Consider the following 143183-nt stretch of genomic DNA (forward strand, 5'->3'; position numbering starts at 1 on the left):
TAGTAGTGTTTCAATGTAGTGTGGCTCCTGGGACCCACAGGTGGTCCTTTGAGTTTGTCCCTGGGAAATCGAATGTGTCCCAAATATGTGTGTTTTTAGTGTCATATATGGTTATAATTGTGGTTATATTTGTGTATTTGCAATATATACACTGATGCAGCAGATAATAACACTGACAGGAGCATCAGGCTGAAGAAGCCTGACTGATCAACCTTAACTCTTAGATATAAAACTACAAAACAAGAGTTTGCTCAGCGCAACACAAATGAATACAAACTGCGAGAGTGTGTGAGGGTGTGGTTACATTACTTTAGTCAGTCATAAAGTGTGTCACTCAGCTGTGTTTTGGTTTTGCTGCCACATGAAAACAAAGAAGTCACTGTCTTCACAGCAAAGTCTGTCCAGACTGTGAAAAGCAAACTAATCAACATTTATGAGTCGGGCAAAAGACAGTTAAAACAGTCTAAAACTGGAGGTCTCACAAATATGTTTCGGAGCTGTGGAGCCGTCTTGCTTTGTAGAACATTTCTCTGGAAGCCGCAAGAAGAGAAACCAACACAATCAGTTGATCAGTCACATATTCTTTCAGTCATGGACCGACATGAAGTTAGCTTGTAGCTGCTATTTTACAAACACTAGCTCTGCTGCTGCAAAGACGTTACATGATAAACAGGGGCTTTTATTTCTTTTCTGTGGCAGCAAACGCAAGATGCAACCTTTCAGTAACCTGAGCTGATCTACACACTTTTCTTCTTTAGTTTTCATAAAACAGCCTCCATAACATCATCTGCAGTGGTTTCCACTGTTGTTATTACTCCTCCTTGCTTGCAGCGCACAGCTTGACAAACCTGACTGGCTAAATATTAGTACCCTCATGGTGCTGATTGGTTTGTTATCTTTTGTTTCAAGAAAGCACTGTTACATGTCACAATGCCAGATCAGAGAAACAGCCAACTCAGTGGAGTGGGTGGATGTGGAGGTCTGGACCCTGGCTACATATACTGAAAACTTTGAAGGAATTTGTTTTAAGTTATTTAGCATATTTTTTGGGAAAATGGTGTAATTCCTCGGAATGATTTCCAGTGACAATCTTCACTTCAAGACTATTTTTGGTCTGGAGGCCACACTGGAAGAGTTTATAAAAAAAAAAGAAAGAAAGAAAGAAAAGAAAACACCAAATGAAGTCCAGGTAGAGGTTCCAGGTGGAGGAGGTGTTTGAATGTGCAGAGACATAGAAGGACAGAGCAGCAGCAGAGCAGTCCACACACACTGATGATCCTCTGTCACATGATCCAGAGGAACACACAGGGATGATGGTGTTCAGACTGCAGTTCCTCTCTCAACACATCCACCTTTCCCATCTCTCAGACAGAGATCATCTCCTCCATCTGAAGAGAGAAGACAGACAACGGAGGTCAAAAATCAGTGTTTACTGCTGAAACCATCACAGACTGACTTCAACCCTGTACTGACCTCAGACTCTCCAGTCTATAGTGCGGACTCTCCACAAGGGCAGACAGCTGTTTCACTCCTGCATCCTGCAGCTCATTGATACACAGCCACAGATCTCTCAGATGGGAGGGGTTGGACTTCAGAGCTGAGGCCAGAGAAGCACTGCTGATCTCTGTCAAACTGCAGTCAATCAATCTGAAAAAAAGAATAAATAATGTAACTTTAAAAGACAATTCTCCTACTTGAAATAATTCAGCATTAATAATAATAATAATAATAATAATAATAATAATAATAATAATAATAATAACTTTATTTATATAGCACCTTTACTTTATTAAGTTCAGAGACGAAAAAGGTTTAGAATGTAGAAGTTTAGAAAGTGGAAACTCCAAAAATCTGAATCCGACAGGATCCAAAGGATTGCGAAATAGAAAAAGTGAAAAAGAGCTCTCATTAATATTAATGATATTGATGACAACATGGATACATGCTTGTGACTTCAAAAAAAAACAAAAAAAACAAAACAAAACAAAACAAAAAAAACCCTGACTCAAGATTGCAATTTTTTAGATGGTGCCAAATATGTCAGGATCAGTTATAAAGAAATGTGAACAAAAGACATCTACAAGATTCATTTTAGGAATAATGGAATCATAAAGTCAAAGCATATTTACTTTAAACCAGTTTTCAGTCAGTATTAGCATCATAAAGCCTCATCAAAATGGTGGAAAAAGCAAATACTGAATACAGTATATTTGTTACTGATTTATAGAGAATATTTACTCATTGTATTTATGTAATTAAAAAAAAAACACTGGCTCTGAAGAAGGCCTTCTACCATAGGTTCTCCTTAACGCTTAGAAGTGGAGAATGACAGGAGGTGTTTAAGCTGACACTAAAACCTGCACACTGGTCCTTTCAGAGTTCCAAAGTTAATCATGCAGAATAGGTTCTTCTTGTTCTATGAAGTTTTAAATGTGGAACTTTGCCATATCTAATGGACTAAACCTCTAAAGAAGAGAATAGATTTTAGCATTAATACTAAACTCAGTGTCAATCAGTATAATATCAGTCCTCTGTCTGCAGTTTAGTGTCACCACAATTTCCACATCATATTAATTGCAGCACAGAAGTAAAAAATAGTGTCTGACCTCAGTTCCTCCAGTCTACAGTGTGGACTCTCCAGAAAATCACACAGCAGCTTCACTCCTGAATCCTTCAGCTTGTTGTGCCTCAGGTCCAGCTCTCTCAGATGGGAGGGGTTGGACTGCAGAGCTGAGGCCAGAAAAGCACAGCTGATCTCTGACAAACTGCAGCCCCACAATCTGAATAAAGAATAAATGATTCAAATTTAGAAGACAATGTTTCTGCTTGAAATCATTCAATGCTCCACAATCTGTTCAGAGATGAAGAAAGTTCAGAATGTAGAAGTTTAGAAAACATAAACTCCAAACACTTGAATCCAACAGGATGCAGGTTCAAAACTATAAAATACTACAAGTGACAAAAAGCTGACAACATGCTACTACCTCAATAAAGACAGTGTCTTCTTCTCTTCAACTCTCTCTATACAAACTCCTCTTGTGCAGTTAAATGCAGATAAACATCCACAGAAACTGATTTTATATTCAACTCTACCTCCCAAAATTTCCAAAGATGCCAAATACGACGATTTTAAGTCTTTGCTTTCCTGCAGGTGAGGTTCTTTCTGGCCCAGCAGCCAGTGGCTGTAGTGGTCAGGAAAGTATTTGCATCTGGTTAATTTAGGCCTCAGCTTACTTGGACTTCTTGTTAAACTTCTCCTAAAGGTATAAAAGGCCACCATAGGAACTCATCATTTTACAAAATCATTATGACGTACTGCACATCAGCAAAATATTTCATCCTGGTTGGGTCTTACAGATAATTTTATTCCCTTTCATTGGCTTCAACACAGTACTTTGCTAATTGTATGCAGAACAAAGTTGATGCTTACCACCAACTAGTGATGCCTTGTTGTCCTGATGGCCTAGTGGTCTGAGCACACGCCTTGTAAGTGTATGGTTCAAGGATTAAAGAGCCTCTTGTAGACTAAACTAACAAGGAAATAAGAATCCCAATGTTCACAATCTGACTGGATCACATCACTGCTGCCTGTGGCTACACTGTTTCTTCTTTCTCTTCTCGTGCCCTGAAACTATCTGGGTCTCAGAAATCGTAACAGCTTCAGATTGGCCAGATGGTGGTGCAATAAGAACAGGGGATGTCACAAGAACCAATACTGCGATACCAAGTGGATGCCAAAACTTTGAAAATGTGGCAGTACTCATTCTCATAAATGCTTACAAGTGCTGTAGTCTGCCGTTAAATGCCAAAGGAGGAACAAGAAGAAGACACTGAACAACAGCAACTACACATGTAAGATAACGACATTTGCAGCTGCAGCAACAGCTCTGCTTCAACCCTTCAAACAGAAACAGTCAACAAAAAGGCAGGTTAATAACTTCCAGAAACATTGTATGCACAACATTTATTTTATGTAACTGTGAGGTCTGGGGTTTGAATCCCTAAGTGCAGTAACAGTGTTGTAAGTCATGCAGGTGGGGTGTTTTAAAATCCATCCAACCATCCATTTTCTTCTGATTGTCCAGGGTTGGGTCAGGGTGGCAGCAGTCTACGCAGGGTATTCTAGAGGTTTACTTTAACAGCTTTGCAGCAACTCACTCGCCACTCAGTCACTTCTTTTCAGTTAAATAACAAACAAGGACTATATAATACTCACAATCTGCTTGGACCCTGTCATTACTGCTTGAAGCTGTATATTTAAGGTTTTAAATGTGTAACTCAACTTTGCTCTGCTATTGCCAATGGACTAAACCACTGAAGAAGAAAATAGACTTAAGCATTAAGATACACTGTGTAGATCTGTAAAATATCAGCCTTATATCAGCAGTTTAGTGTCACAACAACTTCCATGTCATATTAATCACAGCACAGAAGTAAAAAGTAGCATCTGACCTCAGAGTCTTCAGTCTACAGTGTGGAATCTTCAGAAAATCACACAGCAGCTTCACTCCTGAATCCTGCAGCTTGTTTTCACTCAGATCCAGCTCTGTCAGATGGGAGGGGTTGGATGTCAAAGCTGAGGCCAGAGAGGCACAGCTGATGTCTGACTGCAAACTGCATTTATCCAGTCTGGAAAAAAAAACAAACACATATGATATAATTTCAAAAGAAAATGTTTCTGCGTGAAATTATTCAATGCTTAATTATCTGTTCATGGCTGAGGAACATTTAGAACGTAGAAGCAGGGCTGTGACGGTTTTTTCTGACTGCAGTGACAAACAACATATTATCAACAGATGGCGGGTAACAGCAAATGCTTTAATAATCACGTTGTATTGGACTTTATTGAAGAATCCTGTCAGAAGCACAGCATAGCTTTTTTAAGGAATAGGGCAGTGTGTAATGTGTGTGGCATGCAAGTGAAGGAGAATGAGCAGCAGGCTGCTGGTGCTCTAAACTTAAACTTAAACTAAGCAGCAAGCTGTCAATCTGGCAATAAATATACAGTACAGATTACAGTGTGTCAGTTAATAAACGCTGCAGCTTCTCAACACCAAGAAAAGTCTTGTCTGTTAAGAACAAATAAAATAGGACTCAACACAACATCCCAAAGTTTCAGAACATACCAAAAGATGGTATTTTATTATCATTATTAATTATTATTATTGGCTGTGAACGTTCAGTTTTGTTTGGCTGCAAATAGGTTGCAGTAATCATTGTGTGTTTCTGCATTATGCAGGATTATTGAATGAAAATAAAAATAAACATACCCCAAACAGTTCAGGAGAAATTTAAATTGGAGTTCCTCCTCCCCGCCACAATAACAGCAGCCATCTGTACACCATGCTGGGCCAACCGTTCTTTTAAACATTATATACAGACGCAGTCACAGTCACCAAAAATGATTTTCAGGCTTGGCAAACAGCAATGTGTATGCTAAATTTACCTATTTGCATCTTCTCCTCCTAGTATTTTACACCATAGAGTAGAAATATCCCATGCATATTCATTAAAGCAGACATACTAAATGGACACTGGTTGTTGTCTTGCACCTTCAAAAGACACAATCCTCAGTGTGCACCCTTAATAGATCAGCTTGCACAATTGTTTGAGGGTGATATCAAGTTTATACATGTTTTTAAACATACAAACCTTTAGAAAATCAGGCCCCTTGTGTCTAGATATTCAGTGTGGATCAGTATAACATCAGTCTGAAGAGACGAATCAGCTCGTACATAAAGTGGTCTGGATACAAGCGCACCAAGGTGAGGCTGAGCCCTAACAGAGTTCCAAGATGATGTGATACAAGCAACGGCTCCCAGGCTGACAACTGTGAAGAAATGGACCCCATCTGAGGCTGTAGAGCAAGTGAAATCTGCTCAGACATGGAGACATTGTTGGTCAAGTGCAACATGGTAAAGATGGTTTTGGTCTGGTGGCAAGTCATCCCACTTGGAAAAAAGCGGAAGAAGTGAAGAGGAAGAGGCGAGTGGATCTGGGCCAGAAGCTTATCTTTCCAGCAGACATCATGACAACAAATATCAGGCCAGACCTGGTCTTGTGGTCTCCCTAACAGAGCACCCTATGCATTGCAGAAGTAACTGTACCTTGGGAGGCTGCAGTGTGTTAAGCATGAGAGTGGCAAAAGTTGAAGTATACACACATAGAAAGTTGAGGCAGAACTGCAAGACTATGAGTATTACCAGTGGATGTGGATTGCAGAGATTTGTGGCCAATTCAGCCACCGGACTCCTGAAAGAGATGGGTGTTTGAGGTTGGTTCCTATGGCCGGGTACAAGGTCACTGTTGGAGGCAGCTGAATCTAGCAGCAACTGGCTTTGGCTGAAGAAGAACAAGACCTGGGCTGTAAGATGACACAAGCAAAGTCTAGAAAGTAGAGAGGGCTACACCTGAGATGCCAGGTATTACCGTTGAGCCCTTTGGAGGTCTCTACTTGATGGGCTTACCTTACCAAACCAAACCAAAGAGGTGCTGATCACTGAAAGGGATATTTACAACAAGTCCTATGAGCTGAACCGCCTTATGTCAGCAGTTTAAGTCACGACAACTTTCACATCATATTAATCTCAGCACAGAAGTAAACAGTAGTGTCTGACCTCAGAGTCTCCAGTCGACAGCGTGGATTCTCCAGAAAACCACACAACAGCTTCACTCCTGAATCCTGCAGCTTGTTGTCACTCAGGTCCAACTTTCTCAGATGGGAGGGGTTGGACTTCAGAGCTGAGCCCAGAGAAGAACAGCTGATCTCTGACAAACTGCAGGACATCAATCTGAGTCAGGAAGAAATTTTGTAGTTAAAAATTATTTACAATCCATTCAGATGTGTTCTGGTTTTGATTGTGTATTTCAACATTAATGTCCATGCCCTTCCCTGAAAGGAATAGACTGACTAAGTTATTTTAATACTGTGGATCATCATCATGTCAGCCTTCTCCAGGCATCATCCAATTGTTGACACACAGGCACAACATTCATACACCTACTTATGTCAGCGCAGATTAAGATGGTGCTGATCTCAGTCAAGAAGAGAACGAGCATATTGATCCTTTCAACAGCTGCATTTGGAAATATGTTTCGATCCCCCTGTGTTCCTTTCTGTGTGTTTGTGTGTGTGTGTGTTCTGAAGGATCAATATCAATTAGCAGACGTGATTTCACACATTCAAATAATCATAAACTACAGAAATATTTCTACTTCAACAAGAACACTTGATCTGTTTTAGACAAATATCAGTGCAGAGGATTTTCTGTATACAGATCTGATCATTTACCAAAATTTAAAATATTATTTACTTACAACTTAATTGTAACTTTATTTACAACAGAGAGTTGATAATTTTCTACAGTTTCTTGAAGAAACAGAAGTTTTTCGTGACTGCAGACTAAATTAAGTTAAAGAAACGTAAATTATGTGTGAACAAAAAATAGGTTCAGCTGTTAATTAAACATATCAGATCTACAGTGGTAACAAAGAATCAGTAAACTGACCCCAGAGTTTCCAGTCTGTAGTGTGGACTCTCCACAAGATCAGACAGCAGCTTCACTCCTGAATCCTGCAGCTTGTTTCCTCCCAGCTCCAGCTCTCTCAGATGGGAGGGGTTGGACTTCAGAGCTGAGACCAGAGAAGAACAGCTGATCTCTGACAAACTGCAGGAACTCAAACTGAAGAAAGAAGAAATTATGTAACATTAGAGGACGATGTTCCTGTAATCATTCAATGTTTTAATAATAAATATAATGTTCAGAGCTGAAGAAGACCTGAAATGTTTGCATTTAAAACATGGAAACCTGAAACATGTGAACCCAACAGGAGGCAGGCAAAAAACTATAAAACACAAACAATGAAATGAAATGTTTAATCAATATGCAACAAAAAATGGTTGGTCCGTGATCCCTCCATTGTTCGTACTGCAGACTAAAAGCAACCGTAGTGTGGAATACACTTATACTGCCACTGTTACTTTATGATGAAATAATTCCCTAAATGCCCAAAAAAAAAAAAAAAAAAAAAAAAAAGCCAAATATATCCAAATGAATTTTGGGCAAATGTGAACAGAAGACATCTTTAGCTCAAACTAATCTGTCAGTATAAGCATCATGTAGCTTCATAAAAATGTTGGAAAAACCAAACACTGAATGTATTTGTTATTGTCTGGTAATTGAAAAAGAGATGATTAATTTCTTGTATTTATGTATTTATTTATTATCATTTAATTAAACAGAAATATGATGTGGAAGAAAAAAAAAAAATCAAGCATTTTAAGAAGTTCAAAGTGAAATATCCTGTAGTTCTTTTCTAGTTATGTGAAGCTTTTAAACGTGTAGCTCAACATTGCTTTGCAACAATCAATGGACTTAACCAGTTAAAAGAAAATAGACTTAGGCAAGAAGCTATTCTGGATCAGTGTAACATCAGTCTTATGTCTACACAACTTACACATCATGGTAGTCCTAGCACAGACGTTAAAAAAATGTGTTAAATAACAAAGAATACCAAGATACCAATATTCACAATATGCTTTTTACTTTTACTTGTCATTACCGCTTGCAGCTATATATATATATATATATATATATATATATATATATATATATATATATATATATATATATATATATGGTTTTAAATGTGTAGCTCAACTTTGCTGTACTATAGCCAATGGACTAAACCACAGAAGAACAAAATAGACTTCAGCATTAAGATCTGCTGTGTGGATCTTTATAATGTCAGCCTTCTGTCTGCAGTTTAGTGTCACCACAACTTTCACATCATATTAATCTCAGCACAGAAGTAAAAAATAGTGTCTGACCTCAGTTTCTTCAGTCTACAGTGTGGACTCTCCAGAAAACCACACAGCAGCTTCATTCCTGAATCCTGCAGCTCATTGTTATTCAGGTCCAGCTCTCTCAGATGGGAGGGGTTGGACTTCAGAGCTGAGGCCAGAGAAGAACAGCTGATCTCTGACAACCTGCAGGAATTCAATCTGAATAAAAAAACATTAACATTCATACACATACTTATGTCAACACAGATTAATACCATGATTATCTCAGTCAAGTCTGTAATAATGATCAAGCCAGACATGGCCTTTCGTTTTTTTGCCCCACAGTATGACTTTTGACTATACAGTGCTGACTGGTAGAACCCTCCTTTTGCTTGACCAAAACAAAAGTTGTCCCAGATTTGTTCCATGATCCATCATCGCCCTCTTGCACAGCTAACTGTCTGGAAAACATGTGAGCCTGCTTTTTGAAATGACGCACTGCACAGTCGAGTTAGCATACTGTGCTTAATACACAGTGGAAAAGAACTGACCTGAGAGTCTCCAGTCTACAGTGTGGACTCTCCAGTCCAGTGCACAACAGCTTCACTCCTGAATCCTGCAGGTTGCGGTTTCTACTCAGGTCCAGCTCTCTCAGATGGGAGGAGTTGGACTTCAGAGCTGCGACCAGGACTCCACAGTGGGTTTCTGAGAGTCCAGAGTTATACAGTCTGTAATGACAAAGAATATAACATTTTATGTACAATGTACAATAGTCACTCAGCACATTACATGAGTGGCTGTAGCTCAGCTGGTCAGCTGCTCAACCTGAGTTGATCAACCATCGATCACAAGGTTTGTGGATTCAAACCTGAGCTCTTCTGTCCTTGTGTCCGTAACTAGAATTACCGCCTCGGAACTGTATTTCACCACCGACCAGTCAAGTTGCAGTTCACATCCATGTAAGTCCATTAATACATTTAGGTAAAATTTTGGCCAAAAACATGTGAGATCACCAAGTGGACAGTTGCAGTATAGAAAGAGAGACAGATCATTTGTGTGTAAAACAGTGGTGATGGATGAGAGCAGCCTGAGATTAAAATATCGTTGGCCACATATTTACATGTTTCTGCTTGTTGATTAGGGATATAGATTAAGTATTACCTTTTTACTCGTGACTTACAGTTACGAGTGTAGTTGTTGTCAGTCCGTTCTATCCCTCTCCCTCTTTTAGTAATTGAGTTACTTGGAGAATTGTTTCAGCCCTACTATAAACACAAATATGATCTAGATAAACTTTTTCAATAAGTAGGTTTAAAAACTTGACATCCTTTATCATGTGCTAATTTTGTATCGTACAGTTGTTTTAATTGTATATCTTTACCCTGATACTGATGGCTTCAGATTTACATTGCTTTATATTGTGGATAATCACAACAAGACTTACAGAGCCTTTCTGCAGTTCCTCACAGCTGGAATCAGTCTCAGTCGTCCCTCCTCTGTTGTGTTGTACTTCTTCAGGTCCAACTCATCCAGTACCTCCACTGTCATCTGCAGCATGTAGGCCAGAGCTGAGCACTGGATCACTGAGAGTTTCTTCTCTGATCTGTTCTCTGACTTCAGGAACTCTTGGATCTCCTGATGTACTGAGCGGTCGTTCATCTCCATCAGACAGTGGAAGATGTTGATGCTTCTGTCAGGAGGGGTCTGAGACATTTTCATGCCCTTCAGGTTTTTGATGACTCTCTGGATGATTTCTGGACTGTTGTCTGTCTGACCCAGCAGGCCTCCTAAGAGTCTCTGGTTGGACTCCAGAGAGAGGCCATGAAGGAAGCGGACAAACAGGTCCAGGTGACCATTTTTACTGTCAAGAGATTTCTCCATGTTGCTGTACAGGAAGTCATCTAGGGGGTCATCATCATCCCAAACTTCCAGGAAGTCCTTCAGTACCTGTGTGTTCCTGTTGGTGTAACAGTGGAACATGTAGACTGCAGCCAGAAACTCCTGAACGCTCAGATGAACAAAGCAGTAGACTGTTTTCTGGAAGATCACACTCTCTCTTTTGAAGATCTCTGTACAAACTCCTGAGTACACCAAGGCCTCTGTGACATCCAGACCACATCGCTCCAGGTCTTCTTGGTAGAACATGATGTTTCCTTCCACCAGCTGTTCAAACGCCAGCCTCCCCAGCTTCAGAAGAACTTCCCTGTCAGCCTCCATCAGCTCCTGTGGACTCGTCTCATGTCCCTCATGGTACTTGTTCTTCTTCCTCTTTGTCTGAACCAGCAGGAAGTGTGAGTACAGGTCAGTCAGGGTCTTGGGCAGCTCTCCTCTCTGCTCTGTAGTCAACATGTCCTCCAGAACTGTAGCAGTGATCCAGCAGAAGACTGGGATCAGACACATGATGTGGAGGCTCCTGGATGTCTTGATGTGTGAGATGATTCTGCTGGACAGATCTTCATCACTGGACCTCTTCCTGAAGTACTCCTCCTTCTGGGCGTCAGTGAAGCCTCGTACTTCTGTTACCCTGTCAACACATGAAGGAGGGATCTGATTGGCTGCTGCAGGTCGAGAAGTTATCCAGATGAGAGCTGAGGGAAGCAGATTCCCCTTGATGAGGTTTGTCAGCAGCACGTTGACTGATGACTTCTGTGTGACATCAGACACAACCTGACTGTTGTTGAAATCCAGTGAAAGTCTGCTTTCATCCAGGCCGTCAAAGATGAACACAAGTTTACAGACAGCCAGCTTCTCTGCTGTGACCTTCTGTAATGTTGGATGGAAAACATGGAGCAGACTGAGAAGACTGTACTGCTCATCTTTGATCAAGTTCAGCTCCCTGAACGAAAGCAGAATCAGCAGACTGACATCTTGGTTTTCCAAACCCTCTGCCCAGTCCAGAGTGAACTTCTGCACTGTGAAGGTTTTTCCAACTCCAGCGACGCCGTTGGTCAGAACGACTCTGATGTGTCTCTGTTGGTCAGGTAAGACTTTAAAGATGTCCTGGCACTTGATTGGAGTCTCATGGAGGGTCTCCATCTTTGAAGATGCCTCAAGTTGCCTCACCTCATGTTGGGTATTAACCTCTTCACTTTGTCCGTCTGTGATGTAGAGCTCAGTGTAGATCCTGTTGAGGAGGGTTCCACTTCCTGTTCCATCAGTTCCTTCAGTCACATGTTCACATCTCGTCTTCAGACTGATTTTATATTCATCTAAAACCTCCTGCAGACAATGACTCACTAAAAAAAGACAGAGACAAAACAAAACAAAAAAATAAAGACAATCTGCTGATTATTGTCATCGATGAAAAAGGATCAGTACAATAATAGACAAGTAAAGGCTATAAAATCGAGTTTTGGAAAAACATCAGAAATGATTCTAGTTTCCTTTGTTTGATTGACAGCAGAGACAACAGGTTGAGCTTCAGCAGCTCATCTGCAGGTCTTCATCTAAAGAACTTATTGACTGTTCCCTCTTCAATGCAACATGAGAACACATCAAAATACATCAAATTTCAGTTTGTTTTGCCGTAAGTGCAGTATATTTGAGTGTTGGAGAAAGTGTATTTTTATGTGTAATCTGCAATAAATATTTCAAGTTAAAAGTTCTTGCTAGTACTCTGTTGTCATCAGTTCAGTTAAAAAGGGTTAAAAGGGTCATTGCATCTTTTTGTATGAATGATAACGTTAAATCATTTTCAAATTTAAACTTTAAAATACAGAACAAGGCATTTCAGTTGTGATTGAATATATTATATTATTATATTGTAATGATTATAAAGGGTATAAGTAATTGTATTCTAAAACAGGATATCAAACTTTTCACAGCATGTTTTGGAGCTACAGTGTATGTAAGTAAAGCTTTTGTTAACCATCAGTTGGCCTTCATCCAGTCTGGGATGCTACACAAGTTGCTTCACAAGAAAAGATTTTTGTTGGCTTGCATTTACGAGTCGTAGCAGCTGGGAATGTTGAGTCTACATTAAAAGCAAATAAAATTGAGATATGACTAAAATAACAATTTGACTGTTGACATGCCATGGTGTTTTACACAAGATAAAAATGAATAGAATTAGTATTGTCATTATTTAAAATGCAAACACTTCTTTATTTTACATGGACTTATGTAATGTAATGAAATGTAGCAGGATACATTTTCGAGATGTACAGTCTTACTTTGTTCAGCGCTGCTCTGACTGTCTGTCTGCAGTCCAGGTCTTGTTCTGGATCTTTTTCCACACTGGGGACAGGAGGAGTCTCCTGATGAACCAGACTGGTCCCAGTATGAGCTGATGCATTGTCTGCAGAACCAGTGTCCACAGCTGGTGGAGACTGGATCCTTCAGGACGTCCTGACACGACACACAGCAGGACGGCTGCTCCTCCACAGAACCATGACTCCTCCTCCTCTTTCTGTGAAGACATGTCTTTATCACTAAAATCATTTGCTGATTATTGTATAAATATCAGGATTGGGATGAAACTGTCTAGAAGCTCACAGTGAACAGTGAAGGTGTTCATACTTTTCTGTTTAAATTCAGCTTCCTGTCTGTCGTCCTGTCCCCTGCTTTCATTAAAACTAAATAATTGTTTTTCCTGTCTGTCTTATTATACATTTAGTGATCTGCCCATAGTTTGTAATTAATACAAACTCAACTGCAGCAGCTACTTCACAGTAAAAGTTCCCCATTACAGAGAGCCGATGATGTCCTTCAGTCACTGTGGGAAGGTTAGCCTGAGTTAGTTAGGTGGTAGACCTGCAGTCTGGGACACAGCATTGAACAGCGGGGTCACAGATTCAAGTCCAGACAGTTTGTTTGTATGTCTTTCCCTTTATGTTGTCTGTCAGTCTTTACTGTCAACTATTAAAGTACAAAGCAATTCAAATAGACAGAACAACAGAAGTCAAACAAAAGTGGCTCAAATTTACATTTGATCATTTTCCGTCTTTTTTTATCCTCTGATACTTACAAGAAGTAGGAGGAAGGACATTTTGTGAAGTGAATCTGAGCTCAAAGGTCCACTTACTAATATTTCAAAGCAACAGATCTGCTACAGAAATGAGATGTTTGAAACAGTATCTGCACCAACAGCTCTGCATCATGAATAGAAATGTTTCAGTGCAGCGTTTTGTCTTCATCCTCAGTGCATCATCCTCCATCAGGTCAGTTTACAGTATTAAAAAAAACAGTCTCTTACTGTGTGTGTGAGCGTCCAGGTTCATTACTGAAGTGTAAAGGAGGCTCTCTGGACTGGTCACTCTTCACAGACAGACAGCTGGACACTGGAGACTCTGCTCTCTGTCTGTTGGACTGAACTCTGCAAACACCGACATGTTTTTATTCAGACCACATGAATCCTTGATAAAGTGTCTGATCACAGTTATTAATGAAGCTCTAAATACACAAACTGCTGCTGTGTTAGTTCTCCTACATTAGAGAACAACTATTCTAGATGACTGACAGCAATATAAATGTTATTCACAGTCTGCAATTTCCTGCATTTGGCAGCTGTAGTTGTTTCTTTTAACCTGGATTACGATTAAGATATTTATTCTTATCTGTATAATATCATAGTTTGCTCTTTGTTTATAAAATGCTCTGCTGCCAGGAGACTTGTCCATGTTTGTGATTGGTCAAACACTCAAAAAAAAAAAAAAAAACGCCCCCTCTTACATGAACACACTCATGTGTAGATTGGGAAACCTTGGCTTGACTTACTGAGCTGATATCCACTGTCATGTGACCTCTTAGCCTGATAATTTTTTAGTGAAGCCAGATATAACATAATAATGTAACACAAGTATGTTGAACTTATTAATGTTTAGAGCAAACTTCACCAATTTTCAGCCAGCTTTGTATTATTAGAATGTGAGTAGTATGTGCAAATGAATCATTGCCTGCACTCAGATCTGCCCCATCAGCTGCAAGCAAAAGTCCTTCAGGTGGTATAAAACATCTGACAGACTGTTGCCAGCTCTCAGGATCCTGCCTGAACTACAGACTGACAGACCCATGAAGAGTGGGCGTGTTCCTTACTGATGCTTCAAAACAACAGATCTGCTGTTAGAAGCAGTATCTGCACCAACAGCTCTGCATCATGAAAATAAATGTTTCAATGCATCATCCTCCATCAGGTCAGTTTACAGTATTAAAAACAGTCTCTTACTGTGTGTGTGAGCGTCCAGGTTCATTACTGAAGTGTAAAGGAGGCTCTTTGGACTGGTCACTCTTCACAGACAGACAGCTGGACACTGGAGACTCTGTTCTCTGTCTGTTGGACTGAACTCTGCAAACACCAACATGTTTTTCAATGACATTATTCCATCTCACGGCCTGAGATCGTGCAAAACTTGACTGTAGATGATTTTTTTTTTCAGGATGATCGGCCCAACAGTCTATGACGAGTTTGTGGAAACATTTTGATAAAAATATGAAAAAGTCATTTTAAAGAAGACTAATTGAGAAGAGATGCAGATGAATTGAATGATTTAAAAGGTGAAAGAATTTCCAGTCTCCACCAAGTCATTTAAGAAAACTGCAAAAATGTAAACTTCATTGTTGTAGCGTCACCCTGAGGTTACTGAGGCTGTCCTGCATATTTCCACGATCCCGGTGGAAAAAATTAAGAAGACAAAGAAAAAAGAGACAGAAGGAAAAAGAGAAAAGAAAGAAAGTCCCGCCTCACACACAGAAGTCTGTCTGTTTCACTGTTTCTGTCTGTTGAATTGGGTCACTGTAACCTCTGAAGGTTCTGGCACTAATCCAGCGTTGGCAGACAGTGCAGGCTGACACGCTTCACGTCCTATCTTTGGAGCACAAGGGAACACCGCAGCCCCACCAGTCTTTCTCTGGTCAGACAGCACCTTTAAAAATATCTGTGCCTCTCTCCTGCACAGACAGACCAGTTTTTATGAAAAGTCCATCTTTGAGTGATGAAGTTTCCCTTTAAATGTACTGTTCTCTCCCAGAGAGACAGAGGAGTGTGAGGGTAAGTGTAGAAAAAAAAAAACTTTCTGACATCATGAAGCCTAATGCTACTCTACAATTAGAACATATTATGGCATAATTTTACCAGCAAACACTGAATGAGTTAGTAGCAGTTCTCTTACTGTGTGTCTGAGGGTTCAGGTTCTTTAGGATCATGTTTGGACTGTTCGTTCTTCATCAGCAGACAGACAGATCCTCGAGCTGCGTCCTCTTCTTCCTCCACATCACTCATCTTCTAGTCTAAAGTCAGTCTGGGATAAAACACAACACTGACAGTGAGCTCAGAGCATTACACAATGACAATAAACAACACACACACACACACACACACACACACACACACACACACACACACACACACACACACACACACACACACACACACACACAAACACACACACACACACACCCTGCCTCAGTCTTCAGTTTTCCTCCCTCTGCACTGCTGTCCATTCAAAATGGCTGAACAGACTGAACACTCTCACTTTCAGGGTCCCTGTTGCTATGAGCCTGGTCACATGGTCAGTGTTGCTCCTCCCCTCTCCATTTACAGGAAATCACATGTCTCTCTCTCTGTGTGTGTGTGTGTGTGTGTATGGAATTAAAATTAGTTTTTGTTATAAATATCCCTTTCAACAACCAGCACCCCCTTGATTTCATGAATGACGGTGGGGAGAAATCACTTCACTGGGGACATCGGGTTGAACTATGTTGAAATAAGTGTCTGCATGAAGAAAATCGAAATTCATCTGGTAGGTTAACATCACTTTAGAAACTAGTTACCTAATGTTAAGTTAGTTAAAAAGCACATTACATAATCAGCAAGACTTACCCCTTTTCTGTGTCTCTGCTAAAAAAAACTAGCATCCTTTGTACACATTAAGAAGAAAAAGAAGATGATGCAGTTTTCTTGGATGTGATTTGCCAAAAGACTTGTGACGTCTCACTAGAGTTTGGTGACAGGGTGAATATATTGGTGATGGGCTGAATTCATGTCTGGTTGTTTTTTTTGGGCAGTTGAATAAAGAAAACAAAGATGGCGTTTGGGTGTTTTACTCACTGAATCTAATCCAGTTGCAGCAGGTTTTCCTCTTTAAGCTCCTTCAGAGGAAACATGGGGAGAAAAGTGGTTAATAAAATTACATGTTTGAGCCAAAACAATGTACATCAATAGATACCAAACCTGAATACATCATCATCTTCATCAGTGGTTATGCAAAGAATCATCTACTTGCATTAAAGCTGAATTTGAACTTGTGTACGGAGTTAAATTTCAAACCCAGTTTCACATTTTAAATCAAGTTGAACTAAATCAGCATTTCATGATCCTGGTCCTTGGGCCCCACTGCCCTGGATGTTCCAGATGTTTCCCTGCTCCAACACACGTGATTCAAATGATCAGCTCGTCATCAAGCCTCTGCAGAAGCCTGACAGTGAGCTGCCATGTCAGGTGTGTTGGAGCGGTGAAACGTCTAAATCATGCAGGGTACTGGACTCTGAGGACCAGGTCTGAGAAACGCTGAACTAAATAATGCCATCTGCTGGTAGAGAGCAGCTCTGGAATTTACTTTACTATTAAAGGGATAGTTCACCCCAAAATGAAAATGCAGTCATTATCTACTCACCCTCATGCCGATTGAGGGTTGGGTTTATTTTGTTAATCCACAAAACACTGCTGGAGTTTTTACAGGAAAAGACAATGTAAGTGAATGGTGATTAGTATGCAAACATAAAAATGCAAGAAAATATAAACATTAAGTCTCTGCAGCGTGATGCAACATAAATCAAACCTATCAAACCACTTGGCGTGTATATGAAGTGGTGCAGAGCAGCTTGTGGGATGCTCTGCAGCATCTGGTTGAATCACAGACACCGTCTAGAACAGCCATAATCAGCTCGAATGCCTGTGGTGCAGCCTCAACTCAAAACAGCCGTACCCAGTGGAATCACGCCTCGCCTCAAACAAAGCTTGGATATCATACTTTCACCATAAAAATTCCTGTGTGCTATATTGTGAGACAAAGCTGACTTCTCCTGCTGCATTTTTACTCAGGGTGGGAAAAAAATCACAAGAGAAAATGCTTTCAATCATCTTTTATATTAAAAATGGATCAAATGATGATGTGGAAATGAAAGTTCATAGTGACAAACTCACAGATAATTACACCCAGACATTACAATTCTTTGGTTCTGTTTTCTGTAACAACACAATCTGTTGGGATATGCTGTACTAGAAAAATAGATTATTTTAAAAAGCGAATAGACGTATCTTCTTTTTTCTGTGTGCTACAATTATCTGTTAATCTATGAGAAAAGTTCTCATGGTGATAACCAGAGGACACTTCACACATGCAGGCTGAATGCTGCCTTTTCAAATACATTTAAAGAAACATAAATCTACAGTTATGTTGTCATAAACAGAACTAATCCACAGATTTACTTTGGATGCAGAATATCTGAGTAAATAAATTAGAATTTCTTCCTCATGTTTGCCTCCATTAACAAGTCAAGTTACAGTTTACATCCATGCTTGTCCAGATTCACATATATATTGAAGACTGGGAAATTTACTTACAGTTATTTAGTGTTTTTTTGTTTGTTTGTTTGTTTTTTGTGTCAAAATTGAAGTTCTCACTACACAAGTGTTTCCAGTGAATAATTTTCAGTGAGAAATATGCTGTCTTCAGTTAGAGACTATTTTCTCTCAGGCCAAAGCTGGCATGATTGTGGAGGCATAAAAAAACCCAACACAAAATAATGTCCAGGTGGAGGAGGTGTTTGAGTGTGAAGCAGAAGGAGTGGAGGAGTCTCAGTGTGTCTGCAGAGACGGTGTAGAAGGACATGATCCAGAGGAATACACAGGGATGAAGATGGACTGCAGTACCAACACATCCACCTTCATCATCCCTGACAGAGATCATCTCCTCCACCTGATGAGAGAAGATGATAAACAGAGGTCATGAATCAGTGTTTACAGACTCCAACACATCCAGTATAAAGACCAGCAGGGACTTCAGTCCTGCTCAGACTGGAGGTGGAGCATCTGTAGAGTGTAGCTGCTGCCTTTCAGCTCTCATGTTGACGTGTTGGACTGAACACACTGAGCTGGAAGCTCACAGACACTCAAGTCTATGGACTCTGCAGAGTACACCGTGTAAATAAAATGCTGAGTGTCCCTGAACACATCATGACTGCAGAAACAGAGATTAGTCTCATATTTGAATATTTCAGAAACGCTGGAAATACTGATCTTTGCTTTGATACTGACTGTGTTTACTACAATACTGCTGAAACCAGCAGGAACTGACTCCAACTTACTACTGACCTCAGAGTCAGTCTACAGAGTGGACTCTTCACAAGATCAGTCAGCAGCTTCACTCCTGAATCCTGCAGCTCTCTGACATTCAGCCACAGCTCTCTCAGATGGGAGGGGTTGGACCTCAGAGCTGAGGCCAGAGAAGCACAGCTGATCTCTGACAGGCCGCAGTCACTCAAGCTGAAAAAGGGAATAAATGATGTAACTTTAGAAGACAATGTTCCTGCTTGAAATCAATCAATGTTTAATAATCTGTTCAGAGCTGAAGAAGGTTTAGAATGTATAGGGTTTAGCTGCTACTTCAGGAAAGACGTAGTGACTTCACCTCGTAAACTTCCAGTTCCACCAGTGGTGCCTTCTATACAAACTCATATGGCGCAGCCAAACAAATAAAAACCCAAAGAAACTGATTTAAGATTTGTTTCAAGCTCTCACATCATATTAATCTCAGCACAGAAATAAAAATGGTATCTTACCTCAGAGTCTCCAGTCTACAGTGTGGACTCTCCAGAAAATCACACAGCAGCTTCACTCCTGAATCCTGCAGCTTGTTGTAACTCAGGTCCAGCTCTGTCAGATGGGAGGGGTTGGACTTCAGAGCTGAGGCCAGAGAAGAACAGCTGTTCTCTGTCAGACTGCAGGACATCAATCTGAATAAAAAATAAATTATGTAATTTTAGAAGACAATTACCCTGCTTAAAATCATCATGTCTTTAGTAAGCTGTTCAGAGCTGAAGAAGATTTAGAATGTAGAAGTTTAGAAAATGGAAACTCCAAACACCTGAACCCAACAGGATGCAGGTTAAAAACTTGAAGATACAAGTAGTGAAAAATAGTTCTCATTAGTATTGACAGTGTGATGCTACTTAAATAAAGATGTATAGACTTAACTTCCATAAACTCTACCAATGACGCCATCTATATAAATTTGTATTGTGCAGCCAAACAAAATAAAAAATAACCCACAGAAATTGACTTTGGTTTCAGCTCAAGATGCAAAATAAGTAGGTGAGCCTTAAATTTAAACTGTTGTGAATACTAGCAGTTTTGTGATATCCCTCTCTCTGAATTCCTGCTTGTGAGGTTCTTTCTGGCTCAGGTATAGTAATAACTCAGTATTTTACAAAATATTTTGTCACCATCAGTATATCTGCCTTATATCTGCAGGTTAGTGTCACCACAACTTCCATTTATATTAATCTCTACTCAGAAATAAAATATGGTGTCTGACCTCAGAGTCTCCAGTTTGCAGAGTGGACTCTCCAGAAAATCACACAGCAGCTTCACTCCTGAATCCTGCACGTCGTTCTCACTGAGCTGCAGCTCTCTCAGATGGGAGGGGTTGGACTTCAGAGATGAGGCCAGAGAAGCACAGCTGATCTCTGACTGCAAACTGCAGTGATACAATCTGAAAAAAAATATAATGGAATTTTTAGAAGACAGTGTTCCTGCTTTAAAATATTCAGTGTTTATCTGTTCAGCATTCAGTAAGGTGTAGAATGGATAAGTTTAGAAAATGGAAACTCCAAACACCTGAAACCCAAAGGATGCAGGTTTAAAACTTAAATAAAAAAAGTGAAAAAGAGCTCTCATGAATATTGATGACAATGTGCAGCTATTCAATAAAGACGTAGTGACTTCACCTCTTAAATTCTGCCAGTTCCACCAAGGACACTATCTACACAAACTCATATCATGCAGCCAAACACAAAAAAACCCACAGAACTTGACTCTTGATCCCAAAATTACCAAAGATGACAAATAAGACAGGAATTAAAGACATACAAATATTGCTCTGAGAGGTAGATTTTTCAACACTGAAAAATTTTACTTTAAGAGTAAAAAAATTGGTGACCATCTTTGATTTCAACATCAAAAATAGGTAGAATCATCATGCCAAAACGACACCAACAATGAATTCCTGGAGCACAAAAGTCTCAGAAACCATTTACTATGTAGTCCAAACCAAAGTTTGACCGATGGTAGCCATTTTGAGGGCTCTCAAAAAGTCTGTACACATTTTTGTGAGGGGCAGGGGGTTTGAATTCAAATGCAAATTCACAAAGAAACAAACCTTCTTCTAAGGTCATAGACATTGCTAGAGAGTATGCAACAATATGGTCTGAAACTTGAAAGATATTTATATTGCATTTATATATTTTTATTCTTATTCATGTAAACAGAATATGATGAATGATGTATATAAGATCAAAATAAAGTGTCTGAGGTTTGTTGTGAATTATCCTGTGTAGATTGTTCTTATCATATGAAGGTTTTAAATGTGTAGCTCAACATTGCTCTGCTAATGTCAATGGACTGAACCCTTGCAGAAGAAAACAGAGTTTAGTATGAAGATATTAAGTGTGGATAAGTTGAGTATCTGCCTCATGTCTGCAGTTTTGAGTCACCACAACTTTCACACATATTAATCTTGGCACAGAAGTAAAATAATAATAATAATAATAATAATAATAATAATAATAATAATAATAATAATAATAATAATAATAAAAAAGGTGTCTGACCTCAGAGTCTTCAGTCGACAGTGTGGACTCTTCAGAAAATCACACAGCAGCTTCACTCCTGAATCCTGCAGGTTGTTTTCGCTCAGGTCCAGCTCTCTCAGATGGGAGGGGTTGGACTTCAGAGCCGAGACCAGAGAAGAACAGCTGATCTCTGACAACCTGCAGGAGCTCAAACTGAATGAAGAAAAAATGTTGTGGTTAAAAACACACTATTAAACTAAAAAAATTACTACTTAAACAAGTAAACTTAATCAATTTAAAACAGATTAGTTCAGAGGATCTTCTGTATACAGATGCAACCATTTAACAAAAATTATAAAGTTTTTTTTTTATGCTGACTAACAGTTTCTTTCATAAACAAGTTTTTTTCTGACTGAGGACTAAATGTAATTAAAGGAACATGAGAATATGAACAAAATGAAATTTACAACTTGGATAAATTTAGTTCAGTTGTTAATTTAACATAGTGGATCTACAATCTTAACAAACAGTAAACTGACCCCAGAGTCTCCAGTCTACAATGTGGACTCTCTAGAAAATCAGACAGCAGCTTCACTCCTGAATCCTGCAGGTTGTTTCCTTCCAACTGCAGCTCTCTCAGATGGGAGGGGTTGGACTTCAGAGCTGAGACCAGAGAAGCACAGCTGATCTCTGACAAACTGCAGTCAGCCAATCTGAATAAAGAAGAAACCATGTGACTTTAGATGCTGATGTTCCTGCCTGGTTTAATAATCTGTTAAGCGCTGAAGAAGTTTTAGAATGCAGAAGTGTATAAAATTTAAACACAACACTGGATGCAGATCAGAAACTATAAAATAGAGTCAAGATTCAAAGAATGAAAAAGAGCCCTCATTAATATTAGGCCTGAAACAATTCCTTGAGAAACTTGGGTGACTACTGCATGTTCATCTCAGCACAGAAGTAAAAAAAAAAAAAAAGGTATGGCTGACCTCAGAGTCTCCAGTCTACAGTGTGGACTCTCCAGAAAATCACACAGCAGCTGTAATGTTAGGGAGTTTAAAGGAACTAGTTAATGTTGCACAGGATCACAGATCCCAGGCAGTGGGTGTGCAGGCAGCGCAGTGGGGCTCGGGGCGCGTAGGGCGTTTTAAGGCAGCTGCGCAGCATGTATGGTCTCCTGTATGTCTCTCATTAAAGTTCAACTTCTGAGATACACCAACAGACTTATTATTGAACATTACATGGTGTCAGAAGTCAACTATGGCGAAATTTCCACCACCGGACAACTTCGACTTCAGTCATCCTGAGCTCTGGCCCGAATGGAAACGGAGGTTCCACAGGTACAGAATTGCAACTAAGTTGGATAAAGAAGATGACGAAGTGCAGGTGTGTACTTTGTTGTATTCGCTCGGAAGTGAAGCTGAAAACATCGTCAAGACCTTCGTGTTTGCTAACGAGGGGGATGAAGATGTGTACGACATTGTACTAGACAAACTGGACGAATACTTCGTGCCTAAAGTTAATGTAATCCACGAGAGGGCGAGATTTCATCAGCGGGCACAAAAGCAAGGAGAAAGTGTGGAAGAATACATCCGCAGCCTACACGAGCTGGCGGACAAGTGCGACTTCAGAGCAGTGAAGAACGAGAACATAAGAGACAGACTTGTGATCGGTGTCCTGGACAAAGAATTGTCTCAGAAACTGCAGATGATGTCGGATTTAACTCTGGAGAAAGCATGCAGACAAGCCAGGCAGTCGGAACAGATCAAAGGGCAGATGTCCGAGCAGAGCGGAGCTGCAGCACTGTGTGAGGTGACACACTCACATACACACAAACGAGTCTACGCCGCGCAGCCAAAAGGTGCGTTCAAGCCCGAGAAGAAAGTCAGCCGCGGGAGTTACAGGCCTCTCAAACAGCAGCATTCGGGCACGGTAAACTTAGCCCAAGGCAAGTGCTCAAGGTGTGGAAAACTGCACGCCAAGAGTGACGTTTGTGCAGCTCGACGTGCGGACTGCCGCAAATGTGGAAAAAGGGGCCACTACGCCGTTATGTGCCGCACCTTCCAAGTCAGTGATGTGTTCACAGGCCATACGGAATCCGAGAGGTTTTTCCTGGGTGCTGTAACTGTGCAGGATTCCAATACACCATGGCCAGTAACGCTCCAACTCCAAGACAGCAATGTAGAGTTCAAAATAGATAGTGGAGCAGACACCAGTGTTATTTCACAACACACTTATGAGACATTAAAGACAAAGCCAAAGCTTGAATATTCACAAGCTGTGCTGGACTGTCCAGGGGGCAGGCTAAAAAACAAAGGCAAATTCAGAGCTTCCACGTACTACAAAGGGACAAGATACTCCTTCAACATACACGTTGTAGAAGGCCCTGCAGTTAATAATCTACTTGGCAGAGAGGTGTCGGCGGCCATGGGTCTCATCCAGAGAGTGGAGGATGTGTCACGCACACACAGTGAGACAGTAGGACTTCTGAAAACAACACCCGTGAAAATAAAACTGAAAGGCGGAGCAGTGCCGTATTCTGTCACTACAGCTCGGCGGGTTTCCGTACCCCTACTCCCCAAAGTGAAGGAAGAGCTTAACAGGATGGTCAAATGCAGAGTTATTGAAGAGATAACTGAACCAACTGACTGGTGTGCCCCAATGGTGCCTGTGCCAAGAAAAAATGGACGAGTGAGAATATGTGTGGGGCTAAACCGCCTTAATGCAGCTGTAGAGCGTGAAAAATATATTTTGCCCACTCTGGATGACATACTCCCCAAGCTTGCTGGTTCAAGTGTGTTCTCACTACTGGATGCCGCTACGGGATTTTGGCAAATCCCATTAGACAAGGACAGTGCCAAACTCACAACTTTCATCACACCATTTGGAAGGTATTTCTTCCACCGCCTTCCATTTGGTATCTCAAGTGCCCCAGAAATCTTCCAAAGAGAGATGAATAATCTTCTCAAGAACCATGAAGGTACAGCAGCTTTCATGGATGACATAATAGTCTATGGAGAGACCCTTGAGGTGCATGACAAACGCCTCGAGAGAGTGCTACAAACACTTAAAGATGCTGGGCTAAAGCTCAATGAGGAAAAATGCAAACTGAGACAAACTCAGATCAAGTTCTTAGGTCACATTGTAGACAAGAGCGGTGTCAGACCTGACACTGAAAAGGTCGAGGCCATAAGGAACATAAAGCCGCCACAGAACACCACAGAGCTCAAGCGCGTCATGGGCATGGTGCATTACCTGGGACGCTACCTGCCCAACCTTGCAGACGTCACACGCCCACTCAACGACCTGCTGAAGGCTGACAAAGCATGGGTGTGGGGGCCAGCGCAGGAAGAGGCTTTTGCAAAAGTCAAACAGCTATTAACAGAGGCACCCATACTAGCCTTTTATGATGTCAACAGGCCAACAATCGTCAGTGCTGATGCCAGCAGTTATGGGTTGGGAGGTGTTCTACTGCAGGACCACAAGGGACAACTTCGGCCAGTTGCCTACTGTTCTCGTACCCTGACTGATGCAGAAACAAGATATGCACAGATCGAAAAAGAATGTCTTGCTGTGGTCTGGGCATGTGAAAAGTTCTCAAAATACCTGTACGGCTTGGATAACTTCATTATCCAAACAGACCACAAGCCACTGGTTCCACTCTTCAACGTTAAGGACATTGATGCTGTGCCACTTCGTTGTCAACGACTACTCTTGAGAATGATGAAATTCAATGCAAAGGCAGAGTATGTCCCAGGCAAACTGCTTGTTGTGGCAGATACACTCTCAAGACACCCCTCTGTAGTGCTACACCTGGAGACAATTGAACTGTCAGATGACATACAGGCTCTAGAGAAGGCCACACAGACAGCATGGCCAATGTCAAGCTCACGTTTGGATGAGGTCAAAGAGCACACGAAGGCCGACCCAGAGCTACAGATGGTGATGCACTTTGTGAGCAGCGGGTGGCCGAAATATGCATCCAAAGTGCCGGACAGTATCAAACCCTATTATGCAGTAAAAGACTCACTCTCAACATGCCACAATCTGCTTCTCTACGGTGATAGAATCGCCATTCCCAACCGCCTGAGGTCAGAGATAGTAGAACGGCTGCATGATGGCCACATGGGCATAGTGAAGTGCCGTGAACGCGCCAAACAGAGTGTCTGGTGGCCGGGTATCGGCAAAGCTCTGCAAAAGTGGATTGAACGCTGTAAATATTGCCAGGTGGCAAAGCCTGCTCTGAACAGAGAGCCGCTCATGCCAACCCCCTTGCCAGAGAGGCCCTGGGAGAGAGTGGCTGCTGATATCTGTGAAGTGGATAAAAGAAATTACCTGGTGGTAATAGATTACTTCTCCAGATACATTGAGCTTGCCTACCTCCCAGACATGACTGGCGCCACAGTGAGGTCTCGCCTCAGTACCTTCTTTGCAAGGTGGGGATGCCCTACTATCCTTGTAACTGATAATGGACCACAATTCTGCGGGCATCAGTTTCAGCTCTTCGCGAAGGCTTATGACTTCACACATATCACAACAAGCCCACATTTCCCCCAGGCCAATGGTGCTGCTGAAAGAGCTGTAAGAACTGCTAAACATATTTTGAAACAGAAAGACCCTTCGCTCGCCCTTCTCAGCTACAGAGCTACCCCCATCCAAGCGACAGGCTGTAGTCCAGCCCAGTTGATGCTAGGCCGTCAGATACGGACCCCCATCCCCACACTGGAAGAGAAGCTCATTCCCCAGTGGCCAGATATCACCTTGGTGAAAGCAGCTGATTCCAGAGCTAAGGCTGGCTATAAACGCAACTTTGACAGACGCCACTCCAGCCGCCCGCTGCCACTGCTCAACCCTGGTGATTCTGTTGCTGTCAAACTTGACAACCAAAAAGGATGGACTACAACTGCCACTGTCATGCAGAAACACAACACCCCTAGATCCTACCTCATACGCACCGAAGGTGGTGTTCTTCGCAGAAACAGACGACACCTACGTTTACTGACCCCACCGGTTCCTCAGCCCGGGTTTGAGGAGGGGCAGGACACAGACAGTGCTAAACAGCAAGAGCAAAGCGGACACACAACAACACAGACACCAGCTGATGAACCAGTTACTGTCACAACATCAAGTGGCAGAATGGTTAGAAAACCATCTCACCTGAAAGACTTTGTCACTTAAAGACCCAGTTAGTGCACAGGTCATCAGTTGCTAACGGCTGCAAGTTCAGGTTCAGGTTATTGTTCTGAGCGAAACAAGAGCTCATTCCCTTAGCAGCTAAACAATCTGAAATGTTTATGATAAGATCCAGTATGATTGCTCAGTCCTGTTCAATGGTTTGTTACGGAAGAGTTTATTAGTATAACACCTACTTTGCTTCCAGTTTCTAAATTTGATTTATCTGGCTAAATGCATCTTTAATTACTCAAAGGAGGGAAGGTGTAATGTTAGGGAGTTTAAAGGAACTAGTTAATGTTGCACAGGATCACAGATCCCAGGCAGTGGGTGTGCAGGCAGCGCAGTGGGGCTCGGGGCGCGTAGGGCGTTTTAAGGCAGCTGCGCAGCATGTATGGTCTCCTGTATGTCTCTCATTAAAGTTCAACTTCTGAGATACACCAACAGACTTATTATTGAACATTACAGCAGCTTCACTCCTGAATCCTGCAGCTTGTTGTTACTCAGCTCCAGCTCTCTCAGATGGGAGGGGTTGGATTTCAGAGCTGAGGCCAGAGAAGAACAGCCAATCTCTGTCAAACTGCAGTAAGTCAATCTGAATAAAGAAGAAATGTTGTAGTTTAAAATAATTTCCAATCCATTTAGATGTGTTCAGGTTTTGAATGTGTAGCTCATCATTACTACATCTTAATCAATAGAACATTTAAACTGTCTGCTCTGGATTTAAATTTAGATAAGAGCAAACTGACCTCAGAGTTTTCAGTCTACAGTTTGGACTCTCCAGTCCAGCACACAACAGCTTCAGTCCTGAATCCTGCAGGTTCCTGTTTTTACTCAGGTCCAGTTCTTTCAAATGGGAGGGATTGGACCTAAGAGCTGAGGCCAGGACTTCACAATGAGTCTCTGAGAGTCCACAGTTAGAAAGTCTGATGATAAAGAATATATATAAAAAACGGCAGAATAAAATCTGACACTCTGCATTTTGCAGCACAAAACACATCAACATGAGCAGCTGCAGCTCAGCTAGGCCAGACAGTTATTCAGGCATTGATAACAAGGTTTCTGTCTTCAAACATGCGCTCCTCTTGTCCACATGTCAAAGTGTCTTTGAGCAACATAATGAACCACTAATTGCAGCTCCAGACAACATTGTCTACCAATTGACTGAAACTAAATGTGTCATTTTTATTAATGGGCATCTGTGATTTGTGTTTGTGAAATTTATTTTAACGCGAGTACACGTGCATGAGACTTGGACATTAGCATAATCAAAGCCCCAATAATGCCATGTAAGGCTACACTTCCTGCCCCATATGTCAGGGGGTGGTCATTCATGAAAATGCCATCAAAGAGTAAAAAGAAGAAATTATGACTGTCAAAACATTTTCAACACAAATTCCTAATTCCTTACATCTTTTGCTTGATTTGTCTCAAGCCTCTATCACTACAAGAAAGAGAGATGACTTGGTAGCTAGAAATACAAAAGTAATTTTTGTAGACGTTTGTACATTTTATATTGTGTGCATGTGTACAGTGTGTCTCTTTAATACTGATAGTTTCAGCTTTAGGTTGCTTTTTAGTGTTGATCTGGACTTACAGAGCCTTTCTGCAGTTCCTCGCAGCTGGAGTCAGTCTCAGTCGTCCTTCCTCTGTTGTGACATATTTCTTCAGGTCCAACTCATCTAGAACTTCCTGTGACATCTGCAGCATGTAGGCCAGAGCTGAGCAGTGGATCACAGAGAGTTTCTTCTCTGATGTGTTCTCTGAATTCAGGAACTCTTGGATCTCCTGATGTACTGAGCGGTCGTTCATCTCCGTCAGACAGTGGAAGATGTTGATGCTTCTGTCGGGAGAGGTCCGAGACATTTTCATTTACTTTAGGTTTTTGATGATGCTCTGGATTATTTCTGGACTGTTGTCTCTCTGACCCAGCAGACCTGCCAAGAGTCTCTGGTTGGACTCCAGAGAGAGGCCATGAAGGAAACGAATAAATAGGTCAAGGTGGCCGTTTTTACTTCCAAGGGATTTCTCCATGTTGCTGTACAAGAAGTCATCCAGGGATGGGTACTGGTCATAGTCTCTGTCATCATTATCATCATCGCAATCTTCCAGGAAGTCCTTCAGTACCTGTGTGTTCCTGTTGGTGTAACAGTGGAACATGTAGACTGCAGCCAGAAACTCCTGAACGCTCAGATGAACAAAGCAGTAGACTGTTTTCTGGAAGATCACACTCTCTCTTTTGAAGATCTCTGTACAAACTCCTGAGTACACCGAGGCCTCTGTGACATCCAGACCACATCGCTCCAGATCTTCTTGGTAGAACATGATGTTTCCTTCCTCCAGCTGTTCAAACGCCAGCCTCCCCAGCTTCAGAAGAACTTCCCTGTCAGCCTCCATCAGCTCCTGTGGACTCGTGTCATGTCCCTCATGGTACTTGTTCTTCTTCCTCTTTGTCTGAACCAGCAGGAAGTGTGAGTACAGGTCAGTCAGGGTCTTGGGCAGCTCTCCTCTCTGCTCTGTAGTCAACATGTCCTCCAGAACTGTAGCAGTGATCCAGCAGAAGACTGGGATCAGACACATGATGTGGAGGCTCCTGGATGTCTTGATGTGTGAGATGATTCTGCTGGACAGATCTTCATCACTGGACCTCCTCCTGAAGTACTCCTCCTTCTGGGCGTCAGTGAAGCCTCGTACTTCTGTTACCCTGTCAACACATGAAGGAGGGATCTGATTGGCCGCTGCAGGTCTGGAAGTTATCCAGATGAGAGCTGAGGGAAGCAGATTCCCCTTGATGAGGTTTGTCAGCAGCACGTTGACTGATGACTTCTGTGTGACATCAGACACAACCTGACTGTTGTTGAAATCCAGTGAAAGTCTGCTTTCATCCAGGCCGTCAAAGATGAACACAAGTTTACAGACAGCCAGCTTCTCTGCTGTGACCTTCTGTAATGTTGGATGGAAAACATGGAGCAGACTCAGAAGACTGTACTGCTCATCTTTGATCAAGTTCAGCTCCCTGAACGAAAGCAGAATCAGCAGACTGACATCTTGGTTTTCCAAACCCTCTGCCCAGTCCAGAGTGAACTTCTGCACTGAGAAGGTTTTTCCAACTCCAGCGACGCCGTTGGTCAGAACGACTCTGATGTGTCTCTGTTGGTCAGGTAAGACTTTAAAGATGTCCTGGCACTTGACTGGAGTCTCGTGGAGGGTCTCCATCTTGGACGTTGTCTCCAGCTGTCTGACCTCATGTTGGGTATTAACCTCTTCACTCTGTCCCTCTGTGATGTAGAGCTCAGTGTAGATCCTGTTGAGGAGGGTTCCACTTCCTGTTCCATCAGTTCCTTCAGTCACATGTTCACATCTCCTCCTCAGACTGATCTTATGTTTATTTAAAATCTCCTGCAGACCACCACTCACTAAAAAAGAAAAAAAAGACAAAAAAAGAAGAAGAAAGTCAATCAGCTGATTATTTGCACAATCAACAAAAAATAATCAATACAACAATAGAAAAGTAAAAGCTTTAAAGTCTAGTTTTGAGTAAACTCAGATATACTCCATTTTCTCTCAGCCTCTGACTGTGTCACAGTACATGTTTGAGCTTCTGCAGCTCGTCTGCAGCTCTTCATCAAAACAACTCACTCTGACTGTTTTTTCTTCCCTTTAATATCTATAACCAACCACTGATTAAATAATACAACGTATATTCAAGCTAACAAATTGTTGCAAATGGGGCACCGTTGTCACTCAGTTGTCTGTGAATTTCCCCAAATGTTTTCAATGATGTTCAAACCCAGGAAAAAAGAATTGCATTCAAGGTAACAGTGTGTTTCATTTGGTCACAAGTCCATGGTGCCATATTCTGTTTAACCCTCTAGTTGCTATAACTTCGGGGGAAACACAGGAAGGTCAGAGAGAAAGGAAGTCAATGAAGGTGACTAAACATAATGAACTTTAATAGACTTTTATACGTGGCCTGTGAACAGGATTTCTGCCCAAGAACATGACCTAGATTTTCATCGCCATGGTGGTTGCTTAAAAATGAGGAGGATCATCCACGAGGACCATCTTACATCCAGGAAACTATACTCCTTCCTCACTACAAGGGGCACCCAGCTACTGCTCAACAAATCCTGGCTGCTTGCTGTCCTGGCTCTACAATGGTGGAACAATCTCCCCATTGACACTAGGACAGTTAATTATACACATCTTTAGCATTTTAGCCTGAAAACCTGGAAACTAAATTAAGCATTTGAAACAGTGCAGCTTATTTGATGTCCTTGCATGACTCTTGGTATTATTGGGTTGTATCCACATGGCTGAATGATATGTCTTATTGTGTTGTATAATGTTGTGTCTCATTCTAAGGCTCTAAATAAATTAAATGTAGCAGGATACATTTTGAAGATGTACAGTCTTACTATGTACAGTGCTGGTCTGATTGTCTGTCTGCAGTCCAGGTCTGGTTCTGGATCTTTTTCCACACTGGGGACAGGATGAACCAGACTGGTCCCAGTATGAGGTGATGCATTGTCTACAGAACCAGTGTCCACAGCTGGTACAGACTGGATCCTTCAGGACGTCCTGACACGACACACAGCAGGACGGCTGCTCCTCCACAGAAACATGACTCCTCCTCCTCTTTCTGTGAAGACATTTCTTTATCACTAAAATAATTTGTTGACTAATGCATAAAAATCAGGATTTGGCCAAAATGTGTCTAGAAGCTCACAGAGAACAGTAAAGGTGTTAATACTTTTCTGTTTAAATAGAAATAATAAAACAGCTTCCAGTGTCTAATGAAAATGATTTTTCTTCTTATTTAAACTCCCCTGCTTTCATTAAAGCAGTGGGATTAATTAAGACAACCTTCACTCCAAATGGACACAGGATATGTGAGTCAGCCATGATGCATAGGAGTGTGTATGCAAACGCATAGTTAAAAGCAAGTATATCTCCGGCCAAAGACACATAGCAACTGCAGTGTCACAGATTCAAATTCATACAGTTTCCTTGTTTGTATGTCATTCCCTTTACATTTTCTGTCACTCTGTCAACTATTAAATGAAGGTATAAAGCAATTTAAATACTGTGAAGTGGAATGGAAGTTGCACAAATTTGTATTTGACCATTTTCCGCCCCCTTTTCAACAACTTTTACAATAAGTTCTGCTCATGCATGTTCGTTCTTTACCTTTCAGAACAAAATACTGTGTGAGCTCAACAGTCCACTTGTTAAAATTCTACTGCAACAAATTTGCTACAGAAATGAGATCAGCATCATGAATATCTTCATCTTCCATCAGATCAGTGTACAGTAAAAAGAAAAGGTGTCTTACTGTGAGTCTGAGGGTCCAGATTCCTTGAAGGTCAGAGGGTTCTCTTTGGACCAGTCACTCTTCATAGACAGACAGCTGGATGCTGGAGACTCTGCTTTCTGTCTGTTGTACTGAACTCTGCAAACACCAAAATGTTTTTTATTCTTATCGCATGAACCCTTGGTAGGTTCTGTGATCACAGTCATTTAGGAAGCTCTAAATACACAAACCTCTATAATCAGAAGGTATAAAAGTTAGTATGTCCTCCTACATTAGAGTACAGCTATTCTAGTATTCATTTTAAATGAATGTAGTACATCTTAATGCACATACATGGACATGGGAAGCAAGGGTTAAACCAGGTATTATAAAAACTATCTACTGATAAAAAAAAAAAAGTTTAAATTTAATGTTATCTGTTTATTATCATATGCTTCCGACCACTATAAGATTTTTCCACGTGTCTCACTGAATCTACGTAACAAACATCAGAGCACCAATCATCATTTATAGGTATCAAAGTTAATCCGATTTACTGAATGAAAAATGTGATATTGAATGACAGCATTTTTTGACAGTCAATAGTACTGAAGCATCTCAGTCTGTGCCATAAAAGTACCAAAGTAAAATATTATAAGGACAAAAAATGTATGCCTTTAACTGCTTTTAATGTGTGATTAATGTTGTGTTTATATATTTTTTGAGTTATCCTCTATAATCATCCGAACTTATCATGAGTGTCTTTGAGTTCCCTGAAAAAATATAAAGTCGATGTATTATTATATTACAGATAGGTAGCCAAAAGACACACTGGGTATGTTGATCCTGTTTCGTAGTACAGACCCTTTGTGATAGCATGGCACCCAGACTTAGCTCTAAAATCTGGATGGTTGGAAGGACATACATTTAATAAAACATACAGTTCTCCTCCAGAGGGAGAGAGGTTCTTTACTCATGAAGTGTAATGTTACTTTACAATTGGCAAATGGCAAAACATTACCGTACACCGAGTGAGTTAGTAGCAGTGCTCTTACTTTGTGTCTGAGGGTCCAGGTTCATTACTGAACTCTGGAGGATTTCCTTTGGAAAAGTTACTCCTCAAAAACAGACAGCCAGACTCCTCTTCCTCCAAATCACTCATCTCCTCGTCTGAAGTCAGTCTGCGGGATAAAACAGTAACGCTGCCGGTGAGCGCAGAACACAAGAATCAAGAAAGTATTTAGAAAAGCTCAGCCTTGAATCACAATGCTGAAAAAACAGGAAGTAACACAAAATCTCTGTCTCTGAGACACGCGCACTATCAGCCTTATGTTCCGCCCAAAAAGTTTTCATATATCAGACAGCACACGTGCCAACGCAAATACAGGCGGATATTCCTGTGATAGAAATAAAATACAAATATCAGCCTGATATCAGTGAAGCTCAAGTTCATTCTAACATTTCTTTACATTTCATTGACGCAGAAACTTTGACTGTAACATAATAAAACTGCTGTGGTAACACTCACCCTGCCTCAGACTTCAGGTTTCTCTGATGAAATCTGAACGGATGGAAGTTCCCTTTCTGGTTCCCTGTTCTCATGAACTTCATGTGGTCAGTATTGTACATTCCCACTCCATTTACAGAAAATTACGAGTTTCTCGTGTGTGTGTGTGTGTGTGTGTGTGTGTGTGTGTGTGTGTGTGTGTGTGTGTGTGTGTGTGTGTGTGTGTGTGGTGCTCACACAGATCAGAATTTTTTTCATGATGTGTTTACGAGATCTTCGCTTGGCTTTCAGGAGCAAATTGAATTCAGAAGCAAACTTATAACGCTTATAACAGCTCAATATAAATGCAGCTATTTACCTGTTTACATGTCAGCAAACATTATGTGTCCAACTACACATAGTTATAGTGTAGCCCCCTGTCAGGCCCGGGCCCTTAAAATCGTCCTAACTTTCCCCCTCTGGCGGCGCCCCTGGTAACTATAACACATCAAGTACACACAGCTGACAGCTAGCGTAGCAGCTAACTAACCTTAGTTATCATAGTAGGTTTAGTTGCATCAGCTCACTTTACCTACAACAAGTCCGCTATGATACACTTTTAATTCAGTTTGATTCAGGGTCTTGCGATCAATAGGAGATGATATCATCTATCCATTAGACACAATCAGTTACACAACGACCAGGAGAACTGAGTGTTTTTACATATTCAAATATGAGCAGTCAGTAAAAAGTCTGAATAGAGTTAAAACAGACAGATCACAGCAGTCCAACAAGGCTGGCTCTATGTGAGACAGAAAATCGTTGCTCACTGTCTCACTGTCTCTCTTTACACTAGTCAACAATTAGATTTGTTTTGGTGGCTCAGAAAAACTACTACAGTCTGCTAGGGATGTTCATGGTGAATAATTTTCCTCTTAACTAAACTCGACTTTTGATAATGTTACATACAGTCTGAAAAATATACCATTTGTATTAAGAGCCATTTGAATCATGGTCCACGATCACCAAATCATATTTTAAATGCTGCTGAAATGTGTTGCATTTTGCACTGTGCTTTATGAACACAGCAAATTAACTTAAAAAACATGATGACAACTGACTGAATGCTTCAACTTTTCAGACCAAACAGGATCACAGAGTCTGCAGGTAAACGACACTGCTGCTTGCAGGTTAATGTCTGTGTTTACACACCAGTCTTTTTCTGACTTTTTCTACATTCAACCTTATTTTCATTTTCTTTTCTAAAACACTGACAAACCGGGCTGCTGTCTGCATTAGCTGCAGCACCGACTAGTGGCGGGTAGCTGCATAACATCTTAGAGGCAACAGTTAACTGACATTGTACAGGAATAAAATATTGATAAGTAATTTAACCGACTACTATTTCCGATGCCCATTAGTGACGGTGGTCATGATGTCGTTGACTAATCACACACATTCTTACAGTACAGCACAGTGACTGTGTATAAAACTCTATTTATTACTGGGAATACTCACTTCTGTCAGAGGTACTCCTGCAGCCATCACACCTCATCTCATGTCAGTAAGTTGTTTTCACATTTTGTTCAACATTTTAAATAAAAGTGTAGAAAGAAATCTTTGAAAACTTCTCCTTTCAGCTCTGATCAATAAAATGAAAAAGGGCCCTGCTTTTATCACCAACCACTTGACTGAAAATGATTATAATAAAACTAAATTTATTTAGATTCTTATTTTTCATTTCACTTTTCATTTTCCTGCCACCAGGCCACTCTAAAATGTGCAGAAAAAAAACAGACTTTATACAAGTTCACAGTAAATGTGCAGTAAATATACAGTTATGTTGTCATAAACAGTATAAATCTGCAGAATCACTTTGGGTTTAGCTTATCAGAATGAATCAACAAAAGACAGTAAACTAGTCTCATGTCCAGGAGCAGGATGAAGGTGGAGGAGGTGTTTCAGTGAGGAGCAGAAGGAGTGGAGGAGTCTCAGTGTGTCTGCAGAGACGGCGAAGAAGGACAGAGCAGCAGCAGAGCAGTCCACACACACTGATGATACTCTGTCACATGATCCAGAGGATCACACAGGGATGATGGTGTTCAGACTGCAGCACTGACAGTCACCTCCACCTGTTGTGATTCCTCTGTCAGTCAGTGCTGGATGAAGCTCTCCTCTCCACTCCACCTCCCAGTAACACGACCCAGTCAGAGTCTGTCCACACACAAGCTGCTGCTGCTGCTGCTGCTGCTGCTGCTGCTGCTGCTGCTGCTGCTGCTTCAGCCTCTCTGGATCATCAGGACACAGCTGATCCTCTCAACATCACCTCCTTCATCATCACTTTGGGGAAGATTATCTCCTCAGTCTAATGAGAGAAGACAAAAGACAACAGAAGTCATAAATCAGTGTGTTGGTGGAGCAGCACAGCTTGATGTGTAAATCGTTCATTTTGTGATAAAATCACCAGGAAGATGTGTTGACAGATGCATTGGGAACAAATCACAACTCACCATCTGGTGGGTGTGGCTACCTTTTTCCAAAATGGCCACCAGCAGGTGGTCAAACCTTTCCATTGGAGTCACACGTAATAAAGGACATAATGTAGATCCTAATGTCCCGAAGAACCAAACTCACGATTCTATGGGTTTTTGCAAAATAATTGGCTATGTCTTTAGATTTTTTTTTAAGTACTGAGGCATAGCCACATTTGGCACATATATATCTTAGTATATTTAGAAGAAATCTGGATGTTGGGTCATTGCAGATTGGTATTTTGATGACATCCGTGCTTCTGGTTGGACTGAATTTAAAAACAGTTCCAATGTCAACCAGTAGATGGTGGAAGTTGATAGGCCACATGGCTTCTGTATCCTGGGAGATACAGTCATTTGACAGGCAGTGGGATGAAGGTGGTGAACTTGATATCGTGAAAAACGATGAAGGGGGGATGGGTCACATACTCACATTATGTGACTTTATAACAATATATTAAAAAAAGGCTCATAATTTGTATCGTAGTCCAAAATGGCAACACATGTGGACGAAGACACTGACCATAAGCCTTTTCTTTTCATGTTTTTGATTTTGTTTTCAGAAAATAGTTTTTTAAGGGTGATTTTATATGTTCACATTTAAAAATAATTAATTAGACTTTCATTACTTTGATGATCAGGCATTGAACGTCCTATCCTAGCGGATACTTTGTACAGATAAGGGTGACAACAGGGATAATCATTCAGAGACATACTTATGTTTTGAGGTCTGTAATCTACAGAAAATCAATACATACAAAGATGTGAAATATTGACTACTCTTTATTTTGCTCTGAAATGTGTACCGGAGTGAACTTTATAGTTATGCCACTGGAGAAGATTTTGTTAACAAAGAGTAACCACCGTAAATATGGTAGCATAACAACAACAACAAGAAGTTTTTTTATTATTGTAAATGTTAATAGCTAGGTTTTTATTCAAAGAAAACATTAGCTTCCAGCATTCTGAATATATCGTATTAACTATTGTTCAGTTTTCAGAAATTGTGTGATAAGAAAATAGTGATGAATTAATTTTTCTGAATGTTTATATGTGCTTGCCCTTTTTGAGTGGGCTGAGTTGCGAGTGGCTCTAACTCTTGTATGTGACAGTGGCAATGATGACCGCACCTCACATTTGGAATAACACAATAAATCCAGTCCAGAGTTTGTCTCTGCCCTTCTCAAGTTAACTATGCTCATGCCTCCTCTATAACAACTGCCATTTTACTGAGGAACATGTCCCCCTTCAAATCACACACTGAGTACTATACTTCTGAAACCAGCATGGACAAACTCCAACCATGTACTGACCTCAGAGTCTCCAGTCTGCAGCGTGGACTCTCCAGAAATTCAGACAGCAGCTTCTCTCCTGAATCCTGCAGCTTGTTGCTGCTAACGTCCAGCTCTCTCAGATGGGAGGGGTGGGATGTCAGAACTGAGACCAGAGCAGCACAGCTGATCTCTGACAAACCACAGACACTCAATCTGAATAAAGAAAAAAAGATGTAGATAAAATATAGTTATACTTTAACCTTATAGAGCTGCATTTGGAAAGTTAACTTTATTAGTTTCAAGCGAATGTTAGTTATGAGGATATTTTTGTGCACAAGTGTGGCCATTTCCTGAAAATGATAAACATTCATTTACTCCAACTAACAGTGGACATTTTCTACAGTTTCTTTAATTCAGCATAGGAAACATGGAAATATGAACAAAAGAACATTCACAACTGATGTAAGTTATGAATAAACATAAATTAAGATCTACAATAGTAACAGAGAATCTGTGAACTGACCTCAGAGTCTTGAGTCTGCAGTGTGGACTTTCCAGAAAACCACACAGATGCTTCACTCCTGAATCTTGTAGCTTGTTGTTCGTCAGCTCCAGCTCTCTCAGGTGGGACGGGTTGGATGTCAGAGCTGAGGCCAGAGAAGCACAGCTGATCTCTGTCAAACTGCAGAAACTCATCCTGTGTAAAGAACAAATGATGTAGCTTTAAAAGACAGTGCTGTGCTTGAAATCATTCAGTGTTTCACAATCTGTTCAGAGCTGGAGAAGGTTTAGAACAGGGATTTACTAACTTTTTTGTGTCAAGGACGTCCACAATAGATGCACAATAGACCACAGACCCTGAGTTTGAGAGGATTTTCTCTTAAGTATTGTTCCCTTGTTCCAAAATATGTGAGTTAAAAATTCCTTAAGTTGATTATTCCTCTTTTTGCTGGGGACACCCTCCAACCCACTCAAGGACCTCTGTCGGTTGTATTGTATTGTATTGTAAGTATTGAAACCTCTCCAATCAAACAATACCTGCATTCATTCCTTTTGGTACCCAGATCTGACCATTTGTATGGTTTTGCTAGCAGCCAATCATCGCAACGATTCTTCATAAAGAGGAACCTTCGAAAAAAATGTATCGAATAAAGTACTTCATTGGCATTAGTATCACTTTAAGCAGCTCTACTGTGAGATCCTCCTCTAAAGCTGATGGTCTTAGAGTGTGCAAGGGTCCACTAGGGTCAGTGAGACATATATTTCTTTATCAGAGAGTGTACACATTGGCCCTGTTCAGACAGCCACATACCCCCAGTTTGTTCTGACTGTTCTCACAGTCTATTAACCGCAGTCTTCTCCATTCGGCCACTATAGACATGGATCTACAGCACATGTGGGGAACACATCCTACAAGTGGACTCCAGAGCATAGTTTAAACAGAACTAATGGTGTGCATGGTATTTGTGGCTGTATGTGTATGCATCAGCCATCGGTATCATGAGCCCAGCCACTCATGGAGGGAACTAAGTTTGGCCATTGGTATGCAAGATCTTGCCTCTGAGGAGCTGAAATAGAGCCTTACATCTGCAATTTAGTGTCATTCCAACTTTCACTTCATCTTAATCTCAGCACAAAAGTAAATAATGGTCTCTGACCTCAAGGTCTGCAGTCCACAGAGTGGATTCTTCAGAAAATCACACAACTGCTCCACTCCCGAATCCTGCAGGTTGTTGAAGCCCAACTGCAGATATCGCAGATGGGAGGGGTTGGATTTCAGGGCTGAGGCCAGAAAACCACAGCTGATCTCTGACAAACCGCAGTCCCACAATCTAAATGAAGAAAGAATGAAGTAGATGAAAATGCATCATTTATCCACTCCAATATGTTCAGCGTGTTCTGTGCCTGCAGTGTTCCTGCAGTTTCCTAGTCTTCAGGGATTTCATCTATTTGGATTGCAGTACTCACTCATGCACAGTTGCTATACATTGCTCCTTTCAGAAGGAGTATAAAAAAGGGATTTTATGTCTGCAGACTAACACAAGAAACATGAAATTGATGACTGAAATATGAACAAAAGCCAGTCAGCAGCTTTAGGGATGTAGTTTATGAACTTGGGTTCAATTGCTAACTAAACATGTCAGATCTACAGCAGAACAGAGAATCAGTGAACTCACCTCAAAGTCTCCAGTCTGCATTGTGGACTCTCCAGAAAACCACACAACACCTTCACTCCCGAATCATACAGCTTGACATTTCTGTTCAGCTGCAGCTGTCTCAGATGGGAGGGGTTAGCCTTCAGAGCTGAGACCAGAGAAACACAGCCAGTCTCTGTCAGACTGCAGCCACTCAATCTGAATAAAGAATAAAAAATAAAATAAAATCCGAGTATAATACATTGCAGGGTGTTCTTAAAATTCATAAAATGACTTTGCTGTTGTGTTTTTGTGAATCGTCATGTCATTCTTCTACAGATATAATCCAAATGTCACCACAACATTTATACATCTATTCATATTTATTCATTCAAGTATTATTTAAGAGGGTATTTAGTGATTATTTACAAAAGACATAAACATAAATTTACAATCAACAGTGACCATATTTTTTCATAGTTTCTTTAAGAAACAGGAGTCTTTTGTGACTGCAGACTAAATTTAGTAGAGTAAAAAGATGGTAGTTATGTTTTTACACAAATGAGGTTCAATTGTTAAATAACCATGTAAGATCTACGATACTAACATAGATACGGTGAACAAACCTCAGAGTTTCCAGTCTACAGTTCGGACCCTTCAGATAATCACACAGCAGCGCTGCCCCTGAATCCTGCAGGTTATTGTTTCCTCTCAGCTGCAGCTCTCTCAGATGGGAGGGGTTGGACTTCAGAGCTGAGGCCAGTGAGGCACAACTGATCTCTGACAAACTGCAATCACTCAGTCTGAATAAAGAATAAATTATGTAGCTTTAGAAGACAATGTGCCTGCTTGAAATGATCATGTGTACATGGAAACCTAGGGACGGGGGAAAAGGGGATCTTTGAAGTCATTACAACAACAAACATTTGCAAAGTATTGATTCACTTATCTTTACATGATGAATTAGAATCTTGAAATAATGAGTCAGTATCTCAAAATAATGAGAAGCCTTAAGGAAAAATCAGTGTCTGACCTTAGATTCTCCAATTTACAGTGTGGACTCTCCAGAAAATCACACAGAAGCTTTGCTCCTGCATCTTGCAGGTTGTTGAAGCCCAGTTCCAGCTCTCTCAGATGAGAGGGGTTGGACTTCAGAGCTGAGGCCAGAGAAGAACAGCTGATCTCTGACACACCGCAGTCATTCAGTCTGAATAAAGAATAAAATATGTAAATAAAAATCTATTTATAATCCAGCCACTGAACTGAGTCAACTCAACTTTGTTGTGTCCTGATCCACAAGCTGTTATTGTTGATCATAATAATATCGACATGCTTGTACTTTAATAACTAACAGTGGATGTTTTCTAGTTTCTGTCTTGTATGACTGCAGATTAAATTCAATACAAGAAACATGAAAATATGAACAAAAAGACATTTGCAATAAAGTGTACTCAAAAGTTAACTAAACATAAGATATACAGTAGCTACAGAGTCACCGAACTGACCTCAGAGTCTTCAGTCTGCATTGCGGACTCTCCAGAAAATCACACAGCAGCTTCAGTCCTGAATCCTGTAGCCTGTTGTCACTCAGGTCCAGGTCTCTCAGATGGGAGGGTTTGGACTTCAGAGCCGAGGCCAGAGAAGCACAGCTGGTCTCCGACAAACTGCAGCTACTCATTCTGAATAAAAATAAATGATGGAAATAAAAGACTAAGCAAGTTATACAGTCTCATTTGATATGGCGGCTTAGTGTAGCACACATGACACCCAGTCTGAATATCACAGGTTCCTTTGAACACTTATTAGAGCCTTTTTAATTCTAGACTGGAACAAGATCATTTTAAGTCATTTTTGTTCAGTAAAATGATCTTACTGAAGGAAAAAATTCTTCAATTCAATTCTTCTCAAATTCAGTTGAAGCTTAAATAAAATACTTACTGTTGAGAAGTTAAGGGGCATAAATTGACTGAGGCTTGCTCATGTAGTCTGGTGGTCTGGCCTGACTGGTGCTGTGATGATTCATGATTCTGTTTTAACGTGAGATGCACTGTACAATGTTGAGTGAAAACTGACTGACCTCAGATTCTCCAGTTTACAGTTTGGACTCTCCAGTCCAGCAGACACCACCGCTCCTGAATCCTGCAGCCTGTTGTAACTCAGGTCCAGATCTCTCAGATGGGAGGGGCTGGACTTCAGAGCTGAGGCCACGACTTCACAGTGAGTCTCTGAGAGTCCACAGGCACAAAGTCTGTCATGACACATATATTACAAAATACGTTATTATGAAAGAGGACACTTTATACTTACTGCATGAATTTGGCGAAGAAGAATGTTCATTTTCTATTGTTTATCTATACTGATTTATAATGTCAAGTGCTGGACTTACAGAGCCTTTCTACAGTTCCTCACAACTGGAATCAATCTCCGTCGTCCCTCCACTGATGTGTTGTACTTCTGCAAGTCCAACACATCCAGAACCTCCTCTGACATCTGCAGCATGTAGGACAGAGCTGAGCAGTGGATCTCAGAGAGTTTCTTCTTTGATCTGTTCTCTGACTTCAGGAACTCTTGGATCTCCTGATTTATTGAGCGGTCGTTCATCTCCATCAGACAGTGGAAGATGTTGATGCTTCTGTCAGGAGAGATATGATCACTGTTCATCTCCTTCAGGTTGTTGATGGCTCTCTGGATGGTTTCTGGACTGTTGTCTGTCTGACCCAACAAGCCTTGTAAGAGTCTCTGGTTGGTCTCCAGAGAGAGGCCATGAAGGAAGCGGACAAACAGGTCCAGGTGACCATTCTTACTTTCAAGGGATTTCTCCATGGCTCTCCTCAAGAAGAAATCCCCCAAGAAATCCTCCAGTGCCTGTGTGTTCCTGTTGGTGTAACAGTGGAACATGTAGACTGCAGCCAGAAACTCCTGAACGCTCAGATGAACAAAGCAGTAGACTGTTTTCTGGAAGATCACACTCTCTCTTTTGAAGATCTCTGTACAAACTCCTGAGTACACCAAGGCCTCTGTGACATCCAGACCACATCGCTCCAGGTCTTCTTGGTAGAACATGATGTTTCCTTCCTCCAGATGTTCAAACGCCAGCCTCCCCAGCTTCAGAAGAACTTCCCTGTCAGCCTCCATCAGCTCCTGTGGACTCGTCTCATGTCCCTCATGGTACTTGTTCTTCTTCCTCTTTGTCTGAACCAGCAGGAAGTGTGAGTACAGGTCAGTCAGGGTCTTGGGCAGCTCTCCTCTCTGCTCTGTAGTCAACATGTGTTTTAGAACTACTGCAGTGATGTAACAGAAGACTGGGATTTGACACATGATGTGGAGGCTCCTGGATGTCTTGATGTGTGAGATGATTCTGCTGGACAGATCTTCATCACTGAACCTCCTCCTGAAGTACTCCTCCTTCTGGGCGTCAGTGAAGCCTCGTACTTCTGTTACCCTGTCAACACATGAAGGAGGGATCTGATTGGCTGCTGCAGGTCTGGAAGTTATCCAGATGAGAGCTGAGGGAAGCAGATTCCCCTTGATGAGGTTTGTCAGCAGCACGTTGACTGATGACTTCTGTGTGACATCAGACACAACCTGACTGTTGTTGAAATCCAGTGAAAGTCTGCTTTCATCCAGGCCGTCAAAGATGAACACAAGTTTACAGACAGCCAGCTTCTCTGCTGTGACCTTCTGTAATGTTGGATGGAAAACATGGAGCAGACTGAGAAGACTGTACTGCTCATCTTTGATCAAGTTCAGCTCCCTGAACGAAAGCAGAATCAGCAGACTGACATCTTGGTTTTCCAAACCCTCTGCCCAGTCCAGAGTGAACTTCTGCACTGAGAAGGTTTTTCCAACTCCAGCGACGCCGTTGGTCAGAACGACTCTGATGTGTCTCTGTTGGTCAGGTAAGACTTTAAAGATGTCCTGGCATCTGATTGGAGTCTCATGGAGGGTCTCCATCTTGGATGTCGTCTCCAGCTGTCTCACCTCATGTTGGGTATTAACCTCTTCACTCTGTCCTTCAATGATGTAGAGCTCAGTGTAGATCCTGTTGAGGAGGGTTCCACTTCCTGTTTCATCAGTTCCTTCAGTCACATGTTCACATCTCCTCCTCAGACTGATCTTATGTTCATTTAAAACCTCCTGAAGACTACCCTTTACTAAAAAGGGGGAAATGTGACAAAACAAACAATTTAACTCAATTATCTTCATAACCAGTATGATCAATATAAGAATATATGAAGTAGCAAAATTTTATAAAGTTGTACGAGTATTCATTGTGTCTTGAAGTCTAAAATAATGTCAAAGTTATTTTTACATTTATCATGTCACATGTCAAGCAGGGTAACCAGAAAAGGCAAGAGAACGGATTCACAACACATGTAAATGTAGGACTCTGCAGTTCATAAGATTTATTGCACCAAACTAAAAACAAAGTCAAAAACCTAAGGAGAGAAGGTAGGCACTTGGTCAAAGTTTCCAAAGGTAAACAAATCCAAAGCAATGGGCAAAATCAAGTCTATAAAATTCCACCAGTAAATCCCCCCCCCCCAAAAAAGCAAAAACTTAGGAAAACTTGGCCATGATACTGGCTGGTTCTGTGCCAGCAGCCTGTCAACTGGCTGGAAGCTAGCAGGCTGGTGGCTGGCTGACTTAGAAGCTGGAGCTAGCAGGAAGTGAGCAGCCTGGTGGCTAACCAACTCAGGAGCTGTAGCTGCCGGGAGTCAGGAGCCAGTATCTAGCCGATTAAGGAGCTGGGAGGAGGCTAACAGACTGGTGGCTTTCCAACTCAGAACAGGAAGGTTGCAGACCCTTAAACCCTATAGCATAAATGACGAGAGTGCAGGCTGAGCTGAAGGCTGGTACACACAACTAAAATACACAGGAAGACTAATCAGCAGCAGGTGAGAACAATCCATAATCCAGAAAGGAGTGAAAAAGACAAAGACAGGAAGTAAAGTGACAGATACAAGAGAGAAGGAAGGAACTTCAAAATAAAACAGGAAACAACTAAACTAAAACCCCAGACCATGACAGTAAAGGCTGTAGGACTACTAGTCAACTGAAACACGAATGATAGATTACAAGATCATTAGTGTGAATGCTGCGGAATCAGCATTCACACTAATGATCTTAAATGGCCTTAAATTTGCTGTGTTTTCATACATGATGACACCAGATGTAGATTCTTACTTTGTTCAGTGCTGGTCTGACCGTCTTTCTGAAGTCCACGTCTTGTTCTGGATCTCTTTCCACACTGGGGACAAGGGAAGTCTCCTGATGAACCAGGCTGGTCCCCGTATGAGGTGATGCACTGTCTGCAGAACCAGTGTCCACAGCTGGTAGAGACTGGATCCCTCAGGACGTCCTGACACAAAATACAGCTGGACGGCTGCTCCTCCACAGACTGACTCATGTTTGTCTCTCTGTGAAGACATTTCTTTATCACTGTTTGTTGTTTGTTGTTAAAAAAAAATGTGGACGACACTGTTTGGTATTAATACAGACTCAACACCGCCTGCTGCTATGTCACACTATGTCTTGATTATGTCCTTGGGCTGTTTATCTTATGTTAGTTAGGTTTGAATTAAGTGTCTATGTAATTGTGGTAGACCCAGACTCTGCCCAATCAGCTGACTGATTTGGTTTAAAGTAAATATGCTGTTGGAGTTCAGGCATCTTAGCTGAAGGCTGTGAAAATGATAAGAGAAACCAGATGTTTTCATAGCAACAAAATCTTTTCTCGGAAATGTGTTCTGTACATTTGTTTAGGGTTGTGTCACTGTATGAACATGCCCACATTGTTTAACTTTTGGAAGGTGGTCTTTTTGCATCTTGTCTTCATCCTCAATGCACCATTTTCCATCAGGTCAGTAACTTACTTTGTGTGTGAGGGTCCAGGTTCATTACTGAAGAGCAGAGGAGGGTCTCTGGACTGGTCACTCTTCATGGACAGACAGCTGGACACTGGAGACTCTGTTCTCTGTCTGTTGGACCGAACTCTGCAAACACCAAGATGGTTTTATTCATATCATGTGAATCCTTGAATTCTGATTTGGACGTTTCAAAAGTTTGTAGCCTTCCTCATGGATTAGATCAGAGGTTTTCCAGGTGACTGAAAGCTGTCACAGATATGAAAAGGAACATGGGACGAATGGTTTCTCCTCGTCTGTCACAAATTCTAGTTAGCAATTACATCTTTGTAGAAATTTAAATATACAAGCAAAATCAACAGAAAACATGGTATTGTCAGAGTTAAGTGAAGATGAGTCATGCAAATAGTAATAGTAATATGAGTTGTCTTACTGTGTGTGTGAGCGTCCAGGTTCATTACTGAAGAATGGAGGAGTATCTCTGGACCAGTCACTCTTCAAAGACAGACAGCTGGACACTGGAGACTCTGCTCTCCGTCTGTTGGACTGAACTCTGCAAACACCAAGATGGTTTTATTCTTATCACATGAATCCCTGATGAATTCTAATCAGGAGGTTTGCAAGTTTGTGGCCGTCCTCTTAGATTAGATTACAGGAAAAGGAAGATGGGATGAATGGTTTCTCTTTGTCTGCGTCACAAATTTTAGACAGAAAATACATTTGAGTAGATTTTTTTAAGTGGCTATATTATGCTTTTGTGTTAGGCTTAGCATGTAAATATGGTCAGTTTAACATACAAATCAAGAGAAAACATGACATCAGCAGAGGTAACTGAAAAAGAGTCATACAAATGAGTTAGTGTGAGTGGTCTTACTTTGTGTGTGAGCGTCCAGGTTCATTACTGAAGAGCAGAGGATCTTCTTTGGACTGGTCACTCTTCAAAGACAGACAGCTGGACACTGGAGACTCTGTTCTCCGTCTGTTAGACTGAACTCTGCAAACACCAAGATGGACTTATTCATTTCACATGAATCCTTGATGAATTCTTGGATGACAAAATCATTTAGTAAGTTCTAACTTTTCTAGATGCCTGACAACTGTAACTTTTTTAGTAGGCAGAGGTATCTGAAAATGAGTCATAAATGAATTCTCTTACTTTGTGTTTGAGTGTCCAGGTTCATTACTGAAGAGCAGAGGATCTTCTTTGGACTGGTGACTCTTCATGGACAGACAGCTGGACACCGGAGACTTTGCTCTGTCCTCCTCGTCGTCCACACATTCATGCATCTTCTGGGCTTCAGCCAGTCTGAGAGGAAAAACAGTAACACTGACTGTGAGCTCGCCAGAAACAGGAAAGAAGACTGTTCAAGAGAAAAGGAAGTAACTCACACACACACACACACACACACACACACACACATCGGATGAAATGCCTTTCTCTGTGTGAGGGAAACACTCCACCCCATGTATGGGCACCAAGATGAACGATAAGCTGTGAAAACGCGTCAGGCTACGCCCGCTCTTCCTCCTTCTCTGTCCCACATCCTTTATTTCCCTTCCAGTGTCCCTCAGCCTCTGCTGTCGTGTAAAGGCATCACTGTGAGTAACAGGGTGACACAAGGGGGATTTTCACTTCTTTTCCATCCCACTGCCACAAAAATACTCCTATCCTGTCCCAACACCATGACAGAGTTAAAAAAAATAAATCACCCCGTCCCCGTCAGTCCACAGTCCACGACACTATGGACCTATTGTTATTATTCCCACTCCCGCCTGCTCTGGTTGACATTTTTCCTGTCCCGTCCCAGTCCCAGGAGGAATAGTGAAACTTCAATGTCAGCCTGTAGTGTGAACGGAGTGTGTGCACAGTGTGTCTGTGTGTTTCTGGTGCTTCTGTGATGTGGAGCAGAGGCTCAGGTGAGATTACAGACTGTCTTCCTGTGTGTGTTTGTTGTGCACTCCTGATCCGGTCTGGCATACCAAGAGCCTGGCGTAGGTTGGCACACGGTGGTCCAGATCCCATGGTGTTTGGAAGAATCTCATTAGGCTTAAAGTGTTCTTTACAGCTCCGAAAGATACTGAGACTTTCAATAAACCTCTTTTTTCCCATGAGTGAGGAATGCAGACGTCACGCTAAAACATTCTTTGCTCAGGGTTGGAGTGGGCCATGAAATCAAGACACGCTTCCACGGACAGTCGCTCAGTTTCTCCAGGGACAGAAAGGTCTTTTTCCAGGATCTCAGTGACAGTTTTTCTTTACAGAATGTCTAAGGACCCAGTATAAATAATAACCCTCATGGTACTTCAGTGTGCAGCCACACATTTTTCTGGTACTAATACCCTGTAAGTTATTTACCAGCTTTAGGAAAGGAGAACTATTTTTGAACTAATACAAGCTTATTTTGATGTAAATAACGTAAATATTCTTAATCAACTATTAAATTCATTGTCAACTATTTTGATAATCAATAAATATCAAGCAAAAATATCGTATGAAAAATGAAAAATCCTAATTTGGTATTGTGACAACATGACAACATGATTCAGTATCTGAACAAACTGAGTCAAAATGTTGAATCACGGCAACAAAAATAAAGATTTGGTGACAGTGAAGTTCAGCTTTCAGTCTTGTTGGTATAAAACGTCATCACTGCATCATTTCATAACATTGGGCAATTGTGTGAAATTTAGTCATAATTAGATTATGAAGTTTGGATTTATGGTCACAGTTTCCCACCAAAACATAATCAGTCATATTCTGTCATGTGGTTTCTGAGATACAGTCTTCACAAGACGGGGACAGAAGGACAAACTGAAACATGTCTGTGAGCACAGCTGTAAGTAGCTCAAAATAAAACAGCATGAGTCGACTAACTGTCAGTCGAAGAGCCATCTGTGATTTGGTAATCTCTGTCAGAAATGTACTGGTGACAATATCATTATAAATATTACATGAAAAGTTACTAGTCAGTTTGATTAAAACAGAAAAAGGTTCAGTCGTGTACAGAGCTATGGTTCAAGAGGATGATGAGTTCAAAATTATGTTTAAAATATTATTTTCAAATATTTACATAACCATAATGAAATGATGTGTCTATAAACTAGAAAAATGGTGCAAGGAATAATACATAAACCTGTGTGAAAGAAGAAATGATCCTACATTTCAAAATGCAAAAACAAAAAACTTTTTCTACATCATAAAGTTTTATAATTCAGTTAAGGACCAGGAACAAACCACTCTCAGCTGTTTCTCAATGTTTCACTCATCTCTTCAATCAAACATTCTGTTTCAGTACAGCTTTTGAAGAGCTATTGTCACAAAAGCAGTTGCTTTCTACTAGACTTAAGGTTTTGGACATTAGAATTTTATTTCTGACATGCTGTAAAGAAAATGTAATCATTTTAGAAACGTGTTAAATAAGTGCATATCCTATGAAAACATCATGAACTGTGTTAAAGGTCCACAACAGATGGATTCTGTGCTAACTGTCTTTAGAGTTTTGATGTTAGCTACTGTAAGAACTGTAGGTAAAATCAAGTTCACTATGATTTCTTGAGGAATGTGAAGGAATTTTACTCCCTTAGCTAAAGGTAATACGATCAGGGTAAGTTAGGGGTCAGTTACAAATCCCAAAAGCATATTTCAACTGTCGGTTTCTCCTCTCTGTCTGATAACAGCTGATAACAGCGTCTGTCTCCCAGCAGAAGTCAAGGACAGAGGAGACAGTTATTCTAGATTAGACCAAACAGTCTGATACAAAACTTGCAGCAGAAAGGCTGCATGTGCAGACTTACAAATGTGACTTAGGTTAACACAGGAAATTCATAGTTTCCCATACAATGTTATGTGTTCCTCCACATGATAACATCTGCAGAACACAGAGAACCACTTGTGTTGCTGCTCTGTTCTCCTCGATCAAGCTTCAATAAATACTTCTGCATAACACTTCTGAACCTTCTATCACATGTCAACCAGCTCCAAAGATTTTCTTCACAAGGACTTCATTCTAACTCATTTCTTCAGCAGTGAATCAACAGTTTGAACACTCACCCTGCCTCAGCTGTCAGATCTCCTCCCTCTGCTCTGCTCTGCAGCTCAAAATGGAGTCTGAACTCAGACTGAACTTCAGCTGCAGGAACCCCTTCTTCTCCTGAACCCAGAGCACATGTCAGTGTTGCTCCTCCCCTCTACATGTGTGCATGTGTGAGTGTTTCATAACCAGTGAAACACTCATTCTAGTATGTTTGATGCCATTTAAATGATAGAAATAATATGTCTTTTGTTTGAGTTACAATTAAAATGCAGTATAAAAAGCTGGAAATAAATGCTAAATTTAAGATGCAGCTCAGTTGGTAACAGGTGACAGGATCATGATTGGGTATTAAAGGGGCGTCCTGGAAAGACTCAGTGGTTCACCATCATGGACGGGGTGAGATTCACCACTTTGTGAAAAACTACAAACAGTCCAACAGTTTAAGAACAACATCCTCAGTTCACAAACACTGACTGAGCATCAGTAAAAGAAAAGCTGATGTATCACAGAGGGAAACATGATCCTGTCATGACTTGTTTTGAGTGTGTTGCAGACATCAAATTCAGAATGACCGTATTTACAAAAATCACTGATTGATGAGGCACCACCTTAAAATATAGTCTTCTTACTAATTTTTAATTAGTACACATTATGTCAAAAAAAGATGAAGAAATGATCACATTCTGACCACAGTGATGCTTCAGCTGCTTCAAGTTTCTTGACTTTTCTCTTTTCATCTGTTACTTTGAAGAGGCCCCGCCCATTATGTTGCACAAACCGTCTCTGAATACTTCTTATTCGAATCAATTCACCTTTTGAGACATTGGTCGTGACCTTTTGTTGGTTTCAGAAATGTTTCTGAGACGACTGCAGTGTTTTCAAGAGGAAATACTGGAGCCGCTGAGGTTTGCTCTCCACGCTGTGGTTTGTGCGTCTGACTGGAGCTGCGCATCGTCTCGTTTCCTGAAGCAGTAAAACTTTAAGTTGAAATCTTTGCTGCCAACAACACAGTTCATCAATAAAATCAGATTAACCTTTGTTGTTTTTGCAGCTTATACATAGTTGTGGTTTTTCTTTGATTTGTTCTGTCATGTAAATTTTAGTTTCCTCCTCACAGTTAAACATTTACCAAAGATGTTTAAATATAAACCAATGAATTTGTCTTACTATTTGTAATTGGCATATTTGGAAGTCGCCAGTTTGGCTGAATGAAGAAACAGGAGTGAACGACAGAACAAAGTGCTCAATTTGTGAAATAATAGTTAAATTATAAATACAAAGCTGCTGTCTGTATTTTCATCTAATATATTTTTAATATAAATTACACAAAAGGTAAAGAAAATGTGATCATTTCTATCTATTTCAGCCACAGGTGTCAAACTGACCCCACAGAAATCACTGCTGTTACTTTTTGTACCTCGGTTGATTATAACTATCATCGTCTCTGTTGATAAAACTTCACAAGTAGTCTGGACTTCCAGTTTCCTGATTAAAATACAATTTTTTTCATTAATTAGACTCAATTAAAAAAAAAAAGTAGGTGAGACCAGAGATTAAAGCCAGATAAACATTTAATACTAAACACAAAAATATCTCAGCTTCCTCTCAAGCAATTAATGTGCAACTTGTTGTGTTTTCTGTCCAAATGACACTTTTTTTCCACCCTCCTCCTTGATAAATGGACATTTACCAGCACGTCCTTCCTGCTACCAAAGGTCAGAAGTCAAAGTCTTAATGAGGTCCACCGTGAGGACTGGAAACAGCCTCAGTCTCATTAAAATGTAGGACAGACTCCCAGACATCGTGGGTTTTGTTTCATCAGTTCCACATGATGGAGGAGTCCTCGTCATGGTGGGAAAACACCTGAAACAGGTTCACAGCCCGTCGTTCATCGCTCCAAACTCAGAGAGAAGGTCTGCAGAGCGTCTACGCCACAGCGGGGATGAAATACTGCAGCGACACGTCTTCATGCAACAGAATCAGGTGGACGACCCTCTCATGGACGATATCTGAGGGGACAAGAGATTTAACCAGTGAATCATCAAATCCTTTATTGAAGCAAAAGTAAAAGGTTACAGGTGCAGCTGACTCAGCAGTGAGGAGCGGCGGGTTGACTTACTGCACATGGCCTTGCTGGGGTTGACCTGCTGTCCCATGAGGAACTGCTGCAGCTTCCTGATGTCCACCCGGGCCTGGGCCATGGCGTCAGGGTCCCTGCTCTGAGACGGACCGCCATCCTGAGAGGCGTCGTCACCTGGAGGGACAGGAAGCAGAGAGGAGCGGCAGGAGATGAGCGGAGGAGGAAGAGGAATTGTAACTCGATTGTATGAGGTTCTGTCAGCCAATCAGCAAGTAGAAGACACCCAAGAGGACCAGTAATATAGTTTTTACCCCACGGAGGGTTTCCCAGGTCTTTGAAGTGAGTGGTGACAGAAACCAGATCTGTCTCGATCTTCAGGTTCATCTCTCCGTTCAGGTTGGCTTCCAGAACCTGATACACACACACACACACACACACACACACACACACACACACACACACACACACACACACACACACACACACACACACACACACACACACACACACACAACTTTAAAGAACATCTAACAAACTGAAAGTCCAGTCCAGCCAGAGGTAAACTGAAAGTAAAATCAATCACGGATTTGAAGAATCATGACATCACTGATAAAAAACACAAAGTGAAACAAAGTGACTTTACTAACATCCATTCTCTTCTTCTGTGACTTCACTTTTTTGATTTTAGCTAAAAGGCCTCTAAACTTGATATTAAAGATGATGTTCATACTCGTCTTTATTTTAAATTTAGATGTTTGGGTTTGCTGTTGCATTTTATTATTTTCAACATTTTAGATTTAATATTAATATTCACTTATCTTAAGATTCTATAGATTCTATATTCTGTTCATTAAATACAGTTTGTTTTCACCTCAGTCTGTTCTCTACAGACCTGCAGATCTACTGGTTTAGAGGAGGGGGGACTGTAGTGGGAGCTCTGGGCCGTCAGGTCAGGTAGGACGGCCCCCTCAGCTGGATTTTGTTTCAGACCCTGAGAAGTTAAAGTTTAAAGGAGTGCGATCGTACCAGGAAGTTGGACAGGTTCTTCATTCTGTCCACAACGTTCTTCATTGTCTTCAGAGGAGGCAGGTAGATGCTGACCTGCAGCGACACACAGGGAAACTTGTTACCAAAAACATCACCCAACTTCATTTTACTTTAAAGTGTAAAACTGGACCATGCGGTCTTTGTTTGGACGTGTTCTTCACTCACATCGAAGTCTGGCATGCTTGGTTCTTTGAACTCGTGCCAGAGTCTCCGGGGGATGACGTCCACTGGGACGTCGTGAGTGACGACTCGACTGATGCTGGACAAGGTGGGCTGGACAGGACGGAGAGAGAAAGGAACAGAGGACATCACTGGGTTAGTTTTTCTCAGACTTGATAAAACATTGTGCTGCTGAAGTCAACCTTTAACTTTTTTTATTCTACCTAAAGAGCAAAAATTCCAAGTTCAGGGACGGGAATTAATAAGGTTTTATTGATAGTAGACTTTAGTGGGACAGTGCCTGTGTGTGTCTGTGAGTTTTTTACAGCCTCACCAGCTCAGCAGCGATGGTGAGACAGGGACAGTGCTTCTTGGTCAGTTTAAGTTTGACAGCTTTGGCGCTCTGGACTGTCTTCAGGGCTCTGGACAGGTTCTCTGGAGTCACCTCCAGGCAGATCTCGTTGTCCTCAGAGGACACGCCCTCCATCTGGTACTCATCGAAGAAGTTGGCCTGTAGGGATGAAGACAAACTTTCACTAAAAGCCCCCTCTTTCAAAACTTCAGAGTTTGAGACTCTGATCTACTGCAGTCTGTTGATTTTAGGTTTGGAGTTTTCTCAACATTTGTTTTTACAGTGTAAACCTCCAACAATGATAAATAAAAATGAAAATGTTAAGATGGACTGAAGAGCCGCAGGTTGCAGCCTCCTGGTATGATGGTTTTCTGACTGGAGAAGTGGCGCCACCTGCTGTTTCTTTTGATGAACCAACTTCTGATGATCACAGAGCAGAAGTGGCTGGAAACAAGCATTCGTTTATGTTTTCTTTTACAGATTTACTTGATATTAAAATTTTCAGTGCAAATGCAAATCACAAGAAAACGGTGCAGATTCTTCGTCACCATCACGGTAGACTTCACTGAAAAAATAACTAAAATACAAAAAACTATTCTGTTGATCGACTCATCATTTCAGTCAGTTTTAAGCTAAATATCCTCCATTTTCAGCTTCTGATTTTCCATTTCTTTGTCATATATGGCAGGAAATTCATCGTCTTTTAGTTGATCAGACAAAACAAATCAGCTGAAGACGTCACAGGAGGCTGAAACTGTTTCACAGTGTCTCAGATCCAAAACACAGAGACGTTATGTTTGTTTCTTAAAAATTAAAAAGCAGTTCCAGGTGTGTTAAACTCACCTCATGTCCCTGTTCATTCATCTGTCCTCTCTCTCTTCATACGTCCTAATCTGTCTCCACCTCTGTCTGCATCCTGAGACTAGGGCTGCAACTAATGATTACTTTATTTATTGATTACCCTGATGATTATTTTCACTATTGATTATAAATTAAGTAATGTATTCTATGAAATGTTAAAAAAAAAAGTGAAAAATGCTCATCAGAGCCCAAAGTGATTTCTTAAAATGTATTTTTTGTCCAACCAACAGTCCAAAACCCAAAGACTCTTTATTTTCTGTCATAAATGACAAAAAAGCAGCAAACTCACCTGTGACAGTTCACACCACATGCTCACTCCTCCGTTGGCCACTTTACCAGACAGAACGAAGAACAGGTTGTCTGGAGTCAGACGCAGGACACACATCTTGGTCAGTTTGGAGATGGTGGTGACGACTCCTGGTGAGGACAAGGACGAGGACGAGGACGAGCAAAGTTATTATTAAACCACTACCACAAACAGAACTTCAGTTTGTTTTAATTACAGCTGCACAATTAATCAAAATATTACAAAAAGTATAATAACTACAATCCAAACTGGAGAAAATGCATTCTTCTGATAAAAAAACATAAACTGTGACAGATGTGCATTAAAATAAGAAACTAGGGAGTAAAAATATTTAGTTTTAATCCAGGATGTCAGATTAATGAGATGCTTGTTTCTTATTGATAAACTGTGGAGGTAAAAATACTTCTGAGTCAAATACAGATCTGATTCTCAGTCCTCAAACTACAGACATGACATCTGCAGGGCTGTAAATAATGCTTGTTTTCAGAGTTTATTAGTCATTCTATTAAATAAACGTGAGAAAACAATGTGAATTCTCCTTCAGTTTCTAAAACTTCAGAATGACAGTCCAAAAAAACCCCCAAATTTATCTGAAAAGAAAAAGAAATACTCAAAACCTCAAATAACATTACTATTATTACCTGAAATCTCATTTGTCAAGCAATTTATTAGACAATGAACAGAAAAAAATTAAACTACTGTGATTATGACCCTGAACTTTACTCAACAAACAAATCTTTTATCAGAATTCATTCCTCATTTTGGTCCATTTCCACAAGGAAACTAAAGTGACTTCCTTGTATTTCGATCTTCGAAATTTACTTACTTTAGTGAATATTTCAGAACTTGTTATAAGCCGAACTGAAAACTGTATCTAAGACTTCTGAAAACACGCAGACATGATGGACTTCTACAGTTTGAATTACTCGTGTCGTGGTTTTATTTCTGGGACAGAAACATGTCAGTTTTGTTGCTGTAGTTTGGTGGATGCTAACATGTTAGCAGCGTCACTTTTCTCCCTGTAAACAGAAGCTAAAGAGACTCACTGGTGAAATGATTCAGACACGCGATGTCCACAATCTTCCCCCGAAACTTCATCCTTAATTCTCACACTTAATTTTACTCTGTTAAGTTTCTCTGGTTCCTCTGGTTCCTCTGGTTCCGCGTCAGGCGGGATAGTTTTGTTTGGTCCGTCCGTGTTCAAGTTCCGACAGAAACAGCAGCCAGAGTTCAGCTGTTAACAGTTCCGACAGTCAGTCCGCCATAGATCTGCTGTCATTTTATTAAATCTCTCAAATAATAACAGAATAAATGTGGAATGATAATAATAACAATTTAATTAAATTAAATGTGAGAAAGTCTGTCAGGTGCAGAAAAAAGACACCACTTTTTGGACACTCAATAATATTTAAAAACCTCCTGTTGTAACATGTTTTAAGGTTATTGTCACAATCTCACTCTCTGTAAATATAAATTTCTAATTATTAATAATAATTTAACTCAGATTTGAGTTTAATCTCTTGTGTGTTAAACTTCATCATAAGATTTTTATCAGATGTCACTGTTACAAAATTACTAAAACCTTAGAAGTCAAGTTTAAGTTGAAGAGAAAAAGCTACTTGAAGACACAGCATAAAAAACTGTTTCTATTTGAGTATATTACTTTATAACAAAAGCTGCAAATATGAAAACAGTAACAGATGGAGGTCCTGATTTTCTGCTCAGATCAGTGAAACTGTTAGTGTAGAAAAATGTCCACAATAGAGCAGGATCAAACAAATCTAGTTTGGCTGACCTTTACATTCAGGGTGTTAACAAATAAAGACTTGATTATTATTTGCTCACTTTTAATCTGCAGCCTCATTTAGCCTGAAACAAAAGAACAGCAGCTGTTTGTCTGTAAGTCTTAAAAATCTGGATCAGAGTCAGTTTAAAGATTTTTCCTTCAGCAGAGAGAGAAAGCTGATTTATGAAACACTTCAGATTCAAACATTGCTGCTTTTTACTCATTATATGTTGGAACAACTCATAACTTTTTTAACACTATTTTTCCTACAGTTATCTGACAACTTTAGTTACTTTCGAGCTGATGAGTTTGTGAAAAACTGAAGCAAAGGTTTGAGAAAACGGAAAAATAATTTGTGTATTTCACTGTTTGCTTGTGTCTATGTGCACATTTTTCATGCTAAAATACAACATGTGTTTATTTCCTGTGTATGAAACATTTTCATTCATGTTATTTTATTGCTTGATTATTTGTCTGTTTCCTGTTTTATCCTCTTTATTTTGATGGGTAGATTGGGGACGGTTGCAACAGGAGACAGTTGCCTCCAATCAGAAACAAGCTGATGATGGGGATGATGCTCACACTGCACATGCTCATAACTGTTACTAGATGAATATTCAAGATAAATATTATTGTAAAATTTTTGAAAGTTTATTTCAGTTTTGTAAATGACCTCTCCTTGTCGTTCACATGTTGGCTGTGGGACACATTTAGCGCCGGGGGACTCCAGACACTTTTTCTTTTTCCTTTTTGGGCCAAAAATGTCTCTTTTGATCATAAACGTTGCAGACTTCAGGTCTGAATTACTAAGAGGAATGCAGTACATGTTGCAAACGTCCCTAGTCTCCCCTAATCATTGATTTGAACAGGTCTTAATGAAAGAAGCAGCTCTCCATTCTATTGGTTCTCGGCGCTGATCAGTGACCAATCACAGTGCGTCATTGTTAATAAAGTGTCGTCACTGAGCTGCAGCAGCTGATCAGACTGAACGTGTCTCTGCTGCTCCTGGACGGGATCATTATCGATCTGTGCTTCAGTTCATCCACTGATTGATTGGTTGATGACTGAGATCACGATGACGCCGCTGTCCATCCAGTCAGGAGTGAAATACGCCAAAACTCTGCTGCCGGAGACTCTGCTGAGGTGAGTGAACAAAACCTTACAGAATCTCTGCTGAAGCCAAATCCTCCCAAATATTTTTATCTTCTGTTGATCCTTTTTTTTTCACATCTGAAGATTTGGTGCGTAATTTGGCGCAAAAAGTCATGTGCAGCATGTGGAAGTATGTCAACGCTTTACTTAAAAAGTAGAAATACCACAATGTGAGTATTTTACTTTAGTAAGAGGCTGCATTAAAAATCTGCATCTGATGCTGAGATAAACGATCAGTACAGTAATTTAAAAGTTCTCAATGTAAAATAAAAACTACAGAATTACCAACAACAGATCAGGACTTTCTAAAGAATCAGAGTAAAAATACCTGTAATGAAGTTTCCAGTCTGGTTTTCAGATTTGATTAGAATCCTACAGATACTGTGAAACATTACGATATCAGCTGATATAACAATAATCCCCTGATTCTGTTTATGAAACACTTGTGACAAATATCTGTGATGGAGGCAGGAGGTTTACAGTTTGATATTAGGAGATTTTAAAGGTATCGATCACCCAAAAATGAAAATTCATCATTATCTTCTCACCCTCATGCTGATTGAAGGTTGATTTTAGTTTTTTTTAGTCCACAAAACACTGCTGGAGTTTCACAGGAAAACAATGTTTCAGAATCAGTGGAAGTGAATGATGACCAGTTTTCAAAACAAGAATAAAGTGACATATAGTCACGTCTTTAGTGAGATCATGTTAGAAAAGCCTCGCAATTAATTCAAATTAATTAATTTAACCAAAACAGACAAAGAAGTACAAACAAAAACCAACTGCAGCTTGATAATTAATTTATTAATCAGTTTTGATGATTTGAAACGTGTTTTCCTGACCTGGCAGGTCTGTATCAACAGTCCAGACCACCATCTCTCGCCACTTCCTGTCCTCGGCTCAGCCTCGCAGTTTCAGGGTCTGCACCAGCAGCCGGCGGCGGCGGCGATCTCTGGAGGCATCGTGTCTGGATGAGCTGCTGGAGGAGGTGAAGACGGGAGGAGACGTCCTTCTGTGATGTTAAATGTTAAATGTTTTCGAGCTGATGTCACGGCGGGTCTCGGGTTCAGGTTCCGTCCGTCTCTGAAGCGTTTCAGTGATTTGTTTCCTTTGTGTTGCGTCTCAGGTGGCGAGGGTTTTCGTGTTGTCCTGCCACTTCCTGACCCTGGTCCTGGAGGAGGATGGGACTGTGGTGGACTCGGACGAGTTCTTCCAGTCTCTGCCCACCAACACGCCACTGATGGTGCTGGAGAAGGGCGAGATGTGGACGCAGAACAAGGTGAGGAGAAGAAGAAGTCACAGTTACTCAGATTACTGCAGCGGAGACGATTTATTAAACCGTTTTTATCCTGAAACTGGAACACTGGAGGGTAAACAAGACAAAAAGGACCAGGTTTTGTTTCTGTTGTGTTTCAGACATTCCCGAGTTTCCGTCAGCCCAAGAGGAACGGGATCGCCAAACTGACCTTTGACCTCTACAAGCAGCACCCCAAAGACTTCCTGTGCTGCCTCGCCATCAAGGCCACGGTGTATGAGATGTACTCGCTGTCCTACGACTTCAGGTGCACCAGGATCAAACACGTCCTCAGGTGAGTCCACCTCTGCTGACCTCTGCTGGTCACCTGAGGGAGCTGCAGGCACCACTGACACTTGAATTGTTGCCCTTCAGTGGTGGAAAGTAACTAACTACATTAACATAAGTATTGTACTTAAGTACAGTTTTGAGGTACTTGTACTTTACTTGAGTCCTTCCACGTTTGTGATATTTTATACTTCTATCTGTTCTAATTATCATATTTTGGCTGTTGCAGATGCTGCACAGCAGACAGACAGTTGTTGTGCTGCATACATGATGCATGAGGCGTAAAATGGCTGTTAAAAAACATTTTCATGGAAATCCGTCCAATAACCACAGCAAACTTTAAACATTGTGTCTTTGTTAAATCTGTGAAAATCTGAGGACAGTTTGTGTCTCTTCTGTCAGGTCGCTGCTGCGCTGCTTCACCTGTCTGACCCGACTGGCAGGTCAGCTGCTGCTCCACACGTCCTCGTCACTGCTGCAGTTCACCGCCGACCACGACGACTGCTAGTGTCGCATCATGAACGGCTGCTACAAAACTTTGTGCCAAAGTGGGACTGAGTGTAAAAAGTTTCATTAGATCCTCGTCATTTTTAGCTGAATTAAAAGATCTTCTTCTGTGTCTGAATACTGAGCAGGTTTTAAGTGTGTGTGTGTGTGTGTGTGTGTGTGTGTGTGTGTGTGTGTGTGTGTGTGTGTGTGAGTGTGTGTGTGAGTGTGTGTGTGAGTGAGAAAGTGTGTTTAGATGTTGAGGTGGGAGGGAATCATTTCTACTGTTTTCTGGATGTTTTATCTTTGATTTGAGAATTTGTATTTCTTGTTAAGGAAAAAGTTTGGAGCTGTAAATTGGATTAAAATCTGACTGTAAATCAAATATATGAATAAAGATGAACTTTTCTAAGTTGTCTTTTGGTTTCTGTATCAATGAACCTGGAGAATCTCATGTTTTAGATTTATTGTTGAAAATATAATTGATTTTTAAAGGATAGCAGCTAAGGTTTTTTTTTTTCCAATGAAGCTTTAACTGCAGAAACATAACCGGATAAATTTAACTATTTTTTTATTAGTTGTTTGTCATTTAAAGATCAAAAATGTTCAATTGTGTAGTGATTATCACGTCATGTTTCATGGCATTATTTAAGTTAATTTTCAGTTTGTTTTCTTGCCGTCTGTCTTTACTGACTGAACGTACGAACTTGTTCATTGCAGGATGAAGCAGACGTACAGTATGAGTGATGAATTCCTGTTTTATGGCTCGGTGCTTTGTAAAGTGACACTGCAGCTGCTGACCCCATGCTTCATCATCCCTCTGTGGGAATGTCTGACTGCATGTTTCCTCACAGAGCAGAGAAAATCCCCTGCAGGTGTCCTGACTGCAGTGGACGCTCATACTGTAAAGACGCTTGGTTTGGTTTGTCCAGCAGTGGTGGAGGACGAATCAAAGTTTTTAAATTAAATTAAAACTCAAACTGTCAAGGCAGCGTGCTGCAGTGGATTTATGAGTTTTGAGCCGATAATTTACTTTTATTATTCATATAAACTTTAAACATCTGTATTTAAAAATAAACTGAGTAAAAGGCACTAAAGTAAAAGTCAATGATGTTTAAAATTATATTTTTAAATTAAAACCCAGTTAACTTTCAGGCAACAAAACATCAAAAAAGATTCAACTTTATCTACAGAAGAGTAAAGATCTCAGCTAGATTATAGGACAGCAAAACTTATAATGCACAGTTTTATTTTTATGTAAGGGCTGATTCCTGACGAGGTGTTCATTATCAGAAAGTAACGGAGGACGTGGAGTCCATTAATTCTTGATAATGAACGCCTCTTAATATTTAATTTAATTTTGCTGCTTTGTTTCTCAGAGTGAAAATAGAATGTAATGTTTGCTGCTCCAGACAGTTTTTTTTCTCTTTTGTAAAAAAGGCTCCTCCTCATCTGTACAAAATCCACAGACATTATCGTCAGTTATTCACCATAATTTAAACATTTTTCTTGTTGGCAAAATCTTGTAATAAAATTAATTATAAAAGCCATAATGAGCAGATCGGGATGACCAGTAAATAAACCTTTTCTCAGCAGTAACAGTGGTAGCAGTACTCCAGTAGTATTTGTGGTATTTGTGTTTTCTGCTGAGTGGGTCAGACTGGACCCACGTGTGGCCCCTCAGGGCGTGGTCGCGTGAGCGCGCGTGAGGAGGAGATGAAGCGAGGTGCGCGCTCCCGTTCAGCAGACTTTTCCACACCGACAGCAGCAGGAGGAACCGACACAGCAGCTTAACTTCACCCGAGAGAAGAGACCGACGCACGGCACGAAGATGAGGGAGATAGTTCACATCCAGGCCGGACAGTGCGGGAACCAGATCGGGACGAAGGTAAACCCGAACCCAGATCCCGGGGATTATTTCACCAGAACCCTGACATGTTCTCATGTTCTCATGTTCTCATGTTTAATATGAGTTCATGTTTCTCTGTAGTGAGTTTAAAGGATTTATTCCTTCTGATTATTATTGTAAAATAATAAGAGGAAAAGTATTTTAATATTCCAGTAATACCCAACGCTCTTCAGCTCAGAACTGGTTCAGATTACTTTGAAATCACTCGGTTACTTGTTACTCCTGAGTACAAATTACATAGCAACGTTTGTGATTAATGACTTAATATACTGGATTACAAAAAAATGTAATCTGACATTAAAAACCTTAAGACTAAAAAACTAGATGCAGCCACAAAATTCCAAATATTCACAATATGTGAATATTATTTTTTCTCTTTAAACTTTTTAAAAGTATGGAGGCACACTGATGCCACTGAAAGAAAAAAATATCCTCATGGTAAATCATAATTCTGAGGTAAAAAAAAAAAAGAAAAAAAAAAAGTCAACATTATGAGATAAAAAGTATTTTTTTCATTTTAAAGATGTCATCAAAAAAAATAAAACAATGAAGTAGTCCTAGAAACTGTAATTACACATTTTTCAAATGTAATCTGGGCTGATTATAGTTACTATTTTTGTAATCTGATAATGTAATCCTGGTTACATGTAATCCATTACTGGACATAAATATTCAACCTTGTCAAACATGATCCAAACCAGCAGAACTTTATTTTAAATGTGTCTAAATGACACAGAGACGTGTTGTAGAAGATGATAAGTGTATTTATTGTGACAGAATTGTCGGGATGACTCACAAAATCTTAAAACATAATGTTAATTTTTGTTAATCATCAATAATATGACTAAGTTTGTAAAGACAAATAACAGAACAGCTGGTAAATTCAGATAATAACATCACTTATGATATATCACGATATCCAAACAGAAGATTTTTAGTCTCATATCACAGCATCAGTATAATATTGATATATGGCCCAGTCCAAATGCTTAATAAATACATTTAGGTCAGTTTTGATCATTTATTTGCTCAGATCCAAGTGTTGCTCTCCTGATACCCAAACTTTATTGTATCAGCTGATACCAAACACCTGTTTGAAAAATCCTTTTCTTTTCACCAATTTATAATCTGTAAACCTCAATTAAATAGAATTAATTGGGATTATTCTCATTATTCTCTGTGATGTCTTATTACTTCTCAGAGGACGGGGTTTGCATCAACAGCAGTACTGATCAGATGGATCAATACTTAAGTCATGCAAATGCAGATTATTTATATATATATATATAAATAATAGTGTATATTTTAAAGGAGCAATATGTAGAAACTGTGAGTACAGCTGTCCAGTTAGTGAGTTTGAGCCACAGACTGTTTATTAAACCATACGATCTAGAAGCGAGTTGTTTCCTCCTCCTCCTCCTCCTCCTCCTCCTCCTCCTCCTCCTCCCCCTCCTCCTCCTCAGACTCCAGGAAGCTCAGGCAGGAAACTGACAATAACAACTGTCAGCTGATCAGCTGTTTGTAACTCTGTCAGCTGTCTGTCAATGAAACAAAAAGCAAACAAAAAACAAAAAAAACAAAAAGCCCACTGCTCTGAAAATACACACTCAGTGACTGTCTGTCTCACTGCTGCCAAACTCCATTAACATTTTGCTCAGTTTCACTGTTATAAACATCTGCTCCTTCTAAGAAGATTATTAATGATTTCTCACAACTCATAAACAGACACAAACTCACTCAGCGAACATTCGGCTGTAATTTGAACTTTGATTAACATGAAACTGGCGAACAAAAAGTTATTCCAGTCCAGAGTCTGTGGCGTTGATGTCAGAAGTCAGTATTTCAACTGAACATGTTTCCTTGATCTTTGATGGTTATGTTTTGTTACAGTAAATATATTACAGATTTCTCCTTTAACTAATCAATAATAAATATGATGTATGGTTTCAGCCTCACAGTCAGTTTGAACGACGAGTTTCTGAATGAATGAGTGAATGTAGTCGACTTCAGCTGCTCTCTGTCCTGTGATAAACTCATCACTGCAGTGAGAGGGAGCGAAGTGAACTCAGAGCCACTGTGAGACTATTCAAGGAATCTGGGAGAACACACACACACACACACACACACACACACACACACACACATGCACACAGGCTCTGACAAATCACACAACTATTTCAGTGCGAGTTTTCAGGGCTGAACGTCAGAGGAGTGAATGTGGTTTCAGCCGGAGAACAGAGCGAAACATGAGCAGCAGTTATCAGGTCACACAAAGGATGCTGGGTAATGAACCTCTGTGACTGTGAGGAACGAGTGTAACTGAAAAGCGACAACATTTTAAACAAAGGTTGTAAATAAAGCAGAGAGATGACTGAACATCATTGTTCCGTCCTGCAGAGACGAAACATGACGGAGCCGCTATCACAGGCTGATTTCTTTGCCTCTGATGTCACAGATTGATGATTATTCAATTAATCTGTTGACTCATTTATCAATTATTCTGCAACCTTTACATAATAAAGAAGGACTTCTGTTCTGAGTTTCAGGTTAAATCAGCTGTAAAAAGCGCAGCTCTTTAACTAATTCTTATCCTAACGAAGTTCTTTATGAGCGATATAGATTATAAACAGAGAAGACATTAAAAATGAAAGGCTGCTGAGCTGTATGTTCATAATATCACCAAACAAAGCTGTATAATGCAGAGACATAATGTAATGTAACAGCAGCACAAACTGTCTGCATCGTGTTGCCATGGTAACCTCTGGTTGGTGATGCAGAATCATTTTTTCCTGTTTGCCTCAGGTCATTCTAACACATTAAATTCACACGGTGTATCAACCACGTCCATGTCCACATCTCTGTCATCGTGGGACAGTGTCAGACTGACAGCATCATGTTTAAATCTGCTGCATGAAGTTTAACTGTTTAATATGCAGTTTTATGTTAGAAATAAATGGCAGCATTAAGAGGACAGTGAGCAGCCTTCTTCTTCTTCTCCTGCCTTATTTGCAGCAACAGTGCCGCTTTTTGCTGTAATATATTTTTTATATTTTCTACAACTCTTCATTCTAACAACTTGATCATTTTGATCACTTTACTTTGTGCAGAAGAATCAAGTGATGCTCCAGATGCCCCTTTTTATGTGAGACAGACACAGAGTCTGAAGAAGGAAGCAAAGCAAGTTGATAACCACCGTCATGATGCTCGTTATCTCTGACTGGGGTTTTTAGATTTTGTTGAGAAGCTCCTGCAAAGAAATCCTGGATGTGTCGAGGTTCCTTTGTGGTACGGCCCTCAGGAGAACACTGCAGACCTGCAGACTGAAGCCACTGTTACCTGCTGCACTCTGCTGATCACAGACTGAACACACCTGCTGTCAGTCACCTGCTGCAGCAGCAGATCAATGCAGCTAAACATGTTCTGCAAACTAAAATTACCCATTTTACCCATGAAGTTTGGTTGGATAAGAGCGAGTCACGTTTGTCTTATATAACAACAGTTTCTAATTAGAAAAGTCTGACAGCAACATAAAACAGAGAAAATATTCTAAATACAGCGTACAGTTAAACTGATATCAATAAGGGAGAGTTTTACAATACAATGTTTGGGTCGTATTAAATTCTCAGATGTGAGAGGGGGTGAGCAGTGTGTCAGTGAATGCTCCACACAGACAGGAAGTTGCTGAATCACCACCTCAGATGTTATTTGACTTCTTCTTCTTCTCTTTATTTGCTGCTGTGACTCGGTCAGTTCTGGGAGGTGATCAGCGACGAGCACGGCATCGACCCTGCAGGGAGCTACGTGGGTGATTCATCTCTTCAGCTGGACAGGGTCAACGTCTACTACAATGAGGCATCCTGTAAGTACACCGAGTGTGTGTGTGAGTCACTGTGAGTCACACACTTCCCCTTAATGACCGGTGACTGTCTCAGTCACATTTCACACCAACACAAAAACTTTTCAGGGGGATTTTGTCTTTATTCAACAGTGAGGAGTTCATGGATGATCAACATTGCTCCCCTTTTACCTTTGATAAGTGAACATAGTTTAATGAATGTAATGACCTGAAATGTGTCCCAGTAAAGACAGTAGTGGACACAGGAGATGGTTCCCTGTGATATAAACCAGTCATAACTAATTCATTGTCTTAAATGAAGCTGGTCTGACTGAAACAGATGGTAAGAAAGACGTAAACAGAGGTTGTTTTAAGGCATTTAAACAAACTGATGCTGGTGCGGATCAACTCATTTATTTAGTGAAAAATACTGTATTTTGTTACCAGAAAGTAGCAGCTCTTCTCTGTTTGTGCAGCACATAAATATGTCCCCCGGGCAGTGCTGGTCGACCTGGAACCAGGAACCATGGACAGCGTGCGCTCAGGAGCCTTTGGACAACTCTTCAGACCGGACAACTTCATCTTCGGTAACAATCATCTGCTTTTATCCAACAGATTTATTCATGAGGTGATTCAGTTTTGTGCTGATGCTGAAATCTGGTGTGGAACAGCTTTCAGCCCAGAGTTCAGTCTGAACAAGCAGCGACCGGAGTTCACCAAGAGTGTACTTTTATTTTTGTCCCATGACATCACCGTCCTACACACAGTAGACACATAAATGTCCATACTTAGAGTGTTTCTGATGTTGTTTAAAGGGACACTTTGGATTTTTTGAACTGTAGTTGAATATGTGAATGTGGTTTTACCTTTATGCTGATGATACTGGCATCTATTTAAATAACAGTGATATCGTTAAAAATTAAAGGGATACTTCAGATTAATATCAGTTAAAATAATCACAATTAGATATTTCTTTGCTGTAGACAGGGTCAACAGCAAAATGTATTTTAGCCACCTAATCAGTAAATATCAATATCAATTTAAGTGTTTATGATATTTTTAGAATACTTCCACTGCTTTATGTTGCTGTCAGAAGCTTTTCCATAGAAAAATAAGTGAAATATTGCCTTGATTGGTGCATAACAGCTTTTCCAGTAAGGCCGTCTGACAGCGATGTAACGTCCACACTGGGGACGTGTCGACTATTGATTTATACATACATCATACAACAATACTTCCAAAACCCAAACTAACTGTGTCTGTCTGCTGTTTGCTGGTTTATCAGAGCTTGTTCAATGAAAACAGCTGCTGCTGGAAACTCTGACACTGAATCAGACAGTAAATGAGCCGTAAACTAAAACTAGAATCTTAAAGAGGCTAAAAAGCTCCGTAGAGACACAGAGTGTGAGATGATTCTCTGTGGGACCATCAGAGATACGTTGTCCTTTACAGAAGACAGAGCTGGAGCAGCAATGAAACTTTCCAGCATTAAATTGGTAGAATAAACAGACTGAGCTGACTGCAGTGTGTGTTTTATAAACTGATGTCTCAGTGGGAGAAGAAGCAGGGAGGCTGTAGATCCACACACACACACACACACACACACACACACACACAAAATAAAATCTAGCTGCTGCTCTGTCCTCCTGTCCCCCAGCTGAGAAATGGGTCACCAGTCTGAGTGTGTGTCTGCACGCACATTCCCATCTGTTGTGGCGATCGTTTTACATTTCACAGATGGATTTTCTCTCTGCTGATTGGTTGTCTGCAGGTCAGACAGGTGCGGGGAACAACTGGGCCAAAGGTCACTACACGGAGGGGGCGGAGCTCGTGGACTCGGTTCTGGACATAGTGAGAAAGGAGTGTGAGCACTGCGACTGTCTCCAGGTGAAGAGGACTAATGGGTTTTAGTGAACAGGCAACATAAAACAAGCAAAACAAAACTGAGTACTGAATCTAAAAACTATTTTGGTACATACCAAAACATGTCTGTACTCAGAGTTTCGGTTGGGATCAAATGTCTAGTCAGATTTCTGATCTTGCTTTGCTTATTCATTGATCAGATTTCAATCAAAACATTGCCAATAATAGGCTGTATTTGATTTAGACAAGGGTCTTTTTTTTAGCTGCTTGCTGTTTGACAATATTTACTGTTTGAGAACTTTCCATTGTCTTTGAAACTTTAGTTTGAAGTATTGCTTCATCACAACAGAAATAAACAATTTCCTGCTGTAATTCTGCTTGCAGGGTTTCCAGCTGACTCACTCTCTAGGAGGAGGAACCGGTTCAGGCATGGGCACCCTGCTGATCAGCAAGATCCGGGAGGAGTACCCAGATCGGATCATGAACACCTTCAGCGTGATGCCCTCACCTAAGGTATCAGAGAGGGGACCAGAACCCCAAGCTCTTTTCTGATGATCTGCAGAGTTGCCTCTTTTTCTTTAACTGCTCAGTCACCCCAAAGACCAGCACAGATATCCACGCCTGTTTTGCAAAGACATGCAGAAGACAAAATAAGTAACAGACTAATCCAATGTCAAACTACTGTTGTTGTCAGTTTCGTTTTTTTTTTTAATCATATCCTGTGCTGAGTCTACATTGATCAGCCACAACATTAAAACCACTGACAGGAGAAATGAATAAAGTTGATCATCTTCTTACAGTGGCCCATGTCATTGGGCGGGATCTACGCCAGCAAGTCAACAGTCAGCAAGTCAACTGTGATGACTAGGCTCCTGGTATGCAATGGTTAGTGCCTACAAAAAGTGGCCCATAAAAGGATGACCATTGCACTGGCTGCAGGGTCACAGGTGCATAAGGCTCATTGATGCCCGTGGGGAGTGAAGGCTAGACTGTTCTGATCATATTCCACAGAAGAGCTACTTTAATATACAGTCAGACTACCCACGCTGACCCTGTTAACCGCCAAAAGAGCAAACAGTGACCAAGGTGTTGACTCGGCCACCAAATTCCCCAGACCTAAAGGAACAAGTCTGATCCATGAAGGCCGCAACACACAACTCACAGGACTTAAAGGATGTGCTGCTGATGTCTTGGTGCCACATACCACAGGACACCTTCAGAGGTCTTGTGGAGTCCAGGCCTCAATGGGTCAGAGCTGTTTTCATGGTATGAGAGGGACTTATAATATGAGGCAGGTGGTTTTATTGTTGTGGCTGACTGGTGTTTTCTACAGTTGCTTCCAGTTTGTTTGTTCCTTATCTTAATGAGGAGTCACAAAGAAGTCAGGACAACAAAATTCCTCTGCATGTCTTTGTAAAGTACATCGCCGACAGACTTCAAAGCTGGTAATGTGGGTGAAATCCTGGAATAATCCTCGACACTTGGTTGGAGTAACCAGAGTTTTCTAGTTTTGCAAACTTGTGAATGCAGCATTATCCTGTTCCTGAACTCCACTGACAGATCTTTTCTGTAGTCCTTTCACTTCACCTTCACCTGGTCTTTTTTTGTGTGTTGAACTTTTCCATCACACGTCAACATCCCTTCATATCTGTTCTTCTTTTGATCGTTCAGGTGTCGGACACCGTGGTGGAGCCCTACAACGCCACCCTGTCGGTCCACCAGCTGGTCGAAAACACAGACGAGACCTACTGCATCGACAACGAGGCCCTGTATGACATCTGCTTCCGCACTCTTAAACTCACAACGCCAACTTATGGCGACCTCAACCACCTGGTGTCGGCCACCATGAGCGGTGTGACGACCTCGCTCCGTTTTCCTGGACAGCTCAATGCAGATCTCCGCAAGCTGGCCGTCAACATGGTGCCTTTCCCCAGACTCCACTTCTTCATGCCGGGATTCGCTCCTCTGACGGCGCGGGGGAGCCAGCAGTACCGAGCGCTCACCGTTCCCGAGCTCACCCAGCAAATGTTCGATGCCAGGAACATGATGGCGGCCTGTGACCCTCGCCATGGACGATACCTGACCGTTGCCACCGTCTTCCGTGGACCCATGTCTATGAAGGAGGTGGACGAGCAGATGCTGAACGTCCAGAACAAAAACAGCAGCTACTTCGTGGAGTGGATCCCCAACAATGTCAAGGTGGCCGTCTGCGACATCGCTCCCAGGGGGCTCAAGATGGCCGCCACCTTCATCGGCAACAGCACGGCTATCCAGGAGCTGTTCAAGCGGATCTCGGAGCAGTTCTCGGCCATGTTCCGTCGAAAGGCTTTCCTGCACTGGTTTACGGGTGAGGGCATGGACGAGATGGAGTTCACAGAGGCGGAGAGCAACATGAACGACCTGGTGTCCGAGTACCAGCAGTACCAGGAGGCCACCGCCAACGACGGCGAGGAGAACTTTGAGGATGAGGAGGACGAGATTGTTGAGTAAGGAGACCAAATTAGACTGGTAAAAGTCTGAGGGAACATCAGAGTTATAACATAGTCCAATCTAGTAGCTCTAAAACAATAGAGTGCTGCAGAGATTATGTGTTTTTGGAGGCCGACTTGGAAGTTAGAGTCACTCTTGTTCCCTCCACAAAAAGCCAATGGGATTTTTTGCATTGGATTTTGGATTTATGCCAAAAATAAACCCTGTGGTGAACAGAAGTTTATGATAGACATTTTGTTCTGCAAGATAATCTTCACAAATGAACACAACTTTTATGATCTTTGAAGTTTAAATGCTTGGCTGCACCACGGTCAAATGACTAAGTGACTAGTGTTTGACGTGGTGTTTGCCACCTTTTTTAAGACAGGTAAAAGCTTTAAAATCTTCAAGTGGGGTATTTATTTACATACTTTATATCTTAGAGCAAAACGTGAAAATCTCATAAGCTTGTGTTAACTACAAAAAAACCCATTCAACAAACCCACTGACTTCAAGAAGAGGGAACCAGAAATGGTAACATGCTAACTCATTTCCAGGTGTCGTTCCTGCAGCACTCTGTAAGAATTTATAAGGAGTAACTCTACAGTAAACTAGATAACTGACTACTTCAGTAAATTATCAAGTAAAATATTTATAAATGTTTGCAACAGCTTCAAAGATTTAGTTATTAAAATTAATATTTTCTAGGTTGCTTTTGGAAGCTGATTAGATAACTCAAGAAAGACTTTGGACTCTGGTTCCTCATAACAGGAACATGTTATTGTTTCATAGGTTAGATATATAATGGATTAATTTAAAAAATCATCAACAGATCTGACTAATCCAAAGTGAAATTAACCGTTAAATGTGTCCCTTAATCTAAGTCTTTCTATTCCAAAACACTACTGATGAATTGACTCTTCCTAAGTCCCGCCCCCTGTTGCTCTTTGGTCCAATGACAGTTGAACAGGTTTGGTACCTTGGTCAACTTTGTCCTTGTCCTGTGTTTTTTTGCACTGAGATATGCTTTGTGCCAGGCTTTTCCATGTTGAAGAGAGGAACACATTTTGAACATGGCTAAGAGATATTAGACAACCTGTAAAAGACACATACATATACACACCTTCTTCACCATCTTAAATTAACTCATGTTAGCAAAAAGCTAGCTAACTGCCTAGCTAATCTGCATCAATAATTAGCCAGCAAGTTAGGCTGCATTTTGCTAACATTAACTAACATGTCATTTTTACAGGAAAAGGATAAAGTAAACTGAAGTTTGCTCAGTTGTTATTGGAGCACAGATCAAAAGGGGCGGGACTTATCTAGAGTTAATTTCTGAAATATGTGCTTAGTGTGTTCCACAATAGCTTGTTTTTTTATTTGACAAGTAAATTGCTCAAAGTTCATGACAAATTTCATAACTTAAATGATAACATTGAACTTTTTATTTTGTTTTGAGGACGTGCATGTTTCTGAAATGAGGGAATCAAGTTTAGCTGACGTGGACAGATGGAGGCATATCTGACCATGAAAATGTCTTTTCTATGCAGACACACCTGATTAACCCTTTGTGTATTGTACTGTGTTTGAGTGTGTTTGTTGTTTTCAAACTGTGATTTTTGTACATGTGTCGAGTGGCTGCAGAGAGGTCGAAATAAAAGCTTCTTTCAAGGCCTTACGCTGTTACACGTCTACTGTGTTTGTGTGTTTTTGACCTGTTCTGTATCCGTCCCCGCTGCTGTATGTTTATGTTATACATGAGTTATTTGGCACCTCGCCCAGGTGGTGTTATTACGGCTATTTTTAGCCACACTGATAGACCGACACATGGCAAAGACAAAAAAGCCTTTACCATCGTCAGTGTCGGTCTGTTGGTCGACTGGTTTGGTCCAGACTGAAGCAACAAATATCTGATGGACTATCATGAATTTTCAGACAGACATTCATGGTCCACAGAGGATGAACTATCGGGTTGTAGCTTTGTTCCAATACTGATACCAGTATCAGCATTTCTTTTTTTATTATAGGTGTTAGACCGTTCATATTTAATATTTAAGAAATCCTATTCAATTTAGTCTTGTTTTTTTGTTTAATTTCAAACCAAAATTTAATATGTTGTATTATTGTGAAGGTGTAGAACTGGTTAGGGATGGTAGGGACACGTGCAGTGTCTAATCAGTGTTTAATGTAGCTGTTTTCAGTATTAAGACAAGCAATGGTGCAAATTATAGAAGTTTTGCAAGATTGTGCCACGACCTGCCGACAGCCACGGGTCTCTTTTTACTGACAAAATATTTAACATATGAACTAAACGGCCATCGACAAATCTAGCAAGTTATTCAGACCATCAGAGGGAAAGTGACAAATATATATAAATCTATTATTTTATAATTTATTCTCATGCATGCTGTAATCTTAGTCAGCACTCCTCTGACAGCAACACAGCCTGTCTGTGTTTACAGTTTATTTGCATTTTTCATTTGTATTTTTGTATGAGATATCTGCCCTTGTAGCTATAAATGTGCAACTTGAATATTAACTTGATAAAATTAATTTAAGATTAAATTGTTATATTATTATATGGGGTAAAATTAGGTTAAATAATAGTTTTTGCATCCTGATAGTGATCTGTTGAATTACATTTTTGTTGTTTGTCACTTCCTCTGAATTATTTCTTTATTATTTTATTGTATTCATTTTCTTTCCAACTTTCTTTGGATTTGTTTAGCTTATTCTGAAAATTAAAAAAAAAACGTTCAGATGCTCAAAGTAATTGGTTGAAAGTATTGTTTGAAAAGTGTCTAGAGTCAGCTGGATGCCTGAAATAAAGAGTAAATGCAGAGGTTTTGTTGAATCATCTCACTGTTGTGACAAAATACCACAACAGACAGCAGAGAGTCAGAATCGGGGCGTTAATCTCCATCGTCCAGCGCTGCGAGTGTGAGAGTTGATTTCCCAGCAGTTCTGTTTGTGTTGCGGATTATGTGGCGAGCGGCGGCGGCCGTCACTGTCAAAGACAAAAAACGCTTGTCTCATGTCTGTCGGCCCGAGCTGATGTCTGTGGATCTATTCTCCACCGCTGGCTCTTTGTGTCTCTGCAACACGAGGTATTCAGCAGACTCATGTCGGGCTGTAATCGAGCCACAGCAGCCTCGTGGTCACTCTGACTCTAAAGCATCAGTACTGTTGCTGTGGTTACTAGATTCCTCAAAAGGCTATTCAACTATTTTGGGTAAAAAAACACAAATCAGCTCCATAAAGAAATTATCTTCCCAGAGTGGCTTGGAAGAACTTGAGTGGTCTGCATGGAGCTCTGGCCAACATCTCTGGGATGAACTGGAACAGCGACTGAGAGTCAGACCTGATCATCAGTGATTGATCTGACCGATGTTCTGGAGTCTGAATGGGATCAAACCTCTGCAGCAGGTTCAACATCTGCTGGAAAGACTGAAACAAGACATTGTCACCATCAACACGTCAAATATAGCAACAAGTACGACGCTCTAGCTTCCCGTCTGGTGACGTTTCTGGAGGCGTCCTTTTAACCTTATATTCTGATGTGTTGAAGTACAGATACTTCTGTAAAGAAACACTCTGGTAAAAGGAGAAGTACTGATTCAACTTCTTAACTGCAGTAGAAGTGGACAAGTACAGGTTCTTAAATGAACTCAAAGTATAAAAGTAAAAAGTCGCCCCCTGGTGGACATTTCTACCAGTCGACTTTATTCCAGTTTGTAAACAATTAGTAAGCTGTGTGTGCACTTTGGCACATTTTAACTGACTATGTTTAGTTTTGAAAATCTAGGGGTCTCTTCTAAACACAACCAACGTAAAATATTCTGAAAGTCTGTTGGATGTTATTTATTTTTTGCTAACTTGAACGTGGAGTCCTGCACATGTAAATCTGACAGTAGAGGCAGATCTGCACCATCACAGTTTTGAGCGTAGCACCACTGACCAGCCGGCTGTATGTGATGAGTTGTGAGTGAAAATGACAAAACTGGCTGTGGTGGTCAGCTGTCCACATACTTTTGTCCTCAAGACGCAGGACAGATTTAATACAATTGTTGTTCCTCCAACAGGAGCTGGAACGCAGAGCGGCAGCTTGATGAGCCAATCAGAGAGCAGGAAGACAACTTCAGCCCAATCAATTAAAGGCAGAGGCGGGTCATTGTCTGGGGGAAATCTCACAACGTGAATGATGTGTCCTGTTATTTTTTTCTTTGAAGAGTTTTAAATAATGTGTGAATTTGAAACTGCAGCAGCGTGTTTATGGATAATATGTTTACAGTTTAAATTCCACTTATACATTCAATGTAAACGTTTGTTGCTCATAAATGTAAACCTGCAGACCAATAAATATACACTGTAGAATAAAGTTAGACTTTCACTCACACATTAACTCCAGAGATACTCATTACTGCTACTGATGAAGAACTGTGACCTCTAGTGGTCACAGCCAGGAACTGCAAAAACAGGTGGGAGTCAGATGGAACCTGAGGTCTGCCACTTTAATACTAACACTGTAAAACATCACTAATTTTTACATTTTATTTTATTGTTGATATAAATTCTGGGTGTTGCTCTTCAAATGTGTTTTCACTAATCCAGGCTAACATGCTGTTAGAAACAGTTACAAGCTGTTTGATTTGTTGATCCTGGATGACTGTGGACTCTTATTTTGAAATAAAGGCAAAATGAGCAGTGACTGGAAACCATCATCATGTTTCATATGATTGGCTGAGTGTTGACTTTTTCAGTGATAATCATGGGTCTGTGCTAAAAATGAAACCTGACTAAAACCCCTTTAAAGGAAGTTTTAAATGCACAAAGCATTTTCAGCAAAGTGAGTTCTGCAGATAATAATTTAAAGTAAATTAAAATGTTGAAAGGACTTTCAGCAGTCAGAATCTTTTTTCATATTTTTCTTTTTTCATATTTATATCAAAACTTTTTCATTATACAGTATGGCATAATCCCAATGTCCCCACCAAAAAAGCTTCTGGGGTTACCCTGGTAACCACGAGTTTAACATCACAGGGTGGGTAAAATGCAGACATATGGAAAATGTGCATAATTTAGATTCATTTGGTTTGACATCAGTATTGAACACAGGATTCCATGTTTATTCTTACAAACATCTGATCAACCTGAGATCCAACATTAAAGTTAATTTTATTACTTAATCATTAATTATTTCCATCATCATCTTCAGAACTTCATCTTACATTTCTGTAATTGTCATGAACGGCCACTAGGAGGTGCTGCAACACAACACCAGTGAATTTAACAGCCTGACAAACATTTTACTCCCAATAACTGAACTCCAAAATGACTCTACACACTGATGCATTCAGCCAGTGTTTCAAGGGCAGCTGCCTGAGGTGAAGTGTGTGTGTGTGTGTGTGTGTGTGTGTGTGTGTGTGTGTGTGTGTGTGTGTGCGTGCGTGCGTGCAAAAACCTCCAATGCAAATTCATGCATGCATTCCAATGAATAATTCTACGTCTCCCCTCATTTAAGCAGCATGAAAAGTTCTGTTTCTTGTCTCCCGCAGAGCAAATTCACCTCAAACTGACCTTGAGGAAACATGAAGGTGAAACTCTCGGAGACATCTGCTTCGCCAGCAACTTCTCAGGATGTGTTTTAGTCAATTACTGTACCTGTGAGATAAGTTGCTGCCCCAAACGAGCGACCTCAGATAATTGGCTGTAGCTAACGAGGAGGCTGTGATAAGTGGCCGGCTGTAGCACGGCGGCTCAGATGAGTGGATAATGTTAACGAGAATACTGCTCTGTGATCGACTGCCAAAATGCCGCGGAGACGAGCTCGCCGTCCGCCAGATGGCTTAATTGGCAATTACAGGGACAAAAAGCTTTCTGCTGTGAGTGTTTGAATATTCAGAGAGGCTGTCTGGTGCTGGGTGTTTCTAGAAGGTGGACTGGGAGCTTCTGCCGTGTCTCTGTCTTCTCCTGTCCTGTCTGTCCATGGACAGATCACTGAAGGGGTCTACTGGGCACAGGCCCAGGGACTCAGGGTGTCGGGGGAACCGGGTCCAGAGTGCTGGTTGTTGAAGTGACTGTGATGTGTCTTTGGCAAAAGTCAATAATACAACTGCAAAGAGACAAAAATGACCACAAAGAAACACAAAATGACAACAGAGTCACAAAAATATCATAAGCAATCAAAAATGTACCGCAAAGAGACAGAAACCGAAACATCCACAGTCAGATAAAAAAAGTGACTGTGAGGAGACAGAAAACAACGACAAAAAGACAGGCAGAAAGAAAAAACTGCACTACAAAGAAACACAGAACTACCACAAAGGAACAAAAAACTACAATAGTGTTCGCTATTTGAATCATTGATTTGTGGGAATACAGACATCTAAGAAAAAACAAAAACACAAACAGTCACATGATCGTCTTCGTTTATTTCTACATTCAGCAGATACAGATCGTGAACATCTGGAGTCGAGTTTGTGTCCCCTGATCGATGGACGCCAACATTCACTCTCTTTTTACTCTGGTTTTGGTCTCCACCACCTCTGGAGGGAAAAATCTCTAATGTCCAGTAACTATACTACATATAATAAGCTGTGACCTCGGAGGAACTCAAACACAAAGTCCACCGCTTTGACTCTCACACATAAAATGTATTCTGCCTCATGCTGGACTGAGTAGTTTGTCAAGTTTGCTGTTTTATGTCACAAATCCAAATACAAATAGTTCTAACTCTTAGTGAGGTGGCTGTTACATGACGTGTTGTATTTGCATATTTTTGAACCGGACATCTTTAAGAGGCCGACGTCTCTGAGAACTGCTGCCTGTGACCTCCAACAGTTATCTCGTGTATCTTGTGGATAAATTCTTGGATTTGTTTCTGATCTGTCAAACCCACCAACTGCAAGTGTTTGTGGACGTGTCAGATTCCTTTTAGTCAGCAGTTTTCCCGGAGTCTACAGTGCTGAAAAGCTTTGTTTCACTGATGTCTGAGGTGCAACCATCAGCACAAACAAACTGCTCAGCTGCCGTTAAAATGCAGATGGGAGCTGGTGCTTGAACACAGATTTTGGTCTTCAGACATAAGCTGAAGAGACACAAATACAAATATGTTTCTGTCTTTATTTTTTCTCACAGAAACCACAGTATACTGATGTTTTCTCACATGCAGTCTGCTTGGAAAGATAACATCAGCACAGTCCTCTGTTTACAAGAGCTTCATGAACATTTCTACAAAAAGAAAATGCTACTTTCTGACAGGACGTTAATTAAATGGTTTGTGGTACCATGTCTAAATTCAAGGTTCACTTATTATCTTTTTCACCTGTTGTCATGTGGCTGGATTACTTAGGTCACATGATCACACTTGAGGAAGTTCCATTAACTGTGAGTACAGTGAAAAGCTCTGGAAAAAGCTGAACCTTGAATTTTGAACATTTGATGGATACAGCTTCAAAAATGTGATAATCACCATCAAAAAAAGGCATAAAACAGCAAGAAAAGCAACAAAAGAACGACAAAGGGACATAAAACTATTGTAAAGAGAGAGAATATGGCAACAAACTGACACAGGAACAGCAGTAGTACCAGAAAAAGACACAAAACTACCACAATGAGACACAAAAAATGACTGCATGGAAGATAAAGACAGATGCTTAATGAAAACTCTGTGAATCAGACTCTCTGGATGGGTTGTTGTCGTCTTTACCCATCAGGCCACAGTGGGCCTCTGTATCACCCGCTCTGCCTTCTGGGTTTATGTTTGCAATCTTCACGCTGAATGTGGGAGGCGGTGAGGCCAAAGAGACAGAGACAAGACGAGAATACAGACACATTTAGAGACCAATTAGTGAATAAAGTGGAGCATTTAGCAGCTAAAGTGGCTGATGTGTCCCTGTGGAGGTGGAGGAGACCAAAGACGGAGCAAAAAGAGGGTGAATATGAGACTTAAAATCAAACATAAGTGCAGTGTAATCGCCAATAATACTCATACTCGTTTGAATTATATATATGTATATATGTGTGTATATGTAGATATATATATGGATAAATTGAGGAGTCTCACAGCTTCAGGAAAGAAGCTGTTTTGAAGTCTGGCGGTACGTCAGCGAACACTTCTGTATCTCTTGGCAGGCGGCAGTAGAGTTAACCTGCTGTGGTTTTCTCCTTTTTTCTCCACTGCTGGGGCGGCTTTGTTTCATTTCTCAACAATCTGTACACTGAGCCATTTGTTCACAAGCTTCTCTGAAGTGCATGTTTTTAGTGTTTTAGAGGCATTACTTCCTCAAAGATCATACAACATAGATGATGTCAGGCTTTAGTGTACTTCTGCACGTATCTCCCACAGGCTTCAGGAGAAGAGGCACCAAACAGAGCAGAGTGAGCAGCACAATGATGTAAAGACGCTTCCTGCTTTTTTAGTTTCCTTGAACAGAACCGGGAAAGTCTGGTTTCCTTTCAACAATCTATCAGATGGTGTGTCTGTCAGGTTGTTGTGGAGTTTTTTCTGCCCTCTAGTGGCCACAGACCACTAAATACAACTTTAATTATTGTATCAACACTAATTACCAGTGTGGTCTCTGCTCCTACTGAATGAATTTCAACAAACATTTCTCACCTCTGAAAACATCAAACTCCTCTGCAGTGCAGCGGCTGCCTTTTCTTTTTGTTTGCAGAACTTTATTGGCATTTTTACAAATGGGGCAATTACCTACATGCCCTGGGCCCTGAGCTGTTTTTATTGGAGCGCTCGCCGTGTATGGCACAGGAGTGAGGAGGGCCGGGGGGAGAAAGAGGGGGAGGCGAAGAGGACGAGAGGAAAGAAGGCAGAAAAGGAAAAGAGAGATAAATGGGGGAGAGTTTTAATTTGGCGGGGTTCTGCCGAGCTGCATGTGGGGACTGAATCTGAGCAGAGATTTGCTGCCGTGGTAACGGGGCAAAAACCAAGACGGAGGGGTGGGGGGGTACAGAAGCATGGAAATATAAGAGAGGAGTGAGGAGAGGGTGAAGAGGAGGAAAAGAGAGAGGGGAGTCACTCCAGTGTGAGAGGAGGGACGCTGGAGGAGCCGCCTCTGTTCTCCCTGAAGACACACACACAACACACAAACACACACACACACACACACACACACACACACACACACACACACACACACACACAGTCGGTAGGAGAGGAAAGAGAAAGGAAAACGCCAGGGGTGCAGCAGACTGGAGGGAGCAGAAGGAGGAATGGGGCTGAACTAACAAGCCTGAGCGCGACACACACTCTCTCTCACACACACACACTTCACACACACACACACACACACACACACACACACACACACACACGCTCAGAGAGCCAGGCAGTGTGGAGCGTCAGACAGAAGCAGACCGGGGCAGCAGCAGCAGCGGCAGCAGTGTGAGGGGAAACCAGAGACGCCCGAACACCAGCCGTCCGCAGGAGCCGCCGCGGCTGCCTGACAGTCCAGATTCGGGGTTTAGAGGACAGTTGGAGTGTCTCCTGGTGGAAAAGTCTCCCACTTTGTCTCCCAGAGCATCTTTATGGACCGAGACCTGCTTCTCCAGCTCCTGTCAGTGTCACAGATTGTGTCATTTTGTTTCCCGGTTGGATCAAAAACTCCAGACTTATTATTTATTTCTCACAACGGGACAAGTTTGAGGAACATCTTTTCAAGATAAATCCCTGGTTTGTGTGCAAATTGTTGGATTACAATCAATTTCATCTGTTTTTACACAATGAAGGAAGAGAAATTTAATAACCTGGACAAACTGCCAACAATCCTGTGAATGAATGTTGGAACAGTTTATTTCAGGAGCTGTTGGAGAGTTCAGTCCTGTTTTGGAGTTTACAAATCATCACCTCAAGGAAAAGGAAGTAGTTATCAAGGAACAAGGAAGTACAGGCAGTAGGATTTTGGAGCAAAGTTGAGTCGTCTGTTCTTTGTAGACAACCTGCTGAACAATCTTCTGAAGTATCTCAGTAACATTTGTAGAGTTAATTCTGCCAAATGAGTTTGCAGATGATATCTGTTTTAAGATTTAAGTAAATTTTAGAGAGTTAAATGCTATTTCTAATTTTTGAGACAAGTTTAGTAATCTGGACTTTGCAGACAAACTACCAACAACCCTCTGAATCATTCTGGGAACAGTGGATGAGTCTGAGGCCGAACAAGTTTGCAGACGATCTCTGTTAATTTAAGTCAGTTGAGGCGACCAGAGGACCCACAAACTGGAAAGGACGTTTAGTAATTTTGATTTTGCAGACCAACAGTCCTATTTTCTTTTCTATTCTGTTTCAGGAGCTGGAGTAAAGTTAAAGATTTAATTCTGTTTTCTGAGATTTTGATCAGCACTTTAAAAGCAAACCAGACCCACAAGAAGCAGGATTACATCCGGACATTGTCAGACCCTGCCAAGAAGCCTTTGAAATATTTCAGCAGTATTGTTTGAATTTTAACAGTTTTAATTCAGATTCTGCTCTTAATGATTCTTGATTCTGATTCTTTGAGAATCTTCCTGTGTTCCTCACAGCAGAGTTGTGGGAAACACCAACTATCACAGATAAATGTTAGCAGAAACAGCTAAGCTAACATTAGCCAGACTGGTTTCTTGAATATCTGATATATTTTTTTATATTTACTGTAATGATAGAATAGCATCCCTTCCTTATAAAGTGTTTTGTGGCATTTGCTAAATTGAGGTGATTTTTTTTTACAAGACATAAAATCTGAGCAATTCACCTGCTGGTCAAAGAACCTGGCAGCAGCTGGAAATAAATGCATGAGAGGACAGGAAGACCTGCATGTGTACAGGTTCAGAGAGACAGTCAGGTCGATATGCAGGAGGTGTCTGCAGAACACGGCTTAATTTGAAACCTGCGTGACTAAAATTTGCGAAGGGATCGAAATGAAAATATTTTAATGATCGATTCTTCTTTGCAATCTGTTCTTGAAGCTCAGCCGTGGGTTGTGGAGCTCCAGATCATCACGTTAAAGTCAGCAGGTTATCTGGAGTTATCTGGACTTAATCGATGACCTGGACACCTGCAGACTCTTCTTCAATTTATTTCAAGAGTCGTTGGAGAGTTTGATCCTGGTTCTGAAGTGGTTTTCAAGGGAAATATGACAATTAAACACTGTACAAGCAGCAGGACTACAAACACTTTGATTTATTCTGGACAAAGAAGGAAAGTTAAGTCGTCTGTTCGTACAGTCTTAGACTTAAAAGTCTGAATTAACCCTAATTTTGATCCCTTCAGAGGTCAACCAGGTGACTAAAGTATCCACAAGCAGTTCATGGACTTCAACAGACCAGCTGGTGACTGGATTATACAGCGTCCTCTGCTCTGTGAGAACAGCAGTTTAATCCTTTGGATTTTGATCTCTCCATCATCTTTCTCCTGTCTGCTGAATCATCTTCTGAGACTGTGAGGCGTTAACTGAAACTGTTAGAGTCCTGCGTTTCCCAGCAGCTTCGACTCAAACAGCAGCTGCTGCTGTGACTGAAGGATTTCAACCGTCTGCTGTAAATTTGCAAGAAAATAAAAGGTGACACTGAAGAGTTGATTGCAGGATTTGGCTCCTGGTGAGTTCTCTGGCTTCAGGAGCCTCTTAATGGGCTCCAACGGTGAGTGAAGCAAACTGCCCGCTGGTCTCCTCAGTAGGAGCAGATCTTGAGGGTTATTTGGGGGTTTGGCACCTGTTGCATCCGAGACCGCAGCTACTGTTTGATCCTGCTGATATTCTGCAGGAGGAGAGTTGATAATCATGTGCAGTTGAAGCTAAATTTAGACTTTTGCTCCTTTTTGCTTTTCCTCTGCCACAGGGAGCTGAAGGAAAGTACCTAACAGCTGATGCACACTGATTTTAAGAGATTATTTTAATTGTTAAAATTCTGAGTTAAGTTTTGAAGTTCTGATCACCACTTTAAAGGTATAATCTGCATTTTTTTTCTAAAAAAAAAAAGACAATATATAAACTCATATTATATTATCATCACTGATGACCCACTGGAAGTGTGTTGTGGCGTCTGTATCTCTGCCTGGGTTTTCTTATTTTTTTCTTGTTGTTTTTGCTGCTTGGGACGTTTCACCGACCTAAAACATTCATGTTTTTAATTCTGCAGACTCTACCTTTAAAGTAAACCATACAACTGAGCGTAACACTTCATTTTTTGTGTATAAGACTGACGTGACATGACATGACATGACATGGACATAACGGAAGCCTTCAAAAACTCTATTGAATTTTCAAAATGTGGACAAAAGAATATTTGTGAATGTTTATGACTGAAGCAAATGCATGTGTCTTTTTCTTTAAATACGACATTTCATCAACAATTTATTGGTTTACAGACTTGATGTCACGTAACACACAAAGACTATATATCTGCAGGTAAATGATAATCCTGTGTCAGTGTTGTAAGGCAGTGGTGTTTGTAAGAGCCAGGAGTGTTTAACCGAGCTGTCGCAGATCTGCCAGAAAGTCAGGTGATGTGCAAAGAGAGACTATGTCTGTGTACACAGCAGGTGGTGGTGAATGAGCAGGTCAAACAAAGATCTTTGTCAAGAAGAACAGACTTTAAGTTCTGTGTGGAACAAAAGGCGTTCTGTTTTTTCTTAGTTGACTCATTATTTTATAAAGTGTAAACTGTAGCAGAACAGCTGAACAGACCCGTTCATTTTAAAGAAAAATGACTGGAAAATGTGAACAGATGATATTTTCTCTTTAAATAAGGAGGAGATTAATGTGTCTGAAGTCTCAAAAATGTTGATCCTGAACATTTCAGTAAAATGTTCACTGACAACATATTTCATTTGTTTTCGGCTTAAATAATAATTTTAGAGACTCCTGATTTATGAAACGTTTTTATATTTATGTTTTTGCACTCACAGCTCTCAGTTGAATCTGGGTTTAATACAGAAAAAACATCTATATTCCTCATTATCATTTAACCAAAACCTCAATCACTTTTCACTTTTAACCTCAGACTCTGTGAAAAAAAAGGTGCTCACTAGAACCATAAAGGGTGCTTCGGCTTTTTGGTTCCTGTTAGAACCTTTCTTAATGGAACCCTTAGTTTTACAAAGAACCCTTGACAAAAGGTTTCTTCAGCACAGGGTTCTTGAGAGGCAAATGGTTCTGGTAGAACCTCAGTCCTTCAGGAAGAACCCTTTTGGAACCCTTATTTAAGATTAATCTTAGATTATCTTTTTAAAGTTTGAAGTTGATAAAGTCTTCATGGTCAATCGATGATCAAACTCTGATCAATAATCAGTAAAACAGTTTAGTGAGTTTAAAGTTTAAACCTGAGAGAACGTATAAATAGCAGATAATATGTGGTTTTATCTCGAGGGAACAGTCAGAGAACAGCTGCAGCAGCTGTCATGTCTCCACCACCCACGTTCACATCAACGAGAAACAAACGCTGATATTTTAAGAAGCAGCCGATGACCATCCTGGTTTTCTTTCCTTCAGGATTTCATGTGTCAGATTTCATCCTCTGGATCTCTGAGGAGGCGTGTGTGTGTGTGTGTGTGTGTGTGTGTGTGTGTGTGTGTGTGTGACAGCAGGGAGATCTGCTGACTTCTGGCGAGTTTCTGTGTGTTTTCCACTGTGGTAGATTATTTTATTTCCTCCGTTCATGGTTTGGATGCTTCAGTGAGAGGAGCCACAACCGCATCAGGAAATTGTAATAATGACTAAATAATATGTCATTATGGCTGCAGCATGATAGAAAACAGACCGAAAGACACCAGATGACTGGAACGTCCCTCTACAGGCCTGATAGTGACTTCGAGCGAGGATGCAGATCTCAGTAGAACTCAGGGACAGGAAGTGATGTTCACAAATTCAGCCCTGGACTGGAGGCTGATGCTACTGAATACTTACCGCTGTCTTTATGTCTATATGTTTGTGCTTATTATGTAGCTTTTTTTCTGAGGCAGTAGAGGTCAAACAGGCTGGTTTTAACTTCACCTTCTATGTTACTTATTTTAAACCAAATTCCAGCCTAAAAGCTGAAAACTGCGAAGTGCGATGCAGCACTTGTTTCGTCAATTTGGTGCTGAAACTTTGACAGTACAGGTTTGTCTGGGCTGCATTCAACACTGACAAAAACATAGCAAAATGTATTTAATGAAAATGGTGAGGCATTGAACACCCCGTTGTGTATGCGAGCGCACTGCTTTTAATACAGCTGTGTTAATGCACGCTGCTGCTGATTGGGTAAAGGCCTTTTCACACCACTGCACAGCAACTCAGTGTCCCCCAGTCGTTTCAATGAGGGGAGGGCAGCGGTTCAATCACAGTGGTGGGGGGTAAGAAGTGGTTCCCACCCACGTGAACATGCATAGATTTTGTGAGTTCATAATGGTGAACTTATGGCAGTCTGGTGATGGTCAATAAAATAGGAGGGGGCTGGAGGAGTTCATGATGCAGAGCTATATGACACAGTGGAGGCACATCCAAGGAAAACCATATTTATGCAACAAATGATTATTAATGGGGAATTATTTCCACGATGGATCCTGGAGTTTTGGTTGGATTGTACCAACACTATGATGTTTGCTGAAGCACCGTCCTGTCATTGCAACCTACGCTTTGCTTTTCAGGGGAACGCCCCTGCAGATAGGTGGTGTGAAAGCTCCATAACAACCGTACATAAATATGTAGACACAGCATTGAACATTTTGGCCCGTCAACGTTGCTGCCATACTGGACAAGGCAAGACTGGCACCACATGTTGTGCTTAACAGGAGAACCCAGAAGCAGAACAGAGACTCAGTGTTTGGATGATCAATGCAGGACTTTATAACAAAATGTTGATGAATGAAAGTTGACTGGCAGGCAGGAGAGGCTGGAGCTCCAGGCGCCTCTGAGTGCAGAGAGACGGGCAGGCTGACTGGTTGGCTGACGGTGATCCTGAGGCACAGGGAAACAAATGTTAGTTTTCAGTGGCCGAGAGGCTCTGACACTGAACTGGCAAAAGCAACAATCGGGCAGAGAGTGGATGAAAGACCAGGGCTGAAGTACTGCTGGGCTGATGAGTTGGCAGCTGAGCTGCTAATCAGACTGGAGTCATGGCACTAACCATAACAGCACAAATATTAAGTTTATTTCTCTATGAATCACGTTATATACGAGGCTTTATGGCCTATGTGGAGTAAGAAAAAAAGTTTTGTTTTCTCCTTGAATATATAAATGACTCATTAAAATTGGTTGAGAAATAAATGTTATAGTTATTTTAATCCAGGAAAACTGCAGCTCCTGTGTTTACATGTGTTTGCTTACAGGCCAGTCTTGCCAGAGGGGTTTTCCACCGACGTGGATAAAGGAAAATCCTGGCTTATTTTGATAACTCTGCTTAATTTAATTGAGAGATCCATTTCAATACTGTGGCTTATAGCAATCCCTGCTCAGTAACCATGGTAACTGATACCACTTGGAATCAAACCCATGTTCCTGCTGAGGCCTGAGTACATGTTGGCGGATGCTCTACCATGTGAACTATTAGGACAGGGCAACATGCACTGGGATCACATTATCTTGGCTTTTACTTTGTGGGTTTTTTGTGACATCTTATCCTCTTTTCGACAATCAGCTGTGCTCCGTGCACGTTCACAGTGGAGCTTGTTGTAGCCTGGCTTGAGTTACCGTTGACTACACCAGGCCAAACTGTAATTCAAGCCAGACTTTTTCACTTAAGCACCAACTTATTTATCAGCTTTGATGGAACACTCCTCTGGTCCAATATGGTGGCAATGTTGACATATGATCCAAAACACAGCGCAGCCTCTACACATCTTAACCAACGGATGCACACTGCTTTGAGGAAACATACAAAACACTAAAAAGAGTTTTTCATAAGTAACAGATGAAACCAGATGAATGACTGACAAGCTTTCTTTTAAAGTATAGAGGGTTAAATCCCACTTTGAGAAACCCTCGTCTGACCCTGCTAATAGAAAACATAATTAGCTTTTTCAACAAGAACATCAGAGGGGAAATCAGACAGCTCTCTGAGCCGCTCTCCTCTCCTGAACCCTTTATGAACTTTGGGGAAAAGAGAAGTTTTATTAGTTTGGTCGACTTCAACACTCAACAAAACTAAAGCCTTTGTGCAGACGAGCTGTCCGACAGAGAGATCAGGTATCACAGTTTCCCACAGTCACTTATGAAAGGGGAGGAATTTCCAAATTTTGAAGCTTTAATTGACATTAAAAATTTGAAAAGTTCATGACAAGAAAAGTTTGATCACCAAAGTGTCTCTGAATGTTAATTCATAAATTGTTCTTCTTTGGGGTAACATCACTGATTGATTAGAAGGTTTGGGTTGTTTTAGAACTGAAAAGTCCATCTGAGTAAAGATCTGAAGAACTGACATCAGTTTTTCTCTTTTTTTCTTTTGTCACAGGTCTCTCTGTCAAACATCAGGGGCCCCTTTTTCCTCCACTGTTCAGGACTTTTTCCTCCAGAGATCAGAGCAGTAAGAAACTCTTCGTCTGACACCAACAAAGTTCTTTATTCTAACATCAAGGAAACTTTTCTGCTTCTGCTTTTCTTGTTAGGCGCTCATTAAGGACCTCTTCTCCCATATCAAGGACATTTTCCAGCACTGCAGAGCTCCATCTCAGAAGGGTATTTTCATTTTTGGATATATCCAACCCTCTTTTTCCAATACGAAGACTTCTTTTCATCTGAGGTCGATGGCGTGACGACCACAGAAGCTGTAGTCGCCAGGAGGTGACATGAGGACAGTACCAACAAGACTCTGCTGCGAGTGTGTCTGCATGCTGGAGAGAGTGTGTGCGACTTGTTGAGAAAAAAAGTGTGTGGTTGTGTGTGAAGTTGCATGCATGCCCATGTATCTGTGCATGTGTATGTGCAGCTGGTTGTGTATTTGAGTGCCCAGATACCACACGGCTCTGCAGACGGGCCCAGATGCCCACATCACACAGTGCGACGGCAACCCGGCTGCTTCTGAGTTATTTCCTGTTGCTCAACATTTGTTGACTCGTTGTGAGTGAAATAGATCAACCAGTCAGACACGAAAAGACAGAAATTCAACATGAACAAACAAAATTTCAAAACATTTCTTGTGGAGACGCTGCAGAGCCAAGCTGGAAGTCGGACCAGTCAACTTGGTCTGGAACGTGTTGCTCTGATTGGATAATTACAGGCTGCTCTCTTCTTCTGCTGACTATTAGGGCTTTTCTCAGCAGGCATCCAGTCCTTTCCATCCAAAAATTTGAGATTCAGATAAAATAAGTTGAGAAGAAACACAGGAACAGGCCTTGATGGTTTGGATATTTTTCTTGACTGGACACAAAGTCTTGAATCTTGGATAACAGCAAGGATTCTTCATGGGAGGAAATGTGGCTCCTAACTGCTGTTGCACAATATGCTGACGATATAATTCTTTATTTTTAACACAAATTTACTTCCTCAAACATGAGACCTGAAGTCTGCAGCTTCTGTCTTTAGTTGAACCATTTTTTGGCAGACTTTCCAGAAGACCTCGGACAGTTTTTGGCAGCGACCACCACCACCACCATGCTCCCTGGAGGACTGGTGTCAGGGGGAGGGGGTCGTGGTGGTGGCAGGCTGTGCCTGCTCAGGTGGCTGGGCCTCAGGCTGTGGTCTCGCCGGGGGACCCTGGTGTTCGCCCTGCTCTGGTTCGGTTCCTGGTTGTTCCTGAACGGCCTGGTTCTGGTCCACAGGAGCATCCTGTCTGACTACTGCACCGACGACAAGAGCAAGAGGATCCTGCAGAGACTGGTGAGTCAGAGAATCAGTGATCCATTATTACACACACTTCAGTTACAGCATTATTCTTGTTTTTGATCCACGAGGCAGTGAACAGTGCAACTGAAAATACCTGAGGTGTGTGTATGTGTGTGTGTGTGTGTGTGTGTGTGTGTGTGTGTGTGTGTACATGTGTTCAGAATGCTATAAGTTTGAATTTACTTTCATCCCAGTTCTTCTACCATCATCTTGTTGGTGGATTACTGAGTTGCTGGATTGTTGCTGATTGAAAACAGATTATTGGAGAAACGTTTCTCTGATGCTTTTTTCATTCTCACATTGAAAGAATTTCTGCTTGAAATCTTTCTGCACACCTGTTTTGATTCTGATCTGATTGTACATGATACACGTACATGTATTGTATGTATGTATAATTTTCGTACATGTTGGTGAAACTTATTGGCAGGGCTACTTTGTTGAAATTTTGCAGGGGGTGTTATTGAGTCATTTTGCCAAACCCATGCATGAGTTTCATGCATCGTTGAGCATGTTGAGCCCCACAAAAATGTGATTAATTTGGGCCAAGAAGGAAGAAATTTAACATTTCCCCCAGTGTGGGATCAATAAAGCTTATCTTATCTTATAACATACATTTAAAGATAATTCACATCATGCAGTAGATAGTATGAAAAACTCTACTTGTTGATGCATTTAGGGACTTTAGATTTGATTTTCCAACATCAAAGCTTGTCAATACATTTTTTTCAGAAGATATCTGTCAGTTTTCTGACATCAAAGTGTCCTTGAATGCCTCATCAACTAAAGTTAGTCTGCAGTCAGTTTCAAGTCTCTGCAAGCTGATTTCTTAGACATGAAACAACACCAGTGGCTGCCTGCAGGGAAGGAAGGAAATCAATCTAAAAACTAATGATGGTTTGGAAAATTGTCTGCAGGAATGTGAAATAATTGCAGTTTCCCGTCAGCCTCACCACTGTCCTGCAGCGACACTCATCTATGTTTTCTTCTGCTCGGCTGTCGCGTCTTCTGCTTTAAAGACTTTCTTCAGAATATTTATTGTCTGGAGGACAAATGGCGGCTCTCTTCGGATCTGCCGCCGCTCATCAGTCTGATGTTTACAGTAAACAGGCAGGCGGGTGGAGAAAAATGGCCAGAGGTCAATAGCTCTTAATGGCCTGTCTTATCCACTGCAGCATCTACTGGTGCACTGTGGGTAAACACTGATAACAAGATGCCCTTTTCTTCTTTCTTCTTGATGCTCATAGTCTCGGCTCAGCCGCTTTCTGCTCTTTAAAAATTGATTGATTCCTATTAGAGCTGCTCAGTGGTATATGAAGATGATTTTCATGCCAGATCCTCTGCATTGTATGGCCAAAAGAACAAGTGCTGATGATGATGATTTATTTGTGCAGCTCTTGTAGACTCTCCAAATATTATTGGACTGAATGGGATTGTGACACACCAAAAAAATGTATCGACCATTTTACGGTTGACTCTCACACAATGTGAGTCCACAATGCCACAGAGCATCACATGACGTTTTCATTACACAGTTTGGCTACTATGCCAAACTGGCGTCAAAGCGGATTGAGTCAGACCAGAAGTCAGACACAGGAATGACATTTTGCAATATGACTTTTTAATCAAAAAGGTGCAGACTTACTGAGCTCCACTTGGAAAAAATTACACCAAAGATATTGTTGTTAGAGACGTAACAACGTCCAACTTTGTACAACATCTGAAGTTGCACAAAAACAGTAGGTCAAGGCTCTTTTGTTAAAATGGCATGAAGTTGGAAAAGAACTCATTGTGACTTGTGCAGGACTCCAAACTCACTTAGTTTAAGACTTGGGACTTGAGTGCAAAGACTTGAGACTCACTCGTAACTTACAAAACAAGGACTTGACCCCATCTCTGGTGTAATCGGTGGTTTCCCTTTAAGTCTGGAACTTGTGTGTTTTCACCCTGTGAACAAACAACACTGCAGGCAGAATTCAGTGTCGTGATGAAGTATGGCGACATGCAAACACTGTTATTGTTGTTTGAGTGACCGTTTAATCAAACTCTCACAAAGACTGAGACAGAAATCCATTTTCCATAACACAGGCTGTGATGTCAGCCTCCCTCCTGGTATTAAACTTCTTAGAGATCCAAAGTGGAAACTGATGAAATCTCAAATAAACACTGAGATCCAAAGTCAACAAATCGTGTATGTTTGCTGAACTAACGCTCCACTTCAGCTTCATCCATCACAGTGTTTGAAAGCTTCTCGTCTCTTCAGCTCTTGGAGGTTCAGAGAACGTCTCCGGTAACATGTTGACTCAGATCAACAAGTGGTTTTGTGTTTCCAGAAGCTAATTTGGCTCTTCAGACAGCGGTAATGTAGGACAGATGCAGTCTTGCTGCAGGACGGACTTCCACCAGATTTTCAGATTTTCTGTAAATCTTTTTTTTTTTTTTTTTTTATGTTGAGCCTCAGAAACAAAAGCTCACATTGTGTTCATTGACTGACAGGTAATCCTGCCGAGAGTTACTGGATTACTGCACTGATCGTGGTTCAGGCTTGTCTTAACTGCTTCAGGTGTTGCAGTAACCTGAAGAAAAGTCGGTCAATCCTCTTCTCCCTTTCTCTTCCTTCCTGTGGGCTCATCCCTCCATTCACAAACCTTTCAACTCGCCTTTGAAGCAGCGGATTAAACAGCGAGTGTTGAAACTCTGTTTCAGTCGAGTACTTGAGTCTGTTTGGTCCATAAATGCTGACAGGTTGAGTGAAAGGTTTAGTTTGTGTTTGCATTCACACAAGTAATAAATCATGTGGACAGGAGACAAGAGAGACATTTGAGGTGAGACAAAGACACATTTCTTCATGAATGAAACACTAAATATCAAAAGGAAATGATGCACTCTTAGAAATAAAGGTTCTCCCTGGAGGACAGGGGTTCCATTAAGAACCCTTTTCATCCACAGAACACAAAGAATTATTCAAGGTTTGTTGAGATTCTTGAAGAACTCTATTGCCAAGGGTTCTTTGTACCATGATACAAAAGGGTTCTGTGTCAGTTCTAGATAAAACCCTTGGAATATAGAAGGGCTCTTGGTAGAACCTCTTCTATGGGTTCTAGAAGAAACCTTTGCCATATAAAAAGGCTCTTGGTAGAACTCCTGATTGGTTTCTTGTTAGCACCCAACAAGGTGGAGCCATTACACCACAGACGGAACTCTGTGGAACCTTTCATGGGGGGTTCTAGATGGAACCTTTCACAGATTGTTCTAGGTATAACCCTTTATGTTGAGTTCTAAGTAGAACTCTTTGAAACGATTCCAAGTGGAACCATTTTAAAAGGTTCTAACAGGCATCAAAAAGTGTTCTCTGGTGAGACAAGCCAAAGAACCCTTTACGGTTATAATTAGAACTTTTATTTCTAAGAATACAGTCGAGTGAATCAGAGAAAGAGCCGGTTTTGAAGCAGCAGCATGACATCAATGAGAAGGTTAACGTTCTAGTAGCGGGCCAGCTTCATCTCAGGTTTTACGAGAACTCGTTAAGGATAATTTGTTTCTTTTGGACTCTGGTTCTGTTTGCATATCGTTGACCAATATCTCTGATTGGAACAACATGTTAAATCTGATCTGAGCTAAAAGTAACTGAGTCTCTTTGGTTCTGTATTGGATCTCTGTGGATGCTGCTTCCTACAGTTCAGGACAACATTTCCTGACTCCTCACAAGATTTTTTCAGTACAAACCTGAAGTTTTAATGTCAAAACTCACCTTCAGTCACACAAACTCTGTATGAGTCTAATAACATATTCAGTGTGATGAAGACTCGGTCTAGTCTGCTATTTACCTGGTTTCAGACCAGAGGGCCAAAGTTTGGTCTCAACAGAGCCCCCCTAACCGGGGTTGTTCTGATACCAACATCAGTATCAGAAAATGCCTCCAATATGGCCTAAAATGCTGGATCAGGATCAGAGTACCAATCCAATGCCATGAAATCTATGAGCCCTGAAACAAGGTCCCACTAGATCCTGTACGGCAAATTTTATGGTTAGTGGAACAGAGAAACACCAGTTTTACCTCGTTGCCAAGTCCACGTTATTGTAGCAGGTCATGGTCAGCAGAAGGTCCTTGGAGTCTGTCAGGAGGACTGATCCGCTGGATCATCGATTGTTTTAACGTATCTTAAGGCCAACGCTGCAAACCTGACAAAGTTAATGACTGACCAGTCAATGGTACTTTGCATATCAGGTCGTCCTCACCAGTAAAATAAACGGGCGTCTTAGTCCCAAGTGCAAGCAGCTTATTCCCACTGATAGGTCCACTTATTGTCAGGTGGTGCCCCCTTGTGGACATAGTAAGACAGGAGGAGTATAAGGAGGAGGTGGGGTGGATGGACATTCACCCAGGAGGACCGGGATTAATTTCCTGTGTAGAACAAAAGCTTTGAGTAATGTGAAATTTTGTTATGGACGTGATTTCTGTCGCATCTCATGTGTTCATCACACAAGTGACGTCACGCCACAATCTTTTCCTAAACCTGAGCAAGAAGCTTTTGTGCCTGAACCTAAACAAACTGTGACCGCTCTACAACGTGAATCGTAGATTCATAACACGTAGATGAAGAACGCAGATGATAAGACGACTGTGATTGCTGCGATTCTCTATAACCAATCAGTGACCTGCACTCCACCTGCTGATGGACTGAATATGAAGTGATGATTTTAATATGGCAGAGGAAGATTATTATGCTGTGCAGTAACGTATGTCTGGTCTGTGGTTGGTGCAGGTTGAACTGTGTTTTGGGAATGTTTTCTTTCTTATTAATCCAATGGAAAGTTGTCAAAAAGCTGTCCAGAAAATGATGAGTGTTTGAAAGCTATGCTGGAGTAAGTTGTAAGTAAATGATTGTTTATTATAACTGGGGTCTTACAGCAGTCAGGTCAGATCTCAGAGACTTTTATACGTCCGCTGCGTGCAGGACTGTGATGTCGTGGGACAAAGATAAAAATACACTCTTGGGAAACTGGTTGGTGCTCATTCATTTACTCTGAAAGCTGCTCCACATGAGATTACAGTATGAAAACAAACCATCTTTTTTTGGGCTGCAGCCGAGAAAATTGTCTCATCTGTGTTGATGGAAAAGTTGTAAATTTGTCTTACTGTCTAAATCAAACTCAGCGTCTGGTCTATAAATTGGTGGCGAGTTCATGCTGACAAGAAATGTTGAGTGACTTCACGCCACCTTAAGTTTTCTGTCTGTATTCTAAAAGAAATGAGATTCTGTAATCTACAGCAGTCAGTTTTATCATAAATACACTCTTATTTCCACCATATTAATCCTCTATCCTGCTGAATAAACAACTGGAAGTTTCTTTTGTTCTTTGTTGGGAATCACATCAAAGAGGAGCTGTATTCCCTCTGCTACCCCCCATATTACAACATCAAACAGATTTATAATGTAAAATTCCCTGTCATGTCTATCTGTATTCTGCATTTCTCTTTTTCATGAGAGGTTTCTGAGATATTTATACAAAAAAAGGGGTGATTTTATATTATTTTGGGGCAGGGGCTAACCCAGCTGGTTGACTTTAAAGTCTTTCACTTTAGTTAAAGATCGCATGAAGCAACAAGAAATATGAGTTTCAGGAAAGCGTTACTAATCACCCAACAAGAGTTTATGTTCATTAAATCACGTGGAAAAAACACCAGGCTGCTGCAGTATAACCATGCAGGGTGTCAGAACTGATTTTAAGATCCTTTTATTGGTTTAAAAAGCTCTTAATGGTTTTAGTCCAGCCTACCTTCTAGAAACCTCAGGTTTTCTGGTCTGGTCAAAGTTAGAACAAAAACCCGTGGTGAGCTGACATATTCTTTTATTTTACCCACTGATTATTATCTTCTTATCTATTTACCTATATATCTATTTCTATTTCTATTTTGAGTTGTCATCATGTCTCTGTTGTTTCCTCACTTATCCCACAATTATTTTGTTTTTATCGTGTGAAGCACTTTGTGTTGCTTTCTGCTTGTATGAAAAGTGCCATATAAATAAAGTCTGATTTGATTGGTCGATAATGTTCTTTAGAATTATTGCTAAGATAGCTTTGGTCTGGTGTACACCATCACCAAATCATTCATTATATTTCGTATATTATTTCTAGCGTTACATTAACAACCTGATAGAAAATCTGACTCCACCTGTTTTTGGGTGCAGATTTGTGGTGATGTGTGGTCGCAGCGTGATGTGCTGAATCCAGATGCCTCCTGAGGTAACGCTTTCCATTTGTTGAGCTGTTATTATCACGTTAAACTGTGATTGGCTCAGCTGTTTCAGAGCTATTTGATAATCACAACACTCGCTGATCTATATTCACTTTCACGCAGCCCTTTTACACAAGGGTCTTGACTTCTGTTTCATTTAGGCACAATTTTGTGAAGTAGGAAATATGCATTTCTAGTTGTTTTTTTGTAGTTGACAGTTTTTGCAGTGTGGCTGCCTCCAACAAAAACCTTTCTTCTGCATCAGCAGATCAAAAGGAGGAGACATTTCAACCCAGCTCTTCTCTCATGGCTCTTATCCCCACTCTCACACATGATGTGTTTGCAGAGGAGGGAATTCATGCATCAAAACTCACCAAAGTGGAAGTACGTCTTCAAATTTATTTCACCTTCGACAGTGAATCTTCTGACCTCTGTAATTCCACCGATGTTATTTTCTTTCAGTCCTGAATTTAACGGTTATAAATCCTGGTATGGCGGAACATGACGAGCAGTCTGTTGTCCCTGATGTTCAGGGCTTCAGCTGAATATTAACCGTGGTCGTCCAGCGTGTACGTTTTTGTAATTTGTTGACCTATTTATTTCAGATACATCAGAGAATTTCCTGTATCAGTTCTGTCACTTTGCTTTACAGTCTCTGCTGAGTAATATTTCAGTTGACCCTGCAGACCCTCTGCTGCTCTGCACACATGGTTTCTGTTGGATCTCTGTGTTTCTGGTGATCCTCTGACTATTTATGGTCTAATGGCTGATCTGTTGCATGGTCGAACTCTGTCCCTGCTTGTCTCTGGCATTCCTCTGTCTATTTATGGCCTGACACTACCATTTTTACGGCCTACCTCTGTTTTTTAATGCAGTCTGGTTTGTACAGCAGTTGGTTATCTATAGACCAGCTCTGTTTCTGTGAGAGTCTGCATTTTCTCTCAAACAGTCTGCCTGTCAGGAATATCATTTGGTACATTCATGCAAAATGTGTTGTTATAGAATTACAAACCTGAACCCAAAGAGTTGGCAGGATGATTTCAGTTCCTCTTTATTAGTTTGTGTTGGTTACGATGCTTTTGGCTGCACATTTTATTTTGCTTGGCGTGAGCGTGGCTATAGTCCTGTATACAACTTATAAATCTTTAATGTGTGCCTTTCTGTGTGCTGAATTGAAATGGAGCAGATATCATGCCCACCTGGCTCAGATCCCCAGGATAACTCCAGCCAACTTTAACTTGACTGAAAATACCTTTTGGGCCCTTAAAAAGATAAACTGTCCTTCTAAAACTCTCTGACACTAAAAGTCAGTCACAGACTCTTCATTACCTTCACACAGGTTAGAGGTTTGTAGAGGTCCTGACACTCAAAACAAACACGCTGATGTTTTACTGAGGTGGTGGTGACGTGAGGTGACCTGATGAGGTCGACAGTGAGATTGTCTGTCTGTCCCCTCTGGCAGAAAGACTGACACAAGCACACCCTTTTAGATGCTGCAGGTTGACGGAGCGTAACACCGCTGAAAGGTAAAATAAAACAAACCTCCCCGGTGAAACTTTTAGTGTCTGAGACAAAGTTTACAGTCTTTCATGTTCTGACTGAGGTTCATGACCATCAGAAAACCCGCTCACACACTCACAGCCGGCGGGAATTTACAAATCCTTCTTTTCTTTTCTGCACACCTTCAACATGGAGAGACATGGAAAGCTTGACAGCTCTAGTTACGGTTGCTAACCTATGATTGGAGGCGGGGATTAATGAAGGGTCAGTTCACAGCTACACAAATCTCGACCTGATTTGAATCAAAGTTGAACGAGGAGATTCTGAGGAAGACGCTGCTGCACATACACACCAACAAAGAAGGTGTGTGTGGAAACGCACAATCCACGCGCCTAAGACCGACCAACTGTGGGCGCAAATAATAAAAATGTAGGTACAGTGCAGACTTTTGCACCCTTGTAGAACTGGGCCTGAATTAAAGCAAAGAGAATAAATGCCACAAGTGACATGTGAATTAATAGCCCTAAAAATTGTGCTGAATGTGCAAAAGTCTTCTGGCATTTAGGCGAAGGTGTGTGAAGGCAAGGGGGCAGATCCCTTTACAGTTTTGAGAGGGACAGTGATGAAATTCAGCCCTGGATCTCACCCACAGTGGGCAGGTCTGAGCGGAGCATCTATCTCTGTTATGAGCCAAGACAGATAGTAAACAGGTTGGATTTAGCGCCACTTCATAGCATAAAGTATTATGCTTACAGGGTTCATTATTTGAAGCTCAATTTATATGAAGTATTCTCGTTAAAACGCCCTCTGCTCCCGGCAGTCCTCCAAATGGACAGGCTGTTGAACCAAACTCCATTCTAAAAGCAGCTGTTTTATGGTAAGACATATAATTTCACAGAAAAAACCTTCAGTTCCAGCATCACTAAGACTCTTTTCGGATTCACTTTGATCTACAGGCGCAATCGGCAAACATGTCATTTTCTTGTAACTAACCTGTGATGAAGTGTTTGACACAGATGTACACGTATTGATGTTTTTGCAGTGTAGCATCTTGTGGCTGCCTCACAGAACAAAAACTTTCGTCTGCATCAGAAGATTAAAAAAACACCTTATAGACAGAAATCATGTAAAGTAAGAGCTGATAGATATACAGGCCACATGCAGAAACATACACAGGTAGTTTTACTCACCTAATGTACTCACTGTAAGTAGATTTTTGGGGTGCTGATCCTGAGGTGGCTGATGGATGGAGTCGAAGCTCCATCAGTGACAGATTAACAGCGTCTGATTTTTCAGTGTTCCTGCTGGTTCTCTACAGTTGAGCCTGTGCAGATGTCGAAGTCAGCAGCTGTCTGTAAATCATCCCAGACTTCAGATAAATAACAGAGCCGACAGCAGGATGAAGCTCAGGTAGATCCTTCTTCTGTGTTCTGCAGGCAGGTGATTTACAGCCGCGGGCCGCAGGTTTGATTTCTGTCAGAGCTGCTGCTTCTGAACCACAGCGAAATGAAACGGTTCGTTCTGTCCTGTGACCCGAGGCCGAACTGCTCACAGACCACAGAGAGGAATGAGCCCTGTTCTGCAGACAGACATGAATGTTTGGTTTGATGAATGAGTCCGACTGCAGGACAGAATCATTCATTCAATTCAAAAGAGGGATGGAGAAAAAAATGTAGAAGTTATAGTGTCATTTCCTTTAATGTTTTAAAGAGGAAATTCTAGTGAGGCTGGATATAATGATTAATCTTTTTAGTTTCCATGAAAACCCACAAAGAAAATTCCTGATCAAGTCAATAGTGGTGAGAAAAGATGAAATAACACAGTAGAATTACAGTTACATATTAACAAAAAAGGTAACTTGAGCAATATCAGAAAACGCAGATCACGTTCATTTCTTCTGTTTTCTCCTGCAGTATAATCTAGTCTTTTGTTGGGAATGAAGGTAACTGGTCTTTGCAGCTGTTCGTCAATCTTTTCTTGCATCATCACTCACTCGCAGATATTTCCAAAGACCGGTCAGGTGCTTCAGCTTGTTGTGTTGTTTCACATTCTTTGTGGCTGACGTTCATACTCGTGGTGCCTACGGCTAACAGTCTGGATGGTGTGTCATGTAACGTGTGCATCCTGTAGCTGCTGTGAGTCTGCAGACTGACCTCTTTAGGCTGCGAAACAGGCAGATTATGAGACAATGGGCCCCTGGACACCAGCACATAAAAAATGACTTATAAAGTATTGTGATGGTTTCTTTCCTGTGACGTCTTCATCTCTTGGGGGAGTTTTGAGGCTCTGTTACTGACATGAATGACCAAACCATTTTCCACAAAAAACGATGATGGCGAGCAAAGGATCTGTCTTAGGCGTCCCCTTCGTTGTGAACGGAACATATAATATACATGTTCAATGCTTTTCAAAAATGATAACAACTCCATAAACATGAAAAAGAAAAGGCTCACTACTCATTATACATCACTAAATTATTACTCCACACACCAGCAGTAGATGAGGTGTAATGAAGTTGTCAGACTGAAGGTGATGAGTGAGATTTCCAGCACACTGAGAGAAAGACTGAACAGCAGGTTAGTGGTGAGAAAGTTCACTTATGAACAGAATCATATCAGACTGACTATTTTAATAAACTGTGGTTTTTGTGTGCTTTTACCAAACCCAGAGGAGAGATATGTAGAGTTGTGTTCAGGTGCAGGTTTGTGTGTCTTTGTGCATAGGCTGCATCCTGAACGAGAGTTTATTATTTTATAATAAGAAAATTAATTTAGCAGTTCATGTAAAAATGTTTATAAAATACATTTTGTTCATTAATGCACTGTAAAATTTCCAGTGAGCTAATGCACTGTTCTGTAACATTAATGTAGAGATTTTACTTTTTGTGACTTAACAAATATATACCTTTGAGTTTTTGTGTATTTTGTTTATTTAGAAAAGCCAATATTGCTGTCTAGTGTTGTCTAGTGTTGTCTAGTGTTGTCTAGTGTTGTCTAGTGCTGTCTAGTGTCGTCTAGTGCTGTCTAGTGTTGTCTAGTGTTGTCTAGTGTTGTCTAGTGTTGTCTAACATGGTCTGCTGAAGTAGATGTAGAAGGAGAGAGTCCACATATGAAGGAGGTGGGGAGGATGGATCAAACTCAGGACTTTCACTCAGGAGACGGGGGTTCATGTCCTGTGTGAAGACAACTTCAACTTGTTTAACTTATGTAAAGTAATTTTAACCCAAAGTTTTCAGTCCTCACTTTTAGTAGTGGAAGTAAGAAAGGAAATTGAAAAAAAGAGGACTGTTCACTCCGGACTCTGCAGCAAATCTCTGCAGGTTGATTTCATACAAAAGAACTGAAACCTGGAACAAAGTCGATGTAATGAATAATAATGAATAAGAATCTTAAACACGATCCAAGGAGCTAAAAGATGCAAAACATCAGTCTTTTAATAACAAAGTCATTATCAATCAGCAGACAAGCTGCATCTTGCCAAAATGAAAAAGAATAGAGCAGAAATTTGACACATTAAAAAAGAAACTGGATGGGAAAGAGACACCAGTGTTGGCAGGTCTTGTCTCTGTGTGTCTCCTGCAGCCAAGTCCTTAAATATTTCTCTTCATAAATCAGTGAAACAAACTCCAAACTGATTTGTTATTCAGAAAATAACTGCTCATCAGTCTGCTCACATCTCCACCGCACTACATCCTTTCTTCATAATGGCTTTAGAATGAATGGACACACACACACACACACACACACACACACACACACACACACACACACACACACACACACACACACACACACACACACACACACCTGGACAGATTTTCTTGGCAAACATTAAAGTGGTTTGAGTTTTCTTTTCTTTTTTTTTTAAGAACGGTTGCCCCGGGCAACTGGCTGACAGACAGCTCAGTCATGGGGTTTCTGGACCCACAATGCACTGCAGTCTGGCATCAGAGAAGTTTACCCTGCAGTGTTAGCCAACATGAAGGTCACACACACACGAATTATTGTTGATAAATGTAAAGCTGGTGTTGGACATAAGAACAGGAACAGCAGCACAAACTAAAGGACCAGATCAGTGTTATGCAACTTTTTTCCTGGTAATATTCTTTGTTTTTTATTTGTTTCTCTATCATATCACCTCATTACCGTAATGTAACTTTGACATAAATAAATAGAGACTTCATGTTCACTGTGATGGATTACAACAGGAGTCACAGCTGCCTTTAAAGGTTTTGAAATGATCGCACTAACTTTTCTCCTCCAAAGAAACTGAAACTTTAAGTTTATCTAAAAAGGAAAAGTAAATCATCTCAACAAAAGATCAGTAGTTGGTAAAAACTTTTTCAAAACTTAGTTAAATCTATTGCTGTCTGTTGCCTTGAAATTTTGAGTTTTCTCAACTTTTTAGTTTTTACAGTGTGCATTTTGGATTCAAAAACTCTGTAGCAAACAAAAGTTTATGATATCGATGTGTATGTCTGGAACAACAGCTTCTAAATTCTCTATTTTCCTCAGAGGCTGATGATCAAAGAGATGAGTTCAGCATTATATTGAGTAAATCCCTTTACAGTATGACAAAAGAAAGGAAAAAATAGAGTAAAAGACACAGTAACACACACTTAACACCTCAGTCCATGTCGTGTCCAGACAAATCCATCACGGCTACATTGCATATATGTAATTGGTGCAGCATCGATCTGCGTCCTCTCGTGTGTTTCTGAGGCTCCATCAGTCTGCTGTGATGTGTGATAATTAAAGTGGCAGCTCTCTGGTCTGTTAGCAGCTGTCTGAGCACAAAATGACAGTGTTTAACCTTCAGTTAACATCTCTGCAGCAGGTCTGAGGGAACGTAATCAGCTCTGCTCTCAGACAGGCTCTTTACTCTCAGGTGAAATCAATATTTCCTTCCAATATTATCCTCACTGCAACCCTGTCGGTCTGACTTTATTTACACCGGCTGTATGATTTCATCTTCTCAGATGGGTTCATCATATTAAAACATCCCAAACCAAACCAGTCATCACCTCTGGTTTCTCACTTCTCTGTATTTAGCAGCTGTTCAGCCATTATATAACAGTTCAGTATTGGAGCATTTTTTTTATTGCAATATGACGATATTTGATATATTGTTACATCTCTAATAAAGAGGTAACTGTTTGCAAACATGTTCACTTGTGTTTAACTGTATAAGATGATAAATGTTGCATTTACGGCTCATTGAGCGGCTCTAAGTGGCCAAAACATCAATGAATGCAGGTTTAACATGATGAAATGATTTCTAGCAGTGAGTCGACTGTTTGGCCACTTCAAACATCTTTCTATTCATGCACAAAGATGTTTGCAGAATTATTTTGTCTCACTCTGTCCTTTACAACTTTAATCAAATAAACATGTGGCACTGAGGAAAAACTGAAATGCTCTAAAACATACGCAGGTCATAGGTGGTTAAAAGCTGTTCTCTAAATGGTTTGAGGGGCGTTTCTGTACCTGAACGGTTTGAGGTGGACTCGTCTGAACCTCACTGCATCAGCCAGCTGCTGTAACTTCTGTCAAACTGTTCCTGAGTCAAACTCTGAGCTCTCCACCTGCTCCCCCCGCTCTCATTTCTTCCAATAACAGCTGAACGCCGAAAAATGAGCAATCTGTCGTCTCCTGACTCCTGCCACTCGTCAAAATGATGCTGTTGCCGAGCAACAACAGAAAACCAGAGTGGAGTGAAACACCTTCTGTTGAAGTGAAGATGTTTTTTTTAATTTAGTGACCGAGCTCAGATTTTCAGCTCAGTTTGGAAGAAAAAGACAGAAACGGACGAACCTATGGAGCTGCACAGTTGGGACGTCGTGTAAAGCAAAAATAAAAACAGAATGGAATGATTTAGAAAAAAACTTTTCAACCTATATTCAACTGAACAGCACAGCACAAAGACAAGATATTTAAAGTTCAAACTGACTATTGTTTTTTTCAAATATACACTCATTCTGTGTTTGATGTCTGTAACATGTCTCAAATAATTGTGACTGTGTCACGTTGAAGTTTTAAAGGTAAATTCTTTCTCATTCTTTCTTGATATTCGTCTTCAGCTGCTCAACAGTCCACAGTCTCTGTTGTCGTATTTTGTGCTTCATGATGCACCACACACTTTCAATGGGAGACACGTCTGGACTGCAAGTCAGTCTAGTACCTGAACTACAAAGACACACTGTTGGAACACGTCCACAATGTGTCTCTGCGTCTTCTCTCTGAAATAATCAGGGACGTCTCTGAAGAAGACGTCAGTGATGGCAGCATGTGTCTCTCTGAATCCCTCCACACCATCACAGCTGCTGTCTGTTGAAGTCAGTGCTGGGAACAATCTGGATGGACACGACGTCCATGATTAGTGAAAACAGTCTGAAATGTGGACTCGTCAGACCACAGGACACTTTTCCACTTTGTGTCACCTTTTCAGCTTTGCACCTTACGTGCAGAGATTTCTCTGGAATCAATGATGACAAATCATGATCATTTTATGATTTAGTACATATTTCTCCTTTAATTGCACTACTTGGGTACATAACTTGTTTATTTCCTCTTGTGCTCCGTGCAGCTGAAAGAAAACTGTTATCAGCAGAAACCGTCATGGTTTCTTGATCTGCATTCAGCCATGTCTGCTGCAGGGAGAGCAGTAGAAAACCAGGGAGAGCAGGAGGTCAGAGTGGGACAGAGGACAGATAAGACACTTAAAAGAGAGAGCAGCAGTGTTTGAGATGAGGGCTGCATACCAACAAGGAGGCCTGCAGGGTCAGAGCCGCCTGAGCGACGTCAACAAGGCTGCGTCTCTGCTATTCTGTCTGAAGCCACCGCTGACCCCAAAAACATCTGTAACCACGGCGGCTTTGAGCCGCAGCTCCGCTTCTGAACTTGATGTCACACTTAGATCACGTCAGAAAATATCCACCAACGTCTTTAATCTGCAGCTCCTCATTAAAACAGTAAGATTGTCTGGATCAAAGACGTTTCGGGGACAGTCTGGGATAAAAATGGGACAGCTATTTGATTCAGTTGATTCTGGATCCAACTGAATCTTAGTTTGTGGTCCTGTACTAAGAATAAATCAGCTTTACTTTCAGCAGATCCAGGCTCTCATTAACTCTAACTTGCCTAAAACTAAACTTGTCTAACTGTTTGTGGAAAAACAAACAAAAATAATAATATAGTTGTTCCCAGTTCAACAAGGGGCAGGACCCAAAAGCAGACAACACGAGGGAACCGGCTCAAGAAAGTTTTAATGAAATTAAACAAATGAAACAAGGGTTTACACAGATAAAAAACCAAGGTCCAATGAAACAGGCAAACTCAAAAAACAGTCCAGGGGAAAAACAACATGGAAGAAACTCTGGAGGGAAACACAGGGGACACAGACTGAAACAGAAACACAACAAACTGACACTGACTCACAGGAACACAGAGGATAAATAGACAGAACTAATGAGAGGCAGGTGGACAAACAGGTGACACTAATGACAATCAAAAAGAGCGGGAAAACAGACAAAGACAGGAAGTAAAAACAAGACACACGAGGGGGAACCAAGACTACAAAATAAAACAGGAAGTGACCAACAAAATTTCCAAACCATATCAATAATATAATAATAATATTCTCTGTTCAGTCCAGCACGCTTGAAGTCCACACATTATTTATTCAAGGAGAAGTACAAAAACTTTAGTAAAAAATTAAATAATAAATAAATAAAAAATTCTACTTGTTTACTGCAGTAAAAATGAAAAAGTTCAGGCTCTGAAATGTCCTCAGAGTTTAAACATTTCTGGACATTTCTACTGACTGTTCTCATTTCAGATCAGATCAAATCAAATAATAAATCAGTAAATAAATATACTGAAAATAATGGACATTAACTTTGCTTCAAAGTATAAATCAGTTTTCAGTGTTAGAACTTGATGAACAGCAGGAGAACACGCTTCAGGTCATTTGATGCCTTTATTTCAGCCTCAGCAGGAGCTGCTTCTCAAACTTCTTTGTGTAAAGACTAAAAACAGTCAGTCCTGCAGAGCAACAAAGAATGACTTTACCAGATGCTGTAAAAAAAACAAAAAAAAACAAGACACATTCTGCCTTTAACAAATGTTGCACCTCCTACAGTTTGAAAATTGCAGAAAGCTATATTATGATTTTGATTTAAAAAATGATTAATTGTGCACACAAATATGCAAAATAATAATCAATAATTCTTCATGAATGCATTAAAACAAAAGTATGAGCTGGTGAAAGTACAGATATTTGTGTTCAAATATAGGGAGTAAAACTACTGCTACTGAAGTACATTAACAAAGTATTTGTACTGTGTTGTTGTTGTGTCCCACCTGTGGTGTTGTAGAGAGTTATCACTGGAGCTACCCTGCTATAGTTGTGTGTGTGTGTGTGTGTGTGTGTGTGTGTGTGTGTGTGTGTGTGTGTTTATGTTTGCATGAGCCTCATAGATCAGAATCAGTTTGTGGGTTCTGATGGTTGCACATCATCATCGGTGGAACCTGAGTTGTGTACCGTGTGTTAACCACAGAGCAGACAGCTGTCCACAGAATCAGCCTTTTGTTTGGACTCTCTGTAGGTGTGTGTCTGTGTGTGTGTCTGTATCTGTGTGTCTGTGTGTGTGTGTGTGTGTGTGTGTGTGTGTGTGTGTGTGGTCTGCCAGTGTGTATCTATATTTGCATGCTTGCCGTCTCTTCCTCACGCTCTCTTGAAGCTGAGAGCAGCGGCGTCTTTGTGAGGATGAATGTGAGTTTTGACAGTTTTTAAAGCCCGGAGCCAAAACACGAGTCAGCACAAAGCGGCCTCAGCTCTCTAATTGCATCATTGTATCAAACTATTATACGGCTCATGAAATATTCACAGTGGCTACAGGACGCTACAACAACACACTGCAGCTGCATGAATGAGTGTGACGAAGAGCTGCTCCGTCTGTATGTGTGTGTGTGTGTGTGTGTGTGTGTGTGTGTGTGTGTGTGTGTGTGTGTACTGTCTGTTTTCATAAGGAACAACTTTAACTTTTAATGCGAGGCAACACTTCCTCTGTCTCAAACTGCCACAAAATTTACTTTAAAAACAACCAAACAGGAGCATCACACACATGAATTAAATATAATATCATTATTTATTATATTTTATTTTATTTTATTTTTTTGCCAGGTGTTGTTGGACTCCACATGTTTGGAAAAAAACAATGTCCTGTAGTGGACAAAATGTTTTTTTGTTGTTTCATCTTGCAGTGAATCTAAAATAACGAGTCTGAGGGGGTGAAATGAAAAAGTTACTGAAGTGAGCTACAGACACCTGAAGAATCTTCTTCACTAACACTTCTTACAAACACCTAAATATAAAGTGTTAATCCTGTCAATCAACATCAGTGCTTACAGCATTCACACACAAAGAAAAAAACATTTTGAAAGTTGATTCTGCAGGGTCTGCCAGATTGACTCTGACTGTGCTGCTGTGTGTAGACGTTCGGTCTCTTCATGCTGCTGCCTACTCTGACTGATAAATGAGTCATTGATGAAAGCATGACGCCGGGCTGTGACACGTCACAGTGAAGAGCAAAAGACAGTGTCTGTAAAATGCCTGTGGTCAAACAGCATGCAGAGACTCACTGAGTGTCAGGGTTCTTATCAGGCTCCTGAGGGCACAAACCTGCAGCCGTCACAGTGCCAGAACGTGCCTCAGTGTTGAAAATGTCCTCCTCGTGCTCCAATAAAACCAAACTGTGTGCTGCTAACAAGCCTGCATGTCAACAACTCACGCAGCGAAACACACACACATATAATCAAATTATTTCTTATGTGCTGCCATCTCTCCCCGCAGGCGTCACTTCATATTTGAATGAGGAATGATATAAAAACACATAATAATAATAATAGTAATTCAAGAAACATGTCTGAAGGCTGTTTCTCTGGCAGCAAAAACAGACATTAAATACAGCTGCAGAAACAAAACCTTTATTTATATACAGAGAATCAGTCCAGGTCGTATATGAGCTCAGTGATGTTGTGTCTGACAAAACATTTGAGGACAATAAATATTGAAGAGTTTTTGGTGCCAAAATGCTGAATGAGACTGATTTTTAGGTAACAAACACACACACACACACACACACACACACACACACACACACACACACACACATCAATCATTTAAGTGAACATTTTGTGACTTTCACTGATTAAAGGACCATTAAAGTGGTTTTCCACATTTCACCCATTAACTGCAGATAATTTACATCACAGCTCTGAACTTTCCAAAACACACCATCATCATCGTCAGATCTTTCCTCCAGTCAGTTTCGGTTCACTGGTTTCTGAGAACATTTATTTTGTGGCAACCCAGTGCAGAGATGAGATCAGCGTTCACAGACAAACACCTGCATGTGTTTACTGCAGTCAGCAAAAGGTTAGTGAAGCATCACAGTCTGAGTTCAGGGTTAATGAAGTGAAGACGTCCTGTCCTGTGTTTTACGTCACTGCTCAGGTTTTTAACTTGTTGTTTGTCTCTATCTGTGTCGTCAAACTGGCCTTATAACATTTATTTACATCTTCATGACAACTATACATGGTTCCACTTTGCTTGATGTCCAGGAAATTATTCTTGACACTGTTGCAAGATAAGACTTAATGGCATCTTTATGGCAAGTCCAATTTTGATAATATCATCTTGTCATAACAAAGACATCGGCAGATTATGTTCTCATGGTTGATGTCAAGTTGTTGTAAAAAGACATCTCTAATAATGTCAACTTTGCATTACAACTGACACAACAGACTTTATTCCAGCAGTCATAAACATTCATAAAGCCTCCTTTAGCAACAAGTACACTAGCTGACTGCTAATCTGTCCTTCAGGCAACTTCAAATGAAGTGTAACTGAATATTTTCACTGCTTTACCTCAGGCAGCCTTCTGTGGTGGTTATATGAGCCTAATGTCACTCTGCAAACCAAGGGTCATTTTAACTCCTGGCTTTTAATGTTGAAATAAAAAGTCACCCCTCAATTTTAACCAGTGATTCATCACTGGTGACAGGAGGTCAGAGGTCAAGTGCAGTAATGTACAGTATTCCCATGAGCCTCCGGTGTGAATCAACACTCCGTGCGGTCTGTGTTCCTGTTGTGCTGAGCAGGCGGAGAGCTCCAAGAACAATGGTGTGATTTTTACAGCCTGTGGGATGTATGAGGTGTGGGCTGAATGGCTTGTATTCACCGCTGTATGTGCGTGATGTGTATCTGCACACACACAAACACACACACACACACACACACACACACACACACACACACACTCACACACACACGATGTGGGTGGACCGGTTGACCTCGAGGTCAGTTCACTGGAAGTGTAGGCTGATCTCACAGCTGGTGAGTCCACAGCCGCAGGCCACAACACAGTCTGCATCACTGTTTCCCTGCTAATGAACACCCACAACACACACACACACACACACACACACACACACACACGTACTGTACACACACTCACAGATACACACCCTGTTCTGCTAAACACACAAATAAACTTTGCACCGAGCGTTTTGGCGGCAGTTAGCCTCAGTAAGGAGCCGACGAGCAGGTGACTGTTGACTTAATGAAGCTCTAAACTAACAAACACACACAGTTAGCGGGCGACCACACTCATCTGTCAGCTGATAAACAGCAGCTCTCACACACGTCTCACTCCATTTAACTCTGCTGGAAAATAAAGGTGCTGGAGAAGCTTACAGAGTTGCCTGAAGGGAAGATTAGCTGCTAGCTAGTGTATTGATTTATTGATAAATTAGGCTTTATGAATGCTTATGACCGTTGGCATCTTTCGGTCAGTTGTGTCATTTTTAATGCAAAGTTGACGTCATTTCAGGTGTCTTTGTTATGACAACCTGACATCAACCAAGACAACATAAACAGACTTAAAGAAACATTTAGTTTTATGTTATAACATTACATTGAACTGTCATATGTGATTAGTTTTGATTGAGATTGCCAGTGGGCAGCCGACAACATGCTACAACAGCACCAGAGCTAACAGGAACTACGCTACGCTTACGACAGTATGCATCAATAAAGTCCAATAACATGAAATAATTAATGCAGTCATGGTAAACCGCCATCCTGCAGGAATATGTTTCTTTGTTACTGTGGTGAGAAACATGTCAAGTTGTCATCACAAAGACGTCTCAAACAATGACAACAGTGACTCCTTCAGGTGTCATTACATGGTCATGACAGTGTTATGGAAGTCTTATGCACAGTCCATAAGGTTTCACCAGATGTTGTAAATGTTGCATACATTTAAACTGATATTGTTTTTTTTTTTTTACATTTCTTAGCTTCCTTCAACAAAACTCCTGTCGCTTCTCCAAACTAGGGGTGTGTCGACCTCCGTCTACTGAAGGTCAATGGAGGAAATTCTACAAATTTAAGCTTTATGTCAGCAGTACGTCTTTAACAAAGCATTTAAAATGTCTCTATTGTTTAAGTGATTAAATAAAATGTCCTAAAAATAATGAGATTACCTGTTAACTCAGCCTAAAGTTTTAACATGTTTTCAGTAAAGCATCAAGATAATATAGGGTGATGTGGAAAAGGCAAACTTGGGTCACACAAACTAGGTTTGTGTTTTTTAAAAAGTTTGTCCTCAGGAAAAACCTGTGAGAAGTACTGCCGTAGGTAATAATAATCTTTTATTTTATTTTAATTATATTGCAGTGTGCATTAAAACTGATCAAGACGTGGAAATTAAGCACGAGACAACAGACATTACAAACAAATATCAGTGCAAAACAACAACAACAACAACAACAACAACAAAAAAGGTAACAATAATCTGACTAATAATCAAATTACTGTCACAGAAATATTAGTTAATATCCTGTCTTATTGGGTTTTAATCAGCCTGCAGTTACATCTGAGGAGAGAGATGTTCAGTTTCCTTGACTTTAAACATTTCAGCACTGAACCCACTGTACTGTAAAAATCTGCATCAGTTTCTTTTTATTTGAACAGAATCCTCACAAACACAATAAAACGCCTCACTACACTCCTACAGAACGTGTATGAATTTAATTTGTTCCAGTAGTTTCCTGGAAAACGCTTCAGGCTCCTGATTCCTGAAAAACCTTTACAGCCTCGGCGAGTTCAGACAGAAAGTTGTTCAGTAGTTTTCGACACAAACCGCTCGACCTTTGTTGCCACCGTCTGTCTCTGACTCACTCCGCCGCCGCGCTGCTCGCTCGGCCGGCCGCGGCCTCTGGGCTCAGCACACACAGGAATGTCATTAAGACGTTTTCATGATCCCTCTGTGTTCAGGCTTTACCATTATGGAATGTAACAGAGAGAGCAGAACAACAAAGAGCGCCTTTCACTGAGAACAAAACGTCTCAGCTTTCTGCTCACTGAGGACAAACTGAAGTAAAAGTATTCACACATCATGTTAAAGTGCTGCATTCACAAGAAGAAGAAGTGAAGAAGGATAAATGTACTGTCAACTGTAGACGTACGCGGTTTCAGTTTCAGATGAGTTAATAAAGAAAGATGGACGAGCATAAGAGGAAGTAAAAGAAGGAAACAAAAGATTAGAAAGAAAAAGAAAAAAAACGAGGAAGGAGAAAAACGAGGAAGAATTAAAAAGAAAATTATAGTAGGACAAAAGCAAGGAAATGTGGAAGCAAACAAAAAAGCAAGGAAAGAAAAAAAGGAAAAAGAAAGAAAGAAAATAGTGAAAACATGACAATACAGAAAGGAAAGGAAGGAGAGAGGTGAAACTAAAGAGAAGTGGGAAAGACAGAAGGAAAGAAAGATTTCAAAAAAAGAAAATGAAAATGAGACAGAAAGAATAAAGAAATTCTGGAGTGAAAAAGTGTAGGAGAGGTAAGAAAGATGGTGGGGAATTAGGAAGGATAGAAGAAAGAAGAGACAAATGTAAGGGAGAAAGAAAAGGTGTGGACTTAAGTCACATGACTTGGACCTGAAAGAGTAACAGTAACAAATTTGATGGACTTGGACTTTAAGATAAGACTTAAGATATTCCTTTTGTAGTTCTGGGAAATTTTAATTGTTACAGCAACAAATAGAATAAAGCATCAATAAAAAAAAACAATAATATAAATAATAACACTAATGACTCGTCAGTTAACTTGGACTTGAGCACTAGGTAGTTCTTATGATGCTAATGTTTGTTCATGTTCCTCATCAGTGTGGTTTTTCATTATTTAATGGTATAAAAACTGGATTTTCACATCAGGATTAACAGCTGAGCTCTGCTGCAGATGGAGTCAGTTGGCTTTCTGGACGGTCACCGCTGCACAGACTCTGCCTCCAAATGATGTCACACGTGAAAGATGGCGGCGCTCATATCCGGGATATTTTGGCCTCAGTTTTGTACAGTGGGAGGAAGTGGAGACGTGTCATCCGTCTTTTATTCATGTCAACAGTGTGAACTTAACAGACAGAGAACCATGAAGAACTAACACTGCTGAGCTCCAGCTGGAGAAAAAAGACACCAAAGATTATTTCATTTGAGGTGGTCAACAAAAAATTAATTGCATTTTGTAAAACAAGCAGGTTGAAAATTACGGAGAGAATCACAACAACTTCCAGTTTCATCTGATATTTGACTTTGCACAAAGACCGGTACTTGGAGGCTCTGTTTCTAAACACGACATCTGGTGAAGAGAGCATTATGACTTGTTTTGGATTCAAAATTGTAAGTTTAGGACTCTACATCTGGAAATAGGAATCAGGATTTAAAGACAGATGAGAAGAAAGTTAGGAATTGTGTGAAAAAAAAGGAAAATGGAAAGATGAAGAAATTGTGAGTTGTCAGCAGCCATTTATCTTGTGTTGCGTGTCAGGTTAGGACAGTTAATCAGTTAAGTTCATCTGCAGAGGAGCTAAAAGACCATATTTTTCTTGGATATGAAATGGAGGAAAAGTAAAGATGGAAATACTTGAGTGAAAACAATTTAAACCCGCTCGCTCTGCGGTCATGTTGCAGCTTGGCAGGCAGAGCCACAGTTCATCAGCAGATCTTAATGTTTCAGTCTGGAGCTCATTTGCTTCCTGCAGCCGTTAGTCTCCGTCGTCAGCTCGAGGGGAGGCGGCCAAATCAACGCTCTGGATGCTTGTGCTGTGTGCTGGCATGAATCAGCTGCTCCGAGACTCAGATGACAGCCACTGACAGGCGACTAATTGAATCCATGTTGTTCATTTGGACTCGGGCGCTCGCTGCTGCTCATCAGATCCACACTGGCAGTCAGACAGACTGTGTTTACCCTCAGCGCTGGGAGCTTCCTAAACAGCCACCGGGTAAATGTGAACATCTGTACACATGCAGACACACACCTGCTGCGTCTCAGCTCCACAAAATCCACGTGTATGGATGCAAAATGGGCCGACAACACCCGTCCCAGAAACCAGACGATAACTGGAATTTCAGCCCGTCCTCACCAGAAAAACAATCGTCTGGTTGAAATGTGCGAGAAGAATTTTACCCAGAAGACCAGAGTTCATGTCCTGCGTGGAAGAAAAAGTAAACGTAGAGTTACTTAAACTTCTGAGTAACTAAATATTTCATTATAGACGTGACGTCCGTCACATCACATCCACTGAGTGACACTTCCATCATGTGACATACATGACGCAGTTATTTTAACCTAAATCACACTTTTCCAACCCTAACCAAGCAGTGTTATTGTCCAAACCTCACCACGTATTTAGTGCCTAACTTAATAATTTTATTCTCTAACCAAATAGTTTTAGTGCTGAAACCTAACAAGCAGTTTTGGTGCCTAATCCTGATCAGACTGCACCCGGTTTACAAAGTAAACCATGTGTGTAATGTCATGTGACTTATGTTGTTTTTCAGCTTGTGGATAATGTTCTGTGCACTTGTTTCAGGTGCCTGGTTTTTATGTGCACAGGTTTTGAGATCACATAAAAATATAAGATGTTCTCTCTGTCATATTTCAAAAAATGCATTTGAACATGACAGTCAAACACCAGAGTCTTACAAAGTGAATACCATGTCTAACCATTTCTGAGCTTGTGCACACACACAAATGTATGTCAGTATCCTCAGTACACACGTTTCCCTTCTCACACACACACACACACACACACGCACACATACACACACACACACACACACACACAGAGCAGTAAGTGGAAGTTGATCCTCTCTAAACAGCGCGGTGGGAAAGTTTGCAGGCTGCACAGTCGAGGAAGGAGGAAGCAGCTGGAGAGAGTGATGTGATGCAAGGCGGAGGAAATCCAGGGAATTAGAGCGGATATGTGAAGGCTGCAGAGCTCTCAGCGCTGGAATAAAGAGCAAAGTCTGCAGATGTCCCAGTCCACCGGGAGAATCTCTGCGCTCAGAGATCCAGTCAGTGTCGTCTGCTCCCTGCGGAGCTGAGGCAGTGGAGCTCGTTTCAAACAGGTTTTGCACAAGTTAGACCCACAATGATCAGAGTGAAGCCTGAGAGGATTCTGTTCAGAGCTGTGAGCTGGAGTACAGACGTAAAGTGGCCACTGGGGAGAAAATCTACACCACATCTGTGACCCTTTGAGCTGAAGTACTGTAAATGCTGTATGTGTTCCTAAGAGTTGTGGTGTAACCAAAGATGTGAACTTTAAACTAGTATGGAATGTATATACCATGTAATTAATAGAAAATGGAGCAGCACAGATGTCGCTGAGTGGCTCCAAAAGTTACAGGAAATCTTGTGAAATGCACTTATCCTTCACACCAGAGTTGACTGCATTCCAGTTCAAGTTGGAAAACCAAGATGGTAGCAACTTATCCACAGATAGAAGTAAGACAGTTCTGTGTGTACGACAGATTGAAGAAGACGTACTAAATAACTTCCATTACTGCAGCTTTACTGTTGATGCACAGAGCAGCCGTCTTGGCTCTGATGTCCTCCGGCTGCTCCGCCTCAACTCTCAGTGAGTCTCCTGATGGACAGACAGCTGCTAACTGTAGCTGCCCTTAGCTAGTTACTTTAGTTAGCTGTGCAGCTAGCTGTTTTATTTGGTGACTCTGCATTGACTAGGAGCAACTTCTTTTGCTCAATTGTCAGAATAAGTTTTAGACTAAAAAAACAAAGTAGGAGCACTATAAACAGGAGAAATTTCAAATTAGAAACAGTATATTCAATATAAGACTCTTTACACCATTGCAGGGAATATTCATGACGCAGATAGAATAATTATTCATTTTTTCACAGTCTTATATGTCATCACTGGCAGTCGATCTATTCTGTCATTCAGCTCGCCTGAAAGACTTTTTTGAGACATTCTCCTCAAATCATCCTTAAATGCATAATAATAATAATAAATATGCTGGTGTTGTGAGTTTATTGGCTCCATATGTTATAATTTCCAAACATTTACCTTCACTAATGCTGTGTGCTGTTTGCAGCAGCTGCACTCTGCTGAAATGTTAGTGACAGAATATTGACAGTAACAGTAGGGTGTTTTTTGCAGTAACCCTGCAGATGACCTCGCTGTGATCGTGCACTTCCATCTGTGCACGATCATGTGACATGTTTAGTAGCTGTGCACAGCAGAAAATATGTCTCTCTGGAGAACCCTGACTGGACAAAATCCACTGAAAGATGTTCATCCAAAATGGACGGCTGCAACGATTAACACTTATAAAATATGATGTAGCCACAGTCTCTCAGGTTCTGTTAAAGCAACCAACAGCTTCAGTTAAACACACACACACACACACACACACACACACACTCTCATCCACTCATCCACTGTGATGAGAGACAGCAGGAACTATTAGAAACTCAAAAGGGAGGAGGGGGAGGATAATTGGAGTGACTCTCAACACTTCTCCTCCCACTCCTGTTGAGTCTGTCAACACACACACACACACACACACACACACACAACCTGAGATAGGGTGAGGTTTTATGTGAGGGAGGAGAAAAATCCAACAAGAGACCAAAGCATAAAGCAGACGCAGAGGGGACAGGTGAGCAGGAGGACAGGTGAGCAGAGAATATTCCAGGTATACAGGGAGTTAATGATTCAGCCTCCAGCTGCAGTATTTCATGAAACACATTGACATCAGGTTACATCCAGCAGCGTTTCACCTGTGTCATATTATTGTAAAATCAAACAGTCAGGAAAAGGAGCCATCGTGAAAGACATATAGATTTTATCATTTATTACAGTCTAACTTCCTCTAGAACCTCCAAAATAAGAGTCTGTGCACAGATGGCATTGTGCAGATTTTGAATTTCTCTGAGGACAAGTCTGATTTGAGGCTGTATTAAGAAGCTTGGCTGGAAAGGAAGCAGAGATGAGTTCAGTTCAACTGGAGAGAAAAGGACAGGTGCACGTTCAGATACAGATGCAGGCGTGTCCTATTTATCCAGAGTATTAATACAGTTCAGTATTGATTTGGAGTCACTGGGTTGAAAAAATGTAATAATTTCTATTAAAATATAAATGTAAAATAAATCTCACATTAGTAACAAAAACAGGTGTTTTACATGAGACCAGCTTAGTGTATTTTTTAATCATAATTTTCACAAAGTTAGAACAAAAGTATTGATTTATTTGTTTTTTTCATTAATCAAGCGGTAATTTATTGACGGTCCCTCAGTGAACAGACAGAAGGCGAATGTACAGAGATGATTCAGGGTTTAATAATGTGGGATCACTGACATCTTCTCAGTTTTATGTCAAGCACTCAGAAAGTGGCAACTGAGGTCTGATATCCAGTCCTGGTTACTTCTGTGACAGTTCAAAATCCAAAACATATTTTCTCTCTGGCCTGCAGAGCTGTTTATCCATCCAGATAGTTTTGCTGTGAGTTGCAGAGTTTTGGAGATATCGGTCATAAAGATGTCTGCCTTCTCTCCAGTATAATGGAACTAAATGGCAGAGTCTTGTGTTTCTCCGAGCGCCAGAAATAAAACATTTGAAAGATTCAATACCAGCATCTGTCTACAGAAATCATGACTCAGTTACTCCAGATGATCCACAGACCTTGTTGTGAGCAGTTTCATGCAGGAACTATTTTCTGTCTACAGTAGAATCAAGTGAAACTAGTACTTCATTATTATTTTGAGATAATAAGTCATTTCTGAGATAATTGCTCCTTGTTTTGAGATAAGACGTCATTATTTAGCCATAACTCATTATTTTGAGAAAGTTGCTTTTCTTTTTACCACTTTGGCAGTAATGGGTCAGAAAGAGACAATGATGAGGACAAAGATCCAGTTCGTCACCGTTGACAGAGACTCCAGTCTGCAGTGTAAACCACAGAAGTGTAGACTGTCAGGAGGCTTCACAGTCATGGTTTGGTTTATATCACGTCGACACCTCTGTCGCTTCCTTTCTCGAATTCGAGTTAGACAGCCAGGGTATATCCATGTTTTGTATATAATTATCATGCAGCATTTCCAATAAATATCTCAGAATAAAGACAACTAAAGTCTAATGTTTAAAGTCTTTGTAGGTTTTTTATTTTCGTAGATTAAAAGTGAAATGAGAAGGTTGTGTGGAAGGCAGTGTGTGATGTATAAACTGGTGTGCGGTGGTGGAGCACAGCTCCTCGTTTGTTTCCCACAGTGGACGTGAAGCAGCTGATCCTCATGTGAACAGAGAGGATCCAGCTGGACGAGTGGTGTCAGTTTGAGATATGCAGCACTTTGAAATATTAACTTTCACTCTTGTGCGGATTTTATGGACCATCTGCAAATGTTTACGAGTCAGGAAACACATGAAGGCCTAACTATCCACATTATCTAAACTCACCCCTTCAACATGTTGACTGTGTGATGCTGAAAAGATGGAGGGTCGTCCATCATCAGTCTGCTGTCGACAGCTTTCATCTGAGTTTGTTTTTTTTGGGCTTAACAACAGAGTCTCTGATTCTCAGGACAGTTAACCCCGTCTGCAGAGCTGTTATCTTCTTATCTGTCTGCTCGTCTTCGTCTCCTCTGTCTCAGTGTCTTTCTGTCGGTAATATGAGTCCTGGTTACCGTGTGGACTCATCTCTGATCTGAAAGAACGCTTTAAATCCTGATGTTTCCATAAAATGTCCTTACATGATTTATTTTCATGCATTCTTTAGTTGTCATGTCTTTTTATTTAGCTGCACTGTGCAAATAATTCATGTTTCGGAGATTTCTGCAACTGAAAGGTGGTGAATGGAATTTTGAGTTGTTGTAAATTCTGGTGTGGCTGCAGATGCATTACTGCTGGTATATATGGAGGACCAAAACTGACAAAAACTAAAAACCATCATTAATAAATAGTAAATTGATAGTTACCTGTTAACAGACAATGAAATTATAATAAATTAAGTCTAATAAGTATTAGTGATGCCATTATTTATGTTCTGTTATTATCATTTGTTTGTGTAATATAAAATAAATATTATAAATTGTGTCATAGCTGATTGGAGACTATTTTATCATTGGATACGCAACAAAAACATCTCAAACAGCAAAATAATTATTAAACAAATTATTAAATTATTTGATAAAGTATAATTAACTCTCAATGTAGCATTATTAATGATGATTGTTATAAAGTGTTACATTTTATTTATTAATTTGTACATTTATTTATGTATTTATATGTGGATTATTTTCCCTTTGCATTTATCTCCACAAATTTTTTATTTCTTTGTTTCATTTTTTATGCATTTCTGCTTTGTTATGCAAATGAGGGAGCTGTAGCTTAATGCCTTTATTTATTTCTCCTATTAGTTTTGGTGCATTTATTTGCATGTATATGTTGAGTCCGTTCTTTGTGGTTTAGTCGGTCTGTGACGGTGCAGCAGGACTTTGTGAGTCTGGAGGGTGTGTGACGTCTGGCTTCAGTCTCTGAGCTCCTCACTGACTGATGTTTGTGTTGGAATGTGGGCACAGAGAGGATTAGCTGGCTAATCTCTGACCAGAACAACGCTAATCCTCAACCTCATCCCTCACACCTCTGGACACGCAGATGTTCAGACGCTCCGTGGGAAGGTCATATCTGTGTGTGTTTCTGTAGTGTGTGTGTGTTCACTGGAGCGAAGAATCGATGGAAAAATGTTTCTTCGTGTCGTGTGTGTCTACTAGTTTCTTTTATCTGGACACCTCTTTGTGCTTCATCAGTACTGTGTGTCCCTCCTGCTCTGCCGTACAGTGTCTGGAGTTTGGCGAGGGCTCGGTGACGGGGGACATGTGTGAGGACCTGTGTGTCCTCGGCCTGGTCGAGTACAAACGCTGCCTCTACTACGAGAACGGGAAGAAGGTGATCGAGGCGCGCTGGAGAGGAAAACCCGTCATCCTCAAGTCCAAACTGGAGAACTTCTCCTCCTACGAGCCACTGGGAATACTGGACTACCAGGTAAGTCACTGCACACTTTACTTCCTGTCTTTGAACTTTTATTACCGATTCCAGTGAAGCTCAACTTAGATCCAAATCAAACTACTCGACTCATCCTCCTGTCCTCTCTCTCTGACAGGACACAGCAGAGGAGCTCTCCCCTCTGGATGTGGTTTTCTACGCCACTCTGGAAGTAAGTCAGAGCAGGTATTTGGTGTTTATCAGACAAATGTCAAGAACTAAAAACCGATCTGTGTGCCAGAGTTCACACTGAATATTCACTTTGTCTGGTCTCAGGTACGAAACTCTCTGGGTCTGGCTGAGGAGGACGAGGAGGAAGAAGGAGGAGGAGGAGGGAGCAACAGCTCTCTGGCCAGACTTTGGGGGAAGAAACTGAAAAACAGAGACAAGAGTTACTCCAGAGCAGAGCTGGCCTCGCTCTGGTCTCTGCTGCAGCAGGAGGAATACACCTTTCTCAGGTAAAACCCTGAGAACTGGATTTATTCCAGGTGGTGAACTTGATTTGTGCAGGGCAGCAAACACCTCTGGAGAGTTTCCTCTGTCCTGTCAAGTTTATAAAAACTGTTTTTAGGTTTTGCTACTTAAATATTAACAATATTTGCTGCAGTGACATTACTGCACACACAGAGCCTCTTTAATCATTCAACCATCGTTAAAACATAAAAATAACATAAGCTTTCCAGGTGATTCTCTTTTATTGATGTCTGAGTGTTTTCTTTCACAATTTAATGATCAGAGACGCTACTTTCAGTCATTAAGTCCTACTGAGCACTAATAAAGAATTAGGACAGCGGGAGACACTCTGTCCTGTGTGAACCACCTGCAGCTCGTCTGCTAAAAACCACAATGTTAAGTTTTATGACTCAGTTTAACATCAGTGTTTGCATCACTATCAGTGGTTCATTTCAGCAGCATTTCAAAAGTTTGCTCCTCCAAACTGCCGAATACGCAATTTAAATACCAGCGCACCAGAGGTAGGCGCACCTGGCTCTTAATGGGAATGGGACACTAAATCACAACCCATTTCTGCCTGGTGCCTCACTGAGCAGCCAGATTCTGTACAACTGATTGTCCAGATTGTCCAACTCTACTTTGCAAATAGAAAAATAGAGCTGGATGCGCACTAAATCCTCTTGTGCCATGCACATCGCACCATGCGCTATAGATAGTCTAAATCAGGCCCTGACTGTCTAGAGTCCCACTAGACCCCCTGGAGGCTTCTACGGTCATTACACTTGATCCATATCCTCATACTTTAAAACCTGCAGGATCAGACTTTTACACTATAAATGAACGCCTGTTACATTCAAACCCATGCTGATTAATTAAGCCTGTCACTGCCAGCTTAATCTCTCTGTATTATGTACAGTAATAGTAGTATTTAAATTTAGGGTCTGTTGCATCATTCCCATTCTGTTGTACTGGTTGAGGCGCATTTTAAGTCAACCAGCAATGACTGGTTTCCGAGAGCTGAGGGGGGGGTAAGCATAGCGATGGAGTACACTAGAACATAGCAAAGCCTGTGGAGAAAACTGGAGGACTACATCATAAGAACACATCAACAGTGTTTATGTAGTTTCTCATGACCAGAAGGGGGAGACAAAAGTCCCACACTGCAGGTTTACATAAATATTTCAAGTTAAACTTTGAAATCTAAAGGTTGATCATCTGGAGAGCATGATGGAGGTACTCTGGAACTGTCTTCGTAGTAAAATGCTCCAAAGCCGTCCAACCATGTTGAGGTTTTACCAAATAAACTCGTCTCAGACCTGAAAATGTGAGAAATTCTGTGGGCAGAGAGCTGGAGGACGAACAGAGAAAGACGTGAGCTTGTTTTCAGTCCGAGGGCACAGACGCTCAGTCAACCCAACAGGCCGGGCGCCAAAAACACCAGCGTGTCCAAAAATAAAAGCGACGAGGCGAGGTGACCTGTGCTGCTGCTTTATCTGGAGGCCTGCAGACAGACGGAGCTGCTGCACTGACAAACGGAGTCAAAAAAAAAGAACCGTTCTTCAGTGTGTGTGTTGTATCTGAGACGGGGTTAGATTGATACAGGAACAGAGAGAACAGAGAGGAGAAGAATGACACACTCCTCTGTCTGATCTGTAACAGGTGAGATATTAGCTCACTTATTGATCTACAACGTTCTGCAGTGGACATAACATACAGTTCTTATCACACAGGAACAGTAGAACTCATCTGTCACTTGTTATTTATCAAGAACATGAAGCTCTTATCTTAAAATATGATGAGACGAAAGGTGGTTCAGTCGCCTGTACACTCTTGGAAATAACAGTGCTAACTAGAACTAGTCACCGTAGAAGAACCCTTTTTGGTTCCTGTAAGAAAGGTTTCACTTAGAACCCACTATGAGAGGTTCTACAGAGAACCCTTCTATGGTGTAATGGTTCCATCAAGAACTCCTTATTAAAGGTTCTAGAGAACCAGCTCTGGATGTTCTATCCAGTACCTTTCCACCTCCTAAGGGTGTGAACAAGAACCCACCCAGGGGGTTCCACCGAGAACCTGTTTATATTTCAAGGGTGTTGTCTGGAACACATTCAAGAGGTTCTACCAAGAACATTTTTAGATTTCTTGGGTTTTGACAAGAACACATCATCTGGGTTCTACCAAGAACTTTTTTATATTGTAAGGGATTTATCTAGAACCCACCCAGAGAGAACTCTTACTTATAAAAAGGGTTCCTCAGATGAGAAATGTTCTTAATGGAACCCTCAGTCTTACATAGAACCCTTGACAAACCCTTTCTTTAAAAAAAAGAGTTCTTCAGAAGCAAATGGTTCTGGGTAAAACCTCGGCTCTTCAGGAAGAACCCCTTTGGAACCTTTATTTCTAAGAGTGCAGCACCGTTCTCCATCAGTGAGCAGAACAAAGTTGGTTAATTAGTTTGTCAGTGCTGCAGTGAGCAGGAGGCTGTTCTATGAGGAAAGATAAAAAAAAAAACATTTGGATGCTGTAAAATGTTTTAACACATTTATTATTGAAAAATAACCTCAGTGATGCCAGAGGCAGCGAGTCTTCAGTGTCATGGAGGAGGGTCTCTTTTAACCTGGACAGATCACCATGGTAACCTGTGGACGAGGTTGTGTTCAGAGTTTCACATTAAATTCAGTGTAAAAAGCTCCTCTGTTTAACTAATTCTTTTCCTGACAATGTTCTTTATGAGTGATACAGATTCCAGAGCGAAGGTGTGTAATGCGGCAGCACAAACTAGACGCAATGTGTTGCCATGGTAACCTACATGTTGGTGATGCAGAAAAACATTTTCATCAATAAAATTAGTTTCACTTTGATGAGTTACAGCGGTGGTTATTGACTGTCGTGCATTTGATGCGCCGTTGCCACTGAATCTAACCTTCATCTTCCCTCCTCTGCTCTCCAGAGTCCTGCAGGACCTCAGCACCCACGTGGCGAAGGTTTTGGGCTCCTGCGGTCACTTCTATGCCGTGGAGTACCTGTCCGCCGGACACGCCTGGGACCAGAACATCTTCTCCCTGGACGAGGTGGCCGTCTCTGGGCTGCAGGGAGCCCGGGGGCGGTGGACGGCCAGGGAGATGGTCCACCGCATCGCGCTGAGTTTTCTGGACATGGTGTGGCACTTTGACAACGACTTCACCCACAAACTGCACCTGTGTGACATCAAACCGGAGAACTTCGCCATCAGGAAGGACCTGACGGTGAGTTTACGATCACTCTGAGGCAGAGGTGGGAAGTAACTAAGTACAAATACTTTGTGACTATACCTAAGTAGAGTTTTCAGGTATCTGTACTTTACTTGACTTTTCTTTTCCTACAAACAAATTTCTAAACACAAATATCTGCAGTTTCTACTCCTTACTTTGGATTTAATAGATAATAGACAAGATGAATACAACTAAAAGTAAATAAATTAATAATTAATCAATTATAAAAGGTATATATAACATAACAAGATGTAACTAGACAAAAGGATGTAATGATACATGACATGAAAGATGTAGCAAGACAAAAAGAATATAATACACGTAATAAGGCGAAATGAAATCAAGGAAAAGACATAAGTTAAAGAGATGTAGAAGATATGTAAGACAAATATAATTTAACAAGATGAAAGTGACATAAGAGATGTAACAAGGCAAAAATGGTGCAATGAGATGAAAACAATACAGCAAAACATAACAAATATGATGTAAACGATGTAACAAGTATACAACTATACAAAAACCATGTAAAAGACGTACAAGATGGAAATGATTTTAAAATGCTGACAAAACTGACATACAGACGACTTTTTACTTTTGTACTTCAGAGCCTGAACTTTTTCACTTTTACTGCAGTAAACAAGTTGAATCAGTACTTCTACTTTTACCAGAGTCTCTTTTCTGATTTCTCAGTTCTGAACTCTGTTTGGCTCCCAATAATAAAAAAAAAAACACCATGAACGTCTGAATGTTCTTAATGTTCTCTGAGAACATAATGAACATAAACAGAGTAAAATCCAAACAGGGAGCCGGAAGAAAACAGATAAAAATGGATGTTTTTAAAAAGCTATCAGAGTACAGATGGAAATCAGAGAGAGGACGGAGGATTACGTGAGGTTTTTCTTGAAGAGATGTTTTCTCAGCCTGAAGCAGAAGATGTGACCCTGCAGCTGAGAGAGAGAAGGTCATTCTGCATCTACTGCAGGCTGCACACACACACACACACACACACACACACACACACACACACACACACACACACACACACACACACTCATGATATAATCTAGGTACTGGACTCCCTCTTTGAGCCAGAAAAGGTCGTCTGCTATATAAATCTCTACATTATTAATGCACTAACCCGACATAAAAAGCACATTTAGCTTCCTTGATAGCAGCTTGATACTTTATGATTATGTTGGTTTTATTGCTGAGGAGGAGGAGGAGGAGGAGGAGGAGGAGGAGGGACTGAGACGAAGGAGAAGAACTCCCTCTCCCTCCTCTACCGTTTCATAGAACCTCCTTTAAACTCCAACAATAAAAAAAAAACATAATTTCTGCCTGTTTAACGTATTAGAACGTCAACTTGAGACTCAAAACCAGAGAGAGACAGAGGACAAAGATAACCAGACTATCGAGTGCCAGCTGATATGAATAATATTAGTATTGTCTTTTTAATTCGGAATGTCTTTTACCTAAAAAAGTGGACGTCCTTTTTTAAGTCCTGCAGTCTCAGACAGCATACGACCCCAACAACCTCCGCCAACAAAAAAGATCTGCAGTGATTTAAAGCTGCTTCTGGTTTTTCCTGTGGCGAGATCTTCCAGGGTGCTGCTGGTCTGTGAAACTCGTCCTGAACCAGCTCTGCCTGAAGTCCTTTTTGAACGGAGCTGCTGCCCAAAAGATGCAAAATGATTTTTGTTGTATCGTATCGTACGATATGTCCTCCAGCTGCTCTGCCTGATTTACAGAGTCTCTTGATGGACAGATAGTTTTACTGGTTACAAACTGACAACAAGCTGCAGCTAACTGTAATTTAGCTGCCGTTAGCTAGTTAGCTCAGTTAGCCGTGCAGCTAACGGCGCTGTTAGCTGACCCTCGCTGCTGTTTATCCCAGATAACGTGTGAAATTAAATGTGTGGGAGGTGTCATTAAATGTGTCAGAATTTTCATAAATTTGGATTTATTTTTGATTGATTTTCCTTTTATTTTTTAATTAGATAATTTGTTTGGGGTTTTTTTGGACGGAGCTTCACAGATTCTCTTGCAGATGTTTGTCATTTATAAGTCTGAAAACCCAGAGGTCACTTGGTCGTGACTGAGAACAGATGATCTGACATGTAACTTTTACTCAACTACAACAGACTTCAGTTCAGTGTATGCTTTGAAAAATGGTTTGAAAAGAAAACTACATGCAAAGTTTTCTTTGAGGTGAAGCTGAAGGCTCTATAAATCACTTTCTGACTGATATATTCATCCTTATTCATCCTTTATTATTTGTCTGTAACAGTAGAATTAAAAGTTGACGTTTGTTTATTTTTGCTCTGAAAACGAAGCCGAGGAGCCTGAGAGAGAAAACTGGACGTTCACCATCAATCAGCTCAGACTTTGTGTTTGGACTGAGCAGCGGTGAGAAAGTCAAGCAAATGTCTGCAGTTGTTTTCTCAGCGTTATCAGATGGTTTTATGGTTTCTGCAGCAGACTGAGCCAGACTGCTTAATTCACCAGCGTGTCAGGTCTGTGGTGGACTGCAGCCAACAATCACAACTGAATCTAAACCGTTTCATCTCTCACTCTGCAGACTCATGATTACTGGAAAATGGGCTGTTAAAGACCAAAAAAAAAAAAAAAAAAACCAGCTGAACTGGAGGCCAAGTGAGGTGTTTGTAGCTCCAACAAATGTCACGTAAACCAGAGGCTCATTATTGTTCTCATGTTATTAGCAGGATTAGTGTTGTTCCTGTTAAAGTGTCGACATGGAACAGTTAACAGCTCACTGTTTATAATGTCAACACTGTAAAACAAGAAATGCCCACCACAATGTTCCCCGCTGCAGCAGCTGGACAGCATCTGTATCCATGTTGATTTCATGTATGTATTTTATAGTGATTAATAACTGACAGCGTAAATAAAGATGAAAGCAAGTCAAGAATCATAAACAGAAAAGTCAAAATTGACAATATTCTGAAAAAATATTGTTTTGTTTCTGTGGCATCTCCTGCAGGTGGTAGCGATCGATGTGGACATGGCGTTCTTTGAGCCGAAGATGAGGGACATCCTGGACCAGAACTGCAGCAGCGACGACGACTGTAACTTCTTCGACTGCTCGTCCAGGTGTAACCTGAACAAACGCAGGTGCAGCCCACGCCGCCGCAACAGCAACCTGCAGGTGAGACCAAGACGAGCTGTGAATAAAGGGTTATTCTTTGGGTTGCATGGCGATGATGTCAGAGGATCATATGATTTAATGTCATGACACAAAAATCTGTCAATATTTAGTCTTGAGTCTCTACAGGCTGGCAGTGGAAATTCAAAACAAGAAGAATTTAATAAAACATAAACGACAACAAGAAACCGTCAATAAACAAACGATCCAATAAAAACAAAGAAATACAGAGGAAACAGTATAATTACGTACATATGTCAAGAAATAATTAAGCTGACTTCAATCAGTTCAAACAGTGTGTTTGACATAAATTATGAAGAATTCAACATGATCAAAGAACACTGATGCACTGATGAAGTGCTTTTCTAAAAATATCAAAAAATATTTCAGATTGAAAAACTAGAAGAAAAACAAAGATGCAAAAAGTCAGATTTCATTTCATTTTCATTTTTTTTCTCCTTGTGATTAATTCTTTAAAGTTCTCCTTTGATCTCCTCCCTTATCACTCTGTCCAAAATCAGAAAAGTCTCAGAAGAATATAGAGAATTTAATAGTTGTCATCATATTTAATTCATAATGTGTAATTATTTCTTCACATATATACACAATAATACTGTTTCCTTTATTTTTTATTATATATGTTACTTCTGCATATTGTGTGTTTCTTGTTGTCTTTGTTTTTGTTAAATTGTCTTTATTAGTTTTCATTTTTGTTTTTGTTTTTTTTTCTCTAAAGGAAGCAGAAGTCATTTTAATAAGTCCGTGGCTCCCTGACGTCTCCTGACACTTTTATTACAGTTTTTCTCACCATCTGGATTTTATTTGTAGTTTTATTTGAGTTCAAATAAAAAAAAAAAAACCCTGTCCCACACAGTGTCTCTCTCAGCAGACGTCCACACACACACACACACACACACACACACACACACACACACACACACACATGGTCTGACAGTAGCTGCTCATGCTTGGTTAGCTCTGAGTCTCTGTTCACGCTGCACTGAGCGCTGCTCCGTCAGACTCCCCTCTGTCCTCTCACCCGCCTCACACTCTGTGACCACGAGGCCTTCACTGCACACCTCGTGCTGCATTTAAGGGCACTTCGAGAAACCTCTGCTGAGGCTAATGCTGCTTTCCTCTGTGATATACAAATCTGCAGTCTGCATGGACGTTACAGTTATAACTTGAGTTTAAATCATGTGTTCATTCATTTCATCGATGTGTTTGGAGTTTAAATTCTCCAGTTCACACAGACACAGACCCTAAATTTCAAAATTCATCTAATCTGGTGATAAATACATTTAGTAAAACATTTAGTTTGCTGCGTCCCAGAAATAAAATTCTGTTGAGATCATTTATTTAAATCTTTATGTTGAGAGATCAAATTCACAGAGAATATTAATGTTTTTAAATATTTTTGCTAAAACACTTATATTCCTTTCAAGAACATTTTTTGGTGTTTGTTCAAAGATTTAATTCTTATTTTATCATAATTTCAAACCATTAGTTGAGTTTAATTTGTAAAATGCATCTGATATTAAATTTAGAAATGAATCTTTTAATTGATCAATTTCAATTTGTTGCTCAAATTACAAAGTAAACATAAGAATTTAAAAATGATAAAAGAACACTAATGAACTTGCAAACTGCTTTTCTAAAAATAAAAATATCTGAGATTAAAAAACACAAGAAAAGTCAAACCTGCAAAAGTCAGAATTAATATATGATTCTTTTCCCTTTCATTAATTCTTCAGACTCGTCGTCCTTCGTTCTCCGTCCGTCCAGATATGTCACGTTCACCGCAGGTCGTTTTTTAGTGCGTCTGTGACCTCTGACCTTTCCTGTCATCAGAGATTTTCCTCCTGTTGCTCTCGAAGCGTCCGTACGCCCACCTCGCTCCTCAGCGAGGCGGCGCAGAAATGACAGGGTCATCTGCTCCTCAGGAATTCTGGGTAATCCATCTTTCACAACATTTAATTACACGTGTGGCGTAAAGACGTTTGTGGAATGATAATTATAATCGGAGGACAGGAAGCCTGAACCGTTGACAGGATGAAGAGATTCTCAGTCTTTTAAAATTTATTTCACCATCTGTATTATTCTGAAGGTTCAGTGACCAGAGCGAAGACAAAAATGTTTAGAAATCCATAAAAAGAAAAGTGAACTTTACTGCTTCAAGTCCAGTCAGTGTTGAAAGAATCGACACAAATAAAACACATTTATCCTCTTTATCTTCATGACATTTAAGTATTTACTGACCCACAAAACACTGTGGAAATGATCTTTTACAAGCACAAATTAAAAACAAATGAATAAATAAATGTATAAAAAAGTTTAAATCCTTATTTTTTATTTTTTATTTTTTATTTTCACTCATTAATTGCAGATCTGATGAATAATTGGAAGTTTTTCTGGATGTCTGTTGTTTGTTACTTTAATTCTTCAAATACAAAAGAAAAAGTTAAATTCTCCACCACTTTAGACAAATGTATTTTAATTCTTTCTTCTTTTTTTTTTAAATATCAAAATTTTGAATTATTTGTTAGAGGAAAAAAAATCGAATATTTGATGCTGATTTCATTTTGTTTTGTTTTTTTATCCAAAGAGTCTAAGATTCAGATTAAAAGACAAACTTTATCAAAGCGTGAAGTCATGGTTTTGTTTATATTTATGTTTGTATCTCATATTTATGTTTTGGATGTAACTTTCTAAAAATGTTTTTATTGGTGTTCTGATTTTTCCTTTTTCTGTTAAGTTTCTTCATTAGCACGAGTAACAGACGTCTACAGGTGAAATAAAAACAAGAAAAATGGACAAAAAAAGAAGAACTGTGATTTGCTTAGACTTTTTAGAAAAATGATTATCACTTTGTTCATTTGTTATTTGTTATACTTATTTCACATCACAGATGACACATTTCGCTATTAAATTTCTATTTTATATTATTAAACCACATTGTTCTTATTTGATTTTATATGATTTAATTATATTGTATGTGTATATTAATTAACTGCCCATCCAATATAAAAAAGACCTTTACAGAAATTATTGCAACTTTAGAATCTTTCAAAATTATTACATAAAACTATTAATAATATGATTAATGCTACTTCATACTGCTAATAGTCCAAATATAATTACTCACATAATGTAAGACTGTTTATTTACAGTGTTGCACAAGGAGTTTAAATAACAACAACAACAACAACAACAACAATAATAATAATAATAATAATAATAAAAGAAAAATTATCTACATTTGGACTCTTCAAATGAGAATCTCCGTCGGCCCGTCAGACTCGGTGGAAACGTCCGGGACACAAAAAAGAAAGTCGGACATCGTCGATGTCGCCGTCATCACCATGACAACGGCCGGACAGACTCTCATCACCCTGCTGCTCCTGTATCACATGTCATATGATAGGAGATACCTGCATTCAGCGCAGGAGAGCGTGTGAACGTGAGCCGGACGGAAAATGATTTTCTGCAGGTGATGACTGGATGTGACGCACAAACACGACAGCATCTGAGGAGGAGGACGAGGAGGACGAGGAGGAGGATGAGGAGGAGGACGAGGAGGAGGAGGACAAGGAGGAGGGAAAATAAAAATACTTTACATCAAATAAAAGAGGAATTTAGAAAAAGAAAAAATGAAAGTGAGGATGATGAGAAGATGAAGAAGAGATAAAATAAAGTGAAAGCAAACAGCAACAATTAGTCAAAATGAAAAAGAAAATGGAAAATATAGAAAATATGGAATGAAAAGGAAAAAAGAAATAAAAAGAGAAAACTGAAAGAGAAAAGAGGAGAGACGATCAGGATTCATTGATGATTAATCTGTCAATTATTTCAAAAAAGAGTTAAATTATGAACGAAGAAGAAGTGAAGAGCCGACTGAACGCTGACACGGGAACAGAAGGTGACGATGACACGGCGATGACACGCTGCCGTCCTATTGGTCCGTCTGAGGCTCAACAGGTGTCTCGACCTCTGATGACCCTCCGCCTGTCCATCACGTCCTCAGAGAAAGGACGCATTGTCTCTGTACCTGTGTGTGTGTGTGTGTGTGTGTGTGTGTGTAGTGACTGATGTGTTTGTCGATGAATAGCGAGGCGTCGTCTGCATAATGACGGAGAAATAAAAGCCTCCCAGTCAGGATCACTCATCTTTTGTCTTTTCTTTCCCCTTTTATTTTCTCTCTCTCTTCTTCCACTCAATCCTCTTCTCTTCTCTCCTCCTGTCCTTTCATTTCTCTTTTTTCCTCTCTTTTTCTCCTCTTCATGTCCTCTTAACTGCTTCTCCTCTCTCCTTTCCACCCTTTTCATCCTCTTCTCTTTCTTCCTTTCCCCTCCTTTTTATTTATCTTGTCTCATAATTTGTCTATATTTTCTTTCCTTTCCGTTGTTTCACTCTTCCTCTCTTTTTTCTTCCCTGTTCTCTTCATCTCTTCAGGTGATTTGTGAGAAGATTTTCAGGCCGTGGTTTTCTCCCACGCTGCTCGGGGCCAAAGCAGGACTCCCACTGCAGGTAGGATCGTGGAACAAACCTCAGGAGGAGCAACAGAGCAGGACTGGAGATAAATCCAATATATGTTGTGTGTGCAGAATAGATAAAAAGTCATGATGCAGAAATAAAATGCAGATTTATGATAATAAGTTAATATTTAAAAGTTTTGACTGACATCTTTGCAGGTGGAGCTGCAGCGAGTGGTGCAGGAGTGTTCAGAGACAGAGGGAGGTATGGAGGACAGAGAGGAGGACGGAGGAGGAGAGACAGGTCACCGCAGGAGCGTCCATCAGCGTCTCCTCAACATCCTGACCCGCCTCCTCCAGGAGGGCGGGGCTTCAGGGGAGGGAGGAGGGGCCTGGGAGGGGAAAGGCCACGTCCACACGGCGCTGAACTTCTGAAGAGGTGAAGACGGTCAGAGACAAATGAGGGACACAACAGAGGAGACACACCGGTATGTTTTATACAGGAGGACAAAACCTCCAGTACAGTTTGAACCACCAGGAGAAAGACATTCCTCTTGAATATGGACCATTTCTGAGACACGTTCAGGATTTTATGGTCAAACATGAACCATAAATTTATACTATATGGCCAAAAGTATGTGGACACTCCTCTCCCTGTGTCTTACTGCTGCAGAATACAGTGATAACGTTCTTCCAGCTTTGTGTCAACAGTCTGTGCACCATAATGAAATACTTTTCTCAGTTTGGTGTGGAAGAAGTTTACTGGTCTGCACAGAGTCCTGCCCTCATACCAGTGAGATGAACTGGAACAGTGAATGTGCGGCACGTTCTCACTCTCAACAAACCAGCAGAACGATCCAGCAGCTGCTGCTTCAAACTGTGACGCTGTAGGAGATTAAAAAGACAGAGCTTTACTTTACTTTTGAAAATGTGCATCTTACACACGTTAACTTATGTAATCAGTAGTTGTGCACCGGTACTCCTCTATCAGCCTACAGGAGCACGTTTTACCAGTCAGATTTGTGTGTTAATGCTCCACAATTAATCAAAATTTTATCAAAATCCCAACATGATTTTATGCAATTTTCAAATCGCAGGAGGTGTGATATTTGTTAAAGGCAAAGTGTTAAACATCACAGTCATCTGAACATGTTTTTCAATGAAAATCATGTTTCAACACAATATCAGTCAAAATAATCACAATTAGATATTTTTCCAGAATCGTTCAGGCCTAGTTATCGCCTTTCTTCGTCATCTGTGATGTCAAAACATCAGAAGTCAGAGAAAGTAAGGTGTGTGTCGTCCTGCTCATATAAAATCCCAGAGTGCACTCTGCGATGCACCTTGAAATTTTGTTTTTACAGTGCATGGTTGTTTTCTAAACCTAACCAGGAAGTTTTTGTGCTTTTATTTTGAAAGTGTAACTGGATGCTGCACATTTATTGATGTTAACTTGACCGTGGAGTCGCTGATCGAGCTGCTGTGTTTGACTCGTTGGGAGTGAGACTGAGTCGGACTGAGAGTCAGACCTGATCAGTGCTGGACCTCACTGATGCTTCAACATCTGCTGCAAAGACTGAGACCAGAAGAGTGGACGCTGCTGGGACCTTAAACTGGTGTGACAAACTAGATTTTGTTCTCCAAGTTCTGCCATTTGTTGTGCGGGGGAATATTTGGATTTCATATCAGTGTGTTTCCAGATGTTGGAGCTGGAGTTGGATTTCTGGGAACATCCGGAGCAGGACTGGAGCTCAGCGATGCCTTAAATGTCTTCTCATCAGAGGAGTTTATTATAGATCCAGTGTACGAGGATCATCACTGCTTTGTTCTTCTTTCTAGTTAGTCTCAGTGAGATTTAAAAAACCTCTATCGCTTGAAAGACATAAATGTAAATGGCTTTGTTGGCCAGTTTTAGGCTTCAAAATGAGGTGAATTTGTTTTTTTTAAAGCAGACCCTGATTCCAAACTAGTTGGGACCCTGTGAAAAGCATAAAAACAGAAAGTAATGATTTACAAAGATTTTTCATCCTATCTTCAGTTGAATACAAAACAAAGACAAGATATTTAATGTTCAGACTGATAAACTTTATTTCCAACAGTTTAAGAACGTTTGTCAACACAAAACTGCAGGAATTTATAGATTTCACCATCTACAATCCATAAAATCATTAAAAGATTCAGAGAATCCAGAGAAATACAACACTGACTGTCTGTGACCTTTGACCCCTCAGGCAGCACTGCATTAAAAACTGCATTAAAAACCCTCATCAGTGTATAAAGGACACTACATGGACTCACGAACACTTTGGAAAACCGTTGTCAGTAAACACAGTTTGTCTCTGTGTCTGTATATTTACCAAAAACAATAAAGTTCATCAGTTTGAACATTAAATATCGTCTTTGAACTGTATTCAATTTAAAAAAGGTCGAAAAGTTTTTGCACATCATTGTATTCTGTTTTTATTCACACGTCACAACTTGGAATAGTTTTCATTTAAACACAGCTGCGTACGACAAGTTGTCCAGAACTTTTCATCAGAATTTATCCTCCGTAATAAACTGTCTTTTTTCTGTACATTTAATTTTGCTTGAATCCATGACGGTACATAAAGATCCTCTTCACTTATTGTTTGTAAAGATTTACAGTGTTTGTAAAAGCACTTTCCTCTGTATTTCTTTCTCTGACTGGATCACACGGATGCTGCTGTGATATTGCTGAGTCATCTTATTTGTAATGTACAGTAGGTGTAGTGACTGAATGGTCTCTGCAGGACCAGGCTGCTGAAAATACAATAAATATAAGTCATGATGGATTTCATATGTATAGTTCAGTTGAATAATAAAATCTGTGATGATGTTCTGCTGTGAGAGTCAGTTACTGTACAGCTGCTGTATGTTTGACATTCATGGACGACAATATGCTGCAGGTGGATGATGGTAAAAGTTAGCGGTCCAACAGTTTGATGGCCGACAGTCTGGACAACACTTCAACGCAGCACTCAGAGCTGTGGAGAGACGCCGTGTCTCCTGCAGTGATTGCCCTCCATGACCTCTGTCTGTGGACAGAGTGAGTTTAACAACTGTGAGCAGGACAGAGATCTGCAGGCTGGACGGTTCGGTTTCCATCATCACACAGATGAATATCTGCTACAAACCTGCTCACAGCAGGCTGCAGCCTGGTCTCACTGAACGCTGCACAGTATGAACAACACGCCAATGTCTGAAAGGTCGATTCAGGGGGATTTATTGGCAGGATTTTGCAGAAATTGAATATAATAATCTTAAGTATGTGTTTATTTGTGTATAATCACCTGAAATTGAGGCCTCCATTTTGCACCGCCATGTTTCTACAGAGGATAAAATGTGTTAAAGTGCTCTTCTTCTAGCCAAAATGTGATAAGGTTCCCCTTAAAGTGCCAGATAGTGGATAAAATGTGGCAGCGTCCCTTTCTGCTCTGCTGAGGACCTTTCATGGCCACCTGAGGTTTGTGTCCATGTTATCGATTGATTACAAAATGAACTGCCGTGACACTGGACTCTACCATCTCTGTTGATTTTTGTTTTTTGATTTTGACAGAAGTCACTTGTTCCTGTCCAGTAGAGACCTGGACAATCAGGAGAGCTGGCAGGTGTTTGGACCGCGGCCGTCCACGGTCCAGAGGAATTCACAGCGTGTGATGGCTGGTTTGTTCAACTGAGGATTTATTCTTATTGTAAAGTCACTGGTACATAAACACTGTCCCGTCTGCAGGATCTGCTCCAGCTGTTTCTCCAAACTCAGCAGCTGGGAGTCTTATTTCTTTAACATGCTGTCAGTGACTGAGCCGACTCAAACAAAACACGTCATCGGTGAGTGAAGACGAATCAAACGCTCCTCGTCTGTTCTCTGCTGTAGTTAATGTGTCTGCTGACAGCTGGGTGTGATTTTATCTCAGTGTCTGTACAGGACTTGTTTACTGGCTCTGAAACATCCTCACAGTGTAAAAGTTAAAAGTCGTTGTGGAGGTGGGTGTGGCTGGCCCACCTGTGTGTGTGTGTGGGGGGGGGGGGGGGGGGGCTCAGTGTCAGGTGAGCTGGTTGGCTGGTCCTGATTGCACCTTTCATGCAGCAGTGTGCCGTCCCTCAGAGGACGTCTGCTCTCACAGGGACGAGGAAACCTTCCTGAGATGTTAGTGATTTATGTCACTGTGTTCAGAGCTGGAGACTCAAAATAACAGGACTGTAAACTGACTGAGAGCCGAATCTGTGCGTCTGTGCTGGAGGGAACTCACAAGGCAGCTACAGTCGTCCTCTGAAGGACATTTCTACTGACTGTTTCTGTGCAAAGTTAACTGAACCTTTTCAGTTTGTCATGAAACAAGTAACGAGTTTTAAAAATGTGAGTAGCAGAAAGTTCAAATGTACAGATACCTGAAAAATGTACATGAGTGCAGTACTGAAGTATTTCTTCTTACTTCCCACCTCTGGAAAAGATTGCATTTTTCCCCAAACCACAGCAGGGTTTCAGATCTGTGGTTTTCCTCCAGCAGCAGTGATTTCGTCCATACGTCCTCCTCGTCCCCTCCAGACGTCGGTCTCGTCCGACAGATTGAGTTTCAGTGTTTCTGCAGGAATCAAGAAGAAACCTGAGATGATGCAGAGAACAGAGAAGAAGAAGAAGCAGCAGGAGACTGAAGGTAGACACAACATGTCAGAGACAAACTCCGTCCATGTGGACTCAGAATTCACAACGTAAACTAAAACTTGTATTTACAAAATATATGGACAGAGGAGGACACAGCAGGTTTAAATGTGAGTCTGTGGTGAAGTTGGCAATGATCAGTAATAACAGAGCTGCAGTGTGGGAGCAGATGTTGTTTCCAGAAAGATGTTTTACTTTGACGTTCAGTTTCCAACCTCTTGTTTTTATCCTGTTTTCAATTTGAGTCACAACAAATGTTTGGAAAACTTTGTGTTCGGATGAAAAGTCCAGTGGAAACTTAATAAATAAATGATGACATCCATGGAACATAATTAAATCTCTCTGTGAAGAACTGGAAACGACAGGAAACTGGAACCTTCCTTACATTAATATATCAAACAAATAGAAATATCTGATTACCGTCTCGTTTTCCACAGTTTTTCATTGTTTGAACTCTCCTCATCCTGTTTTGTCTTCTTCTTCTTCTGCAGTGCTTCAGTGGCACCAGCTGCAGAATTTTATCTCACACCGAACAGTAGAAGGAGGAATCACACAGACATGAATTCAAAAAAGGAAAAGTGAGACAAATGATTTCTTGAAATTTCTGTTAAGTTCATCCTCCAAACAAACAGGGGGCAGCACGTCACCAGGAAGTCAGGGTGTCCAACTCTGTCATAAGAAACAAGGAAATGCACCAACGTTAGCTTATCTTTGCTTATCAGTCTAAAAGAAACGCAGCGAGTTCAGCATCAAACTTCGTCCCTTTACTCACCAGCACGTCCTTTTTCCGTCTTGTCACGTCTTTTTTTTTGTTTTGTTACATCTTTTACATGATTATTACACACAATTGTGACATAATGCTCATTTAAGCCCACAGAAACAGCAGCTTTAGATCTCGAGAGCGAAGACATTTTGTGAGTCCTCGCCTCTTCACAGGGCTGTTTCAGAGTCAGAGGTTCAAGTCCGTCTTTAACCGATGCTTACACTGAAACAGCCATTGGTCCCAGCTGTCAGGCTGTGAAGACATCTCGTCTTGACGGGACACCAGTGTAAGTGACAGAGAATAAACTCTACATTCCTTCAGTAGTCTGAGTTTGACAAACCAAGTGGATATCTTCCAAACCTACAGATTTTTTGGCATAAATTTCATAAAAAAAAGGCTAAATGTGGAAGATTCAAGCTGTATTTCGTGTTACTCCGTCTGCTGAGGCCTCTTAATACTGGTGCAGAAATGTGCACGAGGTTCTTATGTGTCCCTGCTGAGCTTTTAGACAGTTTCCTGGACACTTTAGAAAGAAAGTGAGACAGATCAACAGTCTAACGGGTGTCACCACGTCAGTTTTATAGCAATGATTCACATGGAAATCTTGCACAGCTCTGTTGGCACGGTGTCGAGCCCGGCCTGGCATCTTTCCACTGTTTTCGTTTCCATAGCTACATGCACTGCAAAAAAAGCAGAGAAGAACATCACATCTGCCACCAACACAGCGTCTGCAGGTTCCGTGTTTCTTTACATCGGTTCTTGTGATATAAAAACGCCGCAGACGTTTTCCTGAGAAACCTTTTGATCAGAGTTCTGGCTATCAGAGGTTCAACACTGACCTCATGCTGCGTTTCTGCTGCCAACATGCAGAGTTGCTCAAGTTCGATGGCTTATCAGACACCAAAACAACACACAGCTGTTTGTACTTTACGAAACGTTTTACGGTGACAGTCAATCTGTTGTTCAGTAAACCTGCTGGGTCACACAGATGCTGCGCAGCCTCACGTATAATCTCTGTTGAGACGAATCCTGCACTCATGTGGTGACAAAATAATTAGAAAAATGAGTTCCTGACTGGAAAAATTCACATGGACGCCCCCTCAAGTCAGAGCAACAGCTCAGAGAGATGGTCCACGAAGTCTGTTGGCGTCATATATGCAAAAACACGGCGAACAAAATTTTCAGATGATATTTTTTTATTTTTGTTGGTCCATGTAATTGGCAATGTGGTAGATTGTTGCATAAAACAATATTTAGTAGTTTTAGGGAAAGTACTTCTTTATTTTGAAAGAACCTTCCTAATGTATCTTGATTGATGTTACTTCCTGTCTTTGTCCTTTTTCAGGCCTGTGTTCTTTCACCCCTGTTTCATAAGTTAATTATTTCCCCGTGTATTCAGTTGGTGTGTTTCCCTCCTTTCAGTTGGTTTTTGTCTAATTGTCAGATGTTCCAGCACTTGTCCCAGTGTGTCCCAGTGTGTCCCAGTGTGTCCCAGTGTTTTTTGGACTTCTCCTTTGCCTCTTGTACCTGCTGTTTTCATCATCCATGTGCAGATATGAAGAGAGAATTTTGAATTGAGAGAATTTTATTTGGCCACACAGTGGTCCGAAATAAATCTGTCAACGTCACCTAAACACAACGTTAATACGACACAGAGCAGAACATTAAATGATGTGTTTGTGTTGGACATTTTTTACAGTGCAGACACCTCAGAGCACTTTCACAAGAACGGTGCTGTCGAAACGGCGTCACAGATCATCAGCTGTTTGAGATCCCCTCAAACACAGAGCTGGTTAAAGTGTCGTTCAGGGCTAACAGGTTCAGATTTAGTTGCATTACGGTACAAAATAAACGGACTGTAAACGGTGAGCGTTTGTGTGTCAGGCTGTGAGATTTGTTTCCAGTCCGAACTCGCAGCACGTCAAGCAGGAGGAGACAAGTTCAGTCGCTGCTGCTGCTGGAATTCTTCATGTTTGCCAAAAGAAGGTCATTAGATCGCAGCTTTTTTCTTTTGAGACGAGATCAATAAAGATTTATGATGCTTGTTTGATGTCTCTTAATGAATGGCCTCTTTCAGCCAGAAAATTGGATCAATCAAAGACATGTCTCATGCTGAGAAGTCTCACCCTGCTGATGAAATATCTGCTTGTGTTGGTAGCCGTTCAGTTGTTTGTTCGTCCTGTGATTAAATGAGCTCATAAAGCTGCCACTTTAATTCGAACCCTCAGGGTTTCTTCAATCTCAAGGGAGCTTAAAGGCTTTTTAAAGAAATTTTTAATGATTCTGTGAACAAAAATGTGTTGATGGAAACAGTATCTGAGTTGTGATCAGTGATATTTAACTTTATTTTTGTCTTTTTCTGTAGACATTCACTCATTTTACACCCTGAAACTCAGATATGATTGATTTCGTTGAACTAAACTGAAGCCAGTTTGGCCTGAAACGAACACGGACGTTTTCCTGGATTGGAAATCAGTGCTGTAACTTTTGAAATCTGCGTCTCATTTCCTGATATCTAATATTTCCAGCAGGATCTGGAGGAGAGGAGCCAAGTCAAACTGATCTTTATTAACCCTGAGAGAGCCACGCCTTCTCTTAAACAAACATTAAAATCACACCATGAGAGGCTTTGCCTTTTGGGTAAACTGACCCAAATCTGCAGTGATTCACTGGAAACAGTGAATATTGTTAGTTTAGAGGTTAACGACAGCAGGGAGATGAAGAAATAAAAAGCAGTAAATGACACTCATCACACGCTGCAGAGTGCACTGAGCCTGATACTAGATTTGTGAGGCCAATACACATCCAGCCTATATTAATTTTTTAACTGAACACATAATAAAGATATTTTAATTTAGTTTTTAAAGAATTATGACTCAGAAGTGTCCTGAACACGACATTTTACAGTGTAAAAATGAACTTTTCATTTCCCTTTTCATGCTGCTCCGCCATATTTCAGAGGAAAATATTGAACTTTTTACTTTTTACGTCACTTCAGTTATTTGATAACTTTAGTGACAATTACTTTACAAAGTACACGCAGATATCTTATAAAATATGGAGGTTTGTTACAAGTGAAATTACCCAACAGTTTAAACAAGTACAGCTAAAACGATTAGTTGATGAATCAGTTATTTGATTGACAGAAGATTCCAGATATTTCATGGTTCCATGAGGGTTTTCTGCTTTTCCCTTAAAGGTGCAATATGCAAGAATGTGGAGCAAATAACATGCATTAATCTGTGTGTCTTCCTAACGAATTATCCAGGAAAATCCAAAGGATGCTTCAGTTCCTTTACAGCTCTAACGGTGCGTAACACTCGCTAATGTTAGAAACAAAGTCCACTGACATCGACAAACAACCGACACCCGCCGCAAACCCAACACAAAGCCTGAAGTCAAAGCTGACATCAGCATGTAAAATATATTGTCATATTGTGGTGTTAGCTGGCTAGCTAACATTAGATGTAACTGTTTGCTAGCTAGTGTAGCAAAATACTGTCTTGAGTTAATAAAGTCAGCTAATTTATCCAGACAGAATATAGCTAGCTAACCATTTGCAAATTATTTTTATCAGCTAATGTTACCAAGCAACAAACACCAGCTCCATGCAGCATAGCTAAGTTACAGCTAGCTGGCTAACCTTAAATTGCTTGCTGGCTAACATCATCGCAGCCAAATTTCAGATTCTCTAATAGGACCAGGTGTTATGCTTCTATTCCTGGAGGTGAACACTGTCCGACACATCATCAGCTGTGGAACTCGACTTCATCAGGGGTTTTGATCTTTTATCACAAGACAGACAAACCAACAGGTTGATCGGGTTTTGGTTCTAGATGGTCACTCAGGAGCCCAGCTGGGATCTCGTCTCTTCATCCACAGCCATGTTATATGAGTCAGATGGCAAAGTGTTTTGTAGTGAAACAAAAAAAAGTGATGTTATTTGCTAGCTAGCTAAACAAAAAGAAAAAATACTATATTGTTTTGTAGCTAGCTAAAAAGTTTATTAGCCTAGTTAGCTTACTCACAATGGCTCAGCAGAGAATTATTTTGCTCAATCCATCTCAAACTTTAAAAGTTAAACCTCCTCAAGTGAAAGTTTAAAGTTAATACCAAATCACAGTTTAACCTTCAGTTTGAAGTTTTGATTAGAATTAAATTTAATCCTGGTTTAGTGTTAAAACTAAACTGAGGTCTAAGAGAAGTTTGAATTTAATCGCTTATTTTTAATAAGACAGCCTAACTGTCGTAAAGGATCTGAATACTTGTCCTCCATCACTGCCTGTCTGTCCTACACTGTGGTCTCTTGTTATTTTCTTCCATCTGTCCTCTGACGTCTTCACCTCTGAGGACACTGAAGCTTCACTGATTCATTAACTTAACACAAATGAAGTACAGTCACTCGCTCGGCTGCTCATTATCAAAACTAACTGCTGCCAAAATGTTAATTGTCCGCTGGGGTGTAAATGTGTGTGTGTGTGTGTGTGTCTCCCGCTCTGTTCAGATCTTCAGTTCACTTAAATGGCAGCAAAACACACTTTCTCACGGTCGTGTCTCTCCATGCAGATACGTTTGGTTTATGTGTCCAGATTTTAAGATAAAATGGTCTTAAATAATTTGATAATTCAACAGAAATGGTGTCGGTGTCACTGCACAGAACAGTGTGGTTTTGTTTGTTTTTTGGTAGAATTTTCTTCCACTGAAATCTGTCACCAAACCTTTGTGCAACTTTCTCAGAGTTCTTGCGAAGCTGCAGCGTTAAAGCCAGACTTTGTGAGTAATTGATCAGGTTCGCTCACAGTTTGAGCTCTGCCGCCCTGCTCCACTTCAATTAAAGAACACGAGATAAAAGGTGATCAAACGGCACGTTGGTTCTGTTCTTTAGAAACTCATTTCACACTGTGTTAAGTCTGAACTGGGAGCAATAAACTGTGTGAGCTGTGATGAAGAGGAGGGAGAGAGGCCGAGCACTGAAACATTAAAGTCAGGGAGGTTATAACTCAGCTGTTCCCTGCACGCACCATCTCAAACCATCAACTCCCACAAATATTAATAAAGTTTTTATGCACGCCTTTTTCTACAGGTTTAATGTTCGTTCCCCAGTGATATGGTTCGGTTTCTTTCTCCGTTTTTTAAAGGAAACTTGCAGTAAACAGCAACATCCTGGACTGGATCGCACTGCGAGGACGCAGGACGCAGCGTGCAGGACTCCAGCAGTATGAGGGGACGAAGACTCTGATTTTACATGCATGAAACTTTGTGCTCAACTTTATGCTTTGTTACGACCCCAAGTTGGGCTCAGGGATGAGGAGTGTAACAATAAATACATTTAACCAGGAGAAAAAGGAATGAAGGGAAACTGAGACAAAATTGTAAACAAAGGTCCTAATCTGTTGAATCGCAGACTCCTGTCCCCTCTGGCCCTGACTGGCTGCACTCTGCAGGTTTTTAAGCACCAGGTCCTGATTGCAGAGCAGCTGCACCTGATGCCAATCACTGCAACCTGCAAGGGGGGAGGAGCAGAACCTGGACACAGGAGAACACAGAACCACACAGACACTGTGGCACGTAACACTCAGCTGATGGACAAAGTTTGCCAGATGTTAAATTTTTTATGTGTAGATTTTCTCAATGGGACATCCTGGATGAATAAAGGTGAAATAGATGTGAAGTTAATCCCCGTCCACATTAAAATCTAAAATAACAGAAAAACAAATGATGTTTTTGTATGGATGTTCAACTAGGATTCAAAAAGCTGTATAAACTTTCACTGCATAATTATTGTCATAACACTGTTTTTGTGCTGCTGTCTTTGTCATGTCAGCTAAAAAAAAAAACCTGAAGGAAAAAAGTCTTTTTTTTTTTTTAATCTAACAGATAAATGCCTTGTTCTCCCAACATGATCTCATGTTCGCATTTTAAGCTTTTCACTCACCATTTAATGTTGTTTTATTTATCCGGTGCATTTTATATGTTTTGTACAGAGTAACAATAGTCAGGTGACCTTCATCATCATGGTGATCTTTAACTCTGTGATTTAACAGCTGCAGTTTGGTTAGATTTAGACAGGAGTGTAGAGTTATTTGAGTATTAGAGCACATCAGTGACACACACATTAATACACAGACCGCAGTTAGAACCACAGGCTCTGTGATCAGTCAGTGAACCAGCTGAGTCACAAAAATCAACACTCTGATCAATAGTGGATGGGCTGCACAAAAAACTAGTTCTCAGATTCAGTCAGTCTAAAGGATCTCTCTCTCTCTCTCTCTCTCTCTCTCTCTCACACACACACACACACACACACACACACACACACACACACACACACACAGCTGTCCTTATGTCCTACATGTCGGTGTCTCCTCCAGGCTGCAGGACGTCTTTGAAGTCAGACGCTCTGTGATCAGAGAAGCAGAAACAACTGCAGCCAGATGGAAACTGATCGTGTCAGAAACACACCAACATGTGAGCACAGAAAAGTTGTATAGAAGTAAATATACTACAAAATACATGTGTGTGTGTGTAAACAGACAGAATAATCTGTAATCACGTAGCACTGTGAATGTACTTGTAATAATACATAAACTATAAATAAATAAATAAATAAGTAGTGTGTAAACAGAGATCACGCCGGTGTTATTCACCTCAGATACACTCAACCAGACTTTTCTCAAAACACGTAAAATATTCCAGCTTTGTTAGCGCTTCTGTACTTCAAACTACGACGCTGTAATTAACACACCATAATGTATATTTAGCCAATATGCTGTAAATAAATAATAAATATTTTTGTAAAAATATGCAGTAAAAGTTTGTAAATTTTGCAAAATATAGTGTAAATAAATGAAGTACAGTGTGAATATTCCTCAGGATGAAGCTGCAGACGTGTTCTTAATCAAATGCATCAGGACTTTTAACCAAATTTTGAGTAAACTGGCAAAATAAAATGTGAATTACTGTTATGTGATTATTAGAAGTTAATAACCCCGATCACTTCTGTTTCTTATCCTGTTCATCAGATGGATCCTGATCGCTCTGATGGAGCCACAAGGTTAATGATGTTTTCTGTTTTTATTGAATACAAATGATAAAAAATAATATTGTTATTATTCAACAGAGTTTCTGGATCTGTGACCTGCACCACAATAATTATATTCATGTATATTTAAAGAGTTCCTTCCAGCAGTGTTGTGAAGAAAACGTGTGTAAAGTTAACTGAATGACTAAACTGACAAACATGTAAAAAACTAAACTTATCACTGTGAGTTTTATCATTTTTGTCTTCATTTTTCTGTCAGAGCCAGAAGGGAGTGAAAACAATAATCTGGTTTCTCTCATCCTGCTGCTGGTTTCACTGTGGGCCTCAGGTGGAACTATCTGGAACTCATCAAAGACGAGAAAGTGTATGTGGTTTAATGTAACCTGGAGTTATTATCGGGCCCTCGACACGACCCAGGGGCCCCTGCTCTGAAGTTCTCATGATCTCAGTAAACAGTTTCACGTGTTCTGACCTGCAGCGATCGCGGCTCCAACGAGAACCCAGACCTGCGTTACTTTGACTGTGATAAATACAAATGTTGAACGCAGGTTTTAGTTCCTCGTTCGGACATGTGACCTGAAGATCAGGTTTCCTGCCTGCTGGTTGTTAAAGGGACAGTTCACCCCAAAATCAAAAACATATTTTTTTTCTGGACTGTAGTGTTACTTACCCACCTCGATTTCTACTGGAACTACTTTACAAACTACTGGAACTACTTTCTTTCTAATAGAGGGAAATTGGTTCCTACATGAAACTGTTCACAACAAGGTCTGTGTTCCCCAAAGGTGAAACTAGAACATCTGGATTGCCCCCTGGTGGACATGTGACAAACTAAAGCATCAAAGTACACGTCAAATAAATGTTTCCCAAAGATAATTTCTGTCATTTTAGGTGTTTCTTATCAGGCTGATGTTTGTTCGATGCGTCAGCTGGCTGCATCTCCAATGGGGCTGAGAGAGGGAGCCATTACAGGTCATTTTCTTTTTCTCCAGCCCGTTACTTGCTTGTGGAAGGCTTATTCTAGTGTAGAACCTTCATTTAAAAATGACTGATAGATTTGCAGCCATCCTGGATCTGGTCGAGCCAATCACAGCCTTTTATTGGTCAGGTTTAATACCATGTCTGGACTAAAGAGTGTGACTCAGTCAGAGAAGAATGGTTCCCATCACATCGCCCGCAAAAGACTGACCTGTTGTTTATATGATTCCTCTATGACTTTTTTTTCTGTCCAGTTCGGTGAGCAACAGTGAAACTGGGTCCCATCCCGTGGGAATCCTTTTATCCCTTTAGTCAGTATTAAATGAACTGGATGGAATATTTTCTCTAGAAAACAAACAAATTAGAGTTTTTGTTGTTAAGAGAGGTTGTTTGACACAGACTTTGGCCGGTCGGTTTAGCCCTGAGCTGACTTGAATTGGATAAAAAGATTTAATCATTTGGCTCTTCCAGACTTTCTGAATGTTATTAGATCAAATGTCGATAATGAAACTTGTCGTTTCATGGCGGTTTTGAGAACCAGAGGAAAGGAAAAGTTCAAAACCAGATCTTTTCTTTGTCTAGCCTGTGTCGATTTAGTAGAGATGAAGACTTGGCGCTCCTGATTCACTGAAATGATTATATCACTATAAACCACACGTTTTGCTGCTCTGATTGGTTGTCGGTCTGCCCTATTGTGTCTGGAGGCCTTTTTGGTCTGTGACTGTTGGTAACGACCCCTGGAAATCAAGAATGAACTGAGAGGTTTGATCTGGAGACGCCAGGCCAACTGGTCCCAAAAAGGATGGTGTTTATGCTGGAAAAGGTCCCCAACAAAAGCACGGCCACACACACACACACACACACTCACGCACACACACACACACACACACACAGAGCGGTGTGTATTACTCTCCACCAGTAATCGATTGTTCTGCAGCTGATTCAAACCAGCAGCTGCCTGACTTCACTCACTGGTTTGAATCATGCTGCTCACTGGTTTAAACATTCTCTCTGCTGTGTAAACTGGTCACCACTGGAATCCATCTGAAGCTGTTGCAGCTCCACGCCGACCGCAGTCAGCCCTCTGTGAAGAAACAAAACTTTTTCTGCCACTTTTTTTTTTGCACCTGCAGCAGACCCCCTGAAATTTGAAGATTTGACATCACAGATGATGAAGAAACACGAAAAACCTTCTCATGTTTAGGCTGATATGGGATTTTAGAGTGGCACACTCAAAACTTGCTAGCTAGTTTTAGCTAACATGTTCAGGGAAATGTTTTGCTTCCACTTAAGCTCCGCCCTAAAAAATGTCACAGTGTTCAACAACAGAAAATGGGTGTACAGCTAGCCTGCTAACCGTTTCAAGCTTCAGAGGCTGAAGACAACTGATTTAAAGACATGTGGGGTTGAGGCGAAGACCTTTTTATGTTGGACACTTGTCCAGAAGGGACTTCAGAGTTGATCTGGTGATGGGTGAGACAGTTGGAAGTTGTCGTCACGGCGACAGGAGGACGTGGCGATGACTACAGCGGTTTTCTCCTGCAGGACAGCCCCCAAAAACAACGTCATCGTCCACTGGCGTCCAATTTGGTGGACATCGCCAAACTCTTCTGTACATACAATAATTCTTCATCACTGTGTTTTTAAAGTCAGATGTGAAACCAGGTCCAGATTTCACACCAGCTCTCTCTGTGTTTGTTGTTTCTTCTTCACTGAACATCCATGACGGCTCCAGATCCAGATGTTTCTGCTGGGAGGTCTGCTCTGCTGAACCTCTGGGATCAAATGATTAACAGACACCACAGGGCGTCCTCATGCTAATAAAACTTACTACTGAATAAACACAGCCCTCAGGCTGATCTGTTCTGACGGCTGTACAGATGTTTGCAGTTTGCAGCTGTACAGACAGATTTCCTCGATAGTCAGCAGCAGAAACATACATCAACAAAGACTTATTTTTAATAAATTTTATTTTCCCCTCATTTCTAATCAAAGCAGCTCTTTAAATTCATTACTGTCAAACAGCTAACAACAGTCTGCAGGCTCTTTAAAGTTCCCAGCATCCTTTGGGAACCAGAGAAGCGTAACATGATGATTACCGCAGGACTCCCGACCCTGACAGGTCAGAGGTCAAACTAACTGTTGGTGTAACATTACAGTCGCCTCAGGCTCCAGTTTACCTCCGTGACACGAGCTGATGCCTCGAAAC

At 40.7% G+C, this 143183-nt stretch overlaps 8 protein-coding genes, 1 long non-coding RNA gene and 2 pseudogenes across 17 annotated transcripts; 3 read left to right on the forward strand and 8 right to left on the reverse strand.

Moving 5' to 3' along the window:
• Window positions 1-566: 566 nt before the first annotated feature.
• On the reverse strand, window positions 567-5644 carry LOC146307889 (ribonuclease inhibitor-like). Its single transcript, XM_084747379.1, has 5 exons — window positions 5271-5644; window positions 4453-4629; window positions 2607-2780; window positions 1474-1647; window positions 567-1388 (listed from the first exon to the last, which is right to left on the reverse strand). The coding sequence occupies exons 1-5, from the start codon at window positions 5369-5371 to the stop codon at window positions 1376-1378; spliced, it is 639 nt and encodes a 212-aa protein (XP_084603505.1). The 5' UTR covers window positions 5372-5644; the 3' UTR covers window positions 567-1375.
• A 1823-nt stretch (window positions 5645-7467) lies between these two features.
• LOC146307890 (NLR family CARD domain-containing protein 3-like) lies at window positions 7468-16020 on the reverse strand. 2 transcript variants are annotated; one of them, XM_084747321.1, is made up of 8 exons: window positions 15892-16020; window positions 14949-15068; window positions 13980-14099; window positions 12958-13193; window positions 10230-12021; window positions 9337-9513; window positions 8831-9004; window positions 7481-7682 (listed from the first exon to the last, which is right to left on the reverse strand). In XM_084747321.1, the coding sequence occupies exons 1-8, from the start codon at window positions 15999-16001 to the stop codon at window positions 7496-7498; spliced, it is 2916 nt and encodes a 971-aa protein (XP_084603447.1). In that variant the 5' UTR covers window positions 16002-16020; the 3' UTR covers window positions 7481-7495. The 2 variants fall into 2 exon arrangements, with proteins under 2 accessions (XP_084603448.1, XP_084603447.1); XM_084747322.1 differs by lacking the exons at window positions 13980-14099; window positions 14949-15068 and having other exon boundaries at window positions 7468-7682; window positions 15892-16016.
• A 2324-nt stretch (window positions 16021-18344) lies between these two features.
• LOC146307891 (protein NLRC3-like) lies at window positions 18345-33292 on the reverse strand (annotated as a pseudogene). The gene is made up of 7 exons (XR_014772718.1): window positions 33092-33292; window positions 32079-32195; window positions 31216-31385; window positions 28341-30159; window positions 27493-27669; window positions 19095-19735; window positions 18345-18699 (listed from the first exon to the last, which is right to left on the reverse strand). The product of XR_014772718.1 is annotated as a protein NLRC3-like (transcript).
• A 1707-nt stretch (window positions 33293-34999) lies between these two features.
• LOC146307892 (NACHT, LRR and PYD domains-containing protein 12-like) lies at window positions 35000-44890 on the reverse strand (annotated as a pseudogene). Its single transcript, XR_014768935.1, has 8 exons — window positions 44650-44890; window positions 41540-43616; window positions 40968-41141; window positions 37823-38024; window positions 37367-37515; window positions 36033-36087; window positions 35849-35887; window positions 35000-35629 (listed from the first exon to the last, which is right to left on the reverse strand). The product of XR_014768935.1 is annotated as an NACHT, LRR and PYD domains-containing protein 12-like (transcript).
• LOC146307893 (ribonuclease inhibitor-like) lies at window positions 39501-40339 on the reverse strand. Its single transcript, XM_084747386.1, is given in 2 exon segments — window positions 39501-39681; window positions 40089-40339. Coding segments are annotated over 2 exon segments (417 nt in total). The 5' UTR covers window positions 40325-40339.
• Window positions 44891-45334: 444 nt separating the features above from the next.
• LOC146307894 (uncharacterized) lies at window positions 45335-49474 on the reverse strand. Its single transcript, XM_084710418.1, has 4 exons — window positions 49381-49474; window positions 46486-46635; window positions 45763-45882; window positions 45335-45458 (listed from the first exon to the last, which is right to left on the reverse strand). Exons 2-4 carry the CDS (start codon window positions 46614-46616, stop codon window positions 45335-45337), a joined length of 375 nt encoding a protein of 124 aa, XP_084566544.1. The 5' UTR covers window positions 46617-46635; window positions 49381-49474.
• Window positions 49475-50662: 1188 nt separating this feature from the next.
• hus1 (HUS1 checkpoint clamp component) lies at window positions 50663-55369 on the reverse strand. Its single transcript, XM_084747373.1, has 8 exons — window positions 55216-55369; window positions 54152-54279; window positions 52984-53160; window positions 52656-52763; window positions 52470-52544; window positions 51755-51854; window positions 51483-51617; window positions 50663-51372 (listed from the first exon to the last, which is right to left on the reverse strand). The coding sequence occupies exons 1-8, from the start codon at window positions 55265-55267 to the stop codon at window positions 51290-51292; spliced, it is 858 nt and encodes a 285-aa protein (XP_084603499.1). The 5' UTR covers window positions 55268-55369; the 3' UTR covers window positions 50663-51289.
• Window positions 55370-56909: 1540 nt separating this feature from the next.
• On the forward strand, window positions 56910-59587 carry cidea (cell death inducing DFFA like effector a). The gene is made up of 5 exons (XM_084747376.1): window positions 56910-57098; window positions 57957-58095; window positions 58234-58386; window positions 58524-58696; window positions 59092-59587. Exons 1-5 carry the CDS (start codon window positions 57016-57018, stop codon window positions 59195-59197), a joined length of 654 nt encoding a protein of 217 aa, XP_084603502.1. The 5' UTR covers window positions 56910-57015; the 3' UTR covers window positions 59198-59587.
• Window positions 59588-60904: 1317 nt separating this feature from the next.
• tubb6 (tubulin, beta 6 class V) lies at window positions 60905-73782 on the forward strand. Its single transcript, XM_084747357.1, has 7 exons — window positions 60905-61063; window positions 64835-64943; window positions 65396-65506; window positions 66691-66806; window positions 67167-67295; window positions 68454-69268; window positions 73334-73782. Exons 1-7 carry the CDS (start codon window positions 61007-61009, stop codon window positions 73404-73406), a joined length of 1410 nt encoding a protein of 469 aa, XP_084603483.1. The 5' UTR covers window positions 60905-61006; the 3' UTR covers window positions 73407-73782.
• Window positions 73783-78459: 4677 nt separating this feature from the next.
• dipk1c (divergent protein kinase domain 1C) lies at window positions 78460-130367 on the forward strand. 6 transcript variants are annotated; one of them, XR_014772715.1, is made up of 11 exons: window positions 80560-80879; window positions 85668-87031; window positions 115968-116171; window positions 116290-116343; window positions 116448-116629; window positions 119575-119869; window positions 122877-123041; window positions 127491-127565; window positions 127730-127998; window positions 128930-129126; window positions 129211-130367. XR_014772715.1 is itself a non-coding variant. In XM_084747356.1 (9 exons), exons 2-9 carry the CDS (start codon window positions 86807-86809, stop codon window positions 127943-127945), a joined length of 1416 nt encoding a protein of 471 aa, XP_084603482.1. In that variant the 5' UTR covers window positions 80560-80879; window positions 85668-86806; the 3' UTR covers window positions 127946-128398. The 6 variants fall into 6 exon arrangements, 1 of the variants encoding a protein (XP_084603482.1); XR_014772714.1 differs by lacking the exon at window positions 80560-80879 and adding an exon at window positions 78460-78939 and having other exon boundaries at window positions 128930-130367; XR_014772712.1 differs by having other exon boundaries at window positions 128930-130367.
• On the reverse strand, window positions 128272-132646 carry LOC146307899 (uncharacterized). Its single transcript, XR_014772722.1, has 3 exons — window positions 132612-132646; window positions 131921-132114; window positions 128272-128395 (listed from the first exon to the last, which is right to left on the reverse strand). It is a non-coding gene; the product is annotated as an uncharacterized LOC146307899 (long non-coding RNA).
• Between the last annotated feature and the right edge of the window lie 10537 nt (window positions 132647-143183).

This window comes from Lutjanus erythropterus, chromosome 21, assembly GCF_056507025.1.
Source record: "Lutjanus erythropterus isolate fLutEry1 chromosome 21, fLutEry1.hap2, whole genome shotgun sequence".
NCBI classification, from domain to species: domain Eukaryota; kingdom Metazoa; phylum Chordata; class Actinopteri; order Lutjaniformes; family Lutjanidae; genus Lutjanus; species Lutjanus erythropterus.

Coding starts and splice junctions, on each gene's coding strand:
- LOC146307889 (XM_084747379.1), bottom strand. CDS start 5,371: ATGTTTAAAAGAACGGTTGGCCCAGCATGGTGTACAGATGGCTGCTGT. Junction 2,781..4,452: donor TGTAGACTGAAGACTCTGAG/GTCAGATGCTAC, acceptor TTCTTTATTCAG/ATTGTGGGGCTGCAGTTTGT. Junction 1,648..2,606: donor TGTAGACTGGAGGAACTGAG/GTCAGACACTAT, acceptor TCTTTTTTTCAG/ATTGATTGACTGCAGTTTGA.
- LOC146307890 (XM_084747321.1), bottom strand. CDS start 16,001: ATGAGTGATGTGGAGGAAGAAGAGGACGCAGCTCGAGGATCTGTCTGT. Junction 15,069..15,891: donor CCTGAACCCTCAGACACACA/GTAAGAGAACTG, acceptor TGGTGTTTGCAG/AGTTCAGTCCAACAGACAGA. Junction 13,194..13,979: donor CCTGGACGCTCACACACACA/GTAAGAGACTGT, acceptor ATGTCTTCACAG/AAAGAGGAGGAGGAGTCATG.
- LOC146307894 (XM_084710418.1), bottom strand. CDS start 46,616: ATGCATGAATGTGTGGACGACGAGGAGGACAGAGCAAAGTCTCCGGTG. Junction 45,883..46,485: donor CCTGGACACTCAAACACAAA/GTAAGAGAATTC, acceptor TGGTGTTTGCAG/AGTTCAGTCCAACAGACGGA. Junction 45,459..45,762: donor CCTGGACGCTCACACACACA/GTAAGACAACTC, acceptor TGGTGTTTGCAG/AGTTCGGTCCAACAGACAGA.
- hus1 (XM_084747373.1), bottom strand. CDS start 55,267: ATGAAGTTTCGGGGGAAGATTGTGGACATCGCGTGTCTGAATCATTTC. Junction 52,764..52,983: donor TCACCATCGCTGCTGAGCTG/GTGAGGCTGTAA, acceptor CGTCCTGTCCAG/CCCACCTTGTCCAGCATCAG. Junction 51,855..52,469: donor AGAACCTGTCCAACTTCCTG/GTACGATCGCAC, acceptor TGTGTGTATCAG/GTTCTGGAAGCCAACCTGAA.
- cidea (XM_084747376.1), top strand. CDS start 57,016: ATGACTGAGATCACGATGACGCCGCTGTCCATCCAGTCAGGAGTGAAA. Junction 57,099..57,956: donor CTGCCGGAGACTCTGCTGAG/GTGAGTGAACAA, acceptor CTGACCTGGCAG/GTCTGTATCAACAGTCCAGA. Junction 58,096..58,233: donor TGGATGAGCTGCTGGAGGAG/GTGAAGACGGGA, acceptor GTTGCGTCTCAG/GTGGCGAGGGTTTTCGTGTT.
- tubb6 (XM_084747357.1), top strand. CDS start 61,007: ATGAGGGAGATAGTTCACATCCAGGCCGGACAGTGCGGGAACCAGATC. Junction 64,944..65,395: donor CTACTACAATGAGGCATCCT/GTAAGTACACCG, acceptor CTGTTTGTGCAG/CACATAAATATGTCCCCCGG. Junction 66,807..67,166: donor AGCACTGCGACTGTCTCCAG/GTGAAGAGGACT, acceptor TTCTGCTTGCAG/GGTTTCCAGCTGACTCACTC.
- dipk1c (XM_084747356.1), top strand. CDS start 86,807: ATGCTCCCTGGAGGACTGGTGTCAGGGGGAGGGGGTCGTGGTGGTGGC. Junction 116,172..116,289: donor TGGGAATACTGGACTACCAG/GTAAGTCACTGC, acceptor TCTCTCTGACAG/GACACAGCAGAGGAGCTCTC. Junction 123,042..127,490: donor GCCGCAACAGCAACCTGCAG/GTGAGACCAAGA, acceptor TCATCTCTTCAG/GTGATTTGTGAGAAGATTTT.